Raw genomic sequence first — 129216 nt, 5'->3', positions numbered from 1 at the left:
GAGCTCTGTCATCCTCCCACAGGCCAAAGGATGTCTTTGAACTATGTGTTTCAGGGTCAGATCTGACTCTCTCTGTTGCCATCCACAATGGCATCCCAAATCTGCTGTCATCCCTTGCCTCACCCCAAGGTCACCTCTACTAGCACTGAAAAAGACTTACTTCTTCTTGCTCATCCCATTGTCTAACTAACACAAGGTAAGGTGAGATATCAGATCTGAGAGATGTTCATCTTAATGGCTACCCTCTTGTCATGGCTGGTGAAGTTCATTACACCACAAATCTTGCACCCGAAGCACTCCTGCCCTCCACATTTCCAAAGTGGCCTGTAGTTCATTTTCCAGTATAAGCCCAACTGGTCTATTTTCCAGCCAGCCTGATTTCAGTGTGTTCCTTTTCAACCAGGAAATAATAGAAGGCACCCAAAACAGACCAGTGAATATTTCATTCGTAGTTGGCTAGCATAACTTAGTCTAACTAAGTAGATGGAATGGGAAAGTATTGTAGTTAATAGATATAGAGAAATTCTGTTTGCTGTGCCAATGTTGCTAATTTTTCTTTGGGAGTGACTGACAGTTTTAGAAACATTCTGTCGGGCCCATGCACAAAACAGAAGCCCTTTGGGTCAGGTGCCATTTCTTCTCTCCTCTTAGCATCAAAGACATTGGTCAAAGGAGAAAACTTAAGCAGGAATGCTAACACTGCAGGACACGTTGATCCTGAGAGTCAGGTAACCCCCCCCCCCCCCCAAAGAATAATGTGCCCAGTGGGGTAACAGAACTCTAAGCCTTGAAGACTCCTTCAATTTAGCACATCAGCACTGGAGGAGACAACCAGGCCTATGCCTCTGTTCTGACTGGCATTAGTCTTTCTACTTATGAGCTGGGTGGTCTTTGCCAGAACTTGCACAAGGTTAGCTGTGGATTTTCACAGAACAGCAGCAAAAGGGAACTAATGGCCATAAAATGTAATGATGGCTACCATTTTGGATGGCTTTGGGTCTCTCCATGTTTTAAGACCACCACACCCAAACACCCCTCTGAGGATAATGAGGGGGGCTGCTCAGGAAGCCGCACTGGGCTGTCCTCTCACTTTATTTGAATGGGTCCTAGTAGAGCTCCGAGAATCACCTGCAGTCTGCCCTCTCAGCTGCTACTGCAGCCAACTGATAAGCCGTTGCTTGCCAATATTAAATCTCCTGCACTTGGTCCAGAGAACAAAAATTGCTCTCAACATACATTTCTGTTCTGACAATATGGTCACAACTGGAGAAAGGGCAACTGAATTCAAGCACAGCAGAGCAAACTTTTGGCTTTCTGAACTGGAAGTCTGTCCCTGCTTCAAACTCACTCAACTACATAGTCCGACTCTCCTTATTTTCTAGTATGTAGCTTTGCTTACTTCTTGACATCTAGCAATGACTGGTGGAGTTCAGCAATAGGAGAAACGGGAAATTTCAACTAAGTGTAAACTTTCATCTCTGATGAGAGATCCAGGTGGGCAGCCATGTTGGTCTGAAGCAATAGAACAAAGTTGGAGTCCAGTAGCACCTTTAAGACCAACGAAGTTTTATTCAGAATGGAAGCTTTCATGTGCATGCACACTTCATCAAATGATGAAATGGGGTACAATGAGCATTTACAGATAGCTGGTGGGCAGTGTAAAACAGTACCAAGTTAGAATCTATGGCAAAATAGTACAATTAACAAATTGAAAGAACAGTTTGGTTTAGATATGTTGGAAAACAGCAAAGTCAATAAACATGTCAGAACTGAAGAGTGATTGTGAGAGTGCCACAGGCACTAAATGCAGAGTCTGTTCACTGCTCTGTAGCTGGGTTAAACTGAGAACATGTTTTTCTCAGAGGTGTCCCTGTCCACCTAGTTTACTTTTAAATATGTAGTATACATTATACATATAGTTTGCTAATGCAAAAAAAAATATTAGAATATAGCGGAAGAATGGTTTAGTATATGTAATGAGAAACAATCTATTATTTAAGTTTGTCAATTTAAAAAAAGCATTATTCTGATAACTGTTCTAAAAGAGAAATACATTGGAATACTGCGGATATATAGCTCTGCTTGGTAAGAATGGGTGTGGCTAAACCCGGTATGCCAAGTACTGGATGACAGCACAAACAGCAGGATGGAGATGCCCACAGAAGTTTAAGATTCAAAACTAAGCTGAAAGCTATTTTCATAGAGATGATAGTGAGGGTGGGGACAGATTGCACAATTTCTAAAAACAGATTCCAGAAGATCCTGAGATGGGGAGTTCTGCCACCTGCACCTTGCCATTTCCACAGGAAAGGCACTTTTTGCATGTTCAGGAGTCACTAAATATCCATGTTTGAAAAAGGAAAATGGTTGCAGATGGAGGTGATGGTGCTAGATCAGTGTGGCTAAAGATGGGTATGAGTCACATAAAAGCAGAAGGGGAAAAAATTCTGCTACACAAATGAAGTGCCATAAGCACTGTAGGAAATTCTATAAGCACTATGACTGAGCCATGAAGTTTTGTTATTGTTACCATCATGTATCTACTGCAATTTTCTGCCAGCTTATTTATTTATTTATTACTTTACATTTATATCCCGCCCTCTCCGCAAGCGGACTCAGGGCGGCTTGTTATAGGTTTATTCCAGTTTGTTATAGGGTTATTCCATTTCACCATTGGGGGCAGGAAACTTTGGAAGGGGAAACAAGAAATGCCTCCTTTGTTACTCAAGGGTATAGATGTCTGAAAAGAGGTGTTAGATTTTCCTTCCCCTTATACAGTAGCATATGAAATACCTGGAACAGTGAGTTTAGTCTGCTTGAGAAAAATGAGCATATGGTACAGCAGCCACTTTCTTTACTTACAGGCGAGTTTCTTCCCCTCCTTTCCTGTCCTGGTTAGATTAGTTTTGTGGCTGTCACCTACCCTGGGTCTCACTGCAGTTTGGTCAACAGCAGTAAAGAACACGGCATTTTTAAAATTTAGTTTTTTATTTTATTTCCTTTATTAACTCATATATACCAGCTGGAAGGCTCTCAATTGCATCCTCAAGAATACAGCACACTTGAAGTAGACCACAAGCTATACCTGTACCTATTCTGCCCCTTCAAAAGTGGTGAGACTCTTCTCATCATGTTTTCATCACTGAGGGAGGGATTCCAAAATTTCAGCACCCTGCACAATGTCATTTGCTTCAGCAACTAGGAGACCAATTCTAAGCAGGTCTACTCTGAATTCTACAGTCTATTAGGATTGCAAATGACTAAGCCAGCCCTTTGGTGCATCTCAAGGCATACTTCATATTTACTCACAGCTCTTTCATACAATCAGAACCTATTTCAATTGTTGCATGTGTTAGCATTTGCTGCCAATACCCATGGCTTGCTACTCAGGTTCAACCAAGGGTGTAGCCAGGATTTTTTTAGGTTGGGGAGCTTTAAAAAAATTCAGGGGCGCTTGAATTTTTAGAAATCCCCTCCTCCCTTTCAGATGCATGCAGCCTGGTTGGGCCTTTCCATCCCCCAGACGTAAGACCGGTGACCTTTGTGAGGGGAACAGGTAACTTTCCTGATGGACAGGCGTGGCTTCCTCTTCTGGGACTGCCACCTTCCACATGCTTCCTCAGGAGTAAGCACCCTCAGCTCAGCTGGGGTTGTCTCCTCCCATCCATATCCAGCCTGTCCCAGACTTGGGATCCAAGAGCTGTTCGAGGAGTCCAGGGGGTCAGGTAATGAGACATTTCCCTGCTGAGGGAACAATTTCCAGCCCCCCCCCCCATTTCATCTGTTTTTATTTGGCTGCCTCCCCTAGTTTCCTCCCCCCCCCAACTTACCTTGCCAGCCTTCCTCTCTCTCTCCATGGATGCTGACTTAGGACTCTGTCCCCCTCTTCCCTACAAAAAACTGACAGGATCTCTGAATGCCTCAGAATGTGGGGGGAAGAGCATTCATACCTCAGCCTCCTCAGTCTGCTAGTCTCTTGGTCACCTGCCTCACTCTCAGTCTGAGCCAGAACAGAGCTTGCCCCTGGCTCCTTCCATCTACTGCCAAGGCCTCAGTGTCAGATGGACAGCAGCCAAGCAGGAGGGGAGAGAGAAGTGGGGCCAGGAGGCCTGGTCTTCTTACTTTCTCAGCCAGTTAGCTGCAAAAGCATGATGACCCACTGCAGCTGCCTCTTGCCCTCACTTCCTGTTTTGCTGGGTCAGGGGGCCCTCAGTTGGGGGAATCTCAACAGGAAGTTGAGAAGGACTCCAAAGGCCCCCATACCTATGGGCCTGGGTTCAACTCTTTTCTGGCGGAAATAATAGCACTTGTGAAGGATTAAGGAGCAGCCTTTTCAGTAATAGTCCCTGTGCTGCAGAACCTCTTTCCTAAAAAAGTTCTCAAGAAGCTCATGGCTAAATTTCAAAAGGCTGGGCAGGGCTTTTTTCCTAGAATAGTCTAATCATGAATCTTCGTGTCATCTAGTTATTATACTCTATTCATTTTGTAATTTAAAAAAACTGTAATGGTTTGGTTGCTTTTCATTAAGTTTTTGAGTTGTTTTGAGGGCCCTTATGGAGAGAGGGTGGAATGTGTATTTAATGAAACAAAATTAACTACAGACACATCCAAACTGCAAGCCACTTGGTTGGTCACATAGGGCTAGTCATCATTGCCTCCAGGCAACCAAGTAGGAAAGCCCTTTTTTTGTTAATTGGATTAAGAGCTGTTTCCCCCCTTTTGAAGTCTGGAGTTTACTGTAATTCCAGAATAACTTCAGGCCCAACTCTGAGGTTAGAAACCATACAGGAGACACCTGCTGCAGGCAGAGGAAAGCATGTGGCAAATCAAAGGCAAAGTCTGTCACACCTTTTTATTTAGAAAAGTTTTAAAAAATGTGTCAAGTTTTTAAAAGTAAGATAGATGTAGTGTGGTGTGGCTGCATTTCATACAGTCACAATGCTGGAAGAAGGAATTTAAAACCCATTCAATATTCCCAATCTCTGCCATGGGCGCCCCCCTCTAAGGTGCTCTTAGTAGCATGGGTGGGGGGGAAGAAAGGCACATTCATCCACTGAGAGGCTCACAGCCAGGGCCAGGCTTTTTTGTGCCCTAGGCAAGGCTAACTACTTGTGCTCCCATCCACTGTTAACCAATTTTCAAAAACAGATAAATTGTGAGTAAAAAGCACAAAACTTGAAATACCTAATTTTTTTAAAAAAGCGAGAATAAGTACAATGATCTTTGCTTTCCTTTCTCAAAGAAAAGTTTTAGTACACAAATCACAAACCATTTTGAATAATCCTGTGAACTTTGATGTTAAAATGTAAGTATCTTGAATGTTTCCATTTCAAGTACATCAAAATCTCATTTTGCTTGCCTTTTCTTTTGCAAATTTTGTCACCTGTTCTTTCAAGTCAAGTGCTGATGCTTCAGTGTGTTCAATTGATATAGTTGCCAAACTAGGTAGTATTTTTTCTGGTGCTGTTGAACATATGCATGATTTTATATGTTTACGCTTTGAAAAACTGCATTCACTGCTTGCCACTGACACTTGAAGTGTGAGAAGGATCCTCAGAGCAACAGAAACATTAGGCGCACTATCCAGGAGTTTTTGTTGCCGTATGAAAAGAAGTACTCCTTGTGGTGGCATAGACTTTGGAAGTCTTCGAGCTATTGCTTTAAGTTCATAGCACAAATCTTCAGCATCAATATCTTTGTTTCCATTGTGCATCAATGATTTTTCCAAATTCTTGCAGGCCTCGAGTACATCTTCAGTACATTTTTTATTGATACCAAGATGATATCTCAATGTTTGCAAGGCATCGATCTGATTCTCCCATCCTGTTTGACTCAATGGTTTAATAGTTAGGCCTGATACAAGTCTAGTTAGAACTTGCCAATGTTGAGTTGATGCAGAGAAATAATTATAGATTTGCTGAACCAAACTGAAGAAACGTGTTGCTTCCAGACAACACTTAGCAGCATCATTGACTACCAAGTTTAAAGAGTGTGCACTGCAGGGCATGAAAAAGGCACATGGATTTATGTCTAGGACACTCTTTTGTATGCCATTTTCTTTACCTTTCATGTTACTCGCATTATCATAACTTTGACCATGCAGATTCTCAACTGGTAATCCCATTTGCTCAAGCTGCCCAAGAAGAGCTTGTGTTATAAAGACACCTCTAGTCTCCTTTAGTGGAACAAATCCCAAGAAATGAACCTCAGGTTCAGACATCTCAGTATGTGTGTTTGCTTACATCAACATAACATACCATCATTGTCATCTGTTTGACATGACTAGCATCAAGTGTGCAGTCCAGAATAATTGAATAGTATTTGGCTGAGTGTACATGTGCTAAAATTTTCTGCTTTATAGCACCTGCTAGAAGCTGTATAAGTTAATTTTGTTTCTTCATCTTCAACTCTGCGCAAATGTACATTCATGGTAGGATCAAAAAGGGCTAAATATTCTACAAACTTCAAAAAATTTCCATTGTTAGCACTGTACAACTTTTCATTTGTGCCATGGAATGCCAAGTTTTGCATGCCAAGAACTCTAACCAAAGCAATCAAGCATTCCAAGATTTGTTGCCAATATTGTTCTTCTTGCCTGATTTCCTGCTGGTTAATATTATCAATTGTTTTTCCTTTGTATAAGTGCAATTCAATTTTTTTCCAGGTCTGGTAGTTTTCTAGATGGAGAGTGCTCCTCTCATGTGAAGATGGAATTGCTCCAATGTTCTTCCAGTCTTTTGAACCTGATTCTTGTAGAGTTGATGCACCACTTATTTCACTGAACAACTTACAGCAAAAACAAAAAACCACATCCTTTGAGGTGGAAAATATCAGCCATTGTCTGCACACTTTTTCACCATTTCCTAATCTCCTCTTATAGTGTATAGGAGAAAATCTTTTATTTGAGTCTTTGGGAAAATCATATGATACAACCTGCTGTGGACCACCTTGTACTATAAGTTGATGCACATTATCAATGCAATAGTTAGGCCAGTTACCAGGGTCACTGTAATTCAAGCTGGGCACAACACCATCTTCTTTTGCAGTCTTTGCTGTACTGTCACTTTCCTTAAAATCCTCTTTATCTGTGTGTTTCACTGAAATATCTTCAAATCGTGAAACTTCTTTCTTAGAGTTCATATCACTTGTAGTAGAAGCACCACATACAACTTCCTCAGCGGCAGTTTCAACAAGGGTAGAGTCACAGTCTTGTTCTTTAATTGCTTTCTGTGTACAAAGGTATATCTGGAAGAACTTCTCTTGCTTTGCTTGCTCCTTAGCTCATTCTGCCTTTCGTTTATGGAACTGAGCTCCAGATGGCTTTTTTTTATCAGCCATAGCTCCCTAGAAAAAAATATCATATTTTAAATAAGTTTAAGATCAGTCCAGGGATAAGCCAGGACTGTAGTTAGCCAAACCCATGTAGTCCAAGCCAAGTAAGAACAGGAGAAAGTTGGGTTTAGAGTGGAGCATGTTGCACAGGAGTGAAGCTAGCCAATTGTGAGGTGAGCAATAGAGAGGTTACAGTATGTCAACCCATGTCAGGTGACCTTTCACTCCACGCTTTATTGCTGGTGGGGAACAGATCAATTAGTGGATTGGAGGATCCTTGAAAACTGTACTACAATTGTATCCTGAGGACTAGTCCTTCTGCTGCTTTATTAATTTAGCTTGCCATCTTTCAGCCACTTTAATTTTTCATTTTATACCCCGCCCTATCCTGCAAGCGGGCTCAGATAATCTTGTGGCTGAGATAATCTACTGCCAGCCATAGTTGCTGAGATCCAGGAATTGTTATTGTTGACTTGTGAGTAGGGTATTCATATAGCTTTAGGGAAAGGTGTGGGAGCAGTTGCAAAGTTCTTAGTGCAAAGGTATTTTTCCCCAGCAACTGCTTCTTTGCAGCAATTATGCTCTGCACATTGCTACAGAATTCCCCTACTTTCCTCTCCTTTCCGGCAGCCATGAAGCTGCATTTCTGCCCATTTCTTTCCAGACACAGCCAGGAAAAAATTATTGGAGTGGCAAATGAGTCCAGTGGTGGTCAGCCCAGAATTATTTACTTTATTATTTATTTATACTTTATTACTTATCAGTTTTCTACTTGAGACTCAAGATGGATTACATGATATAGAATATTGTAATCAAACAGCATATGAGATCTAATAAATAATGCAATAGGACTAGGATTACAAATATGCAAAAAGTATCAAACATGCCATGTCAAGCAATGCAGAAAATAGATTTACAAAAAAATGCAATCATACTGTAGGAGCATGATCAAACTTACAACAAATCAATAATGTATGGGACTGTGGCATAGACTACAGTCCTGTTCTCAATAAGGTTTATAAAAATGCCCTCCCTGTTTTTTATAGTTTGTGAGTCTTCCTTTAGTTACTGAAACCTGAAATTGTAAATACAACCTTCTTTTCTCTGTAAATCACTAAGTCAAGGCTTTTAACAATACTACCCATGAACAAGAAAGATCAGCAATGCTCATTCACACATTTTTTTGTTGTGGCTCCCACTTGTAAAATGGTCTTTCTGAAGAAGTCAAGAAAGCTTCCACACTCTCATCATTCTGCCAACTACATAAAACAGAATGGTTCAGGAGGGAGTGTTTATAAAATGAACAGGATTGTGAACTGTATCAGACTATTATGTAATGTTTCCTATATGTATTATCCTGTTCTTACTGCACTGCTTTCTCTCTATAATATCATTTTCTGCACTGTTCAACATACCAAGCGTAATTATTTTTTATGTTTAAATCGCTGTAATCCTAGTGTCATTGCATTATTAGATGTCTCAACCAATTTATTTATTTAATTTTACCTATAGCCTGCTCTTTCTGCAAAGCAGGTTCAGCGCTGGTTCCATCAAAGGATTAAACAAAACAAGATTAAAATTACAATATGAAATAGCCAAAATACAACCCCAAAAGCACAGACTTACACTGTTATTCCATTGATTTACACTGTGTAACCCATTTTGAGTCTCATGGACCAAGGCAGGCCTTATATAAAGCAAAGAAAAGAAATGAAGAGCTTATAATCCGGATGCAAGGAGGATTTTTTTCTAAGCGAACAAATGCTAGGCTCAAGCAACAGTGGCGTGATCCCTGAGGTGCCCACAGGTGGGAGCCTCTCCCAGCAACTTTCAGTCGCCCAAACACAAAACACCACAACTTCCTCCTCTGTGAATGAGATTCCTGTGTTATTCGCAGCAGCTTCAGCAAGTATGCACGGGTAACTGCTTGTTTTAACCAACTGCGTGTATTTTGGCGTGCTGAGAGTTACCTTGCGCTACAGCCACCCAGAGAGAAACTTCGTGAATCTGCGCTGAATGTGGGGCCACCTGCAGGAGAAAGCGTATCACGTCTTGTGGAAAGGAAGAGGAAAAACACCATCCAGGTACTCACAAGCTCCGAGAACAAAGTTGGAATCAGCCCAGTTTTCCTCTTCCCGCTCTCGGCCGCTAGCTCCGCCCCTACCTCAAGAACACATTTCCTTACCTCGACAACCCCCAAATCAACTTCCGCCCACTACTCTCCCCATACTGCACCGCGCCCACTAGCTGCGCTGGAGTTTTCTGATTGGGCAATCAGTCATGGGCTCTACCAAAACGTGTCAGCAAGGGGGGGAGAACGAAAAACCGACGGCGCTCATTTCGTTCCATGAAAACAGTTACAAGGGGGAAAAGTCACCCTCTTTCGATATCTTGCGATTAAAAATGCCATGCCTAGATAAGCCACTCCAGACAGAAGATAAAGTAAACGCCGGATTCCTACCATATACGTATGGCATCACCTCAAAAGATGGAATATGCCATCCGCTCTAACGTAAAGAGAAAGGCGGGAAGCGTGCATAGAGGTGCGGGGGAACTGAAAAAAACCCTATTCGTTCAAATGGTCTGCTCCACTGCCTCAGAATTCGCCGGCCGCACTAAAATCCCGCCGTAAATAGTTCGCTCGCAGTTAGTCTTCTCAACGCAACTTGTTCCTTTGCCGAGCGGGGTTTGTGGGCCGGCTGCCTTGCCCCCATACGCAAAAAGAGGAACTCTGGCAGCCAACAGAGTGGCGAGGCTACACGACGTAGCGTGCTGATTGGCTGACGCCGTGGTTAGCCGGCACAGCGAATAGGTTAGGCTGCCCCCTTGCTGCGGCCGAGGCCACGAAGGTGTCGGTGTGAGGCGAGCGGCATGTGCAGGAACGGCGGCGGGGCGGGGCTGACGCCGCGCTGAGGAGCAAGGCAAGAGCCGGAGATGGTGGCGGCCACGGTGGCGGCCGGGGCCGGTGGGCCGCCGCTTCTGGCCGCCCTCCTTCTCCTCCCGCTGCTGTTGCCGCCGCCTCCTTACGCAGCAGAAGGGGCTGGCCTGGCAGAGAAGGTGGTCTGGGCCGTCAACGCGGGTGGCGAGGCCCATCTAGATGTCCACGGCATCCACTTCCGCAAGGATCCGCTCGAGGGACGGGTAGGACGAGGTGAGCCCTTAGCCAGGCCCTTGCTTGCATCTTCTTTCCACCACTTCGCCCGTGGTCAGCTTGTGGAACTCCCTGCCACGGGACGAGGGGTGGCTTTAGACGTCACCGAGTTTATGGGGGAAATAGGGTTATTAGCAGTGGTAGCTGACTGGATCGTTTGTCTGCAGATGCTGGAGAGGGCTGTTTGTGAGGCAGATATTCGATGCAAGCATGGATTTATACAGTTAGCAGCAGGGTTGAAAACCGAAAGAGGGGCAGTTACTAAACTCTGGAGCAGGAGGTCACCCAATGAGATCTGTTGGCAGAAGCCTTTAAACAGAGGAGAGAGTGTGCTTAAGTGCATAATGCGGAGTTAACATGCTGAACTTGCTGCTGTTACCAGACGTGGGGATGACCTCATCTTCATTGGTTGCTGAGATGGCCAGACAAATGAATGGATGAAGATGCATTTGGGAAAGCCATGCTAGCTAAATTGAAGTTCCAGGCGTAAAAGCACAATGCTTTGTTTTGTTTAAGCTCTATAGTCCTAATCAGTGCTTCCTCTAAGCTGTAGAGTCTTGTGATCAAAAATTCTACTTTGTGAGCCACTGGCATTAAGGTTGTGAATGAGTGATCTGGCTACTGCATAAATTAGTTTGTTCTGGGGCCATCCGTCCTGAGCTGAGACAAAAATGTGTCTGCCAGTGGCTAAAAAACTGTGAGCTAGCTCACACTAACTCAGCTTAGAGGGAACATTGGTCCTAATAACGGTAACATTTATAGGATGTCGTATACTGTGTGATCAAATTATTTTTCCGTGTTTTGTTTTCTGCCTTGAATCTCAATGAGAAAGGCAGGCTGAAGATAAAATAAACAACTGTCTCTGAATGTTAGCATCTATAGGCAAATCAGAGGATGGCTGTGATGTGAGCTTCCTGGAGGCATTGAGGAACTATTTTTGACATCAGAATATTAAAATAGGTCAAGTGGTCCTTTGGTCTGACCCAGAAAGGTAGTAGTTACATTCTTAGCACACAGCCATCCACCACTACCAGTTCTGTCTTTTCTCAGACATCCACTTAAATTCTCTCTAGTGCAGTGGGAGCAAAGGCATGCTTTCTTCTTATCCAGATTAGCAGGCTTCTTTTCCAGCAGACATGATGTTGCCATGTGCTTGGTACACATATTAGAAGCAACCACTGGGAAATGCTTACGTTGCTCATAAAGTTTTGACTAAAAAAGAGTTTCGCAATCTGTGTTAGCACAGTATTATAATGATTAACAATAATATCTAAGGAGAAATTGTAAGGGATGCACCAGTCCCTAAGGGAAAAAAAAGGCCAAATAAAGAAGGTGCATGTAAAGTATAAATATCTATTTTATTACTCAGCTGAAATTCCCTACGTGTTTCACTAGCAAGCTACTAATCTTGTACTCTTGTTGAAGGAACACTGAAAGACTAACAAATTCCCCTGAAGAAGCTTGGTGGTGAAAGGCATAGGGAATTCTTAGCTGAGTTATAAGATGTATATTTTTACTTAACTGACTTCATTGGCCTTAGTCTTATTTTTACCTAACAGTAATATGTATACATCTTTGAATGGAAAGACACAGTAAATATATCAAGTAAAGAAAATTATTGCAGTATGAAGCTCTTGCCCTAACCTGGATAGCCCAGACCTGCCTAATCTCATCAAATATCAGACAAACCACCTCTGAAAATTTCTTGCTTTGAAAACCCCATGAGGTCACCATAAGTCAGTTGTGTCTCAAAAGAAACCCCCCCCCGAACCTCTTAGAAAATCTCCCCAGTCCTATTTACTACCACTGTTCCCATATTTGAAAAATTAGAACATAAACTAACTTGAAATGCCGCCACCATCCTTTTTACATTATTGTGCCGTGACCTCTGATTCTCATTGCATGTACAAATTGACATTTTAGCACCTGTACCTTCCTCCCTTTTTAATAGGAAAGTAGTTAAACTGTATCAAGGCTAGCATACCTGTCCAGTTACATTATGGTCCCCTTTTGTCTTTTTCTCACATTCCATTTTCCCGTCCTGTTTGCCCCGTAATGTTTTATACTTTCTTACTTCCTGCTCCGCTGTTTCCAGCATATTGATTTCCACAGTGCTTGCTGCCTTCTTTCTTCATACAACAGTCCTTTTTTAAAATTTGTGCTATGTTTGTAGTTCATGCTGTTGCTGGAATTTTTTCTTAAAGTCCCAAGAATTATTATAAATGGATATTAGTAAATGTAAGGACTTAAAATCTGAGCATGCAGTCTGTTTCCAATTGTTTGGTGCACTACAGGGTTGGGGGTGTGCATCCCCTTTGTAACTTCCTGGAAAAATTATCTCAGCAGTTGTTGACATTTTGAATATGGAGTAATGGAACCTGTTTTCTTTCAAATGAATGTTTTTCTTGGGAGCTCTGCTCAGAATCTGACTGAACCTGCTGAGTCTTAAGCCAGTCTTTACAAAATGGCTCAAATAACTATTCTTTCAACTTTCTTCCCTTATTGAAGTGCAGTTGCTTGGCTTAGTTTCTCTGTCTGGTTCCAGGCATTTGTTGTTCCCGATGTGCTAATTTAACCAAAGTGCTCATACACATTGCTTTCTTTCTGACTTGGTTGCAGTTGTTCCCAGTTCTCTTGCCCACATACGGTTTCAGTTGGGCTCAGGCTTCCGGGTCTGCTGACTGTCAGAGAGCTATCTGTGCCTGATGTGGGTGTCAGAAGCACATATAGCAGTGCCACGATGTAGACTGCCTGCCAGTAAGGAGTTATGATTTTGCAATACCCTGAAGCCATGGTTTTTAAGTTGGGGAGATTTTTTTGAAAGTACTGGATGTAACTTTTGCTGGGAAGCTGCAGTATCCTGTCTTTGTGATCTTGTTGCTGAAGTTAGTGTCAAGGTTTGATGCTGTTGCATCAGAGAGTGAAACTGAGCAGAAAGTGTTTGACTCTCTCTTCTGTCATGAACTTGCCAAATGGCCTTGAGCAATCTACACTCTATCTTTAGACTCCCCTCCCTCATTTCTCTTATATGTAGATAATATTCTCCTATCTTTTAGGTCTGTTGTAAAGATTGCTGAGATAATATACATACAGTTTTAACATTTATATACTAGCATAAGATGAAACTCATATTGTTCAGAATCATGCTAATTTATACAGATGTTCCCTAATTTACATAATCGTGTGACACCAGAATATTGAAAGGTTGAAGCCGTGGTGGGGAAATGGTTTCCACACATCTTCTTTTCCTGGAGGGGGGCAGAAGTTTTGGAAAGCATTGCACTATTAATATTTACTTCCTGATCAACCCTGAAATTATTCTACTATTTCAGAAATGTTAAGGTGCATCATTGGCATACACAGTTTTACTATCTGGAATATTTATGACATTTGAAATATAAATGCCTTTGTTTTGTTACAACAAAATTGCATGTATGATAGACTGGGTGCATACAGCACAGAAACTTGTCAGCTCTCCCTAAGAACACAGATGTTTGTTATCTGCAACTTTGTTACTTTTTAGGTTTCTGCCTTCTCCACACACACACCCTCCTTTCTGGCTCTTATCCCCTAGCAAAGCAAGGCAGTAAACTGCTTGTTTCCCTGAAGCTAAGTGTCTGTTGTTATAGTCCAGTGGGGAGACAGTTGAAATGGTAGACATAGGGGAAAAGGTCAAGAGAACAGATCCAGGGGACTGGCTTCTAGAATTTCCATGAAATTAGATCAAAGCCATCAGAGGAAACTAAGCAGCAATTTTACAAATAAAGGTAGCCCTGAATACTCTTCTCATGAAGGTGCAGAAAATGTTATCTTGAATTTTGAACAGCATATGCAGGAGTTATTATCTAATGCTGTAGAAGATGATCATACATCAAAATGTTCATACTTTGCAACTTTTAGAAAGCATTTTGACTAAACCTTTGTCTTGAGCATGTCACTTACTTGAAAAATGTAATAGGATTTTCTTTTTACTTGTTCCCCAACTTCTGATTTTTAGGGGGGAAAGGTGGGGGTGTCCATAGAGGATGGTTCCCTCTGTAGTGATAATCTGCATTTCCTTCTTCACATATTGCTGTGCAGCCATTAGGGCTATAAACTTCCTGTCACTTCTTATCAAAAGCCAAGGTTCTTAGGAAGTCAGTTTTTTACTGCACAGAATTCAGTACATTGATCTGCATATAATAGTGTGGGATGTGTAAGGTTGAGTTTGTATTATTAATGTGACTGTGTGTTCTTTATGTTAGAGTTCCCAGGAACACATTTAGGGAATACTGCCTGTCACTTCAAGAGACTGAAACAGAATGTGCTGTTAAAGTGCATTCTGCTCCAGTGCTCCATTGGTCTCTATTCCCAGTCTTCAGCAAGGACTGTCCTTTCCTGACAGTTCTCCTAAGTGTTTAAACAGCTGCATAACAGAAAAATGCAGCAAGTAAAGCTTTTCTTAGCAGACAATGTCTGCTTGTCACAGATCTCTTAAAGCTACAGGAGTTCTGCTATAAGAAGTGTTGTTGGTAGTAGGAGGAGCAAGACCCTCAGGGATGCTTTTCTAGGTTGATTTCAGCCTGTAAAATCTGGGCCTTACCAGGAATTAAAAGGTGTTTTGTGTAGGTTAGAATACGCCTAGCTTACTGCTTCAGGTTCTGTAAAATGGTAATTGAAGAAGGAAGAGCTTTTCTTCTCTCCTAGCAGTGAAATAAAAGTCTTGAAAAGTGACACTGGAGAAACATGCTTGGACAGCATGCAAATGTACATTTTTGTGTACTTTCCATTGGAAACTAACTTGCTCCCAGTCTATTCCTGGGCTAACTCCTGCTCTGGCCATAGAGCAGAGACCCACACTCTAGATATTGGCCTTCATGTGCCAGCTTAGAATACTCTTTTATATTCAGAACAAGGACATGTTCTGAATTTCTCGGAACCAGATTTTTAATTCCAAGCATGGCAGCTGTTTGATATCCTAGTGTTGTTGTTTTCTCCTATAGCCACTCTTCCAGATGAAAAATAAATATAAAAGCTGTTCTGTGCTAATGTAAGTTTTATGGCTGCTGATTGTTCTCTGTGGGACTATCCAAGCTTTGTCTTTTGTCCTCTTGTCCTCATGTTCTAGTAACCCATGCTGGACCTGCTCCAAGCTGCAGGTTGGTTGAGCATCTGCTGTTGAAAGAGGAAGCGGCCACTTGCAAGGCTTAAGTCAGAGTCAGTCTTTTCCTTGCAGAGTTACTTCAAGAGTTCCTTCCCATTAGCTGTGCCGTATTGAAGAGGCTAGGTCCGTGCTATATAGTCCAGTTTCCTTCGTGGGGAGATTTGAATTTTTCATTTACATCTGGGATGTATTTGGGCCTGGGAGAATGTTGTGTGTTGTCAGTGCTTATTCAGCTTCAAGCTGCTTGTCCCTTGGCCTTGGCAATAATATTTCTCTATTTCCTTGCAATAACTTTACAAGTGTACAAGTTGCATTTCCATTTCACAGACATTATCCAGTCTCAGCTGGGAAGGTGAGTGCTTTGTTCAGCCTGTAAAGGGAAAGGTAGTTCCTTGTACAAGCACCGAGTCTGGGTCTAAAATCAAGTGCTTATTGAGTGGCCCTCACTTGTTACTCATTTCTGTAGTTACCAGCAGGTTTCATACAGAGATGTAAAGGCCTGAAAACTGGAAATTTTGGAGAGCATTGAAAAAACTATGTGGTATGAAGATTTTAGAATAAAATAATTTCAACATTAGATGATATTTGTAGCAAACTTTGTCCATGATGAATATTCCGTAATTGTAAAATTTAAGTCCACTTCCAAATATGCTGCCAGTGCTATTGAGACTGAGACTTTCTGCCCAAATAATATACTTCATTTTGCGTACTACATATTAATGTTTCCATGCTTAATTTTTATTTTTCTGACCTCTCAGATGGCAAAAAGCCTTACTAACATAGCATAGTGCACTCTCTATTATTTATTATTTTGCTTACAGAAATGCTCTAGCATTTATACTGGAAGTTTTACAAATATGCCAGATACTACAGTTTTATGTGCTAAGTTATAAATTATTAAGTCCATCTTGAAGCAGTAAAATATCTTTATAATTGGTAAGGGGGAAAGTTGTATATATTCAACTTCCCTTAAAATTTCTTCCAACTCCCCCTCCCCCCCACCTCGTTTCAAAGTTCCAGCAGCATTGCATTCCTAGCTTCATGACACCCCAGAGACTTGAACCTGGTGTTCCCATGTCACAGACCAGCAGACCATCCATTACATTTGCTCCAGAATGTCCATATGGAAGGGACTTCTGCTCCTTCTATAATGGGAAGTACTGTCTGAAACTTCAGTCAGAACTAATTTCCCCTTTAATAATTACCTTTAACAACACATTCCACTTCATTTGTGATAAGAAATTGTTGGACACACTTAACTGGATCTGCAGCTTGGGTGAATGTGAAGCTGCCGCTGCCTCTTGGTCAGAAGTAAATCTCTCCCTGATAACAAGTTTCTTTTCACACCTCCATTCCTGCTTTGCAGGTTCAGCAATAAAGAAATCTACCTCTGGATGCTCTTGGTATACAAAGCATCATTTGTAGCTGCTACTCAGTAGTTTAGTTGGTTCTATCTAAAGTCCGCTTACCTTGTAACACTGCCAGGTCAGTTCTGAAGTGCTGTGTCTAAGGGTGAGGGAGAGTAGGCCTTGATGGGGCATTAACTAGATACAACTTGAGGTGTCTGCATTTATTTGAGTGACTCTTCCCTATTAAAGGGGTTGCGCATTTTTGCCTTTCTCTCACTTTCTTGTGACTACTCATTGACCGTAATTTTTTTTCTCTGCGGTTTTCTCTCTCCTTGTAATTATAGATGTAAGTTGGGCTATGCTGTCTTGCTAGCCTGTAGGCTGCCAGAAGCACAGATCTCTCTTAGTACTCAGGAGATTAATTTGAGATGTTATTCTTCTGCTGCATTTTGCCAGTGATCACACATCTATCCCCTCCATCTTTGCATTTTTAGCTTTAAGAAAGAATATGTGGAGGGGGGTTCAGCCGTATTGCACTTACGTCTGCGTGCACCAGAAGGGCTTAGGGCTGGTTTTAATTTCCTCTTGCTCATTTAAGTGGGTTCCCTTTGGGAGTTTTTTGCTTGGCTTGCTGTTGCAGAATTCCTTTTCCGTTTGATTTCCATTAATAGCTGATTTGTCCATAGGCTGTAGTTATCCATGACTTCACATGTAAGTTTCTCCCTTCTAGAAAGCACTGTGTCAGGATTTCTCTAACTGTTGGGACCTGAGGCACTCTACTTCTGAGTAATTCTGGGGCTTTTTAGAAGTGAGAAAGACATGAGAATCCATGGATAACTACTCTGATTTGCGCACCTATATTCTTTCACCCATAGTTTTGAAATATGAAAGAGTAAGAGCTGTGCACCCTCAGTGGAGGAGGCTAGACTCATTTGTTTCTGCTTCCTGGTGGAAGGAGACCAGGCCAGAGCAGTGACTCACGCAGAAATACAGTAGACAACCACTTCTGTCAACTAGTGGCTGTGGACTCTGGGCTCTTGAGTTATTTAACTTCTTGAAATATATGGACATTTTTGTATGAGAATGGCAGAGCTTCTGGTTGCAACAGTAATACCAGGTGCAAGCATTAAATCATAGCCTTTATAAACCATGTGAAGTCTTACATGATCTCTTTAAACAAAGTGGAATTCACCTAGGATATGATGACTGTTGAGGAGGCAGAGTTCTGTTATGTCATGCTCAAGCTTGGATATATACATATGTATGTATACATACATACATACATACATACAGAGAGAGAAAGACTTTGCACCCCCATAAGCAGCATTCTTCCGGCCCCTACAAAATCAAGAAGGGGATGCAGCCAAAAAAATTTTCTTTTTTGCCTGCCTCCTCTTCTTGATTTTGCAGGGGCAGAGAAGCACTCCTTACGGGGGTGCAAAGTTAAGATGTGAAATGCATAAGATGTGTTGATGTTGAATCTGCACTTAATCAGCTATTCAAAGCTAGCTTTTTAAAACATGGACATAAAGCAAGAAAAAAACTTGTTGCTGACAGACTTGACTGACAGCTTGTGAGCCTCCACATAGGTCATGTGGGTTCATCACTTGATCATACAGTTTCCTGTTCATGTAAATGGGTCAGCATAGATCAAATGCTGCAGACAGAACTTGCACATCTTTACTCACGAAGCTCCTCTTTGTGGGGAGTCTTTTCACTCATTAAGCTGTAATTCAGCATGTTATCCACTGATGAGAAACCAAGCTGTATGCAGGAGTGTGTGAGCCAAATATAATCTTCTCATGGAGTATTCTAGTTGTCAGATTTGGCCTGGTCTTTCTGAGTCTCTGATAAGGGGCTCTCCCCCCCCCCCCCCCCGCTTAGGACTGTAATAATTTTTGCAGAAAGGAGTAATAGAATTGTTGAGGTTGGCAAGTAAATGGGCTAGTTGTCTCTGAGTCTACAGTCACTAAGTCAAAGTACTGTTAGAGTTTAACATTTTATTTATTTGTTGTTTGTTTGTTTGTTTAATACAGCCTCTGACTATGGCATGAAACTGCCGATCTTGCGATCCAGTCCAGAGGATCAGATTCTATATCAGACGGAACGCTACAATGAGGAAACTTTTGGATATGAGGTCCCCATCAAGGAGGAGGGGGATTATGTGCTCGTGTTGAAGTTTGCTGAAGTCTATTTTGCACAATCCCAGCAGAAGGTAAGTAAGTATGCTCTCCCAGTGGGACTCTGTTGACTTATTCTGAAACCACTTGGGTCTGCTTATGGCTTTCATGTCTGGGTGTCTGTCAGGTATTCTCTTTTCATTAATGGACAAAAACAACATCTAAAAGTAGCAAGAGTGATTCTGAGGGCTAAGCTGGTCCCTGCAGTATTGGCAGAAAGCCAAGGCTAGCTAAGCTTAAGGGTTCATCCCAAAATGCATGTACTGCTTGCTGTATTATTTTTCACTGAACTTAAGAACTCAGTTATTTGGGGAATGTGCTCTTTTGGGGAGAACAGGTCTTTCCTCTTCCCCCTTCTAAATTTCTGTTGACACTTGTAGAACCTGCTCTGCCAGAAAAGCCCACAGTTACTCATGTTGCTTTTATTGAGCTTTTGAAGATCCTTTGGGCATTGCCATTCTGCCTGAAAAAAAGAGCTTCACATCTTGGCATGCTCTTGCCAAAACCTGAGGTATGAAATTTAGAAGGCAGAATCTGTTTTAGGGTGATCTCTATTGGTGACACAGCAGGCAGGATTTTTGTTACAGAGAATTTTTCAGACAAGCATCATATAAAGTTGTCTGCTTCTGTGCTGCTTGAGAAACTTGTGCAGTTGATGTTACATTTTTATTCTGTCCTTTCTCCTGGGAGCTGATGGTGGCATACATGGCTCTCCCTTCCTCTGTCTTATCCTCACAACAGTCCTGAGAGTTAGGCTGGGCTGAGAGCAAATGACTGGCCAAGGTCACTCTGGCTGCTCACCAGAGAACTGGAATTTGAACCAGGAAGTTGAATTGGAATTTGAACCAGGTCTTCTTGGTCCTAGCCCAGCACTCTAAGTGCTACACTAACTTGAATACTACTAAACCAGCAAACGTTGACAGGTTAGTTGTTTTGCTGGCTTCCCGCTTTTTGCCACTGAACATTAAAAGACCAGCAGCCCTTCATGTAGCAATGTCTGCCCCCAACTAGAAGAATGGGAAAATAAACTTGCTGAATATGCAGTAATTGCAAAATTAACAATTTCTCTGAGAAGTAAATCAATTACAGAATTTGAGGAGAGATGGAGTGTATATTATGCAAGCAGAAGACAAATTTAGAATAAGAAACAGTTCAAAAATTTGTAAATAAATGTGTTGAAATGCAGAAGCAGAATGAGAATAAATTTTCAGTGTAATATCTTGAATATAAATGTATAAAGAACTAGATCCTGAGCAGAAATACCTTCTACTTTCTTTTATCTGTGTGTGTGTGTAAATAGATTTTCTTTCTATACTCTGATATACTCTACACTTGTAGAACCTATTCTGCCAGAAAAGCCCACATTACTCATGTTGCTTTTTTTGAGCTTGAAGATCCTTTGGGCATTGCCATTCTGCCTGAAAAAAAGAGTATCAAACTGTATTATTCCTATTGATTTGTTTTTTAACTGTTGTTTTATACTGTTTTTAGAATGTTACCCATTTTGGGAAAGGGTGGAATATAAATTGCCTAAATAAATAAACTATTGTTAAAAGTTACAGTGAGTAGGTAGAGGTGGCAAAAATATATATTACCAAATATGTGGCAAAGATGAAACTAGTACTGTAGGTGTAAAATAGATTAGTTATAAAATTTGAAATCTAAAATGTTGAATATAAATGTATCCCAACAGATGTAAGTACCATTGTATCTTATAGACAGTGTTTTAAAAACTGTAATGAAGGGGGTATTCAGGAGAAATGCTTTTTGTTTCATATCTCTGTGTTATATAATTGTTTTTATATACATAATTGTGCTATGCAACCCCTTTATACCTTTAACTTTGTTTTCAGAAAAACCCAAAACAGCAGTCCTTGAAGGGGGACAATAAAGAGCTTAGAGGCAGGCAACAGACTTATCTGGTTGTCAGCAGACAGGGGAGAGTGATGGATGAAATGGGATGGGAAAAATAGAAAGGCTTAATATTCAAATGTTAGAGTGAGTAGAAGCATCCCCAAATTAATTGTATTTCATAATTTTATATAAGCCACATTGGAGAGTCTTATGGGTTAAAAGAAGATTTAGAAATATATAAGTCAGTTACCTGCTGGTGGTTTTTCTGTCTGTGGTGCTCTCAGTTGACAATTAGTACTCTGTAAAAACAATAGGCCTGATTCCTTTTCTCTCTTCTTTGTTCTCCATCCAAAAGGTTTTTGATGTGCGTGTGAATGGGCACGTGGTAGTGAAGGACCTGGACATCTTTGATAGAGTTGGGCACAGCACAGCCCATGATGAGGTTATTCCTATCAGTATCAAGAAGGGGAAGCTGAGTGTTCAGGGAGAAGTTTCTACCTTCACAGGGAAGCTCAACATTGAGTTTGTCAAGGTAACAAACTTTGGTTTGAAGACCATCTTTTTGTCTGTTTAATGCAGAACTGTTGGAGTTGTGTGTGTTTTTTTTACCTACAACCACATACCATATGCTTATTAGATATTCTGAGGCAACTAAAAGGTATGCAAGGTGCAGATGCATCAGTATTATTCATTACTTAGTACTACTATGCCCCCCCCACTGCATTGAGCAGGGTATACTAAAAAGGGAATCCAGAATGAAACTCATGCAAGAACTGGCTTCATTCTCAATAGTGGGGAGGAAAACTGAGATCAACACAGAGGCTGGAAACAAATTTAGCCCTAAATAATGTGTCTGAGAGCACCCTGTCATTTGCATAAAAGGAAGGAAATGACTGTCATTTATTTCTAGGGAGAATCCTGCATTTGGAGTCACTGCTGATAGGGTCAGCATAACTTGCAGTCTGCAACAAACAGTGGATGTTGTATCGTTTTACACAAATCCTATTCTGGGAGTACAATATATTGTCCACTGTGCCTCCAGTACAGCATAATTCTACCCTTGATGCATATGCTTGCCTATATTCATGATGAATATTATTCTGCCTCTTGCCAATCTTCCTTTCTTGCCAATTCTGTGACTTCCAGTTCTGGAAGCTCAGAGATTATCTTTCAAACTGAATAATATTGAAAATGCTCAAAATGAACCCTGATGAAAATCCATTAAAGCTAACTTTTCTAAAATCAAAATTTCTGTGATTTATGTTAGTAAGAGCTTGAACTTTCCTTTCCACTGTATGAAATAGTATGCTGATCTGTTAAGCAACGGTGTTCTGAGATTTGAGAGGCATGTGCGCCTCTTGAATGTAAATATTCCAGGTTTGGTTTTCTTTCTATTACTACACATCATTAAGTATTTGTTGAGCAGCTCCTGAACTGCAGTGATCCCACTGTTGATCCCTGGCACAGCCATAACTGTTACCTTTATTCTCAGCATTGGCACTGAGATCAGACCTTCTGAAGGGATTAACTTTCTATGACTGGTGGCAGTAGACGGCTCTTGTTCCTCCCCCTTATTGCCCATCAAGCTTGTCACAATCTGCCCATCTGTGCGAGCAGTGTTGGTGGCTAGGAGCAGCTTTCACTACTGAGAGGGAGTCAGGCAAGCAGGTGGCAGGACCTTGTTGCTGCTTTGCCTGCAGTTACCTACAAGCCCATCTCACTTGAAGCACTGGAGGGATTGTCCTCCCCCTGGAAGTAGCCTCTCTTCCCTGACTCAGCAAATATGCTTCCACTTTCTTATCTGGTTCCTTTTCTGTGTAACAGAAAGAAATGTAAATTGGTTGGCTGGCTTGTCCTTCCTGTGCTGAGCAAACAGTGTTGACTGCTTGGAGCAATTACTCCCATTGATAAATGGGAGAGGGGCAAATGAGGCAGACAGCTGCTGCTTCTCCATCACTGTGAACTTGCTTAGATGATGGTTAGTAACCAGAGCTGCCCTTTGCATTGAAGGAAGGAATGAGCTGCTTCTTGTTCTTGTGATCTAATAGGTAGGAGGAGAGAGTGACCTGCCTGCTTGCATCTTGCCAAGGGCCTTGCCCAAACCTGAAGCTTGTCCCATAGGAAAGTGGAAACTTCTGAAAGCTTAGATCTTCACATGAATTGAAGACCTATTATAAAAGCACTATGCTTACAATGGAGAATTGATATACAGTTTTACTTTGCCTTTAGCCAGGCTTCCACTGAATTGCAGGAAGGGGTTGGGCAGTTGCATTTCCCTTTGATTTAATCACACTTGTACAGGCTTATTTGTTCCACATTCAAGGAAACTGTATCAGGCAATCTGTGGAAGCCAGTGTTTAGTAGTAAAGCTGATCTGTTTTCTGTTTCTCCAGGGGTACTATGATAATCCAAAAGTCTGTGCACTGTATGTCCTCCGGGGAACAGTAGATGGTGAGTTTCCTTTAATAGCTTTGATTTTAGCCTTCTCTTTTTTCAAGTCCCCAGCTACTCTGTATGTCATCACAGAGTGCTATAAAGGAGAGGCCCAAAAGTTGGTCAACAGAGAGTTGACCAGGCCATATACCCTCCTGTGCCCCCTTCAATATCCTGCATTGCACAGGCAATTCAGGGACAGCACTACATCATGTTAAGACTGTGATCAGTCCTTCAAAGTATGTTTTGCGTCTGTTACCTCCAGTCATTTGCACTATTGGGCAACTGATGGTCAGGTGGTCACAGGGCCCTACTAACTTTGCCCTCTAAATTTGCCCTGCATAGCTTTGTTCTCTTCCCTCTCTCCCCCCTCCAATGCAGCAGGTCATTACAGAGCCCTGCTGTTCTGTCCCCTGTATTTTTCTTGTCTGATTACAAAAGCCACAAACCAGTTTTGTTTGTATCAGGTCCTCTGAAACTGCAAAATTTGGTCCCGCACAACATTCTTTGGCATGTGCACATCTGCACATACATACCCCCAATTCATATTTTGCGTCAATGAATGTGAAGTCTTTGCACTTCGGAGAAATCAGATGGTATGGTGTGTATTGATTTAGAGTTCATCAATTTAATTGAGTATGGCAATGCTTGAGGCTTTTACAGAATTCAAAACAGTTTTGTTGAGTAAGAAAGTGCCATATTCCAAATAAGTTTATTATAAATTGAGAAGTGTTTTATGGTTGGATTTGAAAACTCTTCTTTATCAGAAATAGTTTGTAGCCTTCTCAGGCATTATGCAGAAGCAAAACTGGGTGTGCCACCATGCATGCTCAACAGAGTGCTGCTGCCACACTTCCTCATTAATGTATCTGTATGGTATACATGTTTAGGAACGTGTGTTTCTTGTATTCACATTTAAAACATAGGTGCACATCTGAAAAATGTAATGAGTAATGTGATGTTGCATCTTTCTAGCATGAAGCATTGCTTTTGCTTGAATGTGTATGGTATAGACCAGGGGTAGCCAACGGTAGCTCTCCAGATGTTTTTTGCCTACAACTCCCATCAGCCCCAGCCATTGGCCATGCTGTAGGCAAAAACATCTGGAGAGCTACCATTGGCCACCCCGGTATAGACTCTCACATTTCTTCTCTTCCACAGATGTTCCAAAGCTGCAGCCCCACCCAGGCTTGGAGAAAAAAGAGGAGGAGGAAGATGAAGAGGAGTATGAGGAAGGCTCCAGCACTAAAAAGCAGACCAATAAGAACCGGGTCCAGTCGGGCCCCCGCACACCAAACCCCTATGCCTCGGACAACAGCAGCCTCATGTTCCCTATCTTAGTGGCCTTTGGTGTCTTCATTCCTACCCTCTTCTGCCTCTGCAGGTTATGAAAGACAAAACAGCAAGGCTGGAAGGGAAGGAACCAGAGCAGACACAGCAGATGTTTTGGTTTCTCCTAGTTTCTCATAATTTAAGGAAAATAAAGGGTTGTTAAGGAGTACCAGGTACAATCCAAGGCGAGCTTGTACCACTTTCTTTGAGAAGGGTGTCCTTCATCTCCCCCCTCCCTCTCAGCTGCAAGGCTTTGGGTTCTACACAGCTGTACCACAAGTAGCCACCTGTCCTGTCCAGAGAATCTTGATGTGAAGACTCAGTACTTCTGGCTAAAAGACATTGCTGAACTACAGCCCTCCCTCCTTCCGAAGAAAGGAAGAAGAAGTAAAAAAGATGAAAAATACCAGGGAGGGCAAAGGTTCATATTTTGGCTTTAAAAAAGCAAACTTTGCCTTTGAGCATCCTTGGATGGAATAAAACGTGTGCTAGAACTGCTGGGGGGTGGTGGATTAGATGGGCTTTTTGACATTTGTAACTAAAAACATGGTACTTCCTTTCTGTTATGAAAGAGAGAAGGTTCACCCTTGCTGGATGGTCAGTTGGTTTAAAAAAGTCTTTTGGAGTCAGGGTTGTCATTAGAACAGGGTGAGCAAGTTGGCCTGTTGAGTTTCTCAGGCTGTGAGAAACGTTATTTGCTCAATCACTGTAGTGCAGAACAACTTCTGCCTTGAACAGACCCTTTTGTCATGTCATCTGTAACATGGATATTTTTATTTGTTGGGCTGGGGGTGCTCTTTTATATGCTACTTTCAGCTTCCATTTTTCTCCACAGTAGATTGACTCTTGGTCTATCCCCTACTTTGTATCATGATGAGAACCTGATTGGTAAACTGCAGTGGATATGTAGGATAGCACAGCAATTTGTGTACTTTTCCTTGGGTAGCCTCTGATTTCCTTGAGCCAGAAGCCTTGTCATCTTTGGAACTGAAGAGACATCTCTGCCTGTAAGTGTGACAGGGGGACCTTGAGCACAGCTTTGTTCCCTGATCTTAGAACTCCTTGAGCTGCTTCTGGAACCTCAAAGACTGATGGCCTGTGCCAGGGATTGGATGCATATAGGCTGTATACATTAACTCATTAGTTCACGAAAACTAGTAGCATCCCTATAAATTCAAACTGGAAGGTGGCCAGTAGTTCTTGTGTCTGTGGAATATCCACAACACAGTGCAAAGTTGGATCAATTGAGCCTCCACTCCTGATTCTGCTAAGAGATTTTGGCATGTATCTGAGAGGAATGTTAGCTGTTGTCCTTGTAGCATGGAAAGAGTCATGGCATTGATGTGGTCTGTTATAGTGATCTTTCATGAACCAACCCTTTCCATAGAGACCTTTTTCACTTCATGCCCACTTTGGTCAGGTTAATGTTTTCAACATGTTCTTCCCTGGACTGTTAAATTTCCCCTAGCTATAAGCTTCAACACACCTCTAAATGACTTTAAAAGTGCAGCTCAAAAGATGTGATAATAGCAAGTCATTTAGGTGCTAACAACTGGATGTATGTAAGCCTGACTGGCTACTGATCCTTTCCAGGTACAGTGCTAGAGTATATGGGGAATACTTACAACACCAATGCCAACAAATGCATTAAACAACCATCTCTTCCTCTTCCTCCCCAACTTGGAATCAAACTTAAAAGGAAAGCCTATCTAAATGTGAGCCTTTGCTGTACTTTTGTCCCCAAAATGCTTTTTAGATCAAACATGACAGGAGGTATGTCTTAAACCTGTATCCCACCTGTTAGCTTTCTTTTCCAGTTTGGCTCTTGAACCTCATCTAGTGTTCTGAGAAGCTGGAAGGAATTAGATACTTCTAGTTTATGGTTGAGTGCCCTGTTATAGTACATCATGGTTGTTTGCCACTGTTCTTCCATTTTCTTTTTTTCTTGCAAATTCCAGACTTTGCTTAAAGTGATAGGAAATAGTATTTGCTTTGTTAGGCCCCAAAACTATAACAAGCAGATCTGAAAGCCATTCAGCAATAGCAATTCTGGTTAGCTGACTTGGCCTATTTTCATAGCAGTTAGATGGTACATGAGCTCAGAGGTACGTGTTCTTGTGGTCATGAGCATAGGTATATTGTTCTTATTAGTGTCTTTCCTTTCTGGTTACCTTTTAGTTGCTGTTTATTTAGAGGCTTGTTTACATCGTTTTTTATGAGAAGATTGTCTCATCTCTCACTTAGGAATGCCAGATTCCTTCTAGGGTCATCTTGTTTCCACTATCTACTGATTAAGAAGTTTTGCAAGAATAGCCTTTCTTAGAACAGAATCATTGCAGCCATTAGTGGCACATGGTAGAGTCTTGTAACCCTGGTTCTGTTACCCACCCTTCCCAGCCATGCATTTCCATGCTTTGGAAAGACTGATGGCTATTGATCACTTCATTGAATGAGCCCTCTCTACCCCATTTCAGAGGGTTATGACTTACTTGAGGAGTAAGTTTTCTATAAGGTAGCAGGCTTTGGCCCTGAAAATGTGTGAACCAAGTTGCTTCAAAAAGAGATAGGATGCTTCTGCTTAGTCATTAGATGGTGGAGATTACAGAAATCAACTCATGTTGCAAGAGCTGTCTTCCATGAGAAAAAGCTGTAATTTATTTGGTTTGTACTTCATGATAAATTGGAACAGTTCACTGATAGTATCTGCTGATTCAAAAGACATTTCTTTCAGCAAGAAAACAGGTTCTCCAGTACCAGTGTCTAGATGTGGGGAGTAATAGCTAACTAACTTTATTCTGTGCTTGTACTGTTCCATTCACTATATAGTGAAGGGCTGAATAGTCCGCCATGCCTGGAAGTCAGAGTCCCCAGTTTTATTCACACAACAATGATGGTTCTAGTTTGCCTTTCTGACTTTTTAGTTGCTTTGGCTGTAATGAGAAAGCCTGAAAGCTTCCTTCCTTCTCTAGTGCTTTTTATGCTATAGGGAGGTGTTCCATGGGAGTGGGGGTACTTCCTAGTAGAAATGAGATGAATGCCAAAGTGAATGTATGCGTTTGTTGTGCCTTTTTATTTGAGGGTTAGTAAGATGGCAACTTTTGCTTATAAGGAAGCTTCTGTTTTAAGGAACTTCATTTAAAAACTGTATCTTGGAGTGCAGGGAGCAGGAACACTGTCCTCTTTGGACTGAACATTTCCCCTTATTCACAGGTAGCCAGAAAATGGATTGATTGGTCTTACTAGTCCTGTGCTGAAATGTCACAATCTTGAAGCCACTTGAAAGCTCAGGCTTCCATTCCTATGTGATAAGAAAAACCAGGTGAGCTGGCAAGAGCCTTCCAGTTTGCCCTCTGCAAAGTACCTCTAGCCTGGCCTCCTCAGGAGAAGGTCTCTCCCTGCACTTAGCATGTTGATAGTATAACTCTTTGAAGTTATGTTTGAGGGAGACCTAAAAGCTTGGGGGGGGGGAGTTGTCTCCTTATAGTCTATGAATGGGCATCAAGTAAGACTACCTTCAGTTACAGTTTGGACTTCATGCCAGCTGTGCTTGCCAACAGGTCATCTTTTGTTGTCATTGCATAGTCACTGACCATTGACCCCAAACATCTCTGAATGTTTCATCACTGTGTTAGGAATTGTGTACTGACTGTGCAGGAGCCTGATGCTATTGATGGTCATTGTAAGGCATTAGGGAGTTGCTGCAACTCCATAATTTTAGGTCACTATTGGTACTCCATTCTCAGTGCTCTGCATTTAATTATACAGTGTTTTGAGACATAAGTTCTCTCACATGCTGGGGCAACATAATCGAAAATCCGAATCATGTTGCCTTGTTGTGGAGATTTTTATACTCCTGACTTGTGAAAGTGTTTTCTGCCATGGGAATAGGTGAGCAACTGAGAACGTAACATTTCCATGTTCAAGGTTTGTTCTCCAGTTGCTAGAAAAATCTGTAGCTCAGACCTAAATGCACTATGAATTCTAGAAAATACAGAGGAAGCCAGTGGATCCAGCAGTGGGAGTTTTGGAGATTCTAAAAGTTTAGAGAGAGCGAAAGTCCAGAACTTCTGGAGTTGGTCTGCTTCTGTGTCTGTTTGGGAAAAGGAATGTATTGTTTACTAGACAGACATCATGAGGGTTAGATAGAGCTAAAACTTGATGAATTCTGTTGGATGCAGATTAAAATAATTACTTGAATAGTCCCATAGAGACAAAAGATTACTGGAGCCTGTAAGCTTTTTTTCCTCTAGAGGGGGAAGAAGGAAGTTTTAGTAAATAGGCTATTGTCTTGGGTCCCCTGACCAGTTTCCTGACCTTAGCTTAAGGTTTCTGTGCATAGAGGGCAGTGGAACTCATGACCATTGCACCAGATGACATGCTGATTTACAAGGACAACGTAGTAGTAGCTTCATTTAGTTGTTGGCATTTGCACACAGAGAGAGTAATGGCTGAAGCTTTCTTTCTCCCTGATTCTAGTTGGCTGTTAGTTATTCAGAAAAATATTTTTGGGTCGAAATGCTTTTATGAGGTGCTACATGCACTTTGCCTGGTCAACAAAGATTCTTAATATCATTTGATAGAACATTTTAGTGTATTTGTTGTTTTTGTTCCTCTTCCCCAATAAGTGCTTTATTTTAACATACTGAAGTGCTTTCCATTCTGCCAAGGAAGTTTGCATGATCAGGTACTATTTTTACCTTGCAAACATCTATGGAGGAGGAGGAAATGTCTGGAGATGTAGCCACCGGCTTAAAGGAGGTTTCTCACAACAGTTGTTCAGTTTGCTGTCTGTAAGCATTACAGCTTGCATGAATCTAACCCAGTATTTTAAATAGATTTTTGAAAAAATGTAATCTTTCTCCGAGGAATTTTAGGGCAGACTGATTCATTCCCAAGGATCACCAGCTGCTCCTGACAGCAGGATATAAATGGTGATATGCAGGTAAAGGGGACATATATAGAACTGTCAGGAGATGCTTATCATGGAAGAATAGGCTTTTAAAGCATAGGCATGCCTCCTAACTTAGATTTTCCAGTTGATGTTGCTGAGTCAGTCTTAAGATTACTTCCCATTTTAGGATTTTCAGTATCAGACCACACCGCAAATCTTGTTTCTGGGGGCAGGGGGAATTGAACATATAGACTGGAGATTGGAGAAAGGCACGTCTGAGAATTTGTAAAGCGGGTTGTCAAAATCTGTATCATTCTTGGACAGAGGGGTGTTTTTATTCTCCTCTTGAGCACAGGGTAACTTCCTGTGTTCTCATGTCTTGTTAAATATATGCAGGAAGTGATCATTAAGGTGTTTCTAAGGAATGCCTGGTTGAGGGGTTTCATATAAAAATCAGTAAGAGTTATTCTAGGAAAGAACCTGCTTCTCTCTTTCTCACCCCCCACCCCGGGGTCAAATATCTAAGCATGCAGGGTCAGATTTTGACTCCTATCAAGTTGGATTTGAGGACAGATAAGCAGCTTTGAACTGTTGCCCAATCATCATACCTCTTACTATAATTGTGCATATTGCATTTCACTCATCCCTCTTTGGATTCTTACCCTTTCTTACTTGCAAGATGTTGATAATGTTTTCAGGCAGCTGATCTCCTGGGCTTTTAGGACATCTCTGATCTTGAAAGTCACAAGCCTAGGTTGAGTGAAACTGATTTCCTTACTGGTCATTTTTCATCAACATTAGAGTTATCATATAGCTTTTGGAGGATATGGTGTTTATAACTGACCCTTGCCTTCTGTCTTCAATGATTTGCAGCAGTTCTTTTTCTTATTGGTTGGGGTTTTTTTTAAATCACAAGTATAGGCAAAGGGTGAAAAGCACAGACGGATTGGCTTTGAAAAATGATTTTCTTTCCCTTCCTGGGGAAGTAGAATGTGTATTGGTGAGTTGTTCTGGGTTGATTTCCCCCTCCCCTTCAGATTTGGTACATTTAGCTGTTTTGTTTTGGTTTTTAAATTGGGGGAAAGGGGTGTCTCCCAGAATGGCTGGTTGAGGGAAATGTTCTGAAATCTACTGCCTGGCAGTTTTAACCAGCAGTGTGTTAAAAGAAATAAACAGAATTATATTGTCAATCAAATGGACTGGTGCTTTTTTAAAAAGAGGAGAGTGTGTGTGTCTTTTTCTCTTTCAAAGAAGATTTTAATAGCTTGCAGCTGCATGAAGCTGAAGGCTCAAACTGCACTGCAGTGGCTATTGCAGGTTGCCAGACATTTAATTTAAAGCCCCACCGCTGCAGTAAGAGTTCCTGCATCATCCAGGCAAATGTGCCTATTGTCTCTGCTAAAAACAGGCTTTGTTCTTGTTGCTCTGTTTGTACTAATGAAATTTTTAAAAATACCATTTCATACTGGTATACCACTGTTCAAAAGGGCTTCTATTTGGGCATTTCTCTCCATCATGAGATTCCCATGTTAATGGAACTGCTTGTGATGGTTTTTTGGGAGAGGGTAATTTAATACACTATAAAAGGCTGGACTTATACAGCCTCAATCGTGTGAGAAATGAATTGGGTGATGTTTTCTTCAATCACATGTCCAAATTTAATCCATAAATTATTTTCCCTGTCAGCCTTCTTATGTAGAAAGGAACACTGGACAATTCAGAGTGGCTCACTTTCAGCTTCCTTTACAATCTCTGGAATTCTGTGCAGTCTGAATATTGTTTTGTTGGTCCATCTGTGAGCATCTTATATTTTCTTGCATATGGTCCCTTGCTAGCATAGGTTCCGTGTGTTGCTTTTGGCACACCCTCTGCTATTGAACTTGTAACTTGCTTGCTTTCACAGGAGAAGCTCATGTGGGTTACAGCCAATGTTCCTTCTGAGTTAGCGTGACAGATTTTTAGCCTCCAGCTCACGCATTTTTGTCTTAGCTCAGGAAGGATGACCCCAGAACACAATTTATGCAGTAGCTCACAACTTTAACACCAGTAGAATTTTTGCTTACAAGACTGCAGCTTAGAGGGAACATTAGTTACAGCCTGACCTAAATTGGCTTTTGTTACCACTACCATTTAAATAAATATATCCTGGACAATGGTAGAAAGAGGGCCATAAACTATAAGTCCATTTTGCATGTTAGGGGTTAAAGGTGGCTTGAATCCACAAAATGGGCTAGTTGTGTATTCATGCGATTTTTCTGAATGTGTTGTGGGGAAGCTGCTACAAAAAGTTTTTGCAGGACTTTGTGGTAATCAGGGTTGCCCACAGATTTCCCTGAATTACATCATCGACAGACTGAGGTCTGTTCCATTGGAGAGAGAGCTGCTTTGGACGGTGGATTCTATCTATGACAGCATCCCCCTCGCTGAGGTCTGTCCCCCAATTGTCACCAACCCCAGGCTCCATACCCCAAACCTCCAGGAGTTGGCAACTGTAGGCCTGGTTAGGTGGCGGCTGGGTGTGTAACGCTCACTCTCGCTCCACTCTTCTGTTTTTTAGCAGCAACCCTTCATCTTTCTGTGCCCGCCTAAGTGTACTGCTAGTTATCTTTATTCCGTCGTTCCATTACCAAAGCAAAAAGGAGGCAGGTTCCGGTCTCGTCCCAGCGAATGCTTTATTTAGCCCACTTCAATATGCGTTTGTGGTTAGGGGGAGCTGCTCAGAGGGAAGTGGAATTATAAGCCCCCAGGGAGAGGAGGACAGAGAGCGGCTTCAGTCGTCGCCGGTAGAACTGAGTAGCCGGCATAGCCAGGCTCTCCCAGCCGCTGGAGTCCCGCCCAGGCCTCGTCGAGGCGCTTTCTCTGTTGCCTGGCAACGCTTCCTCCCGCGCTCGTCATGGCGGCTGAGCCTGGCCCCGCCCCTTGGCTAGCTGGCTCCCATAGCTACCGAAGGAGGCTGCTTGGGGAAGGTAGTGGCGGTGGCGGCGGCCATCTTGGCTGCGCCGGGGCCGGCAATGAGCGGCTCGAAGCCTAGGGTGGCGGCTCCGGGAGCCTCGGGGCCTCTGAGCCGGCTGCGCAGGCGGAGCGGCTCCGGGGACCCTGCTGTGGCGCCGCCGCCACGAACGGTCCTGCCCCGGACGGAGGCGGAGCTGCTGGCGCTGGAAGTGATCCGGCCCGACCACGTCCTGGGGCTCAGCCGCGTTACGGAAAGTGAGTAGCGTCTGCAAGGAGCGGGACCCTCCTCTCGCGGGGGGGGGGGGGCTGTTTTCGTCTGGCGTCCCGCCTGTCTTGCCTCAGTTTCCCCCCTCAGAGCCAAAGAAGTGGGCTCGTATGTATCCTTCGCACCCTAACTGGCTGTGGCCTGAATGGTTACTCTGAGGACTCTTTGCTACGCACCCATGAAAGGATACTCAGTATTCGTTCCTGTTTTGTTCTAGGTGGTTCTCCTCATGTCCTCTCTCCCACTGCCGGCCAGACTCAGGAGGACACTGAGGGCCTCAGCATCCCTTTCCGCTCTGCATAATCCGCTCAACTCCGGACCCAGGTGTCCGTTTTTCAGCAACACCCCCCCCCCCATCGCACCCCCTTTCTCATTTTGTTTGGGTAAGCAGAGGGCCCCAGGCAGCCCTGGAAATCCATCTCACCACAATAAGTTCAGCTGTTCTGCTGAACTGTCTGTTTGGACCTGTGAGCATCCCAGCTTCAACTGCTGTTTTCTTATTGCACAGAAATACAGCCTTTTAAGGACCAAGCAGAAATTCTCCTATACAAACCCAGTGTCAACTTTTTCCTACTCTAAATAATTGCCCCATGCAACACCTCTCCCCCCCCCCCCAAAAAAAACCTTTCAGAACTAAAGTGTAATCTGTAAGTTTTGTTTTTGTTGAAAATAAGTGTTTTTACTTACATGTGAAGTAGTTTGACTGAATCTAGGCTGTGGTTTCCTGAATCTGGACATCCTAGCTTACCAAAATTACTGTTCAACTACACCAATAAACCAGCTAGAAACCAAAGTTAGGAATCCCACATTAGCACAAACTGCATTCAGACATCACAAACAACTGTAGTTAAGTCAGCCATAATTTTTTTTATGTCTGGATGTAGCATGCAATAATAATATCAGTCTGGTTGGTGCAGTTTATTTGTTGTTTTCTTGTGGGCATAAAAAGTTATTTTAGTACTGTTGGCGATATGTTATTTTCACTTGGCCTTTGTTGTAACACCATCATGAATAAAGAAGCTTCGGTGTTGGCACTTGGTCTGAGCCTTGTGTGTTAACCAAAGCATATGGGAATTTGGAGCAGGCTACTTGACACAGCACCAAGCATTTCATTCTCTGGTGTGCATATAGTAAGCATCCTGATTACCAGTTCTGAATGACCCTGTCGAGACTGGTCGCTTGCAGATAGCCTAGCATTTTTGCTTGCAGTGTGCATGGGTGGTAAGCTCTGTAAGACCAGTTCCATTGTTGCTTTGAATAGCCCTGCACCTCAGCTTCAGCTTTTAGTGTGCTGAATGGCTTTTGTATTTGCCACATAGCAAACTACTTCTCTCAGTCTCCCTATAGTCAGCCATCAAATAGTTTGGACAGCTTCCTGTTCTCAGAGTAGCACCCACCACACCCATGCTTCTAAAGGGAGACTCTGTATCTGTTCTTCTAGCTTAGAATTTCCTTTTGTCAGCAACACAGCTATCAGTCATCTCTTTCATGCGTGTTGATGGAAATCTGGCATCGTCCATTATAAATAGATACTTCTTTTAAACAGAACTGTACCTTAATCATATGGGTGTGTGTATGACATCTTATAAATAAATAAAATTTATGCCAAGTTTGCTTTTGCTGTGCTTAGTCCATCTAGCACTATATTATCTACTCCAGTTAGCAGGAGTTCCTGCAAACTGTGAAGAAGATACATTTCTCCCACTTTTGCTGCCTAAGATCATTTTCCCTGATGATATTCTTTATGTGTTGATTCCCATTTTGGGTTTCTGAATACCAGTTTTCTTTTTTTTCCTTCCCTTATAGATTATCTGTGCAGACCTGAAGACAACATCTACAATATTGACTTCACCAAGTTCAAGATCCGGGACCTAGAAACCGGGACGGTGCTGTTTGAAATTGCCAAACCTTCGTCTTTAGGTAAGTCAGTTGGGAAAAAAGCAACAGGAAAATTAAGGCATTAATTTTAAAAAGTCTAATTTTTTTGTCTAGAAGTTCTTGGCATTATATTGTGTCTCTATAGCTTTCCTGCATGGCTTCTTCAAAATCCTGAAATCAGTGGTAGGGTTTAAGAAGCAACATAGATCATTTCTGCCAAGGATATGGAGTGTCTGCATTCCTATAGCTTTATCAAGTCCTAGGCAGTAAGCACCCTTGACCTGGATGGTCCGGGCTAGCCTGATCTCTTCAGATCTCAGAAGCTAAACAGGGTTGGCCCCACTCAGTATTTGGATGGGAGATCACCAAGGAAGTCCAGGGTTACTACACAAAGACAATGCAATGGCAAGCCATCTCTGAGCATCTCTTGCCTTGAAATCCCTACTGGGATGCCATAAATCAGCTGAAACTTGGTGATACCTTCATCTACCATCCCCACATAAGAGCCCTGCTGGATCAGGTCAGTGGTCCATTTAGTCCAGCATCCTGTCTCACACAGTGGCCAACCAGTTCCTCTGGACAGTGAACAACAGGGCATAGAGACCGGGGCCTTCCCCTGATGTTGTCTCCTGGGACTCAGAGACTTAGTACCTCTGAATGTGGAGGTTCTCCTCAATCATCATGGCTAGTAGCCTTTGATAGACATTGTCTATGAATCTGTGTGATCCCCTTTTAAAGCTGTTTATTCCTGTGACCATCACTACATCCCTTGGCAGTGAATTCCACATTTTAATCACACTCTGTGAGACCCAGTTTGGTGTACTGGTTTAAGTGTGCGGATTCTAATCTGGGAGAACCAGGTTTGATTCTCCACTGCTCTAAATGCAACTACCGGATGGAGTGACCTTGAGTCAGTTATAACTGTCATGTTTCTGCTTCTTTTTCTTGTGGTTCACTCTAAGGGCATTTTGCATGACAAGATAAACAGGAACTGCTTTTTAAAAAGAAAACGCTATTAGGTTTAACACTGACGTTTATAGTTCAGAAGATATCTTTAGCCATTGTGTGGTAGTTTAATTCTGAACTGACGTTTAGAGTTCAGAAGATATCTCTAGTCATTGTGTGGTAGTTTAATTCTTATTCTTTTGACTCTCCACTCCCCAGATATGTCCAAGATACTTTATTGTCTGAAGCCAGAAAATCTAAATGGTATCTTTTGCGCCTCCCTGTTAACGTGAGGCACAAACTACTGGGATGTTTTGCACAAAACCTTTGAATAGTTTTACCACGCCCTTGAATAGATCTTGTCCACGTTGGACTCACACAGGAAAAAGTTCCTGACAACTATAACTCAGAGCTGTCTCCCACTGTGTTATCCAGGAGTTACCACTTCACTACGTCTTGTCCTGCTAGGGGTTGTATCTGCATTATGTTATCACAGTAATTTAAGATTATTAATTCTAATCTTACATATGCTTTGCACAATATGACTTAAATGCTGCTATGCTAACCTCCCCCCCCCCAAAAAAAATGCTCTTTACCTATCTGCCTTCCCCACACCCCTCTGACCTAAATCTGTCTCTATCGTAGCTTAGAGTTGCTTTGTCTGTGAGCTAATTAGCTGGAAAGGCTGGATTTGTCAGTGAGTGCCTTGATTGGAAAAGCTCCCCTATCTCAAAAGTACAGTACTCAGATACTGCACCTTAAGGATAGGCATGCCTTAACCCCAAATGTTTTCATTATTAACTAATTGCTGACTCTTTAGTCATTGGTTCTTGCAGAACAAGAAGATGATGATGATGACAGCGGAGAAGTTGACTCAAGCGCAGGGCGGTTTGTTCGCTACCAGTTCACTCCTGCCTTTCTGCGCCTCCGGACAGTTGGTGCAACGTGAGTAAAAGGGGTGGGGAGAGAGTAAGGCTGTCTTTGCTGTCCCAGGCCTGCCATTATAGTGAGTAATTCTGAGTAGATAAGAGGCAAGTTCAGCAATCCAGAAAGAATCCTAGAGTTGGAAGGGCCCTTATAAGCCCCAATTTCAACTGTATGTTTGATGCAGAAAATCCAAAACTAGAATATCCACAACAGGTGGCTCTGTTTGGTGTAGTGGTTAAGTGTGCGGACTCTTATCTGGGAGAACCGGGTTTGATTCCCACTCCTCCACTTACACCTGCTGGAATGGCCTTGGGCCAGCCATAGCTCTGGCAAAGGTTGTCCTTGAAAGGGCAGCTGCTGTGAGAGCCCTCTCCAGCCCCACCCACCTCACAGGGTGTCTGTTGTGGGGGAGGAAGGTAAAAGAGATTGTGAGCCACTCTGAGATTTAGAGTGGAGGGCGGGATATAAATCCAATATCATCTTACCATCATCATCTTCCATAGTTGCTGAAAGTTGCCCAGCATGGCCTCCCCTCATATAGGTTCTACTGTCAAACTGCTCTTTCTTTTAGGAAGCTTTTTAATGTTCAGCTTAAATCTGCTCTCTTGTAGTGCAAGACCATTCGTTCTAGTCTTACCCTATGAAGCAGCACAGAACAAATGCTTGCTGTTTTATGTATGATAACCCTTCAGTTTTTGAAGCATGCAGTCGTGTCTCCCCCCTCAGTTTTCTCTTTTCCAACCTAAACATTTTCCAGTTCTTCATAGGATTTGTTTCTCAGACTCTAACCATCTTTGTTGGCTTCATCTGAACTTATTCTAGTTTGTTTACAGCAGGGGCAGCCAAACTTACTTAACGTAAGAGCCACATAGAATAAATGTCAAATGTCTGAGAATCGCAAGACATGAACGTCAGATGTTTGAGGGAAGGAAGGCAGGCAAATAGATTGGGGGAGGGAGATGCGAAAGAAAGCAACTTTAACTTTAAATGCATTTTCCAGGCCGCCAGCTGGCTTGGCTTGGAGAAGTGATTTAAAGAGACAAATGCCTTCTCCACGCCAGCTGATGTGGGGGAGTGGCTTCGAGGGCTATCTGACAACAATGCAGATCGTATGAATTTAGGGGGAGGAATTTGTGAATTTCCTGCATTGTGCAGGGGGTTGAACTAGATGACCCTGAAGGTTCCTTCCCCCTGGTCTATAGGCTTCCTAAAACATGTTGCTCATAACTTAGCACGATACTCCAGAGAAGGCCGACTAGTACAGAATAAAGTAGAGCTATTACTTCTTGTGACTTGAATACTGCACTTTGGTTAATGCAGCCTAAAATTACATTGACTTGTTTTTGCAGCTGCATCACACTGCTGGTTCTTGTTGGGTACATTCACACACACTAAATAATCCACTTCAATCCACTTTCAGTGCACTGTGTAAGTGGATTTTACTGTGTGAAATGTCAAAATCCACTTGCAAATGGTCGCTGAAGTGGATTGAAACTGCATCTAGGTTATTAACAAAATTATTGATGAGTTTTGGCCTCAAGGACAATAACCCCTGCAGCATACCACTTGAAGCCTCCCTCCATACTGAGCAATGTATAGGGGTGCTTTTAAAAATTAATTCTGAAACTAGAAAAGTTGAATTCTGCAACCTGTATAAATTAAGCAAGGGTTCATAATTATTCTGATTTTTTGTAATTTATTTTACATAACTTATGTAGCTAGTCATGGAAGAGGGGTCAGGAACTGTACAGAGAATCAGAACCCACCCATCCCCCGTCCAATGGTCACTCGAAATCTCACTCAGCCCTTTAAGATTTCAGTGGATATTGCCCGTGTACTTTCAAGTGTGTCTTCACAACCATGGGAGCCATAAATTTGCATTTGCTCTATTTGAATAAAAGAACAATATTCTTAGGAAGCTGTGTTTTGTGGCTTTTATCACTTTTTGTACCTTCTGAGCACCCTTGCATTAAACACAGCCCTGGTTATCTTGGTTCAGCACAGATATTATCTGTAGGAAGGGTTGGCACAACTACAGCATCACTTTTCCTGCCTTATTGTTCTTCTGCCCTTCCTTTCTTTGCAGTGTTGAATTCACAGTGGGAGACAAGCCTGTATCAAACTTCCGCATGATTGAGAGACATTACTTCAGAGACTGCCTGCTCAAGAACTTTGACTTTGATTTTGGCTTCTGCATCCCAAACAGCAGGAACACTTGTGAACACATCTATGAGTTCCCTCAGCTTTCAGAGGACCTTAGTAAGTATTCTTCAATGGAAGATTGCCATGGTAGATTCAGACTGATGGTCTGTTGGGTCCAAGATTGTGACAATAGCTAGGTACCCTTGCAAACTGGGCGTGTTAACCAGAAACCACTCAACCCAAGCCAAATTTCCAGACTACTTAGCTGTTAGGGAATTGGAGAAGCCAATTTCTCCATCAGTTATCTCCCCCACAAGACCCCTCCTCCCACCAAAAATATAAGTTTGGTATAGTGGGTAAGTGCACAAACTTTTATCTGGGAGAATTGGATTTGATTCCCCACTCCTTCACGTGCAACTGCTGAAATGACCTTGGGTCAGTCATAACTCAAAGCTGTTCTGCTCAAGAATAGTTCTTGGAGAGCTCTCAGTCCCACCCACCTCACACGGTGTTTGTTGTGGGGAGGGAAAGGGAAAGGAGATTGTAAGCCACTCTGAGACTCCTTTGGGTACTGAAGGGTGGGGTATAAATCCAATCTCTTCTTCACTGTCTCTCAGCTGCTTCCAGTGTTCCAAGGATGGTGAGCATGTCCAGTTCTCTGATCAGGTTGGGCTTTTGCAGAGAAGGTGGGGTTTTTTTTTCAATTTATCAGCTATTTTTTTCTGTGAGTTTACTTAGGAAATTCTGTAATAAATGCCCAGCTTCTGCATTCAAAGACTCCCTCAGCTGCCTGCCAAAGATTTGCCTTCTTACTCTTCCCCCAGCCAGGCCACACACCATGCTGTCTTCCAGTGCTCTCTGTTCATGCTCGCTACACAGAACTCTCTTCCCCTACCTGTGCTGTCAACTGGGTCCTGAGTCTTTAAGACTGGTAGGCTGCTGATGGAATGAATGTGGTTAGGAGCAGGGGATGCTGAGTCATTTGCTCTGGTGTTCACTTCCTGGTTTGTTTGCAGGATTGTGTAAATCTGAGCAAGTCGTTTGCTCTGCTTGCTGTAGTTTCCCCATTATTATCTGACCCATGACTTCTTGTAGATAAAATGGAGACCAATTTAATGAGTCTTAAATTTAAATGAACAACCAGTGGGCAGTTTGATGTTGGAGTCATTCCTCATCTTACAGATACAGACCAAAGAACTGTGGAGCCCATGACTGATTGGAAGAGGAAAACTTCCCATTTCGCTGTCTTCTCCCAGATTCTTTTTGTCATTTGGCAAAATGGAGCTGACTCCCATTTACATTTTGCACTTCCTCCTCTCATTTGCTGCAACTGTACCTGCTTTCAGCCATGCCTGCTGCTCTATCACTTCTCATTTTAATTTCCTGAAATAGAGGGTAAAATTAGGACTGGGGGGGAATACATACTGTGTGTCATTTATTCCCTAGCCTCCAAATCTCCCATGCATCACTTAGGGTGGGGAAAGAGAAGTAACACTTACCCTGCTTCTGCATTTTACATTTGGGCTTAGAGCTAGGCACCAGGCAAGCAGGCCCCTAGCCTGTCCCTATATCGAATAGGAAATTAGCCCACTCCATTGTGTTAATGAAAGCATCAAAACTGGGGCACCCACAAAGTACTAACTGCTACAGACTTTGGGGATTCCTAGATATGCAGCAAAGAATGCCCATAAATGAACCCAAATGAAAGGGACCCCTCCCACACACACCTCTGAATGGCTTGATGAGGAGCATGAAATGCTGGAATCAAGAAAATTAGCCTTTTCAGACCTCTGAGAAACGAATCCTGGAGATGGATGGAGACACATGGAAATCTTTGTGTGTGTGTGTATATATATATATATAATTATTATTATAATATATATGTATATACATTGTGTGTGTGTTTTGGAGGGAGTGGAGTGAGGAGGGATTTCAGAATTTAATCCCCTCTCACTACAGTTTCTTGTGGGTAATCCTGTTTGTAACTTGTAGTAAACTGATTGGCCTCTGTGCTTATGATGAAGGCATCAAAGCCAGGATACCCACCAACAAGATCAGGGTCTTTACACATTTAGGAGATGGCCAGGAATGCAGAAATGACTGTAAATTATATAGAAGGGCTGCACTCCCCTTGATGGAGCAGGATCACCAGGTTCACCTCATCAGAGGTAAGGCTGGTAGCAACTAGATAGAGGGCATTTTCTCATAGCAACTAGATAGAGGGCATTTTCTGTGTTGGCATCCTGGACTGTGACTCTGTGGCAGAGCATCTGTTTGACAAGCAGAAGGTCCCAGATTCTGTCCATGGTATCTCTAGTGAAAAGGATCTGAAATCTGACAGTAGGTGAAAGACCTCTGCCTGAGACCCTGGAGACCTGTTGCCAGTTTGAGTAGACAATACTGACTTTGATAGGACAAGGCTATAAGGCTGTTTCAAGTGTTCATGTTACAGCCTTCCCCCTTGAGGCTTACTTGGAGCCTCTTTTTCTTTCTTTTAGGTGCTGGGCAAAAACATCTTTTTGCCTAGGTTTTTAATTAGAGGTGTTCTCTTTCTAGCTTTTTAGTGGTCTGCTTCTAGTCTGAGGTCTATTTTATGGGTAATTTTAAGTTGTTTATACCCATGGGGTGGTTTTAGTGAGTTGTTTTTATATTGATAATTTATTATTTGAACTGCAAGCTGTCTCGAGTAGGATTCTGAAGAAGTGGTATTAAAATATCCTAAATAAATAAATTATCCAAAAGGAAAAATCCTTCAGAAACTGTCCCATTGAGAAACTACTCCAGAGGGGATGAAATGTGGAGAGCAGCTGAGAGTTGTGGATTGGGGGGTGGGTGCAGGGGAGATAGCAAATTGCTCCAAGCCCTGAAGAACTTAGAACCCTGTATATTTGTTTGTTGTGGGCTGTTAACTTTTGTGTTCCAGTTGCTTTTGCTGCCTTGTTTGGTTGCTGGAAGTGATTCCTGTTTCTGTAGCTTTCATTAACCCAGAGCTACACTCTAGTTTTCTGTATCTAAGGGGGAATTTTACCTGGCATCACTGAATGCTGCTCGTATGTAACTTAGCTCAGTAAACAGGGCCAATTTGGTGTAGTGGTTAAGTGTGTGGACTCTTCTCTGGGAGAACCGACTTTGATTCCCCACCTCTTCACCTGCACTTGTTGGAATGGTCTTGGGTCAGCCCTAGCTCTGGCAGAGGTTGTCCTTGAAATGGCAGCTGCTGTGAGAGCCCTCTCAGCCCCACCCACCTCACAGGGTGTCTGTTGTGGGGGAGGAAGATAAAAGAGATTGTGAGCCACTCTGAGTGGAGGGCGGAATATAAATCCAATGTCCTTGTCTTCTTCTGTCAGCGCAATTCATTTTTCACTGCTTCTGATGAAAGTGGAGAGCAGAGCAGGATGCAAGAAAGTAAAGGTTTCTGCTTGTCACTTTCTCACTCAGTATCTGTCAGTTCTGAGAGCATGTAAAGTTCAGTTTCAGTTGATGCCAAATACCGAGTGATTGATATTGTGATAATAACACACACTAGAGCTGTTGTAGGGTATGTAGTCAGCAAAATGTTGAACTTGGACATAAAATCCCCATTCAGCCATGGAGCTAACTGCACAATATTCAGCCATTTATACACACTTTCTGTCTTCTAATTTTTGCCCCTTGGAAGAAGGGCAGGGTACAAATGTCTCAACTACATTGGTCTACATTCTTTTGACTATTACAGGGAGTCTCCTTTGTTCACACTAGGTTGAATGTAACTATCCAGACTTGATCTTCTGATTCAGACAGTCAAGATCATTTCCTATGGAAGGAAGATTGATTGTTTTCATGTACTGGGGTTTTTTTAAAGAGAGCTAGAGTTGCCAGCATTGCAGCAGAGCTATCTTCATTGCCACCCTGACAAGTGGTAGTTTTTCCCTTAGACCACTCTGCAGATGGAAAGGAAGGGCTGTTTCAGAGCAACTAATGTAGTGACAGGTGACTTTTGTAAAATAGAGCAAAATGTGAGGCTGTTAGCTCTGTGTTGTATCCTCCCCCCATATTACTTTTTTCTTTTAACCATTTCCCTTGTTCTGTGATTTTTCATTAGTTCTGGTGGGCTGGCTGACTCAAAGCCAGAATGGTTGTCAGTTCTAATTGTCATTAGTCAGTTTATAGCATCCTGCACATCCACAGGGGCATATGAAAATGCAACCCCAGATACAAGCAGTTTAGCTTGAAGGTCACAGCACTGTTGTTTCAGCTATCTTTCTGAGAAAAAATGTCTAGGCTTAAAGCTTGAACCATAGATTTTTACACAGGCAAAGCTCTGTAGTGAACCATATTCTTTATACAGCCTACAAAGGAGGAGGATCCTTCAGGTAGCACCAGAAAGAAGCAGAGGCTACAGAATTAGCCACATCTGAGGGAGGCATGACACAAACAGTCAGCAATGCGGGGGGAAAGGCAAGTTCCTTCTTGGGCCAAGCACATGACCCTTTGAGGCAAACAGGAGAGACAGCAGGCCAGAAGACAGAAGGCCCTAGAGGATGTGCCTTGGCACTGGGCCATGTCCCTCCTGCAAGTCCAGCCCCTTTAAAAACTGTCTAAAGGTGGAAGAGCCAGGCCTGTCCTGTGACTTATAGGGAAAGAAGGGCAGCTAGAGAGAGAGGGACAGGGGTGAAGCTGAACCACCACCACCCCCGCCACTTTCATACTTCTGAGGCTTATCCTAGGCCAAACCAGAAAGAAGGCTGGAAGGAGAGCCTGACTGGCTGTTTGAGGGCTGAAGTGTCTTTCCTCCAGGGAAGGGTGTAAAGAGACTGTGGAGCTCAAGGGCCGAGGTTTATGGACACAGGGATATTTAGTGTCCACGTTTAACTAACTGGGTCTTGGTCCATGATGCTGCACAGCTTACAAAGCCATGTAAAGTGAATGCATTCTCTTTAAATGGTTTTTACAAAGCTGCATAGCACACAAATGAAGGCCAAACAGCAAATTCATCCACGTCCAGTTCACCCAGAGTGGGTGAAGTTGCTGCTTGGCCTTTACTCAAGTGCCATGGAACACTCAAAAGCCATTTACGGGGGATGTGTTCCCTTTAAATGGCTTTTGCAAGCCCCACCAACAATGACCTCATGAACTTCCTGGCAGGATTGTGGGAGGTCCGTGTCAGCAGGAAAAAATATGTCCATGGTCTGATCTGTGCCCGTCTCTAGTTATGAATGATGCAGAAGGAATAAATAAGGAACACTTACCTTCACACAGTCACAGAACTGGGGGTTATTCAGTGAGCTTTATAGAGAGTAGATTTGATTCTGAGGCAAGGATGTATTTCTGTATGTGGCATATAAATAACTTACAGAACTCATTAACACAGCTTGAAATGAAGGCCCCTAGATTAGGTTCTTTTGACTGTGACTAGTGGAGGTTGGCTGGGGGCTTTGGCAGCAATTTTGGATTTCTTTGAAATTTCCGAGGCACAGGTGGATACTAATCTAGCCAAGTTTAAGTGTGCGATTCAAAGAACACTTCTGAAGCAAATTGGTTGGCTTTCCTGTCTTCTGGCAGCTGTAGGATTCATTCCAAGGCAGTGATTAGTTTCAGGACATAGTTTATTTTTTTGCTGTGCATAACAAACTCTTCTCTCTTACCTTCTGCAGTTCGCCTGATGGTCGAAAACCCCTATGAGACCCGCTCAGACAGCTTCTACTTCGTGGACAACAAGCTCATCATGCACAATAAGGCCGACTATGCGTACAATGGAGGACAGTAGCTGTTACAACTGGATCCTTCAGACTTTGTGCTACTACTAGCTATTCTGGATGCACAGAAGGAGAGCAGAAGAGCCCGGTTCCTGCTCCGTTGCCTCTTGTGAAACATCCTGAAAGACAAGATGTGAAATGAAGGGTGACTTGATACAACAGTAAAGGAGTTCTGCTTGCAAGTCTTCCCTTCCCAACAATGTTACTTCCTTGGCTTCTTTGGTTCCGGTGATACTTTAGTCAGATAACAGGTCAGACTAAAGTATTAACTGATGTAGCAGTTCTTGTCACTGGACAGACTTGGCCTGTATTTCTTGTGTATTCTGTCCCTTCCCCCAGAAAATACCACTTTCTGTCCAGAGACCATTGGGCCAGATTCTGCAGTGTTAGGCTGCTGCCATTTGCAGGCCATGAGTGAAAGTTAAATAGCAGTCTCCCTTTGAAGGATTCTGGGACCTGGTGAACCAGTGGTTCAGTCAATATATGTGATTGTGACTGCCTCAGTTTTCTTGCTGCACAGCAGTTCTCAAAGACAGCATTAGGATGGGAACTTAAAATTAGTTACTCAACAATGAAAAGGTACAGGACTGTATCTTCAGCAGTTTGTGGCCTTGCATGTTCTTGGGGCACTCTTTGTGCGTGTGCTAGCAAAGAGGATACCAGAGCCAGCCTGTGGTATAATAGAGGGCCAGACTAAATTGTGGGGGAGCAGGTTCCATTCCCTGCTCTGACTTGAAGTTCCCTGGGTGACCTTGGGTCAGTCTCTCTGTTTCAGCCGAACTTACCTCGCAGAGTTCTTGTGAGGATAAAGGGAGCTGAGATGGAGAAAAGGCCTTTTGTATCCAGGAAATGGGAGGATGCAGAGCTAATCACTGCTACCTCCCCCAGCTTCTAATCCCACAGGACAGTTTTACCCTTTCCCTGAAAGGGTGAGCAAAGTGAGTTGGGTAAGGAATTACTGTTACCAGGAGCTGCCTGATGGGCATACCACATGGTAGGTTAGGTCTTCCCAAGGCTGTCTCCTTTATCTGCTGAAAATGCAACAATTCCTGAAAAGGTATTATAATAAATGGTGGTGTTAATCAGCCTGTATTTACCTGGACCAGGTCTTCATCTCATGCCATTATTAGTCTCTAGATGCTTTCTTAGTATGGTGAGGTGTGGCCCTTGCACTTAGCTATGAAGTGAAACCAAGAAATGAAGGGATTTTTTCTCCCCCCCCCAAAAAAAATAATAATAATAATCTGTCTGCTTTCCCTGCTTGGTTGGCTCAATATGTGGTTTAGGAAACTGATGACTCTCTTACTGTTAGGGACACAGCTCACCCTATACACATGGCTTATGGACTACGAGCCAGTTGATGAGTGCCTGGCCCTGGGGAAAAGGGGAGCGTGTCCCAGCCTTTGAGAAAGGTGTCTGCTTCTCTGTCTGTGACTACCTCCCACTATCTTGTCCTGGTCTTCTCTACCTATCCCATTCTTGCCTTGTTTCAAAGCAAAGGTGGTGTTTCCTGTGCCAGAGGAAAAGTTGTGTTGGAGTATGCCACTTTTAAAGGCCCTTAATCAGCTGCTGATTATGCTGTGTGGTGATCTGTGTAAGAGACAATTGAAGTAAAATCAGATGGCCTTAGAAGAGTGTTGTGGGCACTCAAGCTTGTCCCTTTGTAGGGAAATTCTCCTTGGCTCCCTGGCACTAAATCCCAACTGGGGTGGTGACAATCCAGAAATGGTACACCAGGGGGCGATGGAGTGGCCACTGAAGGAAATACAGAATGGCAGTCACGTGGTCTCATATTTAAAAGAGAAGATATTTAGAGCAACCCAGACCTATGAAATAGTGGGGTATAATGAAGTTGGGCCAGTTTCAAATGAGTTATATGGAAGTGAAGGGATGAATAATGCAGAATACATTTCATGTACCCTTGTTTCTTCCAAAAAGCACCAGTGCTTCAAAGGATGGGTGTCTTGTATGTCTCTTCCAGCTCCTCAGTTGTCCCCTGAATTATGCTACTTTTGTTGCAGTCTGCCTGCTGTTCTCCACAGAAAGGTGCCTTTTTCTCCCTGTATCCAAGGCCACTTAACAGAGGAATGTAAAGGGAGCTCCGTTCTTGTTCCACAGAAGATGGTGGAAGTCCCTGCATCAATGTGGTTAAACACCCAGTGCCTTTAAACATCATTCTCTGTGTTGCTCAGGCTTGTACATGTAGCAGATCATGTCTGCTTCCCTGTACCTGGGTGCAGTCAGAAAGGCTATATAGTAATCTGACCCAGGAGTAGGTATAGCCAGCAATAAAGTCTTGTCAGGGAAATTTATGTCAGTGACCTGCTTCCCTGTCTGTACTGTGTCATCTGTTCTCCTGAAAGCTGATGCTCCCTGCCCGCCCCCCCTGGAATTCAGCCGCTCTCTGTGTGCCTTGTGTGAGAATAAGCTACCACCTCAGCAATAAGAAACAGAAGGGCTGGAAGGGAGGAGAGTAGCTTGTTAGATGCCAGCACTGGCCTGCTGCTTTACTGGACCAAATGTTGAAAGGGGAGAACAATGCTGGAAGTGACAGACATGCTCAGAAGTGCCACTTGGTGCAGTCTGGGACATTTTCTGAAAAAGAATCATCCTCAGTTCATGTGATGTCCTGCTCTTGGCTACTGGTCAGCTTGCATGTGTGTGTTTTTTCTTTTGCTGCCCTAGATACAAGCTCCCCAGGCCATATTTGTTGGGATCAGTAGCACCATTGTAGAAATTTGTATTCCCTCTGAGAGGGCTGTCATTTTGGTACAGTAACTGCATTCATGGATTGCTTCCTAAGGAGATAAGAGGTGTGCTTCTGCTAGGTTGACCAAGGAGGAAGCAGATATGTTAAGAGCTTCCATCCAAAGAATGAGGCAGCATTTAAGCATATACTTTAATTGAATGGGCCAATCACTCAAGTAGCTATGAATCTTCCCAAATTTGCCATGTTAAAACTAGGTTAATAATTCCTACACACTAATTGCATGGGTGAGTTGGTTATGGTATCTGGTGCCCTAAGCCTGCCTGGTGAATTTGGGCCAAAGTGTTAGTTTCCTTGACTTGATTTATAGTCATCACCTTCCATTTGCATATGTGTTCCTTCTTATCCTTGTGGCAGACAGAGAATGTGGGACATGTAGTGTTCCTTGCGTGGAATGCAAATTTGCTTCCCACAGGAATAATGCGCACAACACTTGGAAACAGGGAATATCAGCAGAAATTGATTGGAGAGATGTTAATTGGTACGTGATAGGGGAATTGTGGTGAGAGTGTCATGTTTACCATCAAGTATCTGCCCTTTAGCATAAAATTGTTAGGCATGATGTTTTTGAAAAAAATTACTGTTTTGGTGTTCTTACACTCATGGTTGGATGCCACTCAGCTCGTCACGTCCCAAGTGTTGGATACAGTCCTTGGAGTAATAATCAACATCCTTCACCACCACTTCAGAATAAAAGAAACCTAATAATAAGGGGACAGTTCCTGTTGTCAAGCAACAGCAAATGTCATGGTCAGTTGTGTGGACCTTTTCTGATTTTTATTATGAGTATCTTAAAAGCACATCAGACTCAGGCAAGGTATTAATGTATTTTTCATACCACTGATTTTTGGCCGCTTGCTTGTGATGACAGTATAAGACTGGTTAACAGTACTTTGTGACCAAATTACCATCAAGTGGGTGGGGGACCGGTTGCTGTGCTATCAGAAGAGAGCCCTAGTATAGCTTTATGGCTCTGAATTGGACACAGAAACAATTCCCCACATCTTCTTTTGCAGCTAACTTTCTGTTCTATGGTGGTTTATGACTGAAAGTGTGTCCATGTCTTGGTTTTTGATTTTCTCTGCGTCTGTAGCCCAGAGAAGGGCCCTAGGAGTTGTTCCCTTTATGTGTAGGAAGAATAGTAGCAAGTCCAGAAGAGCTCTCCCAAGTATATTTTTCTGTCAAGGTATTTTTCCACAAAGAATGGCCAAAGTGTCAATGAAACTGTCTGTGATTCTCCCCTTCTCTTCTTCCAACCTCTGCCTCCATGGTTGGCCTTACCTTGTTTCTCTCCTGGACCATAGTAAGCTTTAGCTGACTTATTTGTATAAAATGTTATTTTGTCACAAGCAATAGTAATTAAAAAACCCAAAATTTACACTTGATTCTCATCTTATTTTGTTCATGTTTATTTTCTTAGGGACAAGGGGTGTGAGAGATCTACATATTATAATAGAAATCAGAGGATTCTGAAAATGGAATCCTGCCTACACATAGGTGTCTCTTCCCCTTGTCTGTTATTTGCCAGGACACTGACACCTTCATCAGGCAGATGTGGGGAGGGGGGTTTGCCAGCCACAGGTTGGGAAATACTTGCTTATATTGGAGGTGGAGCCTGAAGATAGTGGAGTTTGGAGAGAGGATGGACTTCAGTAAGATAAAGTGCCATAGATTCCACCTTCCAAAGCAGCCATTTTCTCTAAGAAAGTGTGGAGCTGATCTCTGGCACCTGGAGATCACAGTCCCAGGAGATAGCCAGCCACCACCTGGAAGTTGGCAAAGCTAACTACAAGCCCTGACTTGGATGGCCCAGGCTGGCCTGATCTCATCAGCTCTCAAAAACTAAGCAGGTTGTCCCTGGTTAGTATTTGGATGAGAGACCACTAAGAAAGCCCAGGGAAGTGCCTCAGATGTAGGCAATGGCAAACCACTCCTGTGGTCTCTTGCCTTGAAAACCCCACGAGGGCTGCCATAAGTCAGCAGTGACTTGATAGCACTTTCTATCACTACACAAACTGGTATTTCAAAGGCAAGTTTAAAACTGCCTAGCTAGATCCTAAAAAAGATTCTGCTAGCTCAGCATGCGGGTTCAATTCCAAGCAGTATCCAGACTAGTCACATTTTTCGACAGTTTGAAGCCATTGGGAGGAAGGGAATTATGGGTTCTCCTCCCCTTTTAATAATTGAAATATTGAAGGGAATTAGAAATATGTGCAGTACTTTTTCTTATCAAGCCTACAATTATTTTAACAACATAATACACATAATTTATAGCTTAGCATATAAAATTGTATTAAGCATATTTATGGAATTTAGAAGTGACTATTCACATTTAAACCATGAACATATTTGAAAATACGTTGCATATGTATAGTATAGTATACTTTAGGATAGTACAAAGTACTCTCATTGGGTTTGTTCCAGACTACATTTTCCAACAGTAGAATGTAATTTCCTGCCTGCCCCCTCTCACTGTAGCCCACTCATCTTCGTTGTGCTGCTTTGCGGGATAGAGAACCCTGTGGAACAAAGCAAGGAGAAGTATGCATCCGGAAGGAGGATCTCGTGAAAAGTGCCAATTCAGTCTAGATCCAACTCTTTAACTAGTCTACAAGATAAAGTATAAAGGTAAATGTAGTCCCCAGTGCAAGCACCAGTCGTTTTCGACTCTGGAGTGACGTTGCTTTCACAACATTTTCACGGCAGACTTTGTACGGGGTAATTTGCCATTGCCTTCCCCAGTCATCTACACTTTCCCCCCAGCAAGCTGGGTACTCATTTTACCAACCTTGGAAGGCTGAGTCAACCTTGGGCTGGCTACCTGAACTAGCTTCCGCTGGGATCGAACTCAGGTCGTGAGCAGAGGGCTCCGACTGCAGTACTGCAGCTTTACCACTCTGCACCAGGGGGCTCTTACACATTATTTAATACTGTATATTGTACCTCATAACAACCTTGACACTAGAGAGACAGAACTTCTGTACATGGGGATGTTGTGTAGCTTTCCTGGCTCTTGATATCTGTGACTGGTATGTTTAAGGCTCACTCTAAGACCGTTTTCCTGAAGGTGGTTTTACTGTGCAAGAAATTAGGAGCTACTTCTCCAACACTTGGTATGGGTGTGGTGATCTGCTTATGCGTTCTGTGGCTATAAAATTTCACTGTTGAAGTCAGCTGCACCTTTGTTCATCTCTGTTGAACTACCAGCCAAGCACTGTGTGATGTGTGTCAGCTAAGTACTCTCTTGTTTGTCGGTATCAAGGAAGTCCTTGTTTATCTATAGACCTGATGAGCAAAACAAGTATTCAAAGGTGATAAAATACACATAGATATTCCTATACAAATTGTGGAGAAATTACAGATAGTTGGATTTTCTGCTTTTATACAGAACTTTCAAAATACAGAAGGACTCAAGGCTTGCAGTAATCACCTTGTATATAACTTTTACTGAACTTAAACTAGATCCAAGTGGGCAGCCGTGTTGGTCTGAAGCAGTAGAACAAAGTAGGAATCAAGTTCACCTTTAAGACCAACCAATTTTTATTCAGAACGTAAACTTTCGTGCACTCTCTTAAGCACACTTCATCAGTACTCATACACTGATGAAGTGTACTTAAGAGAGAGCATGAAAGCTTACGTTCTGAATAAAAATTGGTTGGTCTTAAAGGTGAAACTTGATTCCTGCTTTGTTGAACTTAAACTAATACACAAACTCGTACTTAACCCTGTGACTATGATTATTTTCAGCACAATTCTAGCCCCTATCTACACATGCAGTGAAGCAGCAGTACACTCACAGTATGGTTTCAATACTTTCAGGTTTGAGGCAAGATGAGAAGAGAAAAGAGGTAGCATGCTGGGTCTCTCGGGATCAGTGGGCATTTTCTGGCTAGTAGACACTAGTCAGGTCCTTTTAAACAGTGCAGGATTGGGAATTCAATCTAATGTGGTTTGTGTAATCTTTTGCAAATCTGCACAGTTGCTAATTTCCCCTAGCACTTTAGCTGTTTTCCTTTGATGTATTAACCAGAAACTCTCTTCCTCTTCCTTGATCATGAAGCTAGTGAAATGTTACCTCCATCTGGAATCTGTGTGTGCTAGATCTCTCTGGTACTGCCTCATTTCTCCTTCTATGCTCTCTTTGGTGTTGTGACCTTCTGCACACATACACTAATTTAGCCGACCAGGAAAGCACTATAGCTTGACATCATGCAGGGCTGCTGGACTTTGCTCTCTCTCTAGCAACTAAAAGCCACTTTGAACAAAAGGGTTTTGTCCAGCTTCTGGAAGACCTCTACATTAGGGCTTTGATGAGGTTAGGAGCAAGGTTTCCAAACCGATTTAAACCCCAGTGCCTATACAAAAATGCAAAAACGATTAAGCTCTGTATAGAACCTTTGCAGCAATGCTGTGCGGGCTGTCATATTTACAAACTCTCAAGGAATCAATCCAGCCGACAGAGATCACTTCTTTCCCTGGAGAAAATGGCTGCTTTGGAAAGCCGACTCTATGGACTCCCATTGAAGTCCCTCCCTTCCCCAAACCCTACCTCACTCAGGCTTCAAATAAATTTTATAAAGGACACCCCCAAAATCTCCAGTTCTTTTCCAATCCAGAGATGGCAACTTTACTCCTCACCCAGCGTGGTTTTCACGCGGGAAAACTGCTGCGGGGGGCAGGACCTCTTCCTCCCCGGCAACGCTTTTGGGCTCTCCTGCTTTATGGGAGCTGGAAACCCGAGCTGGGTTTGGGCTTCCCTGAGGCAACTCTTTAAAAACAGTAAGGTGCAGTTTGGCCCTCGCCAGTTGCAGGGTTGAACGGGGACTGGAACTTCCGTCCCGCTCCTTCCACCGTGCAGTATGTAAATGAACAGCTAGATTCGAGTCCAGTAGCACCGCTGTGAATAGAGTTTCTTTGTAATTTGCTTTTTAACAATAATTAATCATTCATAATTTTAAACTAAAGTAGACTTAAAGATGTCTATTTGTGACTGAGGAAAGAAATAGCAATAAGGGGGCGGGGAAGTCAGCAGCTCATTAATAGTAATGAGGAGGTGGAGAAGGCGAGGCTGACCGGCAGGCAACTGTGTTCCTTCCCCGGTATGGCGGCGGCTCCCCTCTTGGCGTGGCGATGGGGCTCTGTAGGAAGAGGTGAGTCGGGAAAAACCCATCGCTCCCCCTCCATCGCTGTCTCTTGGTATGTGCCAGTGGTCGCGCTGGCTTCGTAGAAAGGCCCGGCGTGTACCAAGTTGGTAAAGCGGGGTGAACTTCGATTGTGAGGGAACGTTGGGCGGGTGGTCCGTGGAGGTTGCGGGGAAAACTCTTTTCATGAGAGGAAACGGAGAAAAGAGTTTGAACCCCTGAAGGGCACTTGTGGTGGGGTAGGGTATTCTGTTGTGTAAACTTGGCCTATGGACAGGGAGCATGGGGACCTTGGCCCGGAGACGGTGGGGGGAAGATGTTAACACATCAAAGGCTGTGCTATGTACTGTACAATTAAGAATAACAAAGCAGTTTAAAAGGACAAGACCACCAGAGGGAGGGGGAAGGGGTGAGTTGGTGGGCGGGAGAGTTGGGCAATTCTGGTCTGGCACATGCAGTGCTGATTAAACATCTGTCCACCTCCATGTACAGAGGCAGTATACCCCTACAGATATTAGGTACTGGAGACAAACAGCCGTGGTTTGCTGTGGAAGAGATCAATGGGCCAACATTATTTTTATAGCAAAGACAGCTTCTGCTGTTTTCCCTTGAAACAGATGCAGATAGCCTCCCTGCTAGAACCAACACACCTCAGAGATTTGGGGCGGGTGGGTGGAATATTTCCAGATTGGGGCCTCTAGATAAAAGAGTTCCAGTGACATTTTTTAAAGCAATCCACTGACTGGCAAAACAGGTATTTGAGTTACCTATATATGACTAGGACAACTCCAGAAGCACAGTTGAAATTTCCTGTATGATACTGCAGAGGGATCTTGCAGCTGTCCCCCTTGGGTCATGCAGTGCAGCAGCAGAATGTCTTGGGACATCTCTGGATAAAGCAGTTGGGAAGATGTTCACTCTTGATCCAGAATAGGTGATACATTTAGAGGGAAAATGCATGAAGGGCCAGAGGAAATGGTAATGGGCAACGGTTGCTTGGACTGAGGGGGAGGCTAGGTGATGTCACACTTTAGTTACTCTCTGGTCTTCTGTTCAGATTTGGCTACAGTGGCCAGGAAGGAAGGAAGCAAGCCTTGCTCTGTCTTTGCCCCCAGATGTTGATGGGAGAGGTGGGATCTTTAAGAGAGACACAAGGCACTATTAACCTTTCTTCTCTGTTGGCAAGGAATCTTTGGGTGTGGGTTGCTCTCTGTCAAGTTGCAGATCCTCTCCAAGCAATTGCCTTGATTGTAAAAGAGATGAGATCTTTTCAGGCAACTCAGCTTTTGCCCCTGCTATAAAGCAAAGTGATATTGCCACAGTGGACAGTGTAAAGAAGGGTGTGTGTGTGTGACAAAGCTGAACTTTCTGGGAATGAATTTGGTTAAGTATTTGCTACATGCTATTTTGGCAGGCTAGTTATCTTCTTTTCTCATCTCTGAATGAATGCTCAGGACTTTAATCTTGTCCTCTTGATGGAAGGAACTGAAGGGTTCAGATTGGGAAATTCTTCCTATATTTCAGGAGCTGGTGCTTTCAGGAAAGTTGCAAAAAACCAACAACCCTCCCTCCAACTTTAACAGAGGATTTGTTTTTGTCTCATCCCACCAGGATTTCCTTTTGTAGCTCGAACTTTCCAATATATGCGACAGCTGCACACTATATACCAGACAGTAGAATTGCCAGAGACTCACCAGATGCTCCGCCAGACATGCCAGGACTTTGCTGAAAAAGAGCTGGCTCCCATTGCTGCTGAGCTGGACAAGGAGCACCGCTTTCCTACTGATCAGGTACAGAACACTTGTTGTGTCTTTATATAGCATGTTGCTTTACTTTATGTATCTGAGTTCGATTCTGGAGGAAGCTGGATTCAGGTAGCCGGCCCAAGGTTGACTCAGCCTTCCATCCTTCCGAGGTCGGCTTGAGTACCCAGCTTGCTGGGGGGGAAGTGTAAAAGACTGGAGAAGGCAATGGCAAACCACCCCATAAAATTCTGCCGTGAAAACGTGAAAGCAATGTCACCCGAGTCGGAAATGACTGGTGCTTGCACAGGGGACCTTTCCTTTCCTTACTTGATGTAGCATCCTGGATGACTGAAGGACCTCATGCAACCAAACAGGTTCATCAGATAGAAAAGTGTGTGTCTCAAGACTGAGCCAAATATCCCAGTTGCCTTTAGTATTGTTATATTCGTCAGGATCTGGATCTTAATGCTGCCCAAATCAAGCAAAACATTTTTCATATTCGTACTTATGTCTCTGCCGGATATAAAGGTGTGTTTACTATTATTTATTTACATTATTTCTAGCTTGATTTTCTCCTGAATAATTCAGGAGGGCCTTTTTACTCAGGTAATCAGGGCTGTATTGTTCAGAAAGATGCCCTGGGACTGTAGGCTATACTGATGTAGTGCATACTGTCTGTTGCTGTAGGTATGATCCTTCTATGTAATTTCTGCATTGTCTGACATGTCATATTAATTTGCTTTGTTTCAGCTCTGTTTTCAGATTGCTGTGTTTGTTGGATGTTCCATTTATTTAACTCAAACTGTATATTTTATTTTATTTTATTCGTATCCCACCCTTCCCACCAAGGTAGGCTCAAGAAGGCTAACAAGCCAATAATCCAAGTCTCAGTGAGAAAGTTGAACTATAAGAGCAGCTGACTTCTGCAACCTGTGCAAATGTTCCTAATTTCATGCAAATGCAGCTGTTCAGTGCCTCAGTCTCCTTGCCTTTCCTTGATAAATGGAGGCAAGAGAATTGAAATATACAAATTTTCTTGCCTCTGTTTATCATGGGGAGAAGCAAGAAAGACCTGGAGGGGGGGGGCACTGAATCCTTTGCTCTTGGCTTCTTAATTAATCCCACTTGTGAAATAGCGCCAGGCCTTGTGCACATGTGTTTTCAAGACAACTGTTCATATTTGGAAGGGCTTGGCTTTTTTAGTGAGGTTCCCAGGAAGTTGAATTCTATCATATTTTGAGCTTTTCAATGTGTAGAATTGCAGCCTGTATCCAGTCATGTCTTTAACACAAACAACGGTTTGTGTTTCACTTTAATTATGATTTATAGAATGCTGCCTTGCACAAAGGCTTAATAAATTGACTTTGAAACTCAACAAATAATAAATTTTAAAGTAAGCAGTAGCTAATAAATTTGAAGTCAAAAGAAATAAATTGTGTGGCTTACAGCGGTTTTATTACTGCAGTATGTGTGTAGTACTGCAATTGAGCAACTTGCTATGGTTCTCCCAAGGGAATAAACTGTTATTCGAGCTGGAAAGTCATTTGAATTCTGCCAATTCCACCCAAATTAATATAATTTGTTTTTAATTTGAATATTATTACCACCAGCATCTCCTCACTTAATGAGCTTTGTTTTCTCTATCTAGATCAAGAAAATGGGGAGCCTTGGACTACTGGGCATAGATGTGCCAGAGAAATACATGGGAGCAGGACTTGATTACCTAGCATATTCCATTGCCATGGAAGAGATCAGTCGGGGCTGCGCATCTACAGGTGTCATCATGAGTGTCAATAATGTAAGATGTCTTTCTGCTGTGTGAGACACCATGAAGTTCTTCCTCTAAGCCTGGAGATTGAAGTTTCTCTTCTATTTTGAATGGGACAGCTGTTTGTTGTGATGTAGGGAGAGTGGATTGCGTGACACTCTTGTTGGTGGTGGTTTATAATCTGAAGGTTTAACTAAAGATAATATTCTCTTTATTTTTTTCAAGTCCCTCTATTTAGGACCAATTCTGAAGTTTGGGTCTGAAGAGCAGAAACAAAAGTGGATTGCTCCATTCACCAGTGGAGACAGAGTGGGTTGCTTTGCCCTCAGTGAACCAGGTAACTTGGGCATTCAGATTCTTTGCTGGATTATGGGTTTGCTGTGGGGCAGAGAGGTTTGTGGGCTTTGCTCATGGGTGGTAATGTATCTTGAGAGGTCAGAGAACTGCAGATGAAAGCGATGGATGTGGATTGGGGTGTTAGCAATAGATAGGGTTGTATTTATTCTTGCTAAAAAACAAACCATAACTGCACCCAGATAATTTTTTTTCTATCACCTCCTTGTGCTCAATTTGATTATTTTCACTTTGCATAATTTATTGTAATTTCGCTAGTCAAAGGAAAGAGCGAAGTGGTATTTAGGGCACAAACGCCCCATCTCCTGGAACTCTAATCCAGCCATCTCTCGTGTCTTGAGATCAGTGGATATTACTTGTGGACTGAAACATAACATTGCAAACATAAAAGTTAGGACCTTGTGTTATTTTTATGAAAGCTGAAATTCTCATGATGCTCAATAGTATAGTCATTTCTTTGTTCTGCTCTTTTTCTGTAGAATACATTTTCATGTAGAATACATCCAATCCTGATTACAGGCTAAGATTTAGCCATATTGCTCCAGTGGCCTTTTAACTCAGGCGGGACATGGACTATTAGAATCAGACAGGCAAAACACTCAGTACAGGAGTTATGATTCACCAAAGCTTTTCAGAGCTGGCCGAGCCTGTTAGGACAGTCATTGTGCTGCAAGGATAGCAGTAACAGTGTGCAGGAGGACCAGCAGCAGAAACAGCTTCTGAGTGGTGATAAACAGCGAGGGAAAAAAGAGGGCCAATAGTAGAGTCCCAGTCAGGCAGTTACACCTATTTGGTGAAGAAAAAATGCTCCCGGAGCCTTGTGCAAGCTCTTTTACTCTGATCAGCCTAAATGTGAATGAGCCAGGTTTCCTAACTGCATTAAGGACATGGCCCTTAAGCACTTGCTACAATCATCTGTTGTCAAGTGGAAATGATGAGGGCAGCTTGAGGGGGAATGCTTTTGAGGTGGGGGCACTGCAGCCCCTGGCTAGCACAAGAGCAAAGTCCATCATGTTTGGTTTTTGTCTTGCCTGGTTCCTTGACAAGGAAATGGCAGTGATGCAGGAGCCGCTTCAACAGTTGCCCAGCTTGTTGGTGATGAGTGGGTCTTAAACGGCACCAAAGCCTGGATCACCAATGCCTGGGATGCCAGCGCAGCTGTGGTGTTTGCAACCTCAGAAAAATCCCTGAAACACAAGGTAAGCACTCTAAATGGGTATTTGCTTGGCAGGAGCATCCCAGAGCTTCTCAGTCACATGTGGGAGTTCAGAACAGAGCAACAAGAGCCAGAGAGGCTGGCTCTTGGGGGCTTGAGAGGCATCTGAGAGTGAGGCATCTGTAGCCCTCACTACAGTAAACTTGCTCTTATTTTCCCTCTGCCTGGTGGCTGGTTCCTTCACTGCTCTGCTGGGGTGGTGGCCTGAGGTGAGTGGCAGGACAAGCTTGTTTTTGTGCACCTTTTTGTCCCTTTGAGTAATCTGCACAATCTGCTGCACTAAGCACAGCAAGCTAGCTTGTGTGTATTTCACAGTACTCTGGACTGGACTGAAAGCTGTCACTTCTTTCAGGGTATTAGTGCCTTCCTTGTTCCAATGCCAACCTCAGGCTTGTCTCTGGGCAAGAAAGAAGACAAACTAGGAATCAGAGCATCGTCCACTGCCAACCTCATTTTTGAGGACTGTCATATTCCCAAGGACAACATGCTGGGGGAGATGGGAATGGGCTTCAAAATTGCCATGGTGAGTGAATTTATATCAAGGGATCAGGGAGTAATGTTGGACAGCACCATGCCTGCTTGATTATTACCACACAGGGTTGACCTGTCTCTCCAGCCTCCAAAGGGACATTACAGGCCTCTTTGCTGAAAACTATGATGGAACACCTGTTCAAACAGTATGACGAGGTCTTTGAATATTCTTTATTTGCTTCATTTATACCCCCATTTTCCCACCCAATGGGGACCCAAAATGGCTGACATTGTTCTCTTCACCTCCATTTTATCCTCACAACAATCCTGTGAAGTAGGTTAGGCTGAGAGTGTGTGACTGGTCCAAGGTCACCCAGCAAGCTTCCATGATAGAGTGGAGAGTAGAACCTGGGTCTCCTAAATCCTAATAAGACACTCTGCCTATTACCTCTGTGACTCTCTTGAATACCAGGCTTCCTATAGCTACCTCTCTCTCTGGCAGAATGGAGGCTTTAGGCATTCCTCCAAAGATCTTAGTGATGACAAGGTGCTCAGTGGAATTTAGTGGGGGGAGAGAAAGACTGTGTGCTTTTGGAGGTGAGGTAGGTGTGAGTTTGGAGGAAACTGCTGTTATGTTTTTGTAGAGGTGGGAGATGGCAGGATGAGAAATGAGAAATCCCCTTAAGTGTGTATTTCCAGAGATGTTTGGCTGCTTTATCCATTTGATTGTTCAGACATGGCCTGCTGCTAAGCAATTACTCCTGTATCTTTCAAACATTTCAGTATGAGAGTGCAACCTGTTTGGGGAAGTATATCATGCAAATTCTCCTATATTGATTTGGGAACAAGAGATCAGACAAACACTGAGAGAAATGCAAGTAGCTCTTGACTGGGGCTGCAGGGCTATGATGCGCCACTGTGTCCTCTGGGGAGAAGCTACAAATGGAAGAAGCCCTATCAGTGTCTGGTTTTGGGATCCAAAGCTTGGGGTCATGAACATGCATATGAAACTGCTTTGTAGCTAGGCTTGCCTGCCATTTCCTTGCCTGCCACAGGTAAGCCCTCCCCTCTTAGCCCCAGTCCCCCACCTGTGAGAAAATGCCGAGTGGGGGGGAAAAACAGCTTCCATAGTAACACTCTAGACATTGCCTTGTCTTTTTACCATTTAGAAGGGAGTCCTTGACTAGAGTGACCTGTCACATCCCACTGAAACTTCACCCTCTAATAGCAACACCCTTAAAATTTCTCAGTATTTGCTACAGCAGTGTTGGCAAACCTAGTTGTAACTATTAGACCATCAAGCTTAGGGGTTTTTTGGGGGGGCGGCATTTGTGTGTGTGTGTGTCCATGCCTGTGGCTAGAAGTCACGGTGACCTCTTGCGACTCCTACTGGGGCACTGAGGATAGAGAAGTGACTTGATAGCCTGCTTCTACCTCCTGATTCTGGTATTCTCTGGAGGTCTTCTGAGATAGGACAGGATCGAGCTTGCCTGGGCTATCCAGGTCAAGGCCATCAAGCTTAGTATTGTTTCCTCTTGCTGACTTGATCCTCAGGGTCTCAGGCTCAGAAAAGTCTTTAGTCCTGTTTGAGGCTCGTTAGCTGGAAATGCCAGGGACTGAACCCAGAATCATTGGTATGTAAATTATGAGAATTCTGTCTGAGAATTCTAAGCATCCTCTTCAAACTACAGTTCCCAAGGTATGGTATGGTCAAAATAACATAAGTAACATAGCTCTATCCTGCATTTCTTCTCTTCCATCATGATTTATTAGGGAGCAGGGCACCACAGGTAACTATACTAGTAACGGTTTGTACTGACTAGCAATTTTGGATTCCCTGAGTAGTTTCCTTTCCCATGTGTTTTGGAACAAGTGGGGGTTGGGGAACACTGAAAGGTAATTCTCTCTCTCTTCCAATTCCTCCCTTGCCATCTATTTTTTTAGCAAACCTTGGACAATGGCAGGATTGGAATTGCCTCACAAGCCTTGGGAATAGCCCAGGCAGCTCTAGACTGTGCTGTGGATTACGCAGAGAAGAGGATGGCCTTTGGTGCTCCTATCACTAAGTTTCAAGCCATTCAGGTACTGTTGCTAGGTTTCTTGGGAACCCCTATGAATATTGAAATATGTAAAAAATTATTTTGTGGGGTAGGTAGAGGGTTGGGGGAAGTGTGTGTGTGTTTTTTAAAATCACACTTCTCAAAAGCCACTTGGATTATGAAGGGTCAGTACTGGAATTGGTTTACAAATTGCAGTTTGGTTCTTGGGGCTTTGTTGGACATGGAGTGGAGGGGATATAGAAGTTTGTCTATTTGTCTGGTACTCAAATCAGACAATCCAAAAGGTGATCCATAACTTCCCATTAGTGAACATGGACCATAGTCCTCTGGGAAGTTGGGGCTGTGCAAGCCCTGTTGAAAGGAAAGAGCTGCACAATAGCATGAGGGGAGCAACCATTCAGTCATTTTCCAAGGACTTCCTGGTGGAATGTGCTCCATAGGACAGGTATCCTGTTTTCCATTGACTCATCACCCCACCCCTTAACCTGACCTCGCTGTGCTAGTTGGGCTGCTTTAGAATCTGCATTTAGTTTTGTGTCATGTTCACATGAACATGGAGTTCTCTAATGCAAGCATAAATGTAAGAAAAAGACTGCAGTAGCAACTTGCACCAAGTCACATTGTATCCACATTTGTGTTCCCACATGCATAAGATCTTGTGCAACTAATTTCTGGGCCCTGTAATATTTAGGGAAAGTGCTAGGTGTGGCACAAAATCTTACACAAGCAGAGCAGCACTAAGCCCACTTACATTTCTGCTTGTGCATTAGTCTAACCACATTGGTTTTAGAGTGCTAAAAAAAAAAGTGCTGAAGGACAGGTGTAATTCAGATTTCTGTATGTCTGCAGTTCAAGTTGGCTGACATGGCAGTGGCGCTTGAGAGTGCTCGTCTGCTGACCTGGAGAGCAGCTATGTTGAAGGACAATGGAAAGCCATACTCCAAGGTAATGTACTTGAAGGAGGGGGTCTTTCAGGCATCCTAAAAAGCGATGCGAAGAGCAAGCTGCTCATTGGATTTTCGTCTTCCACTTCTGCAAAGCCCCGGGAAATAGGAATAGCTTCTAGGGCAACAGGCTTTCTCCATTTCACAGCGCTGCTGTTCCTTTTTCAACAGGAAGCTGCAATGGCCAAGCTGGCTGCTTCTGAGGCTGCAACTGCCATTTCCCATCAGGTAAGCAGCTCTGTGCTTGCAATAACTGAGGACCTTTGAGGGGTGGGGGAGAGGGAACCCTTTCCCTGTTGCAGATGTTCTGTTGGTTTGTGAGGCACAGAGCCCTCAGCACGAGCTTTGGAGTGTTTCTGTTGTTCTGAGTGGAAAACACAGCAGCTGCACTGTGTGGGAGTGATTTACATGACTATTTCAAACTTACAGCCCTAGTGGGAGTTGGGTTGGGTCCCCTGGAAACTGCTTCCCAGTTTGTGTGGCCTGTGTATTTCCCCTTATTGCTGAACCCCAGGCTAATCTGAGTGACTATTAAATGCTTTGATTTCAGGCTATCCAGATACTGGGAGGGATGGGCTACGTGACAGAAATGCCAGCAGAACGGCACTATCGTGATGCTCGGATCACTGAGATCTACGAGGGAACCAGCGAGATACAGAGGCTGGTGATTGCAGGGCAGTTGCTGAAAGAGTACAGAGGTTGACATTGCAGGGCTGGAATAGGGGGAGACTTGCATGTTAAGTGCCTCTTGGTAGGAGACTGTCCTTTGAGCAAAAAACTTTGTCAGCTGGGGGCCAGATGGCAAGCCCTCTCCTTTGGTCATTGACCTTTTATGGGACTATGCAAAAACTGATCAGCCCAACTGCTTGTGAAATTTTTGATTGTTCTGAAATGGTAGGACATAATACCTGTTAGGCTAACAGTGGCTAATCAAAGTGCCATGAGCCTTTTGAGAAAGGGCCAAGCTCACTGGGTGAGTCTGTTTGGCTTGATGGTCAAGCTGCCTGTTACAGAAATGCACAATATATACTAGGATGACAGTTTTGTACAGCAGGAGAACATATCTCTAGGAAAAACCAGGAAAAGTGACTTGCTCATGTCAGATGATGGTCTGATTCTCCTTGCACTATACCTTCTGGTTGTATTGAATGAATTTCTGACTACTTAACAGACATCTGTGTGAAATATCTGAATTACTTCACCTGTTTGAGGGACGTGGTGGAGTTACAACTCGCAGAGGAAGGGTAGGAAAACTAATTTGTACTGCCTTTTCATGAGTTTATTTCTGGAATGAAAGTGGGGGTATTGATACTTCCTTCAAGCACCAAAGTTCCCTCACTACCGCCACAATCAAAGCTTGGGTATTGTGACTGAGACTGCAGAGTGGGATAGCTGTACTATTTAGCCTCTACCTCTCAGCTGTAGCCAGTTCACTGGATTATACTATATGCTTAAACTGCAAGTTGAGAATGGTTAAACAATGGGTGGCTTGACACCGGAGCACCAACAATTTGCTGTCAGTTAATGGTTCCAAGCTCAGAATACTTACTTTGGTAGACTTTTGCTGCTAGAATGAAGATTGTTTTTGTATTTCACAAAACATTGAACATACCTTGAAATTATTGGATTTCAAGGGGATTGTTGGATTGGCAAAAGTAAAAACAGAATAGTGGAATGCCCGCACACAGCCTAGGCTTGTAATAATTTCTGGAGCATCCTAGGGTTGTAATAATTTCTGGAGCAGTTCAGGCAAAGCTCTCCACATCAGAGGCTGAACTTTTGAATCTACAATGGCATGAGGCCTTCAGCTTCTCAAGAAAAAAGGTAAGCCACCACCCTCCTTTCTGAAAACATCAAGAAATCCCACATTGTCCTCATGGTCTGACAAAATTTTCTGTGGGGAAAAGTAATAATTGCAACTGAATATATGGCATGTATAGCTTATTCACAAATGGAGCTTTACATAGGCAGAGGCAAATGACAATGAAGAATGCAGAGGTAATCAAGGCAGGAGGAGCTTGTTGTCTTGGTGCCTTGCTTTTGAACTTTCCTGAGACAGATACCTGGGGGCAACTGGAAACCCAGTGCAAGAGTAGATGGGCTTCCAAATCTGTTCCAGCAGAACATGTGCTTTTATGGGCAGGGGTGAAGAGACAATGCTTTACCCACATTGGCAACAAAAATTTACATACCAAGTATGGGTCAAATTATTATAATCTATTTTCTTTTCCCAATAAAAAATATTCTCCCTCCGCCTCTTTAAAATAACTGCTATCTGTTTCAATAGCTGTTCTTCATGCTTCTGCCCAAACTTAGAAAGAGAAACTTTCTACAGTCGTCACACTAAAATCAATAAACTGTTTCCTAGATTATGCAAAGACCCTATGCTTACTGACATAATGAAATATGGCTTCTAGCAGACTCTAGTACTTTAATTTTTAAAAAGATAATTCAAGGCTTTGCAAGTGAGGATAACAGCTTACTGGGCAGATGGTTTGTCTTAAGAGTAATATGAGTAAAGACTTCACATATGAACACCAGTCCCTGTTCCACTATGCCTACTGCTATCCTAAAAATCTAATTTATCCTTCCTATTGTATTACTTTGTGACTGGATGAAGTTCTTCACTGAGGAGTGTGACCAGCCTCCTATTAAACAATTAAAGAAAAGTGACTTCGATCAAATCATGATTTTTACAGTTAGTGATCAATATAATTTAGCTCAGAGCAAGCCCGGGGAAATCAGTCTTTATAGACTTTTCCCCTCAGTATCACTTCTCTCAACATCAGCAGAGGTAGGCAAGCTACATACTATAGCTAAATTTGCCAATATAGATACAATCAGGTTAGCTCAATTTATTTCCAAAAGTTTTGGTTTCTGGCACCTAAAAACAACTACATACAAATTTTGAGTAAAGCACATGAAAAGGGAGAAAATATCTTCAAAGCAATGGGTAACCTGCACTAGTTATACCAGTTAGTGGTGCTTTTGGATGTAGCTAGCTAATAAGAACTTCATGGTGGGAATAATAGGAAGGATGTTAAAAGATACGCCGTGCTGTCTGCATGTGTTTCTTAGGGTAAGAGCAGCAACATGAAAGGGCAATCAGCTCAGTGAATGGTGACCCATGTTGCACAGACTGGGCGTGGACAGCAGGTCCAATTGGGACAAGTGGATTTAAAGGTGTTAAGCATTACTTCAGGCCGCCTCCACAAGTGGCAGCACCTCCACAGCTATCAAACGTGTTAGAAAAAATGTTTATGGAGCTTGGTGACATCTGCTGTAGTAAATGACAGAATTGGAACCAGAAATTCCCTGATTCAACAGTCTTTGGGAAATTACTATCAACGATATGTTAACCTGTGCATTAGAGGGATAATAATAAATCTGATGTATGGATGTAAACATTACTGAAACCAAAGTGCTGAACATGCTGAATCGCTCTATAAATGATTACTGTTCACCAAATAAAACGGCTTCTCACCAACAACTGGACCACCCAACAGTCACACAAATCCAGCAACAGACGTTGATGCCAACTTTGTCCCCCACTTGGATAATACTGTTATGAGACTAAGTAACATCAGCTACATCATCTTGGGCTCATCAGCTTAGGTCACCCTGTGCCAGCAGTTCCTCCTACCTTCTGCATTGGACAAAAATGTCTGTCTGTGTGAGAATAAATGAAGAGAAACTGTATATAAGAAACCACAACATCCAAAAAGCAGTGGGAGAGCATTTTAATCTCCCTAGACATTCTATTACAGACCTGAAAGTCACTGTTCTACAAGTAAACTTCAGTGGGAATATATGTGAGAGTGCTGGATTTATAAACTCATCAAGGAATTAAACACTGTCATCCTGGTTTAAATAGAAACTTGGATTTCCTCACTCACTACAATAGAGCTCTAACAATTTGTTTTAAAAATAACTGGCTGTTCTTAATATATTTTATCAGACTATAACCCTACACCAGTATATGTACATTTTTACTTAACACGTCACCTTGCTTACCCATTCAACCTCTGACCTATCTCATCATCCTTTACTTCTAATTGCTAATTCTCTTTCAGATACACAAACCTCACACTTTTAAGTTTATGACTGGATTCACACCTAACCTTTCCACCTCTCCCCATTTATACATGAAAGAATCATGACTGAATTCACAACCTGCTTTAACTTATCTTTGCCCTCTTTGTAATCTTCCCCTTAAGTAGGATTTCCACAGATCTGAAGAAGTGATCTGTGACTCACAAAAGCTCATATTGAAACAAGTGTTGTTAGTCTTTAAGGTGTCACTTGCCTTTTGTTTATTTTGCTACAACAGATGAACACAGCTAACACTTTGCAGTCACCGGACAAATGTACTTAATTATAACTTGTACAATGCTTCAAGGCCATCCTGATTTTTCAGCTTAAATTACAGGCTGGAGAACATTAACTGTAAAATTGCTTCTTCCTGCAGGGCAAAGTTAAAATAGAAGATGCTGGCTACCAATTTTAAGCAGTTAAAGGGAAAAGCTGGTTTACATATCAATGCAATCTAGTAAGAATTTGTTGGGAGCAATGTTCCTTCTAAGCTGCAGAGTCTGGTGAGCAAAAATTCTATTTTGTGAGCTACTGCCATTAAAGTTGTGAGCTAGTAGCATTAAAATTATGAGCTACAGCATAAATTAATTTGCTCTGGGGCCATTTTTCCTGAGACAAAAATGTGTGAGCTGGAGACTAAAATCTGTAAGCTAGCTCACACTAACTCAGCTTAGAGTGAACACTGGTTGGGAGTATAATATTTTGTCTCTCCTGTCATTTTCCTTCTAGTTGCTGCTGAGAGCGCGATGAAGTGGCACAAAGCATTAAAAGAAATTCTGTGTCAATTACCTGTAATTTCTACCCTGTTGGTTTTGATTGAAAAAACCCAAGCTACAAGCAGCAAATAAATAGTTTGTAAGATGCTGGCGTGTTAATTATTATGGAACAAGCAGATCAAATTCCACTCCTAAATAATCCACTTTGCAACTGCTGGTTTCTGTAATGATTACAAATGAGTCTGATTCAGCATCAAGGAGAGGGGAAGCCTTTATCGGCTTCCAGTACAGTTTACAGATGTCATAAAAGACTGCTTCTCCCTCAAATGACTCAGCCATATTCAGATGCTTTCACTGCATCCCAAGGTTCCCAGGATTCTGGTTCCTGCAGATGGAGGGGAAATGGGGGTAAGTGCATCCCAAACTACTGTAATCAGCCTCAAAAGCTCCCTGCTACTCAAACTGGATTTAAGGCACATCCATCATCCTCAGAAATGCCATTAATTTGCCATAAGTCTTTAGGTAAGCAGCAGTTAAAATCACACCAACATCCAATCTGACCACAGTGAATTATAAATAAAAGCTCTTGCTATTTTTTTCCTCTTTCAGACAAGGTGTAGCTTTCATGACAGCAAAAGACAACTTGGCTACAGAAGGCTCAGACTGCTAATGGCTTCTAGCAGCAGCTGCGATGCTTTGCCTTGCCAATGAAGCAAGGCAGGTCTTGTTTCACCTACCTCTACCCTAACCCTCAACCATCCCACAACTCTTGCCAAAAAGTTCCAGGATTTTAGGATCCATTTGTTACACATGATTAACAAAATCAGAGTTATGCAAGTTACAGAGTACAAAACGTAAGCTTTAAATACTAGGATATTATGACCAGCTTGGATATTGTGACCGCTACCCTTATGCTTCTCTCTGGCTGCTGCGGAGGCTATTCTAATAATCCACAATTATTAATTTAATTTTGCTGTACTACCTGTTTCTCTTGCCCCCTAGCATTCTTTTCTTGCATGAGGGCTCCATGAAAAACATAGGTCTTGTGAAGAGCTAACAGCAGAGGAAGTAAGCCCTGTGGTGGACAGCCTCCACCATAGCCAGAAAGGAGTGCAAGGGGAACAGTGTCACTCTCATGGGATTGGGCTGGAGACAAGTGGGACATGCTGCTATTCTCTTCCATAAAATCTCATCATGTGGGGCCTACTCTGAAATCCACCGTGTCATACACCACAAATAAGCCTTTTGAAGGAAACCTCTTTTTTTGGTCAAATTTAATTCATGTCAATTGAACAAATCTAACGCAATTATTTTAATTTTGGTGCTTTCCCTAACTAACATTATGCTCAAGAGCACCAATCTGTTTGAATGGTATTTCTCCAGCAAGTGAAAAATGCACCTTTTAAAAACTTTTGTTCACTGGAACAATGGACAGGAAAAGTGTAATGCATTTCTGATTTAATTTAGTATGGAATGTTCTGAAGAAATCTATACAAATCAGCTTAACCCAGTCAACCAAATCAAACTGCCATTTTTTCAATTTATAGAGCTGCAAATGAAAAAAACCAGAATCGGAAGAAATGGGTACATTTTGGCTTAAATCTTCCAAGGGGAATGTTGGAAAACGTAGTTGCTGGCTTTGTGTCACTAGTCAAGGTTACTTCTAATCCAGGGGTCCCCAACCCCTGGTCTGCGGACTGCAACTGGTTCGCGGCCTGTTAGCAACTGAGCCGCACAGGATCTTGCCGCCCCACCACACGGCACCTCCCCTCCCCGTGCTGCCTCCTCCTCCCACTGTAATTCACAATTTTAAGGCCCAGGAAGGTGGTGAAGTGCCACCTTTCCAGTCTCTTTAAAGGCCAACCCCCCGAAGGCTGGGCTCCTATGCCCCTCTGGCGCCCTCACAATTAGCAAAGGGGGGCAGCAGTGGTGAGCAACCTGCTGGAAAAGTGGTGCTGGCCTTGCCTGCTCCCCACTTTGCTGATTGTGAGCGCGCCAGAGGGGCATAGGAGCCCAGCCTTCAGTGCATTTTTTTCCCGCCAATCAGTTGATTGGGGGGGGGGGGTGTTGGCCTTTAAAAAGCTTCACTGCCTCTTCCTGGAGCCTAGGGGGTGGGGTGGGAGACCAAATTTGGTGCCCCCACCATGCTGGCCCTGGGGCCGCAGTGGGCTGGCCTCTGGTGCCAAAAAGGTAGGGGGCCACTGTTCTAATCCACAGAAACAGTGGAACAATCCTTTGATCAGATCACAGGTCTATCTTGCCCCGTATCCTGTTTCCAACACTGGCTGGCCCAATGGCTAAGGGGAAACTCAGAGAATGGGAAGGCTACAGCTTTCCCCAAAAAGCATATGGGAAACAGCAAAGAAAATAAAAAACTGGTAAATTTAAGGGGATAACAAATCTGTTTGGACTACAAGGGCCTGTGAAATTGTAATGTCAAGAGAAGGCAGGTTGAATTTAAAGGAATAGCATTTTTTAAAACAAGAGGTTCAGAAGCACAGGCCGTCAGGTCACACTGCAAAAAAGTAAAAAAAAAAAAACTTCAAGTTTTCATTTTAGCAGGCAGAAGACGACCCTAAGAAGAACCAGTCTTTCACAGTTAAAATAACATAACCAGGACAGTTTGTTTGTTTTTTTAAAAAAGTCCACATTTTAACAGACTCCCAGGTACAAAGCAGTCAGCACAAACTTAGACCAATCACAACAGCAGAGGACATGGGTTTTTTCTTCTCTCTCTCTTTTTTTAAAAGGGGCAGGGAATGGGGAAAATACAGCACACTAATGAAATAAAATGCAAAAAAATTACAAAAAAATAGAAAATAGAAAAAAATGTATTTACAAGTCATACATTACTATGATCCGAACGCACAAAGACAACAGCTGCTATAATACATGCACTGGGTCAAGAAGGGACCTACTAAAAACCTGTAATGAGAAGTTGTAAAAATACCCACAAACAAAAGGGGGGCAGGCGTGGGGAGAGGAGGTAAACGGCTTTAGCTTTTTTGTCCCCCTCCCCTAAGTTTGCTACATTGATTGAAATCAAATAATCCCCTAAATTCCAGGAGTACATTCAGTACAAAATACTACACTGGTTTTTAACTGAAGGTTCACTCATGGAAGGGAAGGGGGGGTGGGGAGAGACAGCAGCGTATTTGCAGATCCATATACAAGAAAGCCATAGTAAACTGCTCTACATGCTAAAAATTACAGCAAGCCCCTGTCTGCTACAAAGTATGATCCTAGCAGGTTTTTCCTTTGCATTTAATTCATATATATAGGTCTATAACGTGTCTGTGTGTGAGAGAGTGTGTGTGTGTGTGTGTATCTGTGGGTATAAAAGTCGTGCCCTTGTTCACTGCAATATGACATCTGGGTGGAAATGTAACTTGTTACAACAAAGTCTTTATGTTGTTTACTGCAAGAAGTCACTCAATGTCTGTGGATTTAATAAGTCACCTCACACCACAGAAAAATTTAATAAATCAAAAAAAAAAGTTATAGTGACAGAAAAACTTCTGTCTCAGTTCTCTTGGAAACTGAAGTCAGACAGAAAACTGGTCCCAAGGTAGTTTGGGGGGTTCTCCAACAAACTCCAGTCTCTACGACCATTTTCCTTTTAGTGTTCATAAGTTCCTTAATGATGCTGCACCATTTTCACCATAAAGTCTGTCTCCTCCTCTCCAAGGAGAGTCAGTTGCAAATCCATAAAAGAGGAGGGGAAGAGGAAGATGAAGAGGGTGGCTGCAGTTGCAAAGAAGTGTCCCCATTTCCAGACAGGGAGGGGGAGCCCCCCTCCAGACTTCTCGTTCTCAAGACAAGTTCCATCAGTGGGCAATTCTCCCAAATACCAGCTCAGCTTCAGGAGATGACCGATCTGCAAGCCGAAAGAAGGACCAAAGGCAGAAGTTCTGGTCACTTTCTATCCGTTCCATCATACCTCCAAGAAACGTGAACTGCTAGACTTGGAGTGGAATGGTTCAGACCACATGCGGCGCAGATCACCCTGCAGAAGAAAAAACGAAGAGCATGTTCGTTTATGAGGCCTCAGAAATGTTGATTTCTCTAATCTGATACATGTTACTACTACCTGTTGCAAAAAATATCCAGAATAAGAAAAATGATTTGCTTTTCAAACAGGAGTGACAAAATTCACCCTTTCCCCATCTCAAATCAAGCACCAGCTACTGGAAACAAGAGCAAGGGGCCTCTCTTCAAAGTCCCTTTTTGGGCCATGTGCTGAAAATTCTTTTTTACATAATTCATGCTTACAGTGGGCAAGGAATCTACCAACAATCAGAAAGAAAAGTAAGACCACCCACTCAAAATTCAAACTGGAAGTAAGGCCCCTGCTGCTACATTTCCCTAAGGGCTACATCAGCCCAAGACATCATTCAAAAAATTGCAGCACCCAATCCATAAAGATGCACCCAGAATCCCTTGTGCCAGAGGAATCTGGGACACAGCTCCAATTTTGTATTTCCAAAATACACTGCTGTCTTATGCCCCTCCCTGGGGGTGTGATTGCTGTCCCACTCACCTTTAAGTAGGCCATGGTGAGGAGTGGCAATAAGGTGAAGGGTACCAAGTACAGCAGTGCAGGCTGTGCTGCCCGGTGAATGCGAGAAGCAACTGTTGCTGTTAAAAGACCTACAAGACAAAAGAAAGCATATTATCAGAGCTTCTGGAAATGATGGCATAAGGGGTGTTGGGCATCTGGTTTCATTATTTATTTTTCCAAGTCCAGCCCAGAGGCTGAAAAGGGCAGAAGAGGATCCCAGGAGCCAACTTGTCAAGATCAAGAGATGCCAGAGCAATCCGGGACCTAGGGCATCTCTGTTTCAATTTTTGCACAACTTCCCTGCTTCTGTTCTTCCAATATCAAGAAATAAGCATTCATGCTATATCACTGCATTCATCTCTGGAGCATGGTTCACAGAGAATGCCAGACCCAGTAATAGGTGCAACATGGAAGAGTCTAGAACGTTAATTCTACCATTCACACATCTTGAGCTACATAGTTACACAGTAATACCTAAAACATGTAAACTACACTTCATAAAACTCTGTCAACAGCTGAATGAAGTATTCTTTCTTTGAGTGGTACTTTCAGTTCCGCTTTGACATTTGTCAGCTCTGATCAAAGCTTTATGCAAATTACCCTCATCAGATAAAAGAAACTATTCAGTGACCAACCTCCTCAACCCACCTCAAGGCATGATTCCAACATCAATACCACCAGGACATCATACTCAGGTACAGCCATTCATTCCCCCCAATTATATATTTTATCCAATTACGCACGTACACAATTCCACTTAATTTATTTAAAACATTTTACACTACTTCATCCTACACCAGGAATGGTCTTGCAAATTAAAACATGTAACACCACCATCAAAATAGCAACCCAGTATTGCAACAACATTCAAAGTCCTCAGCACATGTCAAACTGATGAAGAAGGGCTTACTTACATCCTCTATACAAATGTGACACAGCTTTCCTAATCTCTTTCAGCAAAGAACTCATGGGGTGTGAAACTAATCTGAAACTGACCCGTGTCATTATTCAAAGATGTCTCTTCCCAATATCTGAAGGGATTCTTCCCTACCCAGAAGAGCCATTAATAATTCAGGCCAAAAGCCCAGTAAATTTTTGATGGTGGGACTTAACTGACCATCATGGGCAAAGATCACCTGTGCCCAAAGCTGCCTCCCCAACCTCAAGCATCTTGTCAAAATCTATCAGCGTGAACAACCTGAGTTAATCTGAGAACTGTGACAAACTGTTGCCTCCAACACTGCCAGTATTGTCATTGTATCTAAAGTGGCATGTATGCTGGACCAGATTCAAGCGGTTTTGTTGGCAAAAAACTGAGCATGAGCATCACAGTAAGCAGCAGATGGCTCACCCTCTGTTGGCTCAAGGCTTTCTCTCTCACACACACACAGCAGTTTGGCTGGATGTAATTCAGCTGACACAATAGTAGTAATTTTTTTTAAAAACCCTTTTTGCCATCATCACTACCACCTCATAGGTTTGTCCATAGACCTGTGGCATGTTTGACAGACTTGGATGTTTCTCTAACAATTTCAAGTTCCCTCAGCTTCTTCATAAACCTTAGGGCCAAGGCCATACAAAACCGACAGAGAGGGGGCAACCCAATCAACCGCCTCTAACATTTTTTTATTTTATTCATATCCCACCCTCCCCTGACAGGCTCATTTCATATTCTGACAAAGGAGTGTCATTGCTACATATACCCAAACAATCCTTCAAAAAATTCCAAAATCCTGATGATTTCTAAGTTTTGGGGAAGAGATGTTAACTGGTTAATGATCCGCCTTCATCAATGGCCAAATATTAACATCCCCGAACAGATCACCAATTTCTCGCTCATTACAGAAAATGAAATCTAGTATGTGGTCTTTTTCATGCACCAACTCCATGGTTGCCATAGTGACTGAAGAGTCCTAGTTTGGTTCAGACCAGGGGGATCCCTTACCTACAAAGTATCCAATGAGCGTGCAGTGAAAATAGGAGACTTTTTGCATGCGACCAGAGATGTTGCCCGGTCCTGGTGTACCACAGGAGTCACTATTGGCTTGTTTCTTGTAGTTGTCATAGCGCAGCACAAAGCACAGCAGCAGGCCTGGCATCACAATATCCCCTATTCCCAGCATGGAGAAGTGGCTGCCTGTGGAACTGAGAAACAAAAGTCCACATTTACAGGCAGCACAGCACCGGATGCTGTACAGGCTCCAGCAGCTCTCTTCCCCATCCCCAACACCCACATCCTTTGAACGATCAGGGCTAATCAATGGGCCAAAGGCATGTTTTTTACATTGGTAAAGTTGGAAATTCTCTTGCTGTTCCCCCTGCAGCTCCTTGTACTTTCTTTTAACTGAGAATGTTTGCCACAGAAGATGAAAAGGAAAGGAATTCTCGACAAAGAGTTATATTAAAAAGCACAAAAACAGTCATACCTTGGAAAGACAAGTTTGCCCGGCAGTGACAAGCGAGGGACATCTCGACCTACATTTGGTCCAAGGTGCAGCTTCCGGGATAAAACGTCTAGGGGGTTATCAGCAGGTTGTGTGGCCACTTTCACCATAACGTTGCTGTTAAAGATGTAGGCAGAGAAGAAGACCTGGAAAAGAGGACACAGTAAGGGCATCTTTTGATATTCTCTCTTCACTACTCAGTTTGGGAGCTCCATGACTTGTACACACTTGAGAAATGATCACAAAGGTCAGGGAAGCATAGAAGACAATGTGACATTTCCTCAGTCAGCTGATATGACAAAGGACTGGCAAAATCAAATTGCTTTATCAGATTTTGCCAGGATCCAATAACTGATTAGTCTCAACAATGATTCTAGCAGGGAAGACATGGATACTACATGCCAAGAAAAGGAATTAGCAGCCAGTGTGGTTCATCCTCGAGGGGGTTGTGGCTCAATTCACCTATAAGAAAGATGCTGCATGGACATGGATCCTGTGGCATTTCCAAGAATCTCTAGAGGGTGTAAAGAAGGAGACAGAGAAATAGAAAAGCAGAAGCCACATGCAGCAAGTGGGAAGAGGCTGACCAAAGCAGCCCTTTCCCCCACCTCAGCTCCCAAAGACACTCTGGCTCAGGAGTGTCCCCATCCTTACTTGGATGATTTCAGTTTCACTCCAGGCTAGTGCCAGCAAACTAGAGATGGCAGTGGCCATACCAGTGATGACACCTATACTTGCTTCTCTGCCTTTGAGTTCTTGGGGCAGACTGAGATGGTACCTTTTGTGACGTGATCCGTCTTATCCTTTTTTGGAATAGAACAACACTTCAGAAGCTGAAGCTGGTTTCCCAGGTGACATGAAATTGGGAAAGTCAGAAAATAATACAGAAAGGATGCAAGTGAACTTCATGGGGGCGGGGAGGACTTTTACAAAGTTATGAAAACACAGCAACATGACCAAAGACAGTACTTCAAGATGCTGCAGGTGATGAATACTACAAGCCAGGCTCCAAGGCCAGAAGAACATTTTGCAACTGGTTAAGAGGAATATTTAAACTCACCCAAAAGACATCATAAATTAATAGTCCTGAGAGCAGCAGACATGAAACCTTGAGGCTCGGCAACCGGACAAAGGCAATCATGGCAACACACAGGCCCATAGCCAGAGCTACAAAACAGAAATGTGTATTTGAGCACTAGAATTCAGTTATTAGTGAAGCCACCATACCATACCTGTGTTATTCTAGAGAATGAAAGTGACTGTGTGAGACTATCACTCTTGCAGACGCCTTCTTGGATACAAAGCCTTATGTGTCTAAAGCGGTAGGTGTTTGGTACTAAAACTTCTGCAATCGGGACATTTTGTAAGCAGAACAGATGGTGCAAATTAGCTCTGTGTGCGCACTTAATTTGCTTTTACAGTTTAATTAACTTCTAAGTTTTAGATTTGGGGGGGGGGGCAAAGAACAAACAAAAGAATCCTAGGGACTAATTCCTCTCTAAACCATGAGAGTTTTTCCTCAATATTTGAAATATTTCCTCAATATTTGACACATTGGCAAGAGAAAACCCACATTTGCTCAACTAAACTGCAGCTATATGGAACACAGACAATGCCAGGATAGGACTGAAACTTTACTGATGTATCAGTGGCTACAGTAGCCTTTAGATAAGACTACATAAGTAATTCTGACAGATATGGAGGATGCTTGAGAGACCTTGAAGATGGATAGCAAGGCCCAAAAATGCCAGGTCCTCACAGCTGGAAATAGTAAACCACCTTAACCCTAAATTAAACATTTGAGGGAGAGGAAGAAATTCACTTCACTCCCATCCTTTCAGTTTACAATAAACAATGCAATGACGACAACAAAGAGTAAATAAAGAGTAGGGACTGAAGAGCAGCTGAGCTATAAACAAACAAAAACTCGGCAGAAAGGACATCTTGGTTCAAGTCTCCTCTTGGCTTAAAGCACAGCAATCTCTCTCAAATTCAACCCACAATCTGCAATGTGACTGTAGTAAATATGACCTAACTTATAGGATGGTGGTTGCACTGATGACATATGAAATACTATGAACACACTAAAGCACTATATAAAATCTTATGACTACTACTAACATTTGGTTGCACACAAGACTTTCATCACAAATACACATTAGGAAAAGCATTGAGTGTGTCAATTGCATTGTGTACCCAGCAGAGGAAACTGCGAAATTCCCATGTTAGGAAGTATATAGTTTCTCCATACAAATTCATCCACATGGACCAAAATGGTAAATCAAACAGTCAAGAATGCCTGGAGATAAGCCAAGACACTGGCATTTTCTCTTTGTTGCTCACTTTCAACATGCAGGTGTAGAAATACCCAATTACATTAGCACAAATGTCACTGTGTGGGGCAATTAGCTTTCATTCAAAACATGATGAGCTGTCAACCTTGCCTGTGAGATCACAAATGGTTATACACAAGAATATTACTCAAGGCTCAAATAAAATAGAACTGGCAAGTAATATGATTAATTGTTAGCGCATCCAGTGAAGGCCAAATCACCTGATGCAGAAACACCAGAGAAAAAGGTGTGGCCTTAGCCACTTGCTATGTAAACTTCATTGCTGTTCTGCTGCATTGAAAGACAAACAGATAAGAAAATTCTGTCCTTTCGAAAGCTTAAGTACAAAATCTGTGCTCATCTATAGATCTTGAGAGCAGATTAAGTTTTATCACAGGTCTGGAAAATTATTTTTCCTGGAAATTAATACTTCATTTCATAAAGTCACACAAGTTTTGGCTCAGACAATAAACAGCAAAAGGGGGGGGGGGGAGGATTAACCCTTAATTTTCATAAAGATGATTCCTGCAAACAGACAGGCAGCCTCAGCCCTTTCAAAATTAGTTTCAAACCTCATTCTCCATCTTAGTAACCTTCTCAAAATAATGTACTCCTCAAGAAATGAATGTTTTGCCACTTGGAAAACCAGTCATTACATTGCAATCTATGTAACCAATATAGTTCCCATGTATTTCAACAGAGTAACTCAGAGACTCCTGGCCATATCTAGCTCCCTGGGCATTACTGTCTAGCTTCTTATCTACTCGTGAATATAAGAGTGAAATATTAAGAGTACTGTCAATGTCAAGAGGATCTGCTCAACCACTTTGGGGGTGGTAGTCTTTCTCACCTAGACTCAAAGCAGATTACGTAAGAGGAAATCAAATATGATCAACACAATGGGACCTCCAATGAACAACAGGGGTTGGACTACAGAAATCTGAACACAAACAGTAGGAAAAAAGCATGAACTTTTAAACATGATACAGTGGTATAAAAATTATCTAGTCTGGAGCATATTTACAGTGTTAAACAACAATACATTGGTTTAGATTACAGTCCCTACCCCTTTACCAAAACAACTTTCCGACAATTTCATTACAGTATCTACCTGCACAAAAACCCCTCTTGAATAATTCCATTTTGTATGGTTTGGGGAAAGCCATCCTTCCTAGCCTCCTCAGGGATGCCATTCTGTTAGGTGGGGGCCAAAACAGAGAATGCACAATTTCAGATGATTACCAATTTGCAAGATGGTACTCCACAAGGCCTTGCTGGGATGAGCAAAGTTGGCATGGCAGAGCATAGGGAAAGAGGTGGTCCTGCAGATAAGAGGGACCATGGCTATGAAAAGCTTTGAATGTGATAGTCCATGCCTTGAACCAAGCCTGGTAACAAATGGGCAGCCAATAGAGTGACTGCAGAATGGGAGTGATCTGCATATTCCTCCCGGCTCCCAATAATTACCTAGCTGCAGCTGAGCCCACTAGCGGAGAAGGCAGAATATAAATCAGCAAAAAATAAATACATTTTGAACTAGGTGGACTATCTTTTAATAGACTTAAAAAGTAGACCTATGTACAGCGTGTCACCCTAGTCTCGAGGTTACCATGGCATGAATCCAGATTGACAGATCAGCCAACTCAAGGTAGGGGACTGTCTCAAAGGCTAGACTGAGAAGGAAGAAAGCATTTTTTTGCAACTGCGTTAACTTGCTTCTCCAGCAGTAACCCCAAGGCTCTTAACTGAGTCTGCAAGTGTTAGCTGAACACCACTGCAAGTGGGAAACGCAAAGTCCTTCAAGTCATCCCCCCACCAGCATCACTTCTGTGTTGTGTATATAATTTGCTCAAATAATCAGGGAACTGAAGACTGTACAACTGACACTTGATACACTGTACAGCTACATATGGATATAGTCATATTAGATATTAACAATGCACAATCAACTGTGTATACAGGACTTATATGCTGCTAGATATTTGTAAGGATAATGCAAAACACAGTGAGCCACACTGCAAAAATGCAACCAACTAAACAAAATATTATTGCCTAGAAAATAAACTACTCAAACTATTCTATGAAAATTTATTTTATATCATATACACAATTCATAAATACAAATTCCAAAGCTATTTAAAAACCAACAATATAAAAATTCAAACTGTCAAATCACAGAGCAAAAACCAATGTTCCCAGTCCATCAAAAGTCATTCTGGTGTCTTCAGTTTTCCAAAACAGAAGCCACATTCCAAGTTGAAACTAGACAACTGAACCCCAACACTGATGTCCAAAGATGGTGGTCCCAATGAAATTCTACAGGCATGCTAGCAATATTGTTCTGTGTTTCACCTGGCAAAGCTTTTTCGAGTAGGAACCACTTTCTCAAAACAGGATATTACTGAAACAAAAACTCAGGCATGTTCTTCCAAAATATTTATTCAAGGCTTTCTTGTGGTTTGTATCCTGTGTCCTGTCTTTGGATATCAATGTTGGAGCTTGTCTGTCTAGTTGCAACTTGGAATATGGCTTCTGTGAAAACTGAAGACACCAGAGAACCTTCAACAGAGTAACTTATGAGCCTTTGATGGACTGGGAACATTGGTTTTTGCCCTATAATTTGACAATTTGATATTGTCGGTATTCAAATAGCTTTGGAATTTGTATTTCTGAAGTGTATAAGATGTAAAATTAATTTTCATAGAATAGTTTTAGTTTAATTGTTTTCTGGGCAATAGTATTTTTTCCATGCAGTTGCTTTGTTGGTGGATGCTGGCTGCCATCTGTCAGACCAGAAAATCATGAACAATAACAAATGAAGAGATACCATTTATCTTCCCACTCACAGAAAGCAAATCCTTTTGTCACTTGAAAAAATGAACAGCCTATCCATAATAGATCAGCTGATTGGCATATCAAACCAGTTATGATTACCTGGTTCACTAGCCCTTCCCCACAACAGCTCAAGCAGAATACCACACTGAAGGATACCACACCTAACCCTAACTGTTCTCCACAGCCAAGTGACCAGCTCTGTCCCCCAGTCCTTGCTCTACTGCCAGTGGTTGAAGAGAAGTAGTACTAAAAGCCCTGTTCACAAACTAGTCAGAGTTTCTACTCCAGATGGTATCCTTTCCTCTTACGGACAGCCAGAAGTTATATACGGAGCTCTTAAAACCCTTACACATCTTGCAATTTCCTACAAAGACTGATTGTCCCACTGGGGGAAGAAGAAGTTATGTGTTCAGCATGCTTGTCATTCATAGAGAGGAGAGAAGGGCTTTGCCCCAGTGAAAGATCCTCTGCTTTGCATACTTTATTTTATTTATTTATTTATTTAAGATTTATATCCCGCCCTTCCCACAAGTGGCTCAGGGCGGCTTCCAATAGTAGATCCATCAAAATTACACATATAAAGGGATCCATATTTAAAACAGATAAAACAGATAAAACAGATAAAACCCTAGTTATTAATACACATAAATATTTCAGCTATATATAAAAGGAATCCAGCAAGTTACAGTAAAATTCTCAAGCTAAGTAAAGGCTAGCCGGAAGAGGGTCGTCTTACAGGCCCTGCGGAACTGAACAAGGTCCCGCAGGGCCCTCACCTCTTCCGGCAGCTGATTCCACCATGTAGGGGCCATAACAGAGAAAGCCCTTTCTCTGGTGGACTTCAACCGGGCTTCCTTCGGCCCAGGGATAGTAAGGAGATTTTGTGTTCCCGACCTCAGTACTCTCTGGGGAACGTGCGGGGAAAGACGGTCCTTCAGGTAGACAGGTCCCAAGCCATATAGGGCTTTAAAGGTGATAACCAGCACCTTGTACCGGACTCGGTATATTACTGGAAGCCAGTGCAGGGTCCGAAGACCCGGCTGAATGTGTTCCCGCTTTGGGAGACCTAATAACAGCCGGGCCGCGGCATTCTGCACCAGCTGCAATTTCCGAGTTCGGGACAGGGGCAGCCCCATGTAGAGGGCATTACAGTAGTCTAACCTCGAGGTGACCGTGGCGTGGATCACTGTTGCTAGGTCGTCGCGCTCCAAAAAGGGGGCCAACTGCCTTGCCCGCCTAAGATGAAAAAACGCGGACTTGGCAGCGGCTGCTATCTGAGCCTCCATCTTTAGGGAAGGCTCCAACAGCACCCCCAAGCTCCTGACCCTGTCCGCCGCTATCAGCGGCGCACCGTCAAAGGCTGGTAGGGGGATTCCCCCTTCCGGACCACGGCGACCCAAGCAAAGGACCTCTGTCTTCGCAGGATTAAGCTTCAGCCCGCTCAGTCTGAGCCATTCAGCCACGGCATATAGTGCCCGGTCTAGATTTTCCGGGACGCAGGTCGGCTGGCCATCCATCAATAGATAGAGCTGGGTGTCATCAGCATACTGATGACACCCTAGCCCGTACCTTCGGGCAATCTGGGCAAGAGGTCGCATATAGATGTTAAATAACATCGGGGAGAGAACCGCCCCTTGAGGCACACCGCAGTCAAGTGTGCACCTCCGGGACAGCTCCCCCCCAACTGCGACCCTTTGTCCCCGACCTTCAAGGAAAGAGGAAAGCCACTGTAAAGCCAACCCCTGAATCCCTGCGTCGGCGAGGCGACCCTTCAGTAGCCGGTGGTCGACCGTGTCGAACGCCGCCGACAGGTCCAACAGCATCAGCACCGCCGAGCCGCCCCGATCCAGATGCCGTTGAAGGTCATCCATTAGGGCGACCAGCACCGTCTCCGTCCCATGTCCCGGGCGAAAGCCGGACTGAAATGGGTCAAGGATGGAAGCATCCTCCAGGACCCAGGCTCAATCTCCAGCATCTCCAGTTAAAAGGACTAGGCAGTGATGTGAAAGACTTCTAACCTGAGACCTTGGAGAGCTGCTGCCAGTCTGATAATGACCTTGATGGACCAAGGGTCTGATTCAGTATAAGGCGGCTTTGTGTGTGATCACTACGTATTCTTTGTGTTTGAAGAGTTTATTTGGTCACAGCACCACTGAGGTGGGCAGCCCCTTTTCCAACTAGCCACGTACTCACAACCGAGCATGTTATCACACCACACTTCAAACCTTAGCGTATACACTCATTCCTAAAGGAAGAAGGGTCTCCATGTGTCATATTGTAACATACAAAATATGTCAGAAGCCCACCTCCCATATGAGCCTCTATCTGAACCTGCCTTCTGATTGGATGGAGGCATTCACTCTGCTGAGGATGCAAAGGGCAGCCTTTTAATAAGGGTGGATAATGCTACTCCAGGATTCATCAGAAGTAAATAAATGACCCAATCACAACCCACACAGAGATGTGGCAGAAGTGCCTCCCCAATGGGAGACTGAATGGAAATACAGATGGTCAGACCAGTGACTCAAAAATGCAGCAGTCAGCCTCTCCAAGGGATTTTATTTATTTGGGAAAAGCATATGCTTCCTCTACCAGTTTGGTATAATGGTTGTACGTGGACTTTTATCTGGGAGAACTGGGTTTGATTCCCCACTCCTCCACTTACAGCTGCTGGAATGGCCTTGGGTCCGCCATAGCTTTTGCAGAGCTGTCCTTGAAAGGGCAGCTTTTATGAGGCTCTCTCAGCCCCACCCCAGGGTGTCTGTTGTGGGGGAGGAAGGTAAAGGAGATTGTGTGAGACTCTGAGATTCAGAGTGAAGGACAGGATATAAATCCAATATCATCATCATCTTCTCTCTGGAGACTTGCTCAAGATCACCAGGAATGTTTTCTTTGAGCACACAGAAGGCTTTCTTTCATACACTTTTCCTGCAGCAAACCTACACTTTAGGAAGTATCTTTCAATTCTGAAATTATCACATTATGCAATATGCTCTGCTACAGGAAATGTAGAGTCAATTCTGAACAGATTTAGCAACCCAATTTCACCTGGTCAGTCATATGACCAACCATCACAATTCACACATCTGCCACTTACCATCCATGAGAAGCCAGTGACCAGTTAAGACCCAAATAAGGACAAGCATAACAGAGAGAGAGAAGGAGAGCAGCTCAGCAGCAGTGAAACGTCCACAGCAGCCAAAGGAAATTCTGGGGAGGAAGAAAAAAAAATTACACAATGTTAGCTAGAAGATTTAAGGGGTTCCATTAAATGAAAGGCTAGGGGAGAGACACAGAATCTCAAAATCTTATTTGGAAAAGATTTAAAAACTTCAGAGCACATAATGCAAAAGTGGCAAGATCTCTGTCGCTGGAAACCATTAAAGCTCACGGTTCTGTTCAATTCTTACTGATCTGCTAAGATTGTGAAGTTTGAGAAGAAAGGGTTTAGTTTGACTGTCCTCAAGCCACTTGTGCCATCTTTTACAATATGGCCTGCTCATGAGGACTTTTCAGAATGCAGTATTCCATCCAGCTGTCACACAAGTTGGGCAATGGTTCCACACTTACTGTAGTACTGGAAATACCTGGATATTTGAAACAGCTAAAGACCTAGGTTCAGCTTTACATGTTCTCTCCCTACCACACAATCAAATTTCATCAGAGTAAAGGATGACCAAATATGTTTAGAGAAAAGCATAACTATTGTGCCTTCAATCTGTTGGCACTGTAATATGTTCCCCAGGCCAAAACAGGCGATAGGCGACACTTGTGTCTGACTTTAACAAAGTCACAGTTACAGAGCTGCACTCCCCCTTCATCTGTTATACTATGCAGGGTGGAAATCATGGATCTCCTGTGGATTGCCTACCATGAGACAAGGGGAAGCAGCTGTCCCAAGCAGTGGATTCTGCACATTGCTAAAGGAAACACAGTGGGAAACAGACAACCCACATGGCAACATCTGCTGGGAAGTTCTTCTCAGCAACACTCTTGAAACAAAGAGGAACTGGAGAAGAACACCAACATCCCTTGCATACTTCCTCTTCACTTCAGTGGTGCTTGTGCCAGATTGCAGATTGTGTCCCATGATGATCAGCCCAAGAGTTCTGACTCTACAGACATCCAAGAATGCCTCAAGAATGTCTTCAGTCAGCCCTAACTAAAGTTCGCAGATGTGATGTAAGCTCCACAGCTCCTACTTTGCACAGTAAAACAGAAGCACAGAAAGCAATGGCCTGACTCACTTCTACTTCCTTTGCCTGAACTTGCTTTCAGAGCCAAAGCCATACAACCACCACAGCCCTAGTTTTTTGAAATAAGAGGGTCTTTGCAGTACACAGATGAAAAGAAACTCCTTACTTGTTTTGAGGTGAACAGGGTCGTGTTAAATACTGGCACATTGGGAGCAGAAGGAAAGCAAAGGCTATTGTTGCAAGGACTAGAGAAGCGGAGAGGGGAAAAAAACCAGAATTAGTACAGATCCACTTTCGGTATTCCAAGTACACCAGAGAAAATTAAAATATTAACATTAGGCAATGCTAATTCCGAAACCTTTGAAAAGCTTTTGCTTTATGCACTCTGGCAAGGAACATCTACAACTCAATATCAATCGTCACTGGTAAATTATAATCATGTATCGAAATACATGAGACGTTTTAAGGCAGTGCTGGAAGACCAAATATCCCACAGCATTTAAGTCTAGCTATGAAGCAGTTCTGAAATGCCAAATTTTTGCAACAGAGCCAAAACACAATATGCCAAGTCGGGCTTTGATTTCCGTGAACACAGTTTTTAATGCTTGGAGATATTTTTTGTGACAGAGGTCTAAACACAGCAACACACTGAGCGCAATGTATTCCTGTGTGGCTCCTGCTCATTTAAGTGCAGCTCATGCAGGAGAGCTTCCTAAAGAGCGCTGCTCATTGTCTGAGTCAACTGCCCCTGCTTTACACACTTGAACTTGAACTAAAATCCTACAGCAGACACTGAAACTTAAATCCTCCAAGTTCATTGAAAAATATCAATCCACAGAAAAGACTGCACACAGACAAAACTTCCAGCACTAACTGAAGAAGCAAACTGAGACTTTGCTGAAATCAATATATATTAAAGAGGTAACAATTGATCCAATCCTAAAATAATACTAATTAGAGCACAGAATACTTACACCACACAGGTGCACTAATATGAAAGGAATCTTACAGCCCAACACTTTGATGCATACTCAGAACTGATACTGAGCCAGGTGACTTGATCAAGGGAAAAAATAACTGACTTAAATCAATCTTTTAATGCTAAATACTTCCTAAATAAAAGTACATACTAATTTGTTGTAAGCACAAAGAATATACCAATTTATGACTGAACAGAACTTTCATACAGCCTCAGAGGATGTACTTGTAAGTATTTTAAATATTTAACTTAACTGAATTACTATTTTAGAAAGTGATACATGTTGCTTATTTTTATAACATTGCTTGCATCCCTAAATAAGAGTCATTTTTACAACCTGTCTGATAACAGGTTTTTGTAAATTGCTGGTTAAAAATCAACACTAGAAAGGAGCGCTTCTTTCCTGTATTCCTTTAGGCCTAATTCATACATACAAGAAAATGTTGGAACAAGGTGGAAGAATTCCAAATCACTTCAGACTGCAGGCTAAGGATCCCATTTTGGAAAACTTCCCTATTTTAAAAAAACTTTTTGCAAATAAGAAAAGACAATGCAATCAGCAAGGAGAGAGGACAGAATCTTTCTCCTAACTGTTCTTGATTTCTATTTGCATAGAGGGCTTTGATGCAAAGCAAACACTGACAGTTGGTATCCAACCCTTGGATCCTCTACTGAATGAGTGACCCTTATATATACTCCCCTTCCTCACACAGGTTACCTTTTCCTGTGTGGGAAACTGCAACCTGTCCTTCTGGTTGAAATTATTTACTTTTGTGGGGTGGGGGAGTTAAAAGGTAAATTAGGAGACAGTTCAGCTGGTCAACCTGTGGGGACTTGTCTGCCCCCAGCATTGAGCAACAGCACAGAAAGACTATACTGTCAGATGACTGACAAACAGGGTTTTCCCCACAGTTCTCATTTTAATGAGAAAAAGGGACCTTTATAAGTTTATAAAAGAGTCATGAGCAGTTCTGAGAGATTTCAGAAATGCTGGAAATCTTTCTGCCACTTTTAAATAGAAGCTGCAGCCTGACGGCACTCTGAATGAACTGGGCAATAACAATTTTGTTTTTTAAGACTAAAACAAAAATTTTCATGTTTAGTTCCATCCCTTAAGATTCTACTACTTTTCGGCTGGGACCAGAAGAACCATTTGAAGCAAATACTGAAACATATTTGTTGTTTCCTTTTTGTCCATCTTTCTTCACATGGAATGATTTCATTATTGGCCAACAACTCCTTATGATAGCATAAAATATATTTATTCTGAATGCTACTAAACGATTGAACATTTACTGCAGTATCCATTTCATGGGTCTAACAGAGCATTCATGAGTAAACCATAAGTGTAAAGTTTCCCATTTTTCCTTTGTTAGCCCACAGAATGGAAATACATCTATTCTACCACTAAAAGCCTGGAATCACCTTAAAAACTAAAAAAAAAATTAAACGGTCACATTCTTTTAGCTGCATAACAGTCCAATCAAAGGCCAGGACCACAATGTTGCCATTTTTAAAAAATAACATCTAAAATTGCTGGTGAGTTTTTGCCATTGCATAACTTTATCTGATATTACCAAGGAAGCATTACAGAATTAAAAAAAAAAATGCAACACAACAACATGCCAAGACCAATAAGTGTTAATAGAAGACAGTTACCTGCTGTGCATATGGTAAAGACAACCTGAACTGAGTCAAAGAAGAAGAACATTACTAGGAGAGAAACAGATGCACCAATTGGAAGGAACAGCGCCTGTGTTGAATCAATAGTCTGGATACCTGCAAGATGTTAACAAAAAAAACACCCTTATTTTTGGCATTATGTGACAGACAGGCACATTCTTTCTTTCTTGGTGTTCTTTACTCCTACAATTGAAGCTTAGGACAAAGCACCATACTAGAGATCAGATCTGACAGTTTTTTAACCCTAGAAGGCAGGGAAAAGGGAGTGGATTCAGAGCAAGACAGGGCAAGAAAGGAGTCAAATCCCTCTCCTCTAAACACTGCTCTCCCTGATAAAAGTCACCAACCACCTGCAACCGGCCCCATAAGGGAAAAACAACAAACAACCTAACCTGCCTTTGCCTGTCTTCTGTTCCTAACTACAGCTCAGGGTAGAGTGGTTTTAACACAGCATGGGTGAAAAGGATTAACCCCCTTCCCTTGCACTGTACCACAGCCTCCCAATAACCACAGGGTTGCTTTATAAAGCTGTCTGTGATCTGGTCCATGGGTTCAAAATTTAATTTGGCCTTTCACTTTATATTTCTGTTTTCGTTAATGCAGATTCAAGAAAGCTTGAATATTGTTCACCAAAACTGTAAAATATTTGTGTTCAGGTTGGTTTTTCATTTTCAACTGTTAAGGAGTGCTCTCTTTCTTTCTTTTAAAAAGATAAACATTTTGCCGGGTGGGCTACAAAGTTAAGTAAATGTTTATTCCTGTTTAGAACTGATTCTTAAGCCAGTTTCAAACAGATCTCAGACTGTGGGTACCAACGACAAAGCAACTTCTCTAGAGAATTTCACCTATCATTACTGGCCACTTAAGTTAAATCATTTTTATCAGCATCCAACACCGCTGTGCTTAATTTCAGGACAGCCTTTTAAAGGCAAATTTCAGAACAGCCTTTTTAAAGTAAAAGAAATTACCAGATTTCCAGCAAATGATAAAAACTATAGAAAAGGCACAAGTGTATGCTGGTTTCAGTTACATTTCAATGGGATTTGTGCAGGAGAACCATGTTCAGTGTCATGGGAGGAACAGGTCATCCATGGTCACAAGTCTGCAAGATAAGTGAATCCCAAGCACTGTGTCCCTCTTGACTAACCAAATGTTTCTCTTAGACTTACTGTTATTTGTGCTGTTGCCATTGAACGGCCCAGCTGAGCTGCTGCTGTCCTTTTCTTTGTCTTGATTTTCAAAGTCCATATTAAGGGATCTGTGTGCACCAACAACAAAAAATAAATTGTTCAAGTTCCTAAATGGTGTCATAGCTTAATGCATAAGTGTATTCAAGCAACACTTTGTATATTACCTCATATTACTAGAAGGTGGCCCAAATGGCACTGTAGGTAAACAACACAGAGGTTTGTTGTTTTTTTACTCAGTGGCACCTAGACCATATTGCAATCAAGCACAACAATCTTTTCTTTCATTTAAACATAACTTTCCATCAACCCTTAGATAAAAATGGTATGCAAAAAGACAGCAGAATACAGAAGCAGAGCATGTAGATCAACATTTTCACCCAGAGAGAAAAAACTGGGTCCACATGGAACAAAATTAGATACCTACATATGTAAAAAGACTTGGTAAACAAATGAAAGAAGTGAACATTTAAGCTATACACGATCAACATCAAGAGAACACAGCAAGGCATATGCATGTGCAGGTGAGGCCTTCATCTTAGCAAGCACAGATTATTGACCCCATGTCCAGACCCTAGACAAGCTAAGCCAACTCCCTGCAGCAAGGTCTAAGAGAGATGTTAGACCATAAATGCAACACTAGTTCGATTTCAAGGAGTTTGTTATTGTTATGGCCTCCCCCTACTCTTGCAAATATGCTTTCACACTGGATCTTGGGCAACGGGTTATGTCACTAGATATGATTCTTGCACATCCAAAAGCAAGTTGGGTTGCCATCCTGGAAGCCAGGTTGTTGCCTTTAATTTCCACATGTAAACAACTAAAACATCAACATTATAGTCCAGGAAACAAAGGGTCTTCCAAGTAACAGCAGATGGCAAAAGGTGTTAAGTTGAAGCCGAACAAATTCAAGGTCAGTGTCTAGCAGTGTAAATCAAAACTCTGGCAGTGGCACCTGAGCTCTTTAACTTTAAAAGGCCATTATTTCTGATGGGCAAACCTGTTTTCTGGATTTCTGCTGTTACTAATATGCCCATTTGCTGCTTGGTAATTGCTACAGCACCAGTGAGTAATTCCACAACTGCCAGAATAGTTATTAAACAAGTTCTAATACATCTTTTCAAGCACCTGAACAGTCGTCTCAGATCAAAATATATCTCTATGACAATTCTGGATTATGAAGCAACTTCGTGCAAGCAAACAGATTTTAATTCAGAGCAGTGAATGTTTTTGTCCACTGCTCTCAGAAATCTGTTTACTCAAGAACATCAGAAAATAAGAGCTGTTATGAGCTAATATCATGTGTAGACAAGAATTCTGCATTCAGACATTAACACTAAACCTCATAGCCTAGAAGTTTGCCCTTCTAACTAAGTGTCAGTCAGATCCAGTGACAGTCAGATTGCCTAGGGTGCCAGGAAGGGGGTGCGGAATCGGGCTGCCCCATGGCACAGAGTGGTAAAGCTGCAGGACTGCAGTCCCAAGCTCTGCTCACGACCTGAGTTCGATCCTGGCTAAAGCTGAGTCCAGGTAGCCGGCTCGAGGTTGGCTCAGCCTTCCATCCTTCCAAGGTCGGTAAAATGAGTACCCAGCTTGCTGAGGGGAAAGTGTAGATGACTGGGGAAGGCAATGGCAAACTACCCCATAAAAAGTCTGCCGTGAAAACGTTGTGAAAGCAATGTCACCCCAGAGTCGGAAATGACTGGTGTTTGCATAGGGGACCTTTCCTTTCCTTTCCAGTGCCCAAGACAAACGCTTAAATTTGCCTCTCCCCCCCCACCACCCGCCCCCTCCCTTCTGCAGTGCTGCGCTGCACTCTGCCCCCCCCCACCCCCGCCACGATCAGAGCAGTGCGCTGCAATGAGGCTCGGCCCTACTGGCTTCGACACAGACAGCATCTGATCATTTTGAAAAGAACACTGGAGAAGGCTTCGCTCCCCCCTCACTTCCAACTCTAGAAAGGAGGTGGGAGAAGCCTCCTCCAGTGCTTATTTCAAAATGATCAGATGCTGGCCAGGTCGAAGACAGTAGGGCCGAGCCTCCTCGCGGTGCGCTCCTCTGATTAATCGGGGGGGGGGAGGGAATGAAGCACAGCACTGCATTGCAGTGCTGGGGAGGGAGAGAGGGCAGCGGGGGCACTGAGCAGGGAGACTGCCTGGGGTGCCACATGCCCTAGGGCCGGTACTGATGAGGATTATCATTTCCATCTTGTTCAAGGGAATGACCTTGCTTGTGCACACTCTGCTGGGCCTGTTCCTGGGATCTACTACTTTGTTCTATACTTTCTGTTCTAGATTACCTGTCACATATGTGTTCGGAAGGCCTTCACTTCTTCTGTTTTAAAGATCATTTGGCCATGACCACCACCTTCTGATCTGTTGCCCTTAAGAACATAAGAGGAGAGTCCTGCTGGGTCAGACCAGTGGTCCATTTAGTCCAGCATCCTCTCTCACATGATGATGAACCAGTTCCTCTGGAGATCCAACAACTGGGCATAGAGGCCAAGACTTTCCATGATAAAGGTTTACTATCTCTGAACATGGAGGTTCCCTTTAGTCACCATGGCTAGTAGCCACTCATAGACCTATCCCCCAGCAATCTGTCTAATCCCTTTTTAAAACTGTCTGTGCCTGTGACCATCACTACATTTTCTGGCAGCAAATTCCACACTTTAATCATTCATTGTGTGAAGTATTTCCTTTTGTACATCCTAAATCTTCACTGGACCTATCAGCTTCACTGGATGCCCTCAAGTTCTAGCCCTTTGGGAAACAAAAACCTAACTTATAAAGCCATTGTGAGGATAAAATGGAAAAAAAGATAAGCCAGGCATACTGCTCTTAGTTCCTTGGGAGAAGGGTTGAATAACAATGAAGAGACAGACAACAGACAGAACAAAATATTCTTACCTGAAGCTGCCATAAACTATGAGGAGAATGGAAATTAGGAACGTAGACACTTGGCTGGAATCCACAAGGGAATAAGCCCTGAGCAGGAGAGAAAAGAGATAAAGAATATTACAGAAGAGCAGCCTTCCATTAAATCCAGATTATAAATCCTTGTCCAGTTCTACAGTTATATTTTTAAAAACCCAACAAGGTAACTCCTTCTAATGTAACAATGATCATCAAGTTACACTGAAGAATTCCCCCTCCAAAATGTGGAAGCATTACATTTAAAAATACCACTCAACGGCTTCATTTTCTCAATGCAACTATTTATAACACTTGATTACCAGATACCGCAGCAGCACTCTGAATGTACATAGCAGATCACTATGTTTTATTTAAAATAAGCAAAATCATCACTTTATCAGATGATCCAGGATTTGAACTTGGAACCTTATGGCCCAAGGTTAGGACTCGGGGGTAAATGATCTATCCAGGTGAGTAGTCAGTCAGCAGGCAGAGTGGGCCTTCTAGGAGCCTGGCATGCTGTCCTCAGGTAGTCCAAAGCACAACACTGATTTTGCTGCATGTAGGTTTATCCTCCAGTGTTACTTCAAAATGCCACAGATCAAACTGAAGAAGTGGGAGATATGCAAGTTCTCTTTACCCCAGATCTCTGATCAGTGAAAATGGTGAACTATTGAACAACAGACACTGCATCTAATCTATAAGCCAAGCATTTTGACCTAAAGGCCATCAACCCAGGTACACGTTAACCAGGCACACAAATTTTAATAGAATCTGTAATGCATTTAAATGTTTTATCATTGAAACTTCAATATGCATCTTGTTCAGTTGTAGAATGAAATGCAAGAAGTTATTACCATGCAACAATAAGCTTTCACTGCTTGTTAAAAGGGAAGGTCCTTTTAAACAATTTCCCACTGCATGTAGAAGTAACACACCAGAACTAAGAGTCTCAAAAAAATCATGCCCTTAATTTACAGCCCCAACTACCAAAACACAACCTCAATGTTTCAATCTACCTATCCAGACTGCGAGCCTTGTTGCCCTGGCCCCTCACTTTCATCCTTATCTTCTTCTTCCACGCCCCGCCCTCCCCCACAAAGAGAATATACATTTAGACTGCAAGCCTCTGGGAGGAAAGATATTTCCACTTACATTACTATGTAAATCACTAGACACAGTGATTGTGCTAAAGAACAAACTGCTGCTGGAAATCTGACTTCTCCAACATTTTTTTTAAGCACAAGTTTCTTCCCACATAAACTAAAAAGAACTGTCCTCCCAAGCTTTGGTCCCCACTACAGCTTCATATCAACAGCTCAAATATGGAGACTTAGAAAATCACATCGGCACAGCTTCTGACACAATGCTGCATGCCAGTTAAAGCGAGGTATCTAGGACTTAGGTTACATGGATTAACCTTCTTTCACATGCATAATACACTAAGATATCCCCATGGCCCAGATGAGCGCAACGTGAAGGCTAAGCTTCTTTTGCACAATACAATGTGAAAAAAGTGTTTGTTTTAAACACTTAAATATCTTCTGCCTGAACTGACAATGCTAAGGCTTGCCAAAGTGACTCACTCATTCAGTGACAGGTGGATTGCAAACAAGCTAACAGCAAATGATAAACAGGCTAACAGCAAATAAATGTCTCTTTCTTGCATTATATACATGGATAAAAATGGATAAAAACGCAGCAATCTACTGTAAAATTATCAACAAAATTATAAAATAAAGTTATCAAAAACAAAGTAATGAACAGACCTTCAAGTATCTGGAAAAATATGTGTTAAGATGTTTGATTTAGAACTGAAAGGGCTGGTTAGATGAATGCAAGAGCAGGACAAGAAGACATTTTTTGCTTACTTTAAGGAGATTTTCAAAGAGAGACTAGGAAGACTGCAACCATGACAAACCTGGAAAAGCAACACTACTGTCTGTGTCAAGAAGTCTCCAAGAACACTTAATCCTGTGATCCTGATCCATTACACAAATTAAGCTAATGTGCAGTATTTTTCTCACTGTATATAAATTTTAACTTGAAATATAAACTATATTTTTTTCTGCTGTTTTTACTACCTTGCTAATCAAAGAGCAACATCTGAACACTGGAAGTCTTGTCAACCTTTGGAAACTTTTCTAGGTCTTCTCCACACTTTCAAATATGCCTTCACAGCCATGAGAATCAGAAAACTGGGAGTGTTTTTAAATTAAAGTTACATTATTATACTGCAAATGTTAAATTCTTAACAGTAATAGAGGAGAGTTTTACGGATACCATGGACTGCCAAGAAGACAAGTAAGTGGGTTCTAGATCAAATCAAGTTTGAATTCTCCGTAGAAGCTAAAATGACCAAACTGAGGTTGTTGTTCTTCATCACGAGCTGAAGGCAAAAGGAAAAGAGGAAGACCCAATATGAGATGGTTTAACTCAATAAAGGAAGCCACAGCCTTCAGATTGTAAGATTTGAGCAAGGCTATTAATGACAGGACATTATGGAGGTCATTAATTCACAGGGTCTCTGTAAAACAGAAGCAAACTGACAGCAAAACACACATGCACAAGATTATCAGAATACTGTAGCTTTTCTACATTCTCGTAGACTCACAGTATGTACAGCTGTGAAACTACTGCCTCCAATTAGCATTTTAATTGAACATTGAAGCATGGCTCACCCATGTTCAAGTTTCACCTCAGTTCTGAAAGGTGAGCTTACATTCGGCTTTCTTTTGAAAATGAACTCACCACATGCTTTGCAACCTTTGAAAGGCCATTCAGATATTAAGCAGAATTTGGTGACAGAGTTTAACAATAGGTGTTACATGAAGGACTGAAATACTTTCTCTAATCCAAGGCCTTAAAATTTTGGTGAGAGTACTAATTAATCAAAATTGTTGAGCCACATTTGCCTGTCTGTGAAAGCTGAACCCAAGACACAAAACAAACAAACAAAAAAATCACCTAAGAAATCAAAGAACTGTGCTGTAAAGAACTTAACATTTGCAGCTGCTTATTAAACTGAATGATGGTATTCCCAGTAGTAATGTATGACTGTGAGAGTTGGACCATAAGGAAGGCCAAGCGCGGAAGAATAGATGCTTTTGAGCTGTGGTGCTGGAGACAAATCTTGAGAGTCCCTTGGATTGCAAGAAGACCAAATCAGTCAATCCTAAGGGAAATCAACCCTGACTGCTCCCTGGAAGGCCAGATGCTGAAGATGAAGCTCAAATACTTTGGCCACCAAATGAGAAGGAAGCACTCACTGGAGAAGATCCTGATGCTGGAAAAGACAGAAGGCAAAAGAAGAAGGGGACGGCAAAAGATGAGATGGCTGGACACCATTACTGATGTAACTAACACAAACTTCGGATGATCGTGGAAGACAGGAGGGCCTGACATGACTTGGTCCACAGGGTCGCAAAGAGTCAGACTCGACTGTGCAAATGAACAACAACAACAAAATTAAACTGAAATTTAGCTGAAGGAAGCTTAGGCCAACGAAGGATGATGCGCACAAGTGTTAACAGATTCCATCCTTTGTAAGTTCAACCTAGAGATGTGAGGGCTCAGGGAAAATGTGGGTGTCCCCCAAAGTCCAACAACTGACAGCTTTTCTCAAATTAAAGGGAAGCACCTCAAGCAAACTGAGCTAAAATGGAACACCCAAAGATCTCCTCAGGAGTGCCAGGGACTTCTAGGCACACTCAAATTCTCCTTCCTCTTCCACCCCAACTTATGTGCCCTGTTAGCAGGGAACAATGAGGAGGCACCAAAGAGGACAGAAGATACTTAAGCATCACCTTCCATTCCTCCTGTCTCTTCCTTCCTACGCAGTGCATTCTGGGAATGGTACTACACATAAAATCTGATAGTTTCAAGCATGCAGGGAACTATAAATCGTGGGATTGGTGTGGGGGAGAAAAGAGGGAGACCTTAAGTATTCCCTCTCCTCTCGAACTCCAACACCTGTGATACTCACCACACTTTGAAAGTGGACTTTGAGTTGCTGGAGCCTGCATTCCAAATCAAAGGAGTATGAGCTTCATTTGCATCCCCAGCTTCAGGCTGTTTTTTCTGGGGTGCAGTTGGGCACACTTTTGTGAAACCTTATAAGCCCCTATTTCCAGTTTCAAAGTGAAAATGTTTCAGGAAAAACCCTTTAGCTAAACTCTATTATCCATTGCTAGTGGCTGGGAGTCTTAATCTGAACAGATGAAGTAGCACCATTGTGATTTTATCTGATTGTTTTACTGTTTTAATAATGTTATCTTATGTTGTTAGCCGCCTTGGGCAGGCTATAAATCTAACATAATAAATAAATAAATCTGGTTCAACAAGGCACTGTTTAAAGTTCTCAGACAAGAGCCTCCTCTAAGTATAAAAAGGTAAAGGTAGTCCCCTGTACAAGCACCAGTCGTTTTTGGGGTGACGTTGCTTTTACAACGTTTTCACAGCAGACTTTTTATGGGGTGGTTTGCCATTGCCTTCCCCAGTCATCTACACTTTCCCCCCAGCAAGCTGGGCACTCATTTTACTGATCTCGGAAGAATGGAAGGCTGAGTGACCTGGGGCCAGCTACCTGAACCAGCTTCCGCTGGAATCAAACTCAGGTCGTTAGCAGAGGGCTCCGACTGCAGTACTGCAGCTTTACCACTCTGCGCCACGGGACTCTTCCACTCAGTATAATCTAACACAAATTAGCTCTGCTTTGCTTGTTAAGTGATCCAGAGCACGTTTACTTGGTTCTGTAAATTTAACATATATTAGCAAGACAACAGTGAGTCTGGGAGAAGAAGACTCAGCAAGATTGAAATCAGCTGACTCTCATGTTACAGTATATATTCAACCACTCTGTCTAAATTGTTTCATATTAACAGACTTATAGGACACTCCACCTCCCCTTAACTTGTAAGCACTTGTCTACAAAATGTGCCACTAATGTCTGTGTCTGAACACAGAACAGTTTAGCAACTACAAGGGAAGTTCACAATGTGATGTTGTATCCCTGAGGAGACTACGGGGCGAATGGTTGTTTGCTAATGGCAGAGGGGGACCAGGCATGCAGCCCCCACTAAGGGCATACCCAGAGACACACAACAAGTACTGTTCTGTAACAGCTCTGGGTGTCAGCCTTCCATCTTTTACAATGGCTGCATTCTTGTCTACACAACAAGCCAGCAGTCAGCTTTCTAGCCTGTCACAGGCAGCTCCACAGATTCTTACCTACAGAACAATTCCAGGAATGACTCTGCTGTTCATACTCTATACATATCTCCAAACATTAGGCAGAGAAAGTTATGTCCTTCCAGGCATTCCAGCCTGTCTCAACAGAACTGGCTAATTTCACTATCTCTAGCAGTGAAGAAGAGAAAATACCCTCCTAAATAAAATACTTTTCAACCAGGAGGGGAAAGTCCAGAATTAAATAAAATCATATAATAGCCTGACATCAGTAAGCCATCCACGGCACAGTGCTGGCCTGAACTAACTCTTCCCCAATAAGTAGCTTTTTGTTGTGGCAATTGGTTGTAGCTCAAAGTAATCACAAGGAATCCAAAGACATGCTTTTGCATACCTAAGGGCTTGCACATACAGGTTATCTCCCCTGAGCAGCTACCCCCACTCAATGCCATACTCAACTGTTTTTTACTACCCCCTCCACTTCAGCAGTATAGGAGGCTGATGGGGGGGTGGAGCACACAGAACTAATAATGTGGATCTTCAGATTATTGGCAGCAAAACCAAAGTACTAATGCAAACAGGGACAGCGCGGCAGCCCAACTCTCATCCCTAGAAATATCAGTCCCAACCCACATTTCCCAATCCTTAAAAGTAGGATAAGAAATGGGCAAATAAAGAAGAAATGCTAATATGCCCATCACTCAACATTTTAGTGTTTTCAGCTGCAAGTGTTAATGTTTGCTGCTATCAGGAATCTACTACATACATCTGTTTGCACCAGTGTCTGTGACCACAACTATGGCTACCAGGGCTTTTTCTGAGCAGCAACACAGTGCCGGCTGGCTTGGCCGCAGGGGGTGTGGCCTAATATGCAAATGAGTTCCTACTGGGCTTTTTCTACCAAAAAAGCCCTGTGCAAAACTATGGTGACATCAGAGGGTATGTCTGATATGCAAATGATTCCTGTTGGGCTTTTTCTACAACAAAAGCTCTGATGGCCACTATGCAAGACCTGTACTTTGCCTCCAATTGCAGCAAGACCAGTTTGACAATCACTTCTAAACCTGAACATTGATTAAATAAAGATCTAGCTAAAAGATCTGTGAGGACCAGTTTTAATTGGTGGCACTTACTAACTAAAAGATTGGATGTCCTTGGGTGTCACTATGAGCTTCAGAGCTAAGAAGGGATTAGAACACAAGTCTCCCTTCTTTAAATACATTATGACTTACTGTAGCATACCTAATGCAAAAAAGAAATACAAAATATATTTTAAATAGGAATGACAGTTGGCCAATTACATTGTAAGTTATTTCAAAAACAACTTCTGCACTGAGACTTGAGACTTTGTAAATTTAAATTTGGTTTAAAAATGGATGAATTAATCTGTTGGACAGATTTATAGTTTTACTAGGAATAAGGCCTGTTGAGAAGAAAAATACAATGGGCTCTAGGAAGAGGCTTGAGGTGAGTGCCCCCCCACACCACTGGTGTCTTTCCACCCACCCAAGCGAAGGCATTCACTCCCCCCCCCACACACACCTCAAGGGGAACTAATCTCTGCCATGTGGAGAGCAGTTGTAATTCTGAGTGATCTCTAGCCCTCACCTGGAGATTGACAACAGTGGTTCCCCAAGAGGACATTGCTGGTTTGGATGGTAGAGCCTATGGCACTGTACTATCTGAGGTCCCATCTCTCCTCAAACCCTACCCTCTCCTGGCTCCATCACTCAAATCTCCAGGAATTTGCTAACCTGGAGTTGACAACTGCTAAGTTACACTGGCTGTCATGGGGGGGGGGTGGCTGTTGCTGAACAGGAGCAAGCAGCCAGGCCTAGTTAAGTCATGCCAGTCAGGCAGCATCATGTCACCCAGAGGGTGCTACCAGGTCTAGGGTAGCCAACCTCCAGGTGGAGCCTGAAGTTCTCCTGGGATCACAACTGAATTCCAAACAACAGATCTAGCTCCCCATCCTGGAGAAAAAAACTGCTTTGGAAGATTGACTGTATACCATTCTATTCACCACAGGCTTCTCCCTTTACTGACAGAAGCAGCCTTATTTGCCTAGCAACAGCTTCTGGCCAGGGGTGAGGCTGAAGACAGGAAGGATAGAAGGAGTGACAGGAAAGAGGCAGCAGCCATGGCCTCTGAGGAAACGCTATCTGTGGGGCCAGGCCTTGCCGTCTAGTTTTATTACAGCGGAGGAAACTCCCTGGCTATATCTGAGGCCTTTGGAGGCTGCATGTGCTGGGAGGCCATCTGTGTGGGTCATTGATGGGGCAGCAGAAGTCTGTGCCAGCGACACCTTTCGTGAGGCCAGTTGACAGAGAAGACAAAGAGGAGAGTTGGAGATATGGCTGTCTTTGAGGTAAGAATGGTTTGGTGGTTTGTTCAACATTCCCAGGCCTGCAGTAGGTGGGGGCAGGGGAGTCAGCCAATGAGAGGCCAGAGATGCTGAGTGAGCCGTGAAGGGCCAATTATTTGTTGAGTGCGTGGAATGCACCTGTAAGCTAATGGGAGAGCACCATTTGCCACCACCATAAAGGAATTATATATAGACAGACAGATATAGATAACGTTTGCACCCTTTCTTTCCTTCTCCACAGAAACAGAGTGGAAGTAGTGATATATGGGACCCACTGCTAAGCAGCACTATCTTATCAGTTTCAACTTTCCAGAAGCAGCAGAAAAGCACATACCATCTGAACTACCACAGAATGGGGAAAGGAGGAGAAAAGAGTGGGCAGACACAAAGAAACAACCATGACAATGTCTCACCAGCAGATGCACTAGAAGGCAGCAACCACAACATCCAGTTATACACATTCACACCTGCCAAACAAGTTGTTATCCAGACATGGTATTTGGAAGGCTGAGTGAATACTAAAAAGCAGGGTGAATTTGTTTAAATCAAACTGATCTAAATCACTAATCAGTAAGACTCAATTTAAATCACAGTTTTCTACAGAAAGGTTCATTCTTGCTGGCCATATTTAATCTGGCCCAGATGAAGGTTTCATTTTAGTATAGTAACTTTTCAGGTTAGCTTTAGTTATATCAGAAAATTATGCTTGGCTATTTACTGCTTGCAATAGTTAATTATGGAATCATTGCAAGGTGAACTATCTCCATTTAATAAGTTACTAATACATATTTAGATAACCTTTATTGGAACAAGAAGAAAAAAATTAGATTTTTGACCACCCTTCCTGATAGTCAGGCTCAGGGTGGTTAACAACAAAATTTTAGTTTACAAGTAAATAAGACCAAAATAAATAGAATAAAAGTATTACAGTACTGAAGAAGATGGCATCTGAATCCTGGTGGTGCTGCTATCTTGCAGGGGGGAGTAAAAGTGGGAGCGTCAAGATAAATCATAGCTACCCTCAGCCAAATGCTTGGCGGAACATTTCTGCCTTAACAATAACCATTTAATTTTTTTACTTCACTAAAACATCATATAGGATATGTATTTTTGTATTTGCTTTAACATCCATGAGGATACACTCAAAGTTCTCAAGATTTCTGGAATATTTTGCTCAAGAAGTTTCACTTTCATTTGTACTGTTTGCGCTCCCCCCCCCCTTACACACACACTTAACTTTTAACATCTCCTCCTTATCTAGACCTATTCCACCACAAACAATCTTATATTCATTGAACTTCTTGAAGCTTAGCCTTTAAGAGATAAGGGGCTGATTTTCTGTACATATGATTAATATCTTTTCCTCAGCTCTGTATGTTTATTTTATAACATTTTTGCTGTGAAGAAGAGGCATGTGATCTCTGCAGACCCAAACTGCCCAACAATCTTACAGAAACCTCTGGAAGAGCAATTAAAAGTGAATCCTTAATTAACTGTAACATACCTTAAATATACCCTCTCATGGATTGCTGCCTTGTCGTGGCAAGAGGGTTTGTGCGGTTCAATGAGGCTGTGGGCTATACCATGTAGGGCCACGCAAGATGGACAGGCCACAGCTGAGAACCCAGACTCAATGTGATCCACTGGAGAAGGAAATGGCAAACCACTCCAGTATCCTTGCCAGGAAAACCCCATGAACAGTAACAAAAGGCTAAAAGATACGGCGCTGGAAGATGAGCCCCTCAGGTCAGAAGGTGCCCAATATGCTACTGAGGAAGAGCGTTCAAGTAACCACAGAAAGAGTCAAGTGGCTGGGCCAAAGCTGAAAGAATGCTCAGCTGTGGATGTGTCTGATGGTGAAAGAACAGTCCAATACTGCAAAGAACAATACTGCATCGGAATGTGGAATGTAAGATCTATGAATCAAGGTAAACTAGATGTGATCAAACAAGAGATGGCAAGAATGAACATTGACATCTTGGGAATCAGTGAACTAAAATGGACAGGAATGGGTGAATTTCACTCAGAGGATCACTACATCTATTACTGTGGCCAAGAGTTCCACAGAATAATAATAATATAATAATAACTTTTTATTTATATCCCGCTCTCCCCGCCAAGGTAGGCTCAGGGCGGCTCACAACACATAAATACAATACACAGCAAAACCATACTACACAATAATTACGTTTAGATAAAACCATCATTTAAATCAACTTATATTAAATTAACATTATGGTGCTATAACTCAGATCTTCTATAAAATTCAGTGGCTAAAAACATCTTCAGCGAATCTATCTTGGCTCAGCATTAAGTGAAGGCCATTTTAAAGAGAAAGGTCTTGCAGGCCCTGCAGAACTGGTCCAAACACCAAAGGGCCCGTACTTCCTCTGAGAGTTGGTACCACAGTAGTGGGGCTGCAATAGAGAAGGCCTGTTCCCGAGTAGTCTTCAATATGGCCTCCCTTGGCCCAGGGATATTCAGCTGGTTCTTTCCAGCTGACCTCAGCGCTCTCTGGGGTTCACATGGGGAGAGACGGTCCCTCAAGTAGGCAGGTCCTCGGCCATATAGGGCTTTAAAGGTAATAACCAGAACTTTGTAACGAACTCAGTACACCACTGGCAGCCAGTGCAGCCCCGGCTGTATGTGCTCCCACCTCGGGAGTCCCAACATCAGCCTAGCTGCCGCGTTCTGCACCAGCTGCAGCCGCCGGGTTCGGCACAAGGGCAGCCCCATGTAGAGGGCATTACAGTAATCCAGTCTCGAGGTGACGGTTGCATGGATCACCGTTTCTAGGTCCCGGCGCTCAAGGAAGGGGGCCAACTGCTTCGCCCGTCGAAGATGAAAAAACGCGGACTTGGCAGTGGCCACTATCTGTGCCTCCATTGACAATGAAGGCTCCAGAAGAACCCCCAAGCTCTTGACCCTATGGGCCGCTTTCAGCGGCACATCGTCAAAAACTGGAAGAGGGATTTCCCTTCCTGGGGCATCGCGGCCCAAGCAAAGGACCTCTGTCTTCGTTGGATTCAACTTCAACCCACGCAGACTGAGCCAACCTGCCATGGCCTGCAATGCTAGGTCCAGATTTTCCGGGACGCAGTCAGGCCGACCGTCCATTAGTAGACAGAGCTGGGTGTCATCCGCATATTGATGGCACCCAAGCCCAAACCTCTGGGCAATCTGGGCAAGGGGGCGCATGTAAATGTTAAATAACATCGGAGAGAGAACTGCCCCCTGTGGCACCCCACACACTAGTGAGTGCCTCTGGGACAGCTCTCCCCCAATTGCCACCCTTTGTTCCCGTCCATCAAGGAAGGAGGAAAGCCACTGCAAGGCTGACCCCCCCCCCCCAATCCCTGCGTCAGCAAGCTGACAGGTCAGTAACCCATAGTCGATCGTGTCAAACACAACCGACAGATCTAACAACATCAGCACCGCCACGCCACCTCGATCCAGATGCCGCTGGAGGTCATCCACCAAGGCTACCAGCACGGTCTCCATTTCATGACCCGGACGAAAGCCGGACTGGTGGGAATCTAGGATGGAAGTGTCATCCAGAAAACTCTGCAACTGTAAAGCCACTGCCCTCTCATTAACTTTACCTAAGAATGGTAAATTCGAGACCGGTCGGTAATTCGCCAATTCTGCCGGGTCTTCTGTACTCTTTTTCAAGAGGGGGCGGACCACAGCCTCTTTCAAGGATGTTGGAAATCGCCCCTCCAAGAGGGATCTATTTATGATATCCCGTACAGGATATCTAAGCTCCCTCTGGCAAGATTTCATCAGCCAAGAGGGGCATGGGTCCAGATCGCAAGTTGCGGGCATACAGTAGAGAGAACTCCATCAACTTCCCCCAGGCTAAGCGCGTCAAAGTGATCCAGAGCTAAACCAGAAGACAGGCACGGAGCCTCGAGTTCTTGTACTGTATCCAATATGGCGGGAAAATCCTGGCGGAGCAATGTGATTTTATCTGCAAAAAATTTCGCGAAAGCCTCACAGCCTATTTCTAATTCCCTCACATTTGGTCTGCCTTGGAGCAGTGTTGTCAAGTTCCCAATTATCTTAAATAATTGTGCCGGGCGCGAATTTGCAGACGCAATCCTAGCCGCAAAGTAGTCTTTCTTTGCGGCTTTGACTGCCATCTCATAAGACTTCATAAACATTCTGTAGGATGTTCTCGTTGCTTTGTCACGAGTATGCCGCCACTGCCTCTCTAGTCGTCTGAGTCCCTGTTTCAGCTGCCGCAACTCCGGGGTGTACCATGGAGCCAGCCTATTACGGGGACACAGAGGATGCCAAGGTGCTATCTCGTTGATGGCCCTGGATAGCCTATCATGCCAAGCCTCTACCAAGTCATCAAGGGAATCGCTAGGGAGCCAGGGATCTCGCAGAGCCATTTGGAACCGCTCAGGGTCCATCAGACTCTGCGGGCGAGCCAAAATAGGTTCACTGCCCGTACAGGGTTAGGTTGGCGCATTCACACGGGCCTTGAGGACCAGGTGATCCGACCATGGCACCACTTCTGCAGCAATGTCGTCCACCAAAATCCCGGACGCAAAGATCAAATCTAGCATGTGTCCGGCTTGGTGCGTGGGAGTGGTGACAAATTGGGAGAGTCCCAGTGTCGCCATGGAAGACTCTAGATCCATCGCCCGATTGGAGGTCATGTAGTCAGCATGGACATTGAAATCACCCAAGACCATAAGCCTTGGAAACTCCAACGGCCAGCCTGCCACAGCCTCCATCAGGGATGGTAAGGTGCTGGCCGGTGCGTTAGGCGGACGGTACATCAGCCAGATCACCAACCCCTCCCCCACATCCCACACCAGTCCGGCACATTCTATACCATTGATCGTTGGGGCCAGGAGAGCCCTGAAGGAGTAATCCTCCCGTATGAATAGCGCCACCCCTCCCCCCCGCCCATTTGTCCGTGATTGGTGAAAGACCGAATAACCCGGGGGCGTCATTTGAGAGAGAGCCACTGTCTCCCCATCTTGCACCCAGGTCTCGGTCACGCAAGCCAGGTCCACATCCTGCTTGAGCAGGAATTCCCTAAGGATTGAGGTCTTATTATTTATGGACCTGGCGTTACATAACACCAATGACGGAGACGAGCAATTCCTCTTAGCCCCACTACCTGTCACTGTCGGGATGGGACGCAGACTGGAAGAGGGCCGAGCACTGTTTTGTCTCCGCTTCCTTCCCTTATCATTCCGTCTGCTCCCACCGTCATACCTTCCCCTCCCCATGAGCACTGGAATCCCCAGGTCAGACAGCCCCACCTGTGCCCGGTATGTCCTCCACTAATACCAAGTAGGCTCCCCCCCACCTATATTATCATGACTTTAACCTTCCTCACCCTCCTCTACTTCAAATCCCAAAATTGCCTGGTCCACTATTAATTTAATCCATAGTTAATTTAATTTTAAAGCCCCCAACCCTAAACCTCCTCTGATTAGCTAAAAACTTTAAATCATCAATAGCACATTAATAAATAAGCCCCCCCCAATTTCAAACCCCTCAAAATTAATCTGCTAATAAATAAATAAATAAACCCTCAGCGCTAAACAATTAACAGTATCACTAATTAAATAACGAAACAATTTCAGTCTCTATAGTTGCCAGTAATATAGACCGCTTGTCTCAGTGGAGAGTGGAAGTCAAAGCTACCAATTAGGTGGTAATCCTTCAGATGCAGTTCTTAAAGTGCTAGTGCTCGTGGATGTTCTTAACCTGTGGCCAGAGTTTCTGTCAATGCAGTTTGTTGACCAAGGGCCCAATTCACCCCAATAGCTCAGGCAACCCAGGAAGAGATAAAACTTCCCTGTATCCTCCCGAGCAGTCCAGGTTGAGCCCTTGCGAGACCCGATCGGGAGGGGATCCTGGTTCCGCCGTCGCTACCTCGGAATGTAATGCAGCCCCCTACACCCAGCACACCAGGCCTCCACACGCTGTTCACCCCGTACAGGGCCTCCTGGTTGTGGGGCTCCCGGCTGCCAGGTTCAGCTGCGCTCTGGTAGCGATCGTGACCACGTTGCCCCCACAAATCCTGTCGGCTCCGTCCACAGCGGCAACCAGTCACACCGCGCTGCACTCCCGTTGTCGTCCACGTTCTCACAGCCATGCACGGCACTCTCCCCTCAGCCTCCCTCGCTCTCTCCGGCCGCTCCGCACACTCCAGCCCGCGGCTGTGCCCCACCTCCGCGCCGGCCCGGCCAGCAGCAACTCTCACAGCTCGTCTCCCACGCGACGTGAAGGCCACCGTGGTCTCGGTGCGACCCGATGTGAGTTGATTTCTCCCCTTCTCTATCCACTCCACTCCAAGCACTATCGCTGTTGATGTATAGTAATGTTTACCAGTAGCTTGTTATTACTGAGTTAGCCGGAGCCCTAGCACCCGGGCTCCCATTCTCGTCGCCATCTTGAAGGATGTGGCGACAAAACTTATTTGTGCCCTTGACCGCATTCTCCCCTTAAATGGCATTTTCCCCCATTGCCCCAACCAGGTAATGGCTCCCTATAGCTCTCTTCCAAACTTTGACATTAGATCTTTTTTCTTAGGAGCAGCTTATGTGATGGTTTGAGTCTGTTAACAGTCTGGTGGATGTTTGTTATCTATGTCTCATCTTTTTTGGCTCTTACAGAATATGACAAGCAACAGAGAAAAAACGAAGGCCATTTCACAATTGGCAAAGGTGGATCCAGTCTGGGGGGAAATGCACTTCCAAAAGGCCAGGGAGAAGAAATTGTGTGGCCTTTATAGTTAACAAGAGAGTGAGGAAGGCAGTAATGGGATACAGTCTCAAAAATGACAGAATGATCTCAGTCCGTATCCAAGGCAATATCACAGTAATCCAAGTCTATGCCCCAACCACTGATGCAGAAGAGGCTGAAGTGGACTAATTGTATGAAGATCTACAACACCTTCTAGAATTAACACACAAAAAAGATGTCCTCCTCATCATAGGGAACTGGAATGCCAAAGTAGGAAGCCAAAAGGTAACTGGAACAACTGACAAGTTTGGCCTTGGAGAACAAAATGAAGCCAGGCAAAGGCTAATAGAGTTTTGCCAAGAGAACAAGCTAGTCATAGCAAACACCCTCTTCCAACAACCTAAAAGGCGACTCTACATGTGGACATCATCTGATGGGCAACACAGAAATCAGACTGATTACATACTCTGCAGTCAAAGATGGAGAAGCTTCTTACAGTCAGCAAGAACAAGACCTGGAACTGACTGCGGCTCAGATCATGAGCTACTCATCGCAAAATTCAGGCTTAAACTGAAGAAAACTGGGGAAGCCATTCGGCCATTCAGGTTTGACCTTGATCACATCCCTTATGAATATACAGTGGAGGTGAAGAATAGGTTTAAGGAACTAGAGTTGATAGACAAGTGTGCCTGAAGAACTATGGACGGAGGTTCGTGACATTGTACAGAAGGCAGCAATCAGCACCATCCCAAAGAAAAAGAAATGCAAGAAAGTGAAGTGGCTGTCTGATTAGGCATTACAAATAACTGAGGAAAGAAGGAAAGTGAAAGGCAAAGGTGAAAAGGAAAGAGTCACCCAAGATTTCCAGAGAACAGCAAAGAGGCCTTCCTGAAGGAACAATGCAAAGCAACAGAGGAAAATAATAGAATGGGAAGGACAAGAGATCTCTTCAAGAAAATTGGAGAAATAAAGGGAACGTTTCGTGCAAAGATGGCCATGATAAAGGACAAAAATGATCGGGATCTAACAGAAGCAGAAGAGATCAGGAAGAGGTGGCAAGAATACACAGAAGAATTATACAAGAAGGATCTCAATGTCCCGGACAACCATTACAGTGAAATCGATGACCCTGAGCCAGACATCCTGGAGTGTGAAGTCAAATGGGCTTTAGAAAGCATTACTAACAACAAAGAGAGCAGAGATGATGATATCCCAGTTGAACTATTCAAAGTCCTAAAAGATGATGCTGTTAAAGTGATGCACACATTATGTCAACAAATTTGGAAAACACAACAGATTGGAAAAGATCAGTTTATATTCCAGTCCCAAAGAAGGGTAATGCCAAGGAATGTTCAAACTATCGCACCATTGCACTCATTTCACATGCCAGCAAGGTCATGTTAAAGATCCTACAAGCTAGGCTTCAGCAATATGTAGATCAGGAACTACCAGACGTTCAAGCTGGGTTTCGGAGAGATAGAGGAACTAGAGATCAAATTGCCAACATTCGATGGATTATGGAGAAAGCACGGAAGTATCAGAGAAATGTCTATTTCTGCTTCATTGATTATGTGGATCACAACGAACTGTGGCAAGTCCTTAAAGAGATGGGAATACCAGACCACCTCACATGTCTCCTGAGAAACTTGTATAAGGGGTCAAGAAGCAACTGTCAGAATGGGATATGGAACAACTGATTGGTTTAGAATAGGAAAAGGAGTTCGAAAAGGATGTATATTGTTACCCTGCTTATTTAATTTATATGCAGAGTACATCATGCGGAATGCTGGTCCGAATGAAGCACGAGCCAGAATTAAGATCGCCAGGAAAAACATCAACAGCCTCAGATATGCAGATGACACTACTCTAATGGCAGAAAGTGAGGAGGACCTAAAGAACCTCTTGTTGGAGATGAAAGAGGAGAGCACAAAAGTAGGCTTGAAACTGAACATCAAAAAAACTAAGATCATGGCATCTGGCTCCATTACACCTTGGCAAATAGAAGGGGAAGACATGGAAGTAGTGACAGACTTCACATTTCTGGGATCCAAGATCACTGCAGATGGTGACTGTAGCCATGAAATTAAAAGACGTTTGCTCCTTGGGAGGACAGCTATGGTGAACCTGGGCAGTATAATAAAAAGTAGAGACATCACCCTGCCAACAAAAGTCCGTATAGTCAAAGCGATGGTATTCCCAGTAGTAATGTATGGCTGTGAGAGCTGGACCATAAGGAAGGCTGAGCACAGAAGAATAGATGCTTTTGAGATGTGGTGTTGGAGAAGAATCTTGAGAGTCTCTTGGACTGCAAGAAGATCAAATCAGTCAGTCCTAAGGGAAATCAACCCAGACTGTTCCCTGGAAGGTCAGATGCTGAAGCTGAAGCTCAAATACTTTGGCCACCAAATGAGAATGGAGCACTCGCTGGAGTAGATCCTGATGTTGGGAAAGACAGAAGGCAAAAGAAGAAGGGGACAGCAAAAGATAAGATGGCTGAACAGCGTTACTGATGTAACAAACACAAATTTGAGCAGACTTATTTATTATTATTTATTACGTTCGACTTATATCCCGCCCTCTCCGCAAGCGGACTCAGGGCGGCTCACAACATCATGTCAATACAATTAAACCAATAAAACCATAATTTACATTCTCGATTTTTAAAACCAATTCTATGGTGCTGCATCAGTACAATATAGGCGGCATTGAATTTTTGAACAGCGATCACCAGCATTCTATATGATGTCCGGTGGCAGCCCTCTTTCAGTTAAGCATCAAAGGCCTGCTTAAACAATTCGGTCTTACAGGCCCTGCGGAACACAGATCCCGCAGGGCCCTTATGGCCTCCGGAAGGGTGTTCCAAAGTTCTGGTGCTGCCGCCGAAAAAGCCCTAGATCTTGTCACACCTAACCTGGCTTCCTTTGGTCCGGGGGCGGACAGTAAGTTTTTTGCCCCTGAACGCAGTGCTCTCTGGGGGATATATGGAGAAAGGCGGTCCCGTAGATAGGCAGGTCCCTGACCATAAAGGGTTTTAAAGGTCAATACCAACACCTTGAAGCTAACTCGGAACACAACAGGTAGCCAGTGCAGCTCTTTCAGCACTGGCTGAATGTGCTCCCATCGTGGCAGCCTCATTAACAGCTGTGCCGCAGCATTCTGCACTAGCTGTAGTCTCCAGGTTAGCGTCAAGGGTAGCCCCATGTAGAGAGCATTACAGTCATCTATTCTTGAGGTGACCATAGCATGGATTACCGTCGCTAAATCGTTGTGCTCCAGGAAAGGAGGATGGTGGAAGACAGGCGAGCCTGGCGTGACCTTGTCCATGGGGTTGCAAAGAGTCGGACTCGACTGCGACTGAACAACAATAAAACCTTAAATAAAAAACTATCTTTAGATAGATTTTTCTTCAAAAAGCATTTTATGTAAAAATATTCCAATTTAAAATTTAAAAAATCTGATTCAAATTTAAAAATCCAATATTATTTTTAAAACTGATTTTTATCCACACTGCTACAAAGGAATTTATGGTGCAACATCCCTTGGGAAAGCTATTCTCTGCTCAGAATAAAATGAAGAACAAATGTATTTGTCTCATTTGCATATGAACATTGGACCATCTAACCTTCTTTCACCATAGCACAGAGGATGGAAACTAGACTGCAGGGATTCATTTTGGGAGGATAGAAAACCTGGTCTGCATGCACAGGCAGCATACTCTACAAGCATGGAGTGGAAGGGAAATCTGGCTGAAATTCAAGAGGAAGGATGGGTCAAGAGACGGCTCAAGTGAGAGGAGCAAAAAAAAAGAGAGAACAGAGTAGTTTCAAGTGTGTCACTGAATAAGGAGCAGCGGCTTAAGGAAGACCATAACAGGACAAAGGTGAAGAAGAAGCACTGCAGATTTTGAGAGTTGCTGTAAATCAGGGAGGTGCAGCAGAGCTGCTTAGCCAGGTAGAGCAGGTGAGAAGGAGGAAAGGGTGAATGCTAGAGAAATCAGTCAACTTTTTTTCTCTTTCATACACACCCAAAGCCATATTCAAAGAATGGCAAAGCAAGTGATCCCACAAATGTGTACTAGAAAAGCCACATATACCTACACTCTGTGCATATCCCATGTCTATTTCTTTATGCACTGAACATACTGACTGCTCATTTACTGTGGATTCCATTTCCCATGTTGACCATATTACTGCAAAACCACCATTGCATTTACTACAGAATTCTTATCCAGCACTGTCATTCATTATACATAGTGATTTGGGAGTTTCCCAAGATGAGACAAAATAAAAATCTATTATACTATATACATAACAGCAGACCCTAGGGAGAGGCAGTGTGCTGTGAGATTGTTGGATTAGGATCTGGGAGGCCCAGGTTTGTCTCCCCTACTCTGCTGTGGAAGCTTTGCTGAGCGACCACGGGCCACTCACTGCTTTCCAACCCATCTCACCGGGTGCCTGTTGCAAGGATAAGATGGAGGTGAATGAGATGTAAGCTACTTTGGGTCCCCATTGGGGAGAAAGACAGGGTATAAATGAAGTAAATTAAATATATAAAGAATAGTTTCAGCTTCAGAGCCTCCCAGTTCATCACTTCTAGCTGTGTATGTCCAAAGGGTGAAAAAACTGGCAAAGTATTTTTTTCCCCCTCAAAGATTTTGTCCTCCAAGTGACTGGCCAAGGTTGCCAGCTGGCATCAATAGCAGTTGTGGGGAATCCAAGATTTCACATTGACACAATAACCAACATAAGACTGGCTCTCCAATCGGGTAGTATAAATGTTTAAATGCAAAAAATTATATACCATATATATACGTTTGTTTGTTTTTGTAAAAAAGAAGCTTCTTGACACACACATATGCACACACCCTTCACCTTCTCCAGTGTTGGCTTCTTTTACACTCCAAGGGTACAGTTACAAGATATTTTTGTAAAGCTCTGGATAATACACACACAATGTCTGTTCATTACAGTTCAAAATGCCTTGGCAGTTTTTACTATCTATTCCTTCAACTATCTTCTCCAGAACAAAATCCTTCTCAGTGGAATTCAGACACTGTAATTTGATATAGCCAAAGTAGCAGAGAAGACAGAGCAGGCAGCACCAAATTAAAACTACATTTTATGATTGCTCAGGATACAACAACGGAGGGGGCTTGGTCCTCTGGGCCCCATCTGCAGGTCTTCCAAGGGCATCTGGAACACCACTGTGTGAAACAGGATGCTGGATTAATTGACCACTGGCCTGATTCAGCATGGATGCCAATTGTGCATCAGCCAGAACCCCACAACAGCAGGGACTCCACCTTGGGAGAAGAGGTCTCCTCAGGAGGAGAGCTTCAGAAAGTCAACTCTGAGGCAGCTGACTCTGGCAAACAACAGGGTTGTCAGAACTCACAGCTGACAGCTGGGGCAGAGCCATCAGCATTCCTTACCCTTGGTCTAACAACTGAGGCTCGGTGCTCATTACCAGCCCTCTGGCTTCACTCCCAACCTTGGCATGCAGGAGGCAAAGACTTAGGGCACAGTTTCAGGAGAGAAGATGAAGGATAGCAGAGTGCGTCCTCTGGCTAGACTTCAGCTGCTTGATGAAGATGAGTTGCTGCAAGGTTAGGTTTAAGCAGTTGGCTGCAAGAGGCTTGTTCTATAGACAGGTATAAAAGCTAGTCAAGGGTAGTTCCCATGTGGAAACAACAAGTCAACCTGGTAAGATTCTTAACTACATGTGTATCCTTCAACTGGTTTTGGATCTTCACTTCAATGCATGATTAGGGCTTTGGCTATACCAACCTTGGAATCCTCTATGACCTCTGGACTCTGACTATGCTCTCTCTGAATGTCTCTGATAACACATCTCTGACTGATAGTCCCCCTGGACTGACCTCTGGGGCATTGGTGGGGGGAGGGAAGACAGAGAGAGTGCCTAAAAGCAGGGCTTTTTTTGAGTAGGAATGTACAGGAATGCCTCCTTGGAAGGACAGCTATGGTGAACCTGGGCAGTATAATAAAAAGTAGAGACATCACCCTGCCAACGAAAGTCCGTATAGTCAAAGCAATGGTATTCCCAATAGTAATGTATGGCTGTAAGAGCTGGACCATAAGGAAGGACGAGCGCAAAAGAAAAGATGCTTTTGAGATGTGGTGCTGGAGAAGAATCTAGAGAGTCCCTTGGACTGCAAGAAGATCAAATCAGTCAGTCCTAAGGGAAATCAACCCAGACTGTTCCCTGAAAGGTCAGATGCTAAAGCTCAAATACTTTGGCCACCAAATGAGAAGGGAGCACTCGCTGGAGAAGATCCTGATGCTGGGAAAGACAGAAGGCAAAAGAAGAAGGGGACAGCAAAAGATGAGATGGCTAGACAGCGTTACTGATGTAACAAACATGAATTTGAGCAGACTTCGGAGGATGGTGGAAGACAGGAGGGCCTGGCATGACTTTGTCCATGGCGTCGCAAAGAGTAGGACTCGACTGTGTGACTGAACAACAAAAGTACAGGAATGCAGTTCCACCTGGCTCGGCATCAAGGGGTGTGGCCTAATATGCAAATGAGTTCCTGCTGGGCTTTTTCTACAAAAAAAAAGCCCTGCCTAGAAGTCTCTCTCTAGCTTGTCTAGCCCATGACACTGATCCTGGCAGAGCTGACAGCTAGCAATTTAAAACATTTCTCTAAGCCCAAGGACACCTATTATATATATTTTTGTAATGAGTTATAAAATGAGCTTCTGCTTCTTGAGCAATCTAAGACAAATATATCTTTATCCTGTCCTTCCTCCAATGAGGTCAGAAATGTGTACATGGTTCTCTGATCATTAGTTCTAAATAAGGCAGTTGTCTCAAAATATTCTTTTTATTGAGTAGGGTATATAAATATTTTAAATTCATAAAATCAACACCAAAGTCCAAGTTAAAGCACAAATAAATGGCACAGCAGGCAAAGATCTGTTTTTAGAAGTATCAAAACACTTCTGGATCCCATCTGTTACTTACTAAAATTCCAGTTGCAAGTTTAAATATGAACTTTCAGACTGTGCCAAACCTTTACACAGTGTTTAATCAAGTAAGGTTTTAGAAGTTGACTGAGAGGCTAAAAAATAAGTGAATGCAAGCTGGAAGGCCTGGTTTAGACATTTAACTAGATTACCTAACTGAAATGAGGATTTGCTCAAGTTCTAACAAATGTGGGGCATTAATCTTTTCAGAAAACTTGTGCTATTCCAGAAGATCTTTAGATAACTGGCAACTGAAAGAAGTAACAACAGAAAGCAAACAACTCTTGAATTCCAAATGAAGTTCAGTTACACGTTTCCTATGGTCACAGATCCAGAGGAGTTAGTCATGTTAGTCTGTTTCTGCAAAACAGTAAGTAAAGAGTCCAGTAGCACCTTTAAGACTAACAAATTTCATTGTAGCATAAGCTTTTGAGAAACAAAACTCTCTTCATCAGATGCCTGGAGGGTATGTAGAAACTGGCCAGAGCTATACAAGTGGTAAGGGAAGGGGGGAGTGGCATGTCACAACAAGGCGGGATGCGCTTCTTGCATCCACTCACCCCTCCCCTTACCACCTATATATCTCTGGCCAGCTTCTACACACCTCTCATGCATCTGACAAAGAGCTGTGTTTCTCGAAAGCTTATTCTACAATAAAATTTGTTATTCTTCAAGGTGCTAAAAAGGTAAAGGCAGTCCCTTGTGCAAGCACCAGTCGTTTCCGACTCTGGGGTGACGTTGCTTTCACAATGCTTTCATGGCAGACTTTTTACAGGGTGGTTTGCCATTGCCTTCCCCACTTAAAGGTGCTACTAGACACTTTACATGTTTCCTACTGAGTCACATGTGAGGATTAGAAATCTTGCTATTATTTGACAGAACAAATGCCATATCTGAGTCAGATCTGAATCCTCCACATTATGCTTTCTTCCTTCCCCTTTTAACAAGAATAGCATTATGCAGCTATTTTGATTTGGAAAATATTCTGATGCACGCAAATAAATTGGAATCTGATTCAACATCTTTGATTTATATTCAATAAAGAAAGCATGCCATGTTAATTTTAAATGCTGTATGAATCTCTCAATGTTTCCAAGTGACAAAAATAATTTTATGAAACATTTTAGAAATAAAAAAAAATATTCATGGAAAATATATAGCACCACATGAAAACCTCTGCCCTTGCACACTCCCCTTTTTCTCACATAGCTGAAGCCAATACACAATTAATGTCAGTGCAAACCACAGACTGCTATTACATTTGAAAATAGCAAACTATGGTTGATTCTCCATTTCTAACCCAGGATTTCAAACCACAGTTTGAATCTGGTTTGCAATCTTAGTTCGATACTCTATGGCTCAAACTATGGCTGATACTCTCCTTCTAACCCAGGATTTTGAGCCAGTTTGAATCTGGTTTGCAATCTTGGTTTGGAGGCGAAGCATACATCATAGTTGCACATCAAAGGGTGATTAACACATGGAATTCACTGCCACAGGAAGTGGTAGCGGCAGCTACATGCATAGATGTCTTCAAGAGGGAACTGGATAAACATATGGAGCAGAGGTATATCTGTGGTTATAAGCCACAGGGTATAGACGGAACTCTCTGTCTGGGGCAGTGATGCTCTGTATTGTTGGTGCTTAGGGGGGCAACAGTGGGAAGTCTTCTAGTGTCCTGGCCCCACTAGTTGACCTCCTGATGGCACCCGGCTTTTGTTTTTTTCCTTGGGGGAGGGGCTGGCCACTGGGTGCCAGAGTGTTGGACTGGATGGGCCATTGGTCTGATCCAACATGGCTTATCTTATGTTCTTATAATTTGCCAGGAATGAATGCAACACAAACTACGGCTTGTGCAGAATCATAAGTCACTAATTGACAGGCATGTGACAGAACAGAACGTGCAAGCACAAGGCTTATCCACCCATGAGCTGGCATTATGGCTAAACATTCTTACAGTAAAATTTTGTTTAGATACCTGAATGCAGCAATTCAGTTGCTGTGCCTGTCAAAACATCTGATTCTAACCTTCCAATATAATCCTTCTTTAAATTATGAGCAGTTTAATAATTATTCTTTTCATGGTCTATTTCATGGTGGCATGTCACAACGATGTCACTCAGTGTAACTGTTCAGTGCTCAAGTAACTGCATGATGCAGAGCATGGTGCAGTGCTCTGAAAAATTCCTCATAAGCAACGCCAATCCAAGGCTGAAGGTTGCTCTTATCAGAAACACTTTCTCTTGTTTTCTATTCTTGAAATTTGCCTGGTACCTTTATAGTTTTTGTTTTAAGTTTAGCCACTCATTCTAAACCTACAGTTTTCTGTTTAAGATCTGTGGATTGTACAGGGAACACAACTCAAATCAGTTCAATCCATCTATTACACAGCAAATACCCAACTTCCTAACAGTTTGTAAAGACTTCCTTGGTATCTGCAACTCACAACGGAAGATAAGAGTTTTCCTTTTCCTAAAATCGGGCAAAGGAATCAGTCTTGCTCATGCTCAACAGACAAGTTCCAGCAAAACCAAGACAGAAAGTTTTCCAGAGGGGGATGAGTGTGTACATACACACACTTGGAGACAGAATGTCTAACATCTTATCACCTCCCATTTGGATTACGTCAAACTTTCTGGATTTAGTCATGGCAGCTGTAGGCATGGGGGGGCAGTTAAATTCCTTAGGGGGCAGCCAACTTAAGTGAAATTAATTAAAGGTTAATTAAATTACACACAATTAAAGGTTAATTAAATTACATATAATTTAATTACCGAGGCCCGCATGGTCTGCTACATTAAATGGAGTGTAAGGAAGCTTCATTAAAAGGACGGTTTAAGGAAGCCACACACAAACATCACTACCACCCCCAAAAAAACCCAGTGAAGTCATGATTCACCAGCAGAGCAAACCTCCAGGAAGACTCAAAAGAGGATCGTGGGAACTAGAGTCAGAGTTACAAGATAGTGGGAAACTGCTGTGCTGCCGCTTTGCAGTGTGCTTGACTAGGGGAGGAGTCATGTGACCTGTCTGTGGCTTGGCCACATGACTCCTGGTGCAGGCGCACTGCAGAGGCAGCACAGCAGCCTCCTCGCTCACCTGCTACCCTGGTGCCCAGCTGACAGAGAGCAATCCAGTAGACAGCTGACCACCTGCTCACCCACTGCCCTGGTGCCTGGTCAGCAGGTAGAGTGCCAGCTGCTCACTTGCCTGCTGCCCTGGCTTCATAAATATTTTAAAAATGGCTTTGGGCAGCAGGATTCATGAGGTGTGGCTGTTAATTGAAGGGGTGTAGCCCTGAAAATCCCTGCTGTAGCTATGAGCCCATCCTGGGGAGAGCAAAACTGAGGGGTTTGAAGTCTTTCACCAAATATAAAAGGATCAGCACAGGCCACTTCAGAGCTGGGGAGAACAAAATCAAGGGACTGGAAACTGACCCATTCTTCCTTCTCTTCCCCAGCTGGCCTGCTGTAGCAGGGCAACTGAGGAAGGGAAGACCAATCGGAAAAGCATGTTTAAATGCCCCTCTTCCCTTCTGCAGCTGGCCCACCACAGCAGGGTAGCTGGGGAAGACAGACTGGGGAGGCATGTCTTGCCTTCCTTCCTTTCCCCAAGCTGGGGCAGCTAAGGGAGGGAAGGCGATTGTCCCTTTCAATCCCCTCTGCTTGGAAGCCCAGTGAACTGAAACTGAACCACTCTCCCTTCCCTTCCCCAGCCAGTTCGCCTGGGGAAAGGGAAGAGCGATTGGGGACTCTGAATAAAAGCCAAATAAGATTGGCTTTTATTCAGAATCTCCTTATCAGTAGCCAAATCAGATCAGAGAATCCGATTTGGCTTAATAAATACTCAAAAAATACCAATAAGGGTATTTATTCAGTTCAGCTTATGCCAAATGAACTCCCCTAGAGTAAAGATGTATGTTTCCCAAACATTTTATAAGCCATAAGAAAAGAAGAATTCCCATATTTTAACCCCATGAAGTATTTTTCATGCTACAAAAAAATTAACCTAACCGGGATAGCCCAAGCTAGTCCAATCACAGATCTTGGTATGTAGCTTTCTCTTCACCAATCTCCACATTTGGAATATTAAAGTTATGATGCAGTGATGCCACTTGGAAAGCTTCAAAATAAAATTCAGTTCTCTTTTTTGTCATAACACTGAATGAGCACGGTAAAGCGAGGCAATGTTGCTGTGGAAGAAACAGGCACTGCTGAGTGCGCACATGCTCAAAATATATTTGTCAGAACATGCAACTTTCCCCTCTTTCATTTTCCATACAACTATACTAGAATGCAGGAGGAGCAGAAGTGCAGTGATAACCACTGTTAGCTCTGAAAGCTGTAATGAGTTTATGCTAAAAGGGGGAAGTAGGATATCCATTTTTTTCTGGAAGCTACCCACATAAAGCAGTCATTGTGTCCAACACTGTGTAGTGGTTATGGCAGGGTTCCCCAATGTGGTGCCCATGGGCACTATGGCACTTGCTAGTACTTCCTCTGGTGCCCTCCAAGCTTTTTAGGAGGGCTGGTAAGAATCTCAGCTTTCCTTAGTCAATGTCCCCCCCCCTACAAGGATCTTCCTTAATTCCTCTTTAACATCCCATCACTCCTCCCTAGTATTTCCTTCCTTTTTCAAACTCCCCTTTCTCCCCCATCCCCCTCTTCAGCTTTCCTTCATTTCTTTTTAGTCCCCTTCTGAGATCCTTTAGCAATCTGAAGGGAGGGAGTGTATCTGGCTGTGCTTCCTCTGGCAGCTATTTTGGATCTGGCTCCGTTTCCTGTGGCAGCCATTTTTGAGTGCTGCTCACCACTCCCTCTCAAAATTCCAGAAGTGCCCACAAGCTCAAAAGGTTGGGAACCCTAGGCTAGAACGCCAGACTAAGATCTGAGAAGCCCAGGTTTGTGAAGCAAACTTGTCTGCTAACATTATATCCCATAAACTAATCCAGTAGCGAGAAAAGCCTTCACATTTCTATTGTACAGCTATCTGTGTAGCTCAGAGGAGGAAAAAAGAGTCCTTCCTGTGAGCTGGGAAATGCCAATATTTTCCAAAAAGTTCAACAAATGGATTAGCTGGTACAATGTAGTTCCTCTTCCATAAGGACAATACTCTTGACCAGAATCTCTGGATTGCATATCCCAACCACCACCGATGAAACAAGGTCCCTTTCTCGTTGTATTTCTTCTAGGTTATCTGAACCTGAGCTTATTATGCGTTTGAGCTTTACTGGGCTAAGATACCATCTGCTCATTAGCTTAAAAGCTTGCTTCTTTAAATTAATACAAAAAGACTTCAAAGAGAGCACAGACCAAACTGTTGGAAAGATTGAAAGGAATGTTTTATTTCAAGATAGAGTCCCTGAAAATTTATACAGTGTGGGTATACCTCCTTTAAAATAAAAATGTCTATTCCTAATTTCCCCCCTCAATTACTTTAAGCAGTCTAAGAACCGAGGTTTTGATTTTGAACATACAAAATGTTGGATTTTAAGGTATATGAACATTGTCATGGAACAGTCTTGAAACTTATAATATATTAAAATTAATTTAGATTAAATCAGATTTCCTCCATGTCTCAAATGAGCTTCCCAAAGATTAGGGGGTAGGATATGAATCAGGAGACTAGCCATTTGAGAGGCACAAGTTTTTTTTCTTTTATTTGCCACATATCAAGAATATGGGTTTTATTTAGCCGCTGTGAGGTGGGAACTCAAATAAATTCTTCCATCTCTCTTATATTCAATACCTATCTACAGTCTGAGCAAACTATCTGATGGGTATTTATCCTACCTTTTTTTTTAAACCCCCCTGCAAACATACATCTTTACAATAACTGTTAAAATACTTAAAATACATGTAAAATAGTCAAAACATACAACACTAGTTAGGAAAGAGGGATGACTGAGGGGATGCCCAACAAAACAAAGAAGTCTACCTGCACGGGCCAAAGACAGCAACAGAAGGAGGGACACAAATCTCCCTGGGAAGAGAGTTCCAGACCTTTGGTGCCACATCCAAGAAGACCGTCTCCTAGGTTGCCATCTGCCTAATCTCAAAAGGTAGGGGGCACCTGAAGCAGGGCCTCCAAAGATGATGGTAAGGGTCTGGGGCAGATTCATAATGCATTATGTATGTTGGTCTCAAACCATATACAGCTTTGACGGTCAAGACCAGCACCTTGAATTGTGTCAACAAATGGGAAGCCAGTATAGATGGGTCAAGATTAGAGTGATATGGTCCTTATGACTCATTCCAATCAACATCCTACTGCAGTATTCTGTACCAACTGAAGTTTCTAAAAACTTTTCAAGGGCAGCCCAAAAAAGAGTGCATTGCAGTATGTCTGGCTGCCTTGACCAGGGCCAGGGCCCTTTCAGTCCTGGCCCCAACTGGTAGAATTCTTTGACAAATACCACCAGGGCCCTGTGAGATCTTACGCTATTCTGCAGGGCCTGTAAGGTAAGATATTCTGCTGGGCTCTCAGTTGAAGACAGCAATCATTTCCATTTCGGCTGGCATCCTCTCTTCTTCTCCAGGCTACTCTGTTCCTCCCCCACCACCACCTACGAGGTGGCCTCAGTCTCAAATAGAAAACCAAAAAAATTCGTTATCTGCCTCTATTATTATTTATTTATCATTATTATTATTTATTATATTTCTGAATTGCCTAATCCCTGCTGCCAGGTGATGTACAAGTCCACAGAATTCTGTATTAACATTGTTCTGTGTTTTATTTTATGGTCTTGATGTTTTTTATGAAATTATGAACATCACCCAGAGTCCTGCAGTAGCAGGGATTTGGCAATCCATAAATTTAAATAAATAAATTTAACCAGGACACATATCACAGTTCTTTTCCATCCAGGAAACTCCACAGCTGGTTAACCAGTCAAAGCTGCTGGCACTCTTAGGCACAGCTGCCACCTGCTTATCCAGTAGTAGGCCAGGGTACAAGAGCAGCCCCAGACTACGGACTTGTTCTTCCAAGGGGAGTGCGATCCCATCCCAAATGGGTGACATTTTAAATCCCAGGTCGACACAACTGAGAGTAGTTATCAAAAGCAATTGGTCATCTAAAAGCTCACCAACCCCAAAGTTAGTGATTAAAAGAAGAGCAGCAAAATACGATATAGCCCTGGTTATTGTCTGATTTTCCTAGTTCCTATTTAGAGTGGTCCATCTATGAGTTAAGAGCACAATTAAGATCACAGCCCAGAAGGTTCATTCCCACTTTGGAAATTATGCAGAACTTTAAGGGCAAAATGGTTTAGCCCACAATGAGGGCATAACATACTTTGAGATCACAACTTCCCTTTCAGGAGCAAGGACCTGGTCCCTCTTTATAGATGCTGTTACATTTGACTAATCTGTTCCTAGGAAAATGCTCCTTGACTGTGTAAGGACCTTCTCACTAAAAAAACTGCTGGTTAAACACTTAATAACAGAGTAAGGGGTTTTTTCCTCCCTGAACCATGATCACATCTGTTTTCCCTTGGTTAAGAAACCTATCTCCCTGTTTGAGCAGGCAGTCTGGCCAGGCAAAGATAATACCCTGAAGTCAAAGGGTGTCATGTACAAACAGTATGAGCTTATAGTCAACATATATTCTACATACAGGCTTGTCTTTCCCTCTGTAGCAAGCTCCTATATATTCAACCACAAGCAATGAAGAAAATAACTCTCAACCAGCCGATATCTCATATCCTCAGCTTGCCCAATCAAAAATCAGCAGGTCCAATTACTGGGTATATCTGAGCCTAGGAGAAACTCTAAAGAGTTATATCCCTCCCATCTGGAGGCCAACTGAGAGAGTTGCAAGTGTACCTTACTCAACTGTTCTCAGAAAAAGCAACAGAGAAGCAGCACAAGCAGCTGAGATGCTTGCTTATCCTTACGTTAGTAAACAGATTGGCTTCATGTCTTCCATTTGTGTTTCATGACGGATGTAAACAGAACAATTTCCCATTTTAAATTATTTGGAAGATTTTCTAAAAACAATATTGCTGGGCTGGGTTCAGAATGACACTTATTCAAAACATAAAGTTGTCCCTGTTGAGGCTGATTCTACAGAATCAGCATGTGGTATTAGAAGCTTAATCCTGACTGGGTTAACCCAGGCTGGCCCAATCTTGTCAGATATCAGAAGCTAAGTAGGGTCAGCCCTGGCTAGTATTTGGATGATAGACAGCCAAGGAATACCAGTGACACAGAGGCAGACCATGGCAAACCACCTCTGAATGTCCCTTGCCTTGAAAACCCTATGGCAGGGGTGGCCAACTGTAGCTCTCCTGATGTTTTTTGCCTACAACTCCCATCAGTCACAGTCAGCATGGCCAATGGCTGGGGCTGATGGGAGTTGTATGGGGAAAACATCTGGACAGCTATCATTGGCCACCCCTGCTCTATGGGGCCACCATAAGTCAGCTGTGACCTGAGGCCACTTTCTGCCACCACACTGAATAGGGCCGTAACCAGTGGGGGGGCACAGGGTTAGTGCCCCCTATAGAATCTGCAGCACCCCCACCCAATATTCCCTAATCTTTCCCTTTCAGTGAAAGAAAAGATTGGGTGGGGGCGCTGCAGATTCTATAGGAGACCCTGCCCCTGTGCCCCACTTGCTGGCTACGGCCCTGCATTAGAAGCTTCATCAAGGAGGTCCATGTATTTATTTGCACCTCTTTAAGGTTCTGTGATTGAATACATTTGCTCTTTAAAAAAAAAAGACTCTCAATAAAATTATTTTAAAAATCGTGCATTTTATATTCCTGATCAAGAGAAACTTTAGTTTCACACTTGTCTCAAAATTATCTTTGTTTCAACGATGCATGAAATTTCACTATATCACTGGGATGTGCCAATGGTTTGCTTAGGAGTAGTCAGGTTTAACAGGCTGTTTCTATCACCAGTGCTATCCATCCTTCAACTCTATTATCTGTCTCTGCCAGTCTGCCAGGAAATTTTTCATATCTTATGCCAACTGCGCCATCACTGAGCCCCAGAAATGCAAGTTGTTCCACTGAGACTGATTTTCCAAACATTCACAGTTCTCAATTGCCACTCCTTTTCTGCATTCTTCATAAAGTGCTTTCTCCAAATATCAAATCTCACGCTGAAGGGTGAATTAAGCTCTACTGCTGCCTGTGCAGTTTTTACCACGCCATCAAGGTTGCATGAATATCTTCCACCTTCCCTGAAAGTAGATTTTCAGATCTAATTTAATCCAGAGCTCAGTCTGGTGCTCTTTATAATCCCTCCAAGAGGTTTTGTAGCTCCTCTTCAGTGATTGGCATCGACTGCCGACCAACTACAGCGCTGTCCTCCATATTATTTTTCTCTTGGCCACTGTTTCCCACCATTGATTCCTCAGGAGTCAGAGAGCGTTTTTAGAAATAAGCCTTTAAGGTTTCTATTTGACTTAATAACACATTTAAGGCTTTCTTTGGCTGATTTACCAACTTAATAGCTTCACTTTACAGCTGTACTGATGCCAATGACCAAAATTACATCTAAGACAGGTTCAGGTTAAATGTATACAGCAACCTCACTAAAACTAAGCAGGCACAGTCACTGCTTGAAAGGAAAAGCACGTTGAGAACCCCATGTATGCTACATTGATTTCTAAAGAAACTGGGATAAAAATTTAACAAAACTGAGTTAATACGTAATTTTTCTATGAAAGACAGAAATGTGGCTACAAAAGGTAAATATGGCATTTTGATTCCATCAACAAGGACATCTGTTTTTCATGTCATGGACTAATACTGCTCTGAATGCAACTATTAGCCCTAGTTTCTAGGAATACTTCAGCTGTTTAGTATCTTTATTAAGTCTAGTAACAATACCGAACAGCAATCATTGATTTTATCATTGTTCCCCATAGTATATCGTTTCAAAGAGCTCAAAGAATGTGGACTGCATGACTAGAAGTTTTTAATACTGCTCTGCCATAGTAGAAAAGCCTCATCTAGGTGCCAACATATTTTAATTGTTAAAGCAGTTAGTTTATATGAAGACATGCAGAAAATATGAACTAAAATGTTAGGGACCTGATTAAACATCATTATTTAAACCTGCCTTTAAATGGTTTAAATAACTCTACAAATGTCAAGGCCAAACTCTTAAAAGACCAAAAAACTTAGGAACTTAGTTTAAGACAGTCCTGTAATCATGTTTCTAGCTGACTGTGATCCAAGTGAAAAAATACCTATACTGGACAAACCCACACTCAGAGCAAACTTCCTTGAAACAACCAGTGGCCATCTAACTTTGGGGGAAGGAATCACAGAACATCTTGAACATTGGCTAGATTGTAAGCTTTTGTGTGCTAGAAGCACACTTCATCATGGAATGGCAAACAGTCCTAAGTATAGAGACAGCAGCACAAGCAGCTGAGGTGCTTATTTGAGGTGCTGAGGTGCACAAGCAACTGAGGTGCTTGTTTCTCTATACTTAGGACTGTTTGCCATTCCATCCTATTGTTTGATGAAGTGTGCTTCTAGCACACAAAAGCTTACATTCTGAATAAAACTTCATTGGTCTTAAAGATACACTTGACTCCTACTTTGTTCTATTGCTTCAGACCAACACGGCTGCCCACTTGTATCTATCTACTGGCTAGATTGTTAACCAAAATCCATTGCAATGAACATTTTACACCAGTACGAAACATTTTTTTCACTGGCTCTAAGTTAGCTTTTATTCTATGCACAACTAAAAATACTGACTTGACTTCTAGGTCTCCCCAGAGGTCTGGTTCGAAGGTACCTGAAGGACTGGCTCATCTCTACCCACCTACTGAGGCAAACTTTGGAGATTCTTCTCCAGGCATCCCTATTTTCTGATATTACATGGCAACCAAGGCATTTTCTGCAGCTGCACTCCACTTATTTTATTATTGCTCAAGGTGGCACCCTCCTGAGGGACAAAATTTTTTAATGTCTTTTGGATGCTAGGCAAAATCTACCCTGTTCACAAGTGCTTCAGCAATGTAAACTCCTGTTTTCCTTTTTCTTCCTTTCCTGCTGTTGCTCACTCTATGGTATTCTGGCTATTGTGGTGTTCCAGGACTGATTTTAAGCTGCTTTCTCCATTCTGATTTAGTTCTTAACATACTTCATTATATTGTTTAAATACTCCGTTTTGTTGTTTGTGAGGTGCTTTGGGTACCATGTTAGGGGGGAAAAAGACAGATTAGACATTTGTAAGAAGTGAACTACCAAAAAAGCAATGAGGGAATGCAAAGTTCATGCACAACAGGATTCTCAAGACAGATGGAGCCATCTTTCCATCGCCAAACACAACCAGTAACATGAACTTTCTGGATAAATTTGAATCAGAAATTCTTCTGAGCAAATTTATATTAATAATTTAAATAGTTAAATGTTACGGAAATTTAAATAAACATTAGCAAAAGAAAGCAAATACACCTTATACAAGCTTAAATCACGTACAAGCACTGAGGTTTGTCTAAGCTTCATATCCTACATTTAAGACCATGTAACATGATTGATTTGCAGCACAACAGTGCTGACAGTGATAAACAGACCACATTTATATATTTAGGATCACTGGATAAGACACAGGTGGGTTGACAACCATTCAGCTAATGATTCTTACAGACCAATTAGGTTGTGGGGCTGAGTGCTTCCCCCCCACATACACACTTTATCATCAAACTGTTTGGGATGAAGTTACTTTGTCTTCATGAAGTTTTCCTCTGTGTGATCTGAAGTGTTCAAATGCTTTGCTGCCTTCCCCTTTCAAACTTAATTTACACACTAAAACAGACTGAGTGCACATGACTGTATACAAAGATCTAAGAAGTGAAACTGATAGCTGGCTTTGGGGAGGGGGGGAGACACACAGTTTACAATAAGTTTACAAGTCCAAGCTCAAAAACTATGTAGGGTTTGCTGCTGTTATCAAGCTCCAGAATCTAACAGTGTTTCATGAGCTTTAACTATTCCTTCTCCTCACATTCTTTAACAGAAAAACCCTATAAAGCTTCATCTATGTCAGCAATACCCCCCACAATCTTGCTTACATTGATTTCCTCTAAAAATTGCCATATTATCTCATGACTGCACATCCTTGAAGATATTAAAAACTAGGGGGGGAGGGTTTCCAATAAAGACTTCTCTAAAATGTAGCACAAGCTGCAACTTAAGTAGATGCATTTTTAAAAGGTAGCTCAAAACAGTCGATACCTCAGGATCAAATAATTAAATTCTCTGAAATGTGTATGGCAGAGGATAAGAGCCACAGGGAAGCAGAAACAATTGATGCCTACTTCACAAATGGGCAAGAGGTGCTGTAGTTCTTCTCTCACTGCTGCTGAAGCTAATAAAGGCAGGAAAGCTAACTTGCTGAACTAACAATATTTGGTGGCAGAAATTCTCAACACCCATCAACAAAACCTGACACTTCCCAGATGTAATTTTAAAACATCCAGCCCCCTGACTGTTTTGACATATTTGTAAACCTGATTGGACAGTACCACATGGGCTAACACAGGAGGAAATCGTTCCATGCCAATAATACGTTCCATTACAAGAGTTATACCTACCGAATGGAAGCAACTTAAGAACAACACAACTATCTATATTAAGGGGGGGGGGCACATGCATATCCCAGTACACACACACCCCTACACACTCACTTTAACTAATGCAGATTATTCTACCCAAAAATTATCACTGCTGAATAAATGCATGGAAGTAATTAGACATTTTGGAAGCAAAAAGAGACATTTAAATAAAAAAAGCAGTGGTCAACTTTAAAAGTAGGTTGTTACTATGTTTACCTCATTTACCACAGTGTATGGAATTGAACTTTTGAGTCATTTAAGCATTGTTGCACAGAAAAGACAGACAGGAAAACATAAGTGAAAATGAAGCTCAGTTTCTTCTGAGACAAGTTTTGCCTACAGTCTCATCAATACAAAAAGAATTAAAGTTCTATTAATCTACTATGTATTTAAAAGCAACATAAATCCCAGCTAACCTTCATCTTCTCTCAACATGCAGAGAGCAGGTAAGAGTTAATCCTCCAGGGATTAAAAAATCATGACTAGCTTTAACTAGAATCCAAAGCACCCCATTAGCCCCGTTTAAAAAAAATCTTCAAAATATCTGAGATGACTTAAAAAAAAACCCAATAGCAGCACCATCTTAAGCAGAGTTACACCCAGCAACATCAACAGAGTTAGAAGGGTGTGAATCTGTTTAGGACTGCACTGTTAAAGTACTAGTTCAACCAGTGCAGAAATACTGATAAAATTCAACAACTCAATTCAATAGAATTTATCGCTTATTGAAAAACCCAAACAGCTAAAAGGGGGGGGGGATCAGTTGAATTATACTAAAACAAAAAGCCATCAGTAAAGCATAAATTCATCACAGTTCAAAGTCACCTACCAGTGCAAAGGCAGTTACTGCGTCATTGTAGTCAGTTAAGCACCAACTCAGTTGCACAGATTAAAAGTGTACACTTTGTGAATATACAGTACACACCATTATACAGGAAGTGATTACATATTTATTTATCCACATTATTGATACAGCAGAGAACTGGGATTTGTTCGTGTACACATTTAACATTTCAAGGAGGCATTATCAGTCACCCTGACCTAAATAGCCCAGGCAAACCCAATCTCATCAGATCTTGGAAACTAAGCAGGGTCGACTCTGGCAAGTACTTGGAAGGGAGATTTCCTAGGAATACCAGCAGGCAGGGGCAGGATTTATTCAGCCACTTCCCTGACTATCCTCCATGCCCCAGTAGAGGTGTCACCAGGAGTCACCATGACTTCCAGGTGCACATACACACAAATACAAAACAAAAGAAGTTTTAAATGGAGGCACTGTGTAGTCTAAAAGCTCCAAAGGCAGCTTAAAAAAAATCCACTGAAATATCATCCAAAGACAAAGAAGACTTAAGTAGCTGATTCAAATAAGTATGTGTACCCTTTTACTTTAACATATGAAATGGCCTGGCATTGTAGCTGAGACAAGAATTCAGGAGGTTTAAATCTCAAAAAGTGGGAGAAAAACCATCTCACCTATTTTGAAGGAGCCAATACAGTAGTTCTCACCAAGCAGTTTCATCACACTTGTTTCTTAAGTCTTGGGGATCCAATCTTAAGAAACTTGAATAAAACCAAAACAAACAGGAAGCCTTAAGTTACTCTCTATCTGCTAACTACTTAGCAAAGCACTGATGCCATCACAGCCAGGCCCATCACAACCACATGCTCTTAACTTGGCAACTGTCATAGACTTTCTTATGATGCTTGGCTTGGAAAACTCTTTCTCTAGCTGTGCAGAAAATACATCCTTCCTTTGGAAGTGTGATTTGATCTGACATATTTATTTTTACTTATATCTAGTAATTTTATTTCCCAGTACCAACAAATACCTGGACTGAAATACTTGATTAGGAAAAAAGTAATCAATTTTGGTCTAAATGTTATATTTATCCAAGCTAAAAGCTTTATGTGGAACTGGTTTTATTGGAATTGTATTTATAAAAATGTAAAGACAATATAATATGTACTTCTCTTGGTTGTGGAGGTACCATCAAGTCACAGCTGATTTATCACAATATGATGGGGTTTTCAAGGCAAGACACATTCAGAAGTGGTTTGCCACTGCCTGTCTCCATGACACAATCCTGGTGTTCCTTGGAGGTCACCTATCCAAAAATTAGCCAGGGTCAACCCTGCTAAGCTTTCAAGATCTGATGAGATTGGGCTAGCCTGGGCTATTCTAAGTTAAACAAAAACCTCAATGCCAATAAAAATGTTAACACTCTTATTCCAGTATATGCAAAGAACCGTGGATGAGATGCCATGTGTTGTCCACTCATCTATTTCAACAAAAATTTACTCTTCTATAGAGGTCACTGGTGCACCTCAGGTTCACAGTAACTCTACGGCATCACTCAAATTACTTGTTAGATTCCTATCAGATTGGCAATTACAATGTACTTTTCACAATATGACAGAAGGAAATAATTTTAGCTTTGACAGTAGAACTACTGACTTGGTTTTAAAATTTAATTACTTGTGCTTTAATCCCCCCACATTGATAAATTGATAGAAATCCATTCACTATATAATTCCTGGGGATCATCATTTGAAAAAAAAAATAATTACAATTTTGAAACTTGTGTGACAATAACATCCATCCAGTTATTAATTTTATTAAAAATGAAATCTTTAGAAAACAAAAATTTTCCCCTGAAAGAGGCAGGGAGAATAAAAAGGAAAATTTTTCCCTGAAAAATAAAGCACTGGAAAATTTTCTACCCCACATCTCTGGACAGCATTCTTCCAAGAAGTAATAAGGATCACTTCCATCTCTCTAACACATATCTCTTTACCACACCATGTCCTCCCAGCACTGCTGCACAGATATAATATACTACATATTGAACATGTCCTATTTTCAAAAGCAAGCTATGCGTTAGTTACAATACTTTTGCCACAGAGTATGCGGTCATTAAATAATACCTAAAGCATCCTAAGACTCAAATAAATATTCTAAACCAAACCATGGTCTTCCATAGTTCACCACTCTAATTTCTACAGTAACAGATGCTCTCACATTCTGACATTTATCCTATGGAATGCTATACATGCTAGGTGCTGTGCCACCTTAAATGGCATCTGTATAGGGCCTAGTAATGGTGATATCCTTTCAAAATCAGAATACACTGGCTAATCCTGGCCCTTCAAATATTATTACTGATCACTTTTATCAGCAAAAACATCAAAACAAAAAATAAAATATGAGACATTTCAGCATACAATATATTTATTGTAACAATAAATAAAATATAAAGCCATGTTGACTGTTCAGCAAGTCTCAGAGGACCCTGAAATAAGGAACATTGACTATGCTCTTACCATTCTCTTCTACTCTACTTCTAAGGCTGAGAGACAGGGGCTTCAGCAGTTGCCAATATAACTAGGAAGCAGCACCCTGACACCATCTCTAGTTAAAATCCAGAATTTCCCCCACAGTTTGCAACTCTAAATGTTGTTTTGTAAGGTCTACCAAATAAAGTGGAACATTGCTTAAACATATACTCTTGATGAAAATTATCATGGTCAACTCATAAGGTGCAAGAAGATATGGCTCTTCTTTTCAGTACATCTTAATTCTGTGAAACTGAAAGCATCAGAAGGAAGGGGACTGTGTGTTTCTGCAGTTGATTTAACAACCTTCTAAGAGCCACCAAATTTTGAGGAACACCTCTAGATGCTAAGAGACACCAAAGGACAGCTATTCCTACATTTTCCTCTTGTGAATTTCCAGAGACTTCTGGCTGGTCACTGCTGGCAACACAACACTAGAGCAGACAGTTATTTCCGCACAGAATCTACATGTGTGATTCCATGAAGTTCTTACTTCAAATATCATCTCAACTACAGCTCATTAGGCAACTATTTCAGCCTCCTTCATAATAATGGATTAATTTCAGCCTAATTCCAAATCCAACCATTTTATTCAGGATAAGAAACATCTGGATTCCAAAACACAATACAACAGCCCTGCTAAAGCTAAGCAGATCCAGGCCTGGTCTGCACTCAACTGGACACCACCTTGGTTCTGGTTGGATGGGACACTATTCCCAGTTCCACCGAAGAAACAGAAAATATAAATGTAATAAACACTTTAAAGGATTGTTGTGAAGATCATAATGTACCCTATTGCACTCAAAAACACTTTATAAATGCAGAGAGTTATTCATCCAAAAGGATAAGAGTGCATGTGTTTATATCCACCTATATTGATTGATTCATGACTGGCTGCAATCTGCTGTGCACTAGCTTCAAAGCTTTACTGAAACCTGCAGATCTTGCATCTGAATTAACATGCAATAATTTGTGCTCAACTTTTCCTCATTTTCTAAGATGTTCCCCCTTCCCCATATACACATCTGAAATCCCTGGATGGGACCAGAACCATTTTTTAAAAAACCCTCTGGGTTCTCCTCCTCCAGGTACTTTGGTTTCTCATAATGAATTTGCAGACACCAATGACAGATCATATCATTCAATTGGGGGGGGGGAGCCAGACCATCTTGAGGTTCACCCTATCTTTCGCACCCACAGTCACATCACAAATATGATTCTAAGTAGGGTTTCCACCTTTTAACCTGGTAAATTATGAACAGCCCAGATATTCAAGTCAGCATGGGAAGACAAGTAGGAACTTGTAAGGGGCCTTAAAGTTCCTATCTTTCTGTAAGGTAGAGGTGAAGCAGACTCCAGGGGAAAATACTTCCATGTCACTAAAAAAAAAAATTCATCTGAGAAAACAGAATTTGTATCTCATTTTTTGCTTTGTTCTTCTTCCAGGCCCTGGGCTGCACAACTAGAGTCAGCTCCTCTGATTTTATGCTAATACCCCTATGAGATTGAGAGACAGACTGTTCCAAGGTTGTCCAGTGAGTTTCAGGGCTCAACTATGATGTGAACCCTGCTCTCTTTAATCAAAGTAATGAGCTCTAACTACTACAGTACACTTGCTCTTTCCCTATAGAAAAATCTTGAGGGGAAATTCAAACAACTTGACATCAGAGTAATATGAGACTGATGATGCAGACTGCATCATGAAGACATAAGATGCATCTGCTTTATTTGCTCTAAAGAAGTGACAAAATATATCTTATAAGACTCATACTGTCCATTTGAGATGCTATTGCACCTTGAAGATGAGCAAGCCTACAGCTAATGTGTAAAAGGAAATGCAGTCTACTCTGCAAAAATCAGGAGGTGTAGCTTTTTTCCCAACTTGGGAGACAAACATTCTATCTCCTGCCAATCACACTGCTGTAGAAGGCACGGGAGCAGGTCAGGCCAGTTTTAAAGAGTTGTCAACTGGAGTTACCAATTTTTCAACAGGTCACTGTTGTTGCATCATTAACAGAACCGTGAGCCGCAACCATCAGTAAGTTTATACGGTTTTGCCCCCATGCCCATCGTTGCGGATCAAGCTTCGCTAAGATGCACAGGAGCATACCAAATGCAGTTTTTGCTTGTACACTGGTCAGTTGGCAACTCATGCTCCCAGCGGCCAAGAACTTCATTCAAGAACAAGAGAAGAAAGGCAGCCTTTCCGATCCCCTGCACATTCCACCCGCCTCCGGGAGGCCCAGGTTAGCCGAGTGGCGGCGGCGGCTCACCAGGAGTAGGTCTGCTCCGCCATGGTGCCGGCAGCAGCCGCTCCTCCTCCTCGGCGGCGTCCTCGTCCCGGGCGTCGATCTCGCTCCCTTGGCTCAGCCGGCTCGCTCGTCGGGGCTCAGCAACGGCCCCGCTGTGGCTCCCGGCCCAACATGGCGGCGGCCGTGAGGAAGGGGGGGGATCCCCGCCCGGACGACGAAGGAGAAGGCGGAGGCTCAGCAGTGGCAGCCGCACCGCAGGGCCGCACGCCAGCGCCGGGCGGGCCTCATGACCGGGAGGCAGCGGCGACAGGCTGAAAGGAGGGGAGCGGACGAGCGGCGAACTCGGAAGGGGAGGCCGCTCTCCGGCTGGCCCTTCGCTAGTTCCCGCACGGACGGACGGAGGAGGAGGGAGGGCGGGGGAAGAGGACGCGCGGAGGCGGGACCTGCAGCCGAGCGTCGCTCACAGGCCTGCGCACGCGCAAGCCTGCGAACAGCGAGTCACGTGCTCACAACAGGCTCACGTGCCTGACGCAGCCGCATTGGACAGTCGTGGGAAGAAAAGGCAGGAGGGAGAGAAAGGAGAGACTGGGTTTTTGTGCGTGCGTGTCTGTCGTTTCAAGGGCCCTCCCGCACCGGCGCTTCAGTTCTGCTGAAGGTGAACGCGAAAATGGCAGCGGCTTGTTGCGTGAGTGGCAGTGCGCTTGCGCCCGTGGGGGGCGCCTGCAGGACGCTGCTGTCCGGCTGGCGTTTGTCGTTCGTTTTGTGGCCTTTTGGCCCCTTTGTTCTGGACTGCTACTCTCTCTTGGAAAGACGCAGCTGGCCAGGGAGGTCATCCCCATTCATAATCAGAAAAGGGGCCGTTGTAGGCGAAA

The 129216-nt window shown here is 42.9% G+C and overlaps 4 protein-coding genes across 5 annotated transcripts; 3 read left to right on the top strand and 1 right to left on the bottom strand.

Moving 5' to 3' along the window:
- The first annotated feature begins 10066 nt into the window (after positions 1–10066).
- Positions 10067–27916, top strand: MLEC (malectin). The gene is made up of 5 exons (XM_060250292.1): positions 10067–10483; positions 19012–19190; positions 21365–21541; positions 23403–23460; positions 24604–27916. The coding sequence occupies exons 1-5, from the start codon at positions 10267–10269 to the stop codon at positions 24831–24833; spliced, it is 861 nt and encodes a 286-aa protein (XP_060106275.1). The 5' UTR covers positions 10067–10266; the 3' UTR covers positions 24834–27916.
- A 4680-nt stretch (positions 27917–32596) lies between these two features.
- UNC119B (unc-119 lipid binding chaperone B) lies at positions 32597–48654 on the top strand. The gene is made up of 5 exons (XM_060250327.1): positions 32597–32872; positions 34689–34802; positions 36542–36650; positions 38719–38891; positions 44408–48654. Exons 1-5 carry the CDS (start codon positions 32677–32679, stop codon positions 44518–44520), a joined length of 705 nt encoding a protein of 234 aa, XP_060106310.1. The 5' UTR covers positions 32597–32676; the 3' UTR covers positions 44521–48654.
- Positions 48655–52076: 3422 nt separating this feature from the next.
- On the top strand, positions 52077–62147 carry ACADS (acyl-CoA dehydrogenase short chain). Of its 2 annotated transcripts, none has more exons than XM_060250325.1 (10): positions 52077–52426; positions 54029–54207; positions 55811–55960; positions 56156–56267; positions 57332–57483; positions 57853–58023; positions 59916–60053; positions 60881–60976; positions 61147–61203; positions 61526–62147. In XM_060250325.1, the coding sequence occupies exons 1-10, from the start codon at positions 52378–52380 to the stop codon at positions 61676–61678; spliced, it is 1257 nt and encodes a 418-aa protein (XP_060106308.1). In that variant the 5' UTR covers positions 52077–52377; the 3' UTR covers positions 61679–62147. The 2 variants fall into 2 exon arrangements, with proteins under 2 accessions (XP_060106308.1, XP_060106309.1); XM_060250326.1 differs by having other exon boundaries at positions 52366–52426; positions 54044–54207.
- A 6258-nt stretch (positions 62148–68405) lies between these two features.
- On the bottom strand, positions 68406–128801 carry SPPL3 (signal peptide peptidase like 3). Its single transcript, XM_060249270.1, has 11 exons — positions 128366–128801; positions 88911–88988; positions 85984–86072; positions 84791–84910; positions 82319–82397; positions 81054–81166; positions 73849–73955; positions 72771–72934; positions 72290–72489; positions 70324–70433; positions 68406–69789 (listed from the first exon to the last, which is right to left on the bottom strand). The coding sequence occupies exons 1-11, from the start codon at positions 128386–128388 to the stop codon at positions 69718–69720; spliced, it is 1155 nt and encodes a 384-aa protein (XP_060105253.1). The 5' UTR covers positions 128389–128801; the 3' UTR covers positions 68406–69717.
- Positions 128802–129216: the final 415 nt, after the last annotated feature.

This window comes from Heteronotia binoei, chromosome 11 (assembly GCF_032191835.1).
Source record: "Heteronotia binoei isolate CCM8104 ecotype False Entrance Well chromosome 11, APGP_CSIRO_Hbin_v1, whole genome shotgun sequence".
Classification (NCBI taxonomy): Eukaryota; Metazoa; Chordata; class Lepidosauria; order Squamata; family Gekkonidae; genus Heteronotia; species Heteronotia binoei.
The sequence above is the reverse complement of the archived record's forward strand: the minus strand, read 5'-3'. Positions and strand labels throughout refer to the sequence as shown.

Bases quoted from the DNA above. Each gene is read 5' to 3' on its own strand.
- MLEC (XM_060250292.1), top strand. From the start codon at position 10,267: ATGGTGGCGGCCACGGTGGCGGCCGGGGCCGGTGGGCCGCCGCTTCTG. The intron at 10,484-19,011 runs GTGAGCCCTTAG...TGTTTAATACAG, and splicing joins CGAGGGACGGGTAGGACGAG to CCTCTGACTATGGCATGAAA. The intron at 19,191-21,364 runs GTAAGTAAGTAT...TCCATCCAAAAG, and splicing joins TTGCACAATCCCAGCAGAAG to GTTTTTGATGTGCGTGTGAA.
- UNC119B (XM_060250327.1), top strand. From the start codon at position 32,677: ATGAGCGGCTCGAAGCCTAGGGTGGCGGCTCCGGGAGCCTCGGGGCCT. The intron at 36,651-38,718 runs GTGAGTAAAAGG...CTTTCTTTGCAG, and splicing joins CTCCGGACAGTTGGTGCAAC to TGTTGAATTCACAGTGGGAG. The intron at 38,892-44,407 runs GTAAGTATTCTT...TACCTTCTGCAG, and splicing joins TCAGCTTTCAGAGGACCTTA to TTCGCCTGATGGTCGAAAAC.
- ACADS (XM_060250325.1), top strand. From the start codon at position 52,378: ATGGCGGCGGCTCCCCTCTTGGCGTGGCGATGGGGCTCTGTAGGAAGA. The intron at 54,208-55,810 runs GTACAGAACACT...TTCTCTATCTAG, and splicing joins ACCGCTTTCCTACTGATCAG to ATCAAGAAAATGGGGAGCCT. The intron at 56,268-57,331 runs GTAACTTGGGCA...TTCCTTGACAAG, and splicing joins CTTTGCCCTCAGTGAACCAG to GAAATGGCAGTGATGCAGGA.
- SPPL3 (XM_060249270.1), bottom strand. From the start codon at position 128,388: ATGGCGGAGCAGACCTACTCCTG. The intron at 84,911-85,983 runs GTAAGTCTAAGA...AACATCTTGCAG, and splicing joins TGGCAACAGCACAAATAACA to GTATCCAGACTATTGATTCA. The intron at 70,434-72,289 runs GTAAGGGATCCC...TTTGTCTTGTAG, and splicing joins GCTCATTGGATACTTTGTAG to GTCTTTTAACAGCAACAGTT.